Source organism: Oncorhynchus tshawytscha, linkage group LG03 (assembly GCF_018296145.1).
Source record: "Oncorhynchus tshawytscha isolate Ot180627B linkage group LG03, Otsh_v2.0, whole genome shotgun sequence".
NCBI classification, from domain to species: Eukaryota; Metazoa; Chordata; class Actinopteri; order Salmoniformes; family Salmonidae; genus Oncorhynchus; species Oncorhynchus tshawytscha.
The window spans coordinates 61,569,350-61,707,273 of record NC_056431.1 but is presented as its reverse complement, the minus strand read 5'-3'; the positions used below and the strand labels follow the sequence as shown (position 1 = coordinate 61,707,273).

Sequence of the window (137,924 nt, the reverse complement as noted above, 5' to 3'; positions counted from 1 at the left end):
TGAATTGCATAATTCTTTAGTCTTTTGTGCGCAAATATTCACGCTCATACGGTAACCAAAGGAATGTGTCACACGAATGTAGAGCAGTAACGATGTCAACCTGTTATTTACTTTCCAAATCTGAATGACTGAGCAATGCCAAAGGAGAATTAATCAACCACTATGTGACCCTACAGGCGAAAAATACAGATCGGTGGGGGAGGGGATTCAACTCAAAGGCCAGATACAATGTAGGGTTGCATCATGTGAAGATTACTACCGTAGCCCTTTTACCAGATCCAACCAACCCAAGGTCTTTGGCCTTTGTGCATTAGAAACATTAGTCATTTTCTAACAAAGCTAAGATTATAATGATTGCAATTCTTCAAACTTGGAATTCCGATTCACTTCAAATATATATTTTGGGATTACTGTGTAGTTTATTCTTGATTGATGTAGATGTTTAATCAAACAATAATATTTTACCATATAAAGTAATACATAGGCCTACTTTAAAATAATATCACACAATATGTTTTGTAGGGGTTGCAATTACATTAATCAATAATCATTGTTATCATCACTCAATGTATATTTGTCTTTTAAAATGGCAAAATGCAATGTAAAAATTACAAGTAGGCTACCAAAGACAATACATGACTATAGCTACAATGCTCTTTGGTTGAAGTTTGCAGTGGCCATGTTCTGAGACCACATGTAGCCTACATGTACATGCAATTATGTACAAGAAATTAACTTGAGGCAATAACAGCTAATAACCATAATTTTTAAATGGCACAATAGAGGAAATCATTAAAGAGAGGTCAAACAATGCCATTCACGTGCATTAGAATTGACTATAAATTCTCTTCTTTTTTTATCTATAAAGAACATGGCATGTAGGCAAAATAACATCATGGTATTTCGTTACCATTTAGGCTACTGGAAGGATTTTTATGTTTTGAATAAGCAGGATCAAGGTCAGGTGCTGATTTTTTCATTGTAGGTCACGACAGTCTCTATCTCTCTCTCTCAGCCCTCTTTCTCTATGCCGATGAGCGCTTGCTGCCGTCTCTTGACGTTCTATTTTCAGAAACGCTGAAAACTCAATTGCATATATCCCCAGCTTTAGACCTCGCGCTTCTTTAAACTTTACATGCCACACAATCATTTGCCAGGAATATATATTTTAGACCATCTCTGTTACCTTCGGAACGCAGTTAGAGATAGCAGCGGTGGACAGAACTTGAAGTGTGATAAGCAAAATGGGAGGAAAGTCGTCCCTTGCTTATTGAGTTGCAGGCTCTCCTTGTGGAAGTGGAAGAGGTGGCGGCAACACCACGAGCTCACTCTCTGAGAAAGGCAAGTTAGAACTTTTGTTCAAGTTTCATTAATAGTAACATTGTATTTCCATGAATTATACATTGTTGCATGTTAATACTTGCTGAACTGAGTAACACTGTTTATTATGACACGTTTACTGTATCACACTACATGGGTAGAAATGTCTTCCAAATGAACATTTAGATGTTTTTATTGTTAGTAGTCTAATATAGACGTTGCTTTTTATTTTAACATAGTACTTTAATTATTGTATATTTTGACATAAATGAAACATTTTGTTGAGCTGCAATACATCAAATGTAGTAACTTCTGGTTGCAGTTATTGTGTTTCCCTGCTGAGTTATAATCCTGATTTTTAGATTAAAGAGTAAATGAAAAAGAAAACGTGTGATGCAATTTAACATACTCAAACGTAATAATAAAATGTAATATTGGCCACATTTAAAAGGTATTGCTCATGCTGATAGTTCGGAAGCGCATGAGTGGGGGAGGGGAAGTAGAGTCAACTGCACCACCAGTCAGACAGACATTGGCTTCATAGTAGCTTAAACTGCTGCCAGGGTTACTTCTTTTTACTGTATAAGTCAAAATGGTGACATTTAGCCCACGTCTAAAAGCAACACTCACCCTCCAGCCCATCCAATACATTAGTTCAAATGCTAATTGGGCATTAGATTTTAGAGTTTGTGTATGTCCTTATATTTACACATGAAATTAGAGGAGTCTTTTGAGAATGGATACTGAATGGTATTGGCGAAGCTTGTGGATAGGTCACTGGGAGGCTTGAGGTTTGGAAGAGGCATCATCACATGGAATGTAGCCTAGGCCTATCCCACTGGGCAAAAACTGGTTGACTCAATGTCATTTCCACACCATAAATGTTTTTTAATAATTCCACGTTTAATCAGCTTGGAATTGTTAAAAATGTTCCTTTATTTCACAAGGCAAGTCAGTTAAGAACAAATTCTTATTTACAATGACGGCCTACCGGGGTACAGTGGGTTAACTGCCTTGTTCAGAGGCAGAACGACAGATTTTTTACCTTGTAAGTTCAGGATTTGATCCAGCAAACGTTCAGTTACTGGCCCAATGCTTTAACCACTAGGCTACCACCTGCTGCTCTCTGACACTGATTGGATTCGCAAAAAGTACTTTTTTTCACCCAACTTTTAACCTAAATCCAATATCATGGTTGAATTCACGTTAGTTGACAACTCAACCAAATGTAAATACAAAATAGACATTTAACTGATGTTTGTGCCCAGTGGGATGGCACCACCTCGATCACCTGTTGATCTGATGGTATCTAGGTCCTTACGTTAGACACAGAACACAGCGCTGTAAAGACTATTTAGGCTCTATGTTAACATAAAGTCATTTCCATCCTCCCACTTACATTTTATGGGATAATGTGCAGTCATATAAAACTTGACAACAAAAAACAACATTCTTCAATGTATGGCAAGAGTTTATCAGTACAGTGAAACTGGAATTATTGTATTCTAACTCCTATGATGATCCTCCATTACCAAGGAATCTGAACTAATGAAGGCCTAGAATACCAAAAAAAAATGGAGCTTGTCTTGCCTGTGTCCACTGGTTTGGTTGTAGAGTGAAACCAAATGACTCATAAGAACAACTGGTTTAGTGCCATCTATTAAAAGAACAATGGGGGTTTATTATAACTTAATTGCTGCTCCTGGATGACAAGGCTTTTCCATTTGTGGAAATCTACAAGCTATTAGAGAGTGGTAATGTAGAAAGTCATTAGTAAGCTATGACTGTGAACCTTGACCCCATTTTGGAGATGGAGCAGTATCGATGGTTAATAGCAATGCAAAGCCTTAATGCAGCATTTCCCGAGCTCCGTCCTCGGGACGCTAAGGGGTGCACGTTTAGTCAACGCTTAATGATTAGTTGATTATTTGAGTCAGCTGTTTAGTGCCAGGGCAAAAACCCAAACATGTATCCCTCAGTGTCCCAAGGACCGAGTTTGGGAAAACCTGCAATGATATTGTCAAGATTTTGAATTGGTTTATGTCTCAGTGAACATTATGTTCTGGGAGATTATATAGTTGTTTTTCTCCCGATGAGCAGTGTTTCAGAAGACCCAGATTTTTTACACTTGAATGTCTCAGCTTTCTAGGGGGCCTAGATGAATAATATTGTTGGCCATGGTATGTCTATTGAAGGTTCAGTGATCTGATTTGACCTTTGGCTTTAGTGGTGAGTGGTGACGTTGTGTGTTCAGGTTGGAAATGCCTGGATGGTTGTTGCTAAAGTTACTAGAATGATGTATACAACAGCCAACTTAAAATAATTTGGTCATATACACTGGATATCTGTACTGAAATGTGTTGTTTTACAGCAGGCAACCCTGGACATGGAGTGCCGCAGGCACTTTATGTTTTTGATTTAACTGACCTGGAAGACCAGGTGTGTTGAATTTAGACAATCACTGAACTGATCAATTAGCTCAGTTGGTCACGGCTGCTTTCAGTACATTAAAACGTAATTGAATGGAAGTGGTACTGTACTAAAGGACCAGTTGGAAAATGGGGAAGGACTGGGTTGTGGGTTCAGAATGCATCGCTGCCCTTTCATTGCGTCAAGCCACACACTGGCACGCCCAATGAATGGCGTAAACATAGCTCAACGTTTTGGGAAAACGTGTAATTCAGTAAAAAACGTTCAGCAATGTAGCAAACGTTCAAGCGAACTGAATTCACCCCTTGTTTACGGCCAGCCTAGATGGAATTTAACTTCATCCTGCAGTACCTTAGGCACTCCAGGAACAGGGTTGCTTACCCATAGCCATAGTAGTACGGCACCGCTGGAGCAAATTAGGGTTAAGGGCACATCGGCCAATTTTTATTATTATTTTCTTTTTTTTTACCTTGTCCACTGGTTTGGTTGTAGGACCAATGCTCTAACTGCTAGACTATCTACCGCTCTTTCAGATGGACTCTTTGCCCTCAGTTGTAGTTTTAAAAAATATTCGTTTTCATTTTTCAAATAGACATGTTTTACATACAACAAAAACATTAATTGCCTGAAAAAATAAAGCAGCGTAAAACAGAAAAGGTAACATATTTCCTTCCATGAACCAATAACACAACCCTACCATTCTCCAATGTTCCACTGTAGGCTAATGGCCATTTAGACGTTCTCCTTCAGTCAGTAGTTTGTTGTTTCCTTTGGTTATACATTTAGTTATTTAGATACATTTGTGAAAGTTACCCCTTTGTGCAAGAGATGAGATCTTTCAAATAGAGGGCATTTTGTGTGGAACTCCCATTTGTTCACAGCAGTGCTTCAATTCCCATTCACCAGCAGTACCTGAAGTTAGCCCCAGATACAGAAAACCCATGTGACAACCACTCTCAAACTCTGCATATTTATGCAGCAATATTTATTTATAATAGAACATGGGAGGAGGCATGGCAGGCAAGAGGGGCTTACGGTTCACATGGGCCACCAGCCAGTTGGCATGCCAATATTTTACTCAGAAATAACACCCATTGATGGCATTACAGCCTTGTTCAAGACTACATCCATTTATTTGGGATCTGGGATGGTTGTGTTTGTTGTTGTGTCTGGCTCTACCCTCATGACTTTGTTTGTGTGTATGCCATACATGTAAAGACAAGTTGCAGGCCTGTCGAGGGTGTACCGGAGGCCACAACATAAACCTCAATGTACATGTTGTTACGGCAACTGCTCGCTGCAGCTGCGAAGCAATCTCTATTCTCAGACCTAAACTGTAATGATTGCTAGTGCCCTTGTTTGAATGTTATAGATTCCAGACAGACTCCATTCTGCTCCTGGTAAAGCAAAAAAGTAATTGAGACATATCCAATAAGCTATCCTATGAATTGTGTAACCCAGGAGATAGCGGTGTCATATATGTGTCAGGTTTGTGACGTGTCATAAAAAGGATAGCGAGAGATTTGAGGGAAGTACAGGGGAATACACATTAAGCTTTAAACCCATAGGCCTACTGTTTATTGAAAGTTGTAAAAAAAAAAATAGTATTTGTAAAAAATAATGTAGATTTATCTGATAACCTGCCAATTTTTTCCATGTATGATTTCACAATATCACAGTGTATTTGGGGAGCATTTACTGTGAACCCATGATACAACATCAGAAAGGAATTTGTGTGACATTGTATTGTCCCCAATGAGTTGTGAGGTTTTTTCTAGTGTGACAAAGAAAACCTGCGTCCCTTCTCTGGAGTTCTGTTGCTGTATTTTTTCCTTGAGAATAATTAGTTTGTTGTGAATACTTACCATTAAATCATTAGCCTACTGTAAGTCAGCTGTTCGGCATGGTTACCACTAGTGGGGAAAACAATCGATACAGTTGCATATCGCAATGTTATTTTTGGACAATATTCATTTGACTCCAATTATCAATTTGGTAAAAGAATATATATATATATATATATATATATTAGAGGTCGACCGATTAATCGGAATGGCCGATTAATTAGGGCCGATTTCAAGTTTTAATAACAATCGGAAATCAGTATTTTTGGGCGCCGATTTCCGATTATTTATTTATTTTAATTTTTGTATATATTTTTTTATACCTTTTATTTAACTAGGTAAGTCAGTTAAGAACACATTCTTATTTTCAATGACTGTCTAGGAACTGTGGGTTAACTGCCTTGTTCAGGGGCAGAACGACAGATTTTCACCTTGTCAAGCTCAGGGGTTTCAATCTTGCAACTGCACAGTTAACTAGTCCAACGCTCTAACCATTGCACTCCACGAGTAATCTGCCTGTTACGCGAATGCAGTAGCAGCCAAGGTAAATTGCTAGCTAGCATTAAACTTATCTTATAAAAAACAATCAATCATAATCACTAGTTATAACTAATCCAGTTTAGCAGGCAATATTAACTAGGTGAAATTGTGTCATTTCTCTTGCGTTCATTGCACGCAGAGTCAGGATATATGCAAGTTTGGGCTGCCTGGCTCATTGCGAACTAATTTGCCAGAATTTTACGTAATTATGACATACATTGAAGGTTGTGCAATGTAACAAGACTATTTAAAGTTAGGGATGCCACCCGTTAGATAAAATACCGAACGGTTCCGTATTTCACTGAAATAATAAATGTTTTGTTTTCGAAATGATAGTTTCCGGATTCGATCATATTAATGACCAAAGGCTCGGATTTCTGTGTGTCATTATGTTATAATTAAGTCTGATTTGATAGAGCAGTATGACTGAGCAGCAGCAGGCCCGTAATCATTCATTCAAACAGCACTTCCGTGCGTTTTGCCAGCAGCTCTTCGCAAGTACAGCGCTGTTTATGACTTCAAGCCTATCAGCCTAATGGCTGGTGTAACCAATGTGAAATGGCTAGCTAGTTAGCTGGGTGTGCGCTAATATTGTTTCAAACGTCACTCGCTTTTAGATTTGGAGTAGTTATTCCCCTTGTGCTGCAAGGGCCGCGGCTTTTGTGGAGCGATGGGTAACAATGCTTCGAGTGTAGCTGTTGTCGATGTGTTCCTGGTTCGAGCCCAGGTAGCGGCGAGGAGGGGGATGGAAGCTATACTGTTACACTGGCAATACTATAGTGCCTATAAGAACATCCAATAGTCAAAGGTATATGAAATACAAATGGTATAGTGAGAAATAGTCCAATAAATACTATATTAACTACAACCTAAAACCTCTTACCTTGGAATATTGAAGTCTCATGTTAAAAGGAACCACCAACTTTCATATGTTCTCATGTTCCGAGTAAGGAACTTAAACGTTAGCTTTTTTACATAGCACATATTTTACATGGCACATATTCTTATATGGCACATATTACTTTCTTCTCCAACACTTTGTTTTTGCATTATTTAAACCAAATTGAACATGTTTCATTATTTATTTGAGGCTAAATTGATTTTATTGATGTTTTATATTAAGTTAAAATAAGTGTTAATTCAGTATTGTTGTAATTGCCATTATCACAAATGAAAAATAGGAAAAAATCAGCCGATTAATCGGTATCGGCTTTTTAGGCCCTCCAATAATCGGCATCGGCGTTGAAAAATCATAATCGGTCGACCTCTAATATATATATATATATATATATATTTGTATTTTTTGCTAGCGCTAGTCAGCTTTACCTGTGCCAAAACGCCTGTATTTTTCATCTTATAGCTTGGCCTCAATATTATTTTTTAATAGTGAACCAACGTGTTTTCAGCACTTTTATTTCCATGACTGACTCATTTTCTCATGCACAGGTTAGATGGACATTCCTGAAACATTTAGTTGAAGATGTATTTTCTCAGAGAAATTATGCTAATTGGTTTCACCCAAATTGGCCATGTAAATATAAAGGATTCAGATAATATCCAATACATATAGTACCCAACATCTGATTTAGACCAAACCTTTTCCTACCAATGAGTAAGACATGAGGAATCCCCCACTTCCCCAAGACAATCGCACCCCAACAACTAGTATACAGTATCAGTTCTCTAAGTTTGACAAGTGGTATGAAGCCTTGGCTTCTAGTATTGTTTTTCCATGTTATGTAATGTATTCCGGGTGAATCTGGTGATTCGTTTTTTTTGCCACTGTTTTGAGAAATTAGTAATTGAAGTCACTTGCATTATTTACCATAAAGTAGTGTGAAAGTACCAGGTTTTGATATGGGATGTGGCGGTGCTGTGGGTGGCTTTTGACCTTTTGGGGGGGATTCCTCATCTTGCTCATTGGAATGAAGAAGTTTGGTTCAAATCGGAAGTTGGGTACTATATTTATTGAAACGATTTCAGAACAACCTGAGATTAGAGGTCGACCAATTATGATTTTTCAACGCCGATACTGATTATTTGGAGGAACAAAAAAGCCGTTACCGATTAATCGGACAATTTAAAAATATATATATTTGTAATAATGAGAATTATAACAATACTGAATTTTTTTACGGTTTTCTTCAGGTGAAAGAGAGTCGGACCAAAATGCAGCGTGGTTAATTCGATACATCTTTAATAAAGATGAAACACGAACAATACCAAAACAATAAACATAACGTGAAAACCGAAACAGCCTAAACTGGTGCAAACTAACACAGAGACAGGAACAATCACCCACGAAACACTCAAAGAATGTGGCTGCCTAAATATGGTTCCCAATCAGAGACAACGAGAATCACCTGCCTCTGATTGAGAACCGCCTCAGGCAACCATAGACTATGCTAGAAAACCCCACTAAGCCACAATCCCAAAACCTACGAAAAAAAAACCATACATAAACACAACACAAAATAAACCCATGTCACACCCTGGCCTGACCAAATAAATAAAGAAAACACAAACTACTAAGACCAGGGCGTGACAGAACCCCCCCAGGTGTGGACTCCCGGCCGCACACCTAAACCCATAGGGGAGGGTCCGTGTGGGCGTCTGTCCACGGTGGCGGCTCGGGACGTGGACCCCACTCCAACCAAGTCTTAGTCCCCTTGTAACGCGTCCTTAAATTAGCGACCCTCGCCGCCGACCTAGGCCTAATAACCCTCACCAAGGACCCCACTGGACTGAGGGGCAGCTCGGGACTGAGGCAGCTCGGGACTGAGGGGAAGGAAGCTCGGGACTGAGGGGAAGGAAGCTCGGGACTGAGGGGAAGCTCAGCCCTGAGGGGAAGCTCAGCCCTGAGGGGAAGCTCAGTACTGAGAGGAAGCTCAGGCAGGTAGTTGGCTCTGGAAGATCCTGGCTAGCTGGTGGTTCTGGCAGATCCTGGCTGACTGGCGGTTCTGGAAGATCATGGCTGACTGGCGGTTCTGGAAGATCCTGGCTGACTGGCGGTTCTGGAAGATCCTGGCTGACTGGCTGGAAGATCCTGGCTGACTGGCGGTTCTGGAAGATCCTGGCTGACTGGCGGATCTGGAAGATCCTGGCGGATCTGGAAGATCCTGGCTGACTGGCGGATCTGGAAGATCCTGGCTGACTGGCGGATCTGGAAGATCCTGGCTGACTGGCGGATCTGGAAGATCATGGCTGACTGGCGGATCTGGAAGATCATGGCTGACTGGCGGATCCTGGCTGACTGGCGGCTCTAGCTGCTCTGGCTGCTCCATGCAGACTGACAGCTCTGGCTGATCCATGCAGACTGGCAGCTCCATGCAGACTGGCAGCTCTGGCTGATCCATGAAGCTCTGGCAGCTCCATGCAGACTGGCAGCTCTGGCTGCTCCATGCAGACTGGCAGCCGTGGCTGCTCCATGCAGACTGGCATCTCCGGCTGCTTCATGCAGACTGGCAGCTCCGGCTGCTCCATGCAGACTGGCAGCTCTGGCTGCTCCATGCAGACTGGCAGCTCCATGCAGACTGGCAGCTCTGGCTGCTCCATGCAGACTGGCAGCTCTGGCTGCTCCATGCAGACTGGCATCTCTGGCTGCTCCATGCAGACTGGCAGCTCTGGCTGCTCCATGCAGGCTGGCAGCTCTGGCTGCGCTGAACAGGCAGGAGACTCCAGCAGCGCTGTAGAGGAGGAAGGCTCTGGCTGCGCTGAACAGGCGGGAGGTTCCGGCAGCGCTGTAGAGGAGGAAGGCTCTGGCTGCGCTGAACAGGCGGGAGGCTCCGGCAGCGCTGTAGAGGAGAAAGGCTCTGGCAGCGCTGAACAGACGGGAGACTCCGGCAGCGCAGGAGAGGAGAAAAGCTCTGGCTGCGCTGAACAGGCGGGAGACTCCGGCAGCGCAGGAGAGGAGAGAGGCTCCGGCAGCACTGGAGAGGCGAGGCGCACTGTAGGCCTGATGCGTGGTGCTGGTACTGGTGGTACTGAAACGAGAACACGCACAGGAAGCCTGGTGCGGGGAGCTGCTACCGGAGGGCTGGAGTGTGGAGGTGGCACAGGATGGGCTAGACCGTGAAGGTGTACTGGAGAGCCTGAGAGCAGGGCTGGCACAGGACGTGCAAGGCTAGGTAGGTACACAGGAGGCCTAGTGCGTGAGGCTGGCACACTCTTCACCAGCCGACTAACACGCACCTCAGGACGAGTATGGAGCGCTGACCCAGGTGCCATCAAATCCCCGACTCGCTCCGTCGGACGAATATCGTACCTAAAGCACCAAACTAGCAACTCCCTCATTACTCTCTCCTCCAATTTCCCCATTAACTCCTTCACAGTCTCTGCTTCGCTCACCTCTAACACCGGCTCTGGTTCTGGTCTCCTCCTTGGCTCCTCACTATAAACAGGGAGAGTTGGCTCAGGTCTGACTCCTGACTCTGCCACTCTCTCTCTGAGCCCCCCCAATAAATTTTTGGGGCTGACTCTCTGTCTTCCGTCCGCGCCGCCATGCCTGCTTCGCCAACTCCATTCTCCGATAACCTGCTTCGCACTGCTCCAGCGAATCCCAGGCGGGCTCCGGCACTTTCTCTGGGTCGACAGCCCACCTGTCTATTTCCTCCCAAGTAGTGTAGTCCCGATATTGTTGCTCCTGCTGCCGCTGTTGCTTCTCCTCATACCAGCGCCTCTCAGCTCTCGCCGCCTCCAGTTCTTCTTTGGGGCGGCGATATTCTCCAGGCTGATCCCAGGGTCCTTCTCCGAACAATTCATCCTCCCATGTCCATTCCTCCCTTTGTTGCTTCTGCTGTCGCTGCCTGTCACCACGCTGCTTGGTCCAGTTGCGGTGGGTGATTCTGTAACGGCTTTCTTCTATCTCCTCCTCTGACGAAGAGGTAGAACAAGGATCGGACCAAAATGCAGCGTGATGATGATTCATGATAATTTTAATGAAGGAAAACCTATACATACAGAAACTACAAAACTAACGAAATGAAATAATGAAAACCGAAACAGCCTATCTGGTGAAAAACAAAACACTAAGACAGGAACAATCACCCACAAAATACACAGTAAAACCCAGGCTACCTAAATATGGTTCCCAATCAGAGACAACGAGAATCACCTGACTCTGATTGAGAACCGCCTCAGGCAGCCAAGCCTATGCTAGACACACCCCTAATCAGCCACAATCCCAATGCCTACAAAAAACCCAATATGACAACACAATAAACCCATGTCACACCCTGGCCTGAACAAATAATTAAAGAAAACACAAAATACTAAGACCAAGGCATGACACACGCAAACCACACCGGCTGCGTTGTGTAGACTTACATGTGTTCTGTAATTTCACCCACACAGCTTGCGTGAATAAGCATCTGTGTAGCCAAGTGCTAAAATAGAACATGGTTCTATTTGAAACACTCAACGCGCTGCGCTGCAAGTCCCCTCCGTATTGGAAATCAGGAAGATGCAAACCCACGTGGATGCTTGAAAGACAAACGAGGTGAGATTAATAGCAGATAATTAACTTAAAAACTAACAACGTTTCCCTTTATATCTCTTTATTAATTGTCGGAGTAGAGAAACACACGTTTTGCATGACTCCGGTTTACATTTCTACAAAGAACCAACTTAAAGGAGGACCATATGCATGTCAGATAAAATAACAACCCAAATGTTCATCTCTCAGGACAAGCTAGCTAGATATATGTCCAAGAATGTTTCATGTATGTTTTGACTTGCCCCAAAATTAAAATAAATTGATTCACAGTTAGTTTTGGAATTTTTATCTGTGTGTCATGATCGCATCTGGTGGGGATAGACAAAATCAACATGCGCACACACACAGTCAGCATGTAAGTATTGTGATTTTATCGTATTGTTAACCAAAGTCTAAACAGTATATTGTTTTCTAGAAATGGGACATACGGTCACGGCAGTTAAAGGAAAATAACACTGAAGTTAATCATTAATGGTGGTAGTTGTAAAGAATTCTGCTGCTCTCATTATGTTTGTATGGGCCATCTGCCTAGTCTGGTGTGCAGCCTTGACCATGGCCTCTCGCTGTTCTGGTTTCCAGGATAACCTTGTCCTTGAATATTGGCTCTTAGAACACAGCTCTGGAATGGATACCAAACCAATGTGTAGGAGCCATTGAAAGTTTCATGTTTACCTTGGTTAGCCTTTATCTCTGCCATTTCCTACCGTTTGTAATTTGAAACACTCACCCATACACTCTCATAGTAATACCACGGTCTGGAGGTTCTACGAGGTTGACTAACACTGTGACAAGTAATGCAGACTTTTGCTTGTATTAGGCTTGGTCGGTATATCACACACACACACACACACACACACACACACACACACACACACACACTTGAAATCGGAAGTTTACATACACTTAGGTTGGAGTCATTAAATCTCGTTTTTCAACTACTCCACAAATGTCTTGTTAACAAACTATAGTTTTGGCAAGTCGGTTAGGACATCTACTTTCTACATGACAAAAGTAATTCTTCCAACAACTGTTTACAGACAATTGTTTATTTCACTTATAATTCACTGTGTCACAATTCCAGTGGGTCAGAATTGTACATACACTAAGTTGACTGTGCCTTTAAACACAGAACATTATGTCATGGCTTTTGAAGCTTCTGATAGGCTAATTGACATCATTTGAGTCAATTGGAGGTGTACCTGTGGATGTATTTCAAGGCCTACCTTCAAACTCAGTGCCTCTTTGCTTGACATCATGGGAAAATCAAAAGAAATCAGCCAAGACCTCAGAAAGAAAATTGTAGATCTCCACAAATCTGGTTCATCCTTGGGAGCAATTTCCTGTCAGGAGGAATGGGCCAAGATTCACCCAATTTATTGTGGGAAGCTTGTATAAGGCTACCCAAAACGTTTGACCCAAGTTATTAAACAATTTAACGGCAATGCTACCAAATACTAATTGAGTGTATGTAAACTTCTGACCCCCTTAGGAATGTGATGAAATAAATAAAAGCTGAAATAAATAATATTCTCTATTATTTTTATTAAAATTAAGTGGTGATCCTAAAAAATTTTGTTCGGATTAAATGTCAGGAATTGTGAAACGGATCACTAGAATCATGGAAACATGTACTGTAGAACAATAGGCCCTCACTGGTTCGGTCAGACCGCTCCTTCTCTTTTGAATGTTTGGGGACATGAATCACTGCATGGCTATTTGCTAATTTCTTCTGTTGTCATATCTGCATGCATGGATTTACATGCTATGCAATAGTTGAAGCTTGTGATATACAGTAGCCTGGATGGTATGGTTGGCTGTCATTATATAGCCACGCCATCATACATTGAATCTTTAACTTGAAGGGTCTAAGAAATATTGGGTTCTACTTTGTCTTCAGCAAAAAAAAATGTTTTTTTTTTTACAAAGTCTGAATAAAAGACGCATGGCTTGCTTTGTTCCTTAATATAGTGAATTAACTAACTATATTTTGCTCAAACAGAAGGGGAACTAACAAAGAGTCACTGACCACAACCAAAATGCATTGCGTGCGCGAGTGTTGCAAAATACATTTAGAAATCTATATTATTCAATTATTGCACCCACACTGCTCGCGTGCGCCAATGAGCATCTGCATTGCCACGGGCTAAAACAGAAGTCAGTTCTATTTCTGATGCAGATCGTACTGCAAGTCCTGCCTCTCCCATCTCCTCATTGGTTTATAGAAGCAGGTACCCACGTGCCATCTCCTCATTGGTTATACCCACGTGGGTGACTGAAAAACGAACGAGGTCAGTGGCGGTAATGCACCTAATTTATGAAAGTTGCCAATCGCAATATAAAGTCAAGAGAATAAAACGCCTAGAAGGAGGAGAGATGACTAGAAACGATTCGGTTGACCGTTTTATGTGTGGATTAATTGTTGGAGTAGAGGACCTTGTGCATTTCAGGTAAAATAACAACTCAATGTTTGTATCCCAGGACAAATTAGCTAGCCACAGCAAGCAAGCTAGCTAAATAGGACAAATTAGCTAGCAAGTGCAAGCTAACTAGCTAAATTGCCATAAATGTTTAATGCTTTTTGACCTGTCCCCAAATTAATATAATTGGTTCAGAGTTTGTTTTGATATTTTATCCTGTGTGTGCTGATCGCGTTTGGTGTGGGGGACAAAATACATTTATGCACGATGGCGCAGCCGGTTTGGGTTCCGTGTCATTAGGGTGTCCACTGAATATTGACTAGCAACAACAACTGGGACCTAAAAGGCGCAGACTAAATTGTCCCAAGAAGAGGCAAACAAAAGAAAAACCCTCACCAAACATAGACAGGAAGCAAACCAAAAAGGTGGAGCAAAACGTAATTAGATAAAGGATTTGTTTGTCTAGAAATCAAAAATAGGGAGTGGCAATTAATGGTGTTAACCCTCTGCATCAAGACAACTGGAGCACTGGGCCAGCTACTCTTAAATATCACCTGGGCCAGCACAGGTGAAACACCTTCCCACTAACAAGATGTCAACCAGCACAGGTGTAACACAAACTGTCTAACAAGGTGACACCAACGAGCTATATGTGCTAAACTCCAACCTGAAAACATGGGGCGGCAGCATAGCCTAATGGTTAGAGCGTTGGACTAGCAACTGAAAGGTTGCAAGATCAAATCCCTGAGCTGACAAGGTACAAATCTGTCATCTTGCCCCTGAAAAAGGCAGTTAACCCACTGTTCCTAGGCCATCATTGAAAAAAAAGTGTTCTTAACTGACTTGCCTGATTAAATAAATAAATGGAAAAACCAAACCTGTAACAATCAAATCCAAAACCTTTATTTCCGCCTAACAACCTAGTAATAATTTAGTTCAATTTCTGCCTATGGGTGAGTATCTAGAAGAAAAAGAAACGCACACCTATTAAGGCGAGGTGCTGGCTAGCGGAGTAGAAAACTTGAAAATAAAAGAGAGCCGCACACTCTAGGAGCTCAGATGCAAAAATGTAATTACCAACGTTTCGACAGGCAAGCTGTCTTCATCGGGGTATAATATGGGTGAGTATGAAACATAGCCGTAATGCTGAGCTGGTATTGGCACGTAATACGCTCTTAAACTCTTGATGGTTGCTAGGCAGTACCAGTTAACCATCCTCCTGACAGTTCTAAACTTTGGGAGGCATGTCTCTACCCCCATCTCTTCACATAGCCCATCACTAAGCATGCCCTAGTTTCTTAACCACAACAGGGTGGGTCCATAAAGAATTACTGTGGGAATAAATATCACTGAATGATGAAAATAATGGAGTAAAGTAGGCTAATGCAATTGAAGGCTTGTATCAAATTGTCGCTTACTGAAAGTCCCAAAGTCATCCAATCATCGTAATAAATTTGAAGAAATATCCTACCCACGTGTGGTCAACTAGATAATTTGATTGAGACACTGCCACCGCGCAGCGTTGAGACAAGCATGGGGACTCGTCTTGATAAATCAATTGTCAGATTTTTGTTTTCACTGAATCTCTGTTTGGATATTGGTTAGGCTATTATTAGGCTGGGGAAATGTTAGCTAAGTTGAGGTGAGTGTTGTTCATGATCATCTTGTCGAGTTGGCTCATTTATTACAATATTTTGCCAGCATGTTATGGAGATAAACATGTGGATTATTTTGCTCTTCAGTCGCTTAGTAGCCTAGGCCTACTCCCGATCAATAGCCTGTGACTTTACGGACTTGTTTCACTGAATCGCTGTCTGTAAGCCATTTTATTATATTTTGTTTCTGGCTGGGCAAATAAGTGGAGGTGGTATAACTAATTTGTTTGTATTTTCATCTATCACTGATCAGAGACATTTAGCATGCAATAATGTAGCCTAAATCAAGTGTAGGCCTCTTGTTTTGCTCGATCGTGTATAGGTAACTCCCAAAAGTGAATGAAAGTGAAGGTTGTGAAATACTAACACGAGACATATGCTTTCAAAACAGGATTTCTATTATTTTCTATCTGTGTCATGAAGATACTCTCAATGTAAGACACTACGTCTGCTCCCTAATGAAGTGGAGTGAGGGTAAGAAAGAGATGAAACGCGGATCAAAAAAGCATGGGCTTGGGCTCTGTTTCAAAATATCACCTTTTTTATAGGACAGCTGTTCCACACAAACCTGTGACACAAGTTGGGCTTGTGTCACATTCATTTGGACGTAACATAATTAAACTCAACATATGCCATCGTTTATTAGTCTTATAATGTTTCTTAGTTACCTGCCTAAACAAATTAATAATGGATTTCTTGTAATGGTATATATTCAATTAATTTATTAAAATAGAAGCCCACCCACATCTGCACACCACTACTACCACTCTTCACCAGCATGCACAGGGAATGTATAAAAGGCATATGCAGGCAAGAATGTTTTTTTCTTACAGACAAAATACTGTAAATCCTATGTGAAAGCAGTATCTGTCTCTATTCCATGTATTCTCCAGTGAACCCTAGAATAAAGGTTATAGATGACTCCAGGATATGGCAGTAGATGTGTCCATCCATCTGATTGGCTGGCAACAATGTACATAACACTTGAGACAACTGGCTCCCATGTTATTTGCCATTTTGTCAAGTAATTTTTTAAATTATAAAATGATAGTAAAAATGTAGGCCAAACTCCATGTTTAGCATACATGCTGCATTGATGTCAATGGTCGATATTAGTGATGCACCTATATGCCATTTTTGGCCGATACCGATATCCAATATTTTCCTTTCCAAAAAAACAATATACATTTTTTTTGCGGCCTTTTAAGCATTCTAGTACAGTTAAATAGTTAACACACACCGACGCAGCGGTCTAAGGCACTGCATCTCAGTGCAAGAGGTGTCACTACAGTCCCTGGTTCGAATCCAGGCGGTATCACATCCGGCCGTGATTGGGAGTCCCATAGGGCGGCGCACAATTTTCCCAGCATCGTCCGGGCTGTCATTGTAAATAGTTAGTTAAATAAAGGTTTAATACACACTAACCAAAAAGTTATTTTTGACATTTACGTATGTACCCATTACCAGTAAAACATAATCAAATCCTATTTCTTTCCCTCACTTGCTGTGCTGTTTCATTGTTCATTTGGTCAGTCGTTTCATTCTCAACCAGGATTTCTATGGAACGCCGTTTGGGTCTTTGCGTGTCACAAAAGATACACGCCAAATAACACGACATAATCTATTTCAGTAGCTATAGTTAGCTAGCTAACTATATAGCTAGGTGTCATCTAAAATAACCCTAATTTATAAGACAGTTCTTATCTGATTAATGGTGGTTGGACACATCTATGTGAAGCTAGCCACAATAAGGATTGGGCACAATAGTGGAACTTTTTTTGTACAGCTTTGACAGTGCTACTGTATCTTTTTTGACATGCAAAGACACATACTATGGAACGTTGTTTGGATGTCGTGAAGCTAATAGCATTGACTCTATTGACTGTGTAACTTCGGTAGGGCAACATCTGAAAAATAGCGCAATTGGTAGTGTATCGGTGCCAACATCACCCACGACAAAGAACGGTTGATTGTCAAGGGCAATGAATTCCATTATTTTGGCTGTAATGGATTTCGCCTTTGAGTTGTCCCGCTGAAAATTTCTTACCCTTTCAAATGACTGCTCGACTTGTTGACTGCTCGATCCACACAGCAGACATTGTGTGGGCTAGGTTCGGAATGCTGTGTTGCACGTGCAGCGCAATATTTTACGTGCCGTTATTACGTCATATACTCTACCGTTCAAAAGTTTGGAGTCATTTAGGAATGTCCTTGTTTTTGAAAGAAAAGCAAAAAAAATGTGTACATTAAAATAACATTAAATTGATCAGAAATACAGTGTAGACATTGTTAATGTTGTAAATTACTATTGTAGCTGGAAAGTGAAGTTTTTTTTAAATGGAATATCTACATAGACGTACAGAAGCCCATTATCAGCAACCATCTCTCCTGTGTTCCAATGGCACATTGTGTTAGCTAATCCAGGTTTATCATTTTAAAAGGCTAATTGATCATTAGAAAAAACATTTGCAATTATGTTAGCACAGCTAAAACCTGTTGTTCTGATTACAGAAGCAACAAAACTGGCCTTCTTTAGACTAGTTGAGTATCTTGAGCATCAGCATTTGTGGGTTCGATTACAGACTAAGAATGGCCAGATGCAAAGAACCTTCTTCTGGAACTCGTCAATCTATTCTTGTTCTGAGAAATGAATGCTATTCCATATTCCATATCTCAGATTGGCTAATAAAAAGAAAAGATTAAGATGGGCAAAATAACACAGACACTGGACAGAGGAACTCTGCCTAGAAGGCCAGCATCCCGGAGTCGCCTCTTCACTGTTGACGTTGAGGCTGGTGTTTTGCAGGTACTATTTAATGAAGCTGCCAGTTGAGGACTTCGGAGGTGTTTGTTTCTCAGACTAGACACTCTAATGTACTTGTCCTCTTGCTCAGTTGTGCACTGGGGCCTCCCACTCTTTCTATTCTGGTTAGAACCAGTTTGCACTGTTCTGTGAAGGGAGTAGTACACAGCATTGTACGAGATCTTCAGTTTCTTGGCATGGAATAGCCTTCATTTCTCACAACAAGAATAGACTGACGAGTTTCAGAAGAAAGATCTTTGTTTCTGGCCATTTTGAGCCTGTAATCGAACCTACAAATGCTGATGCTCCAGATACTCAACTAGTCTAAAGAAGGCTAGTTTTATTGCTTCTTTAAGTAGAACCACAATTTTCAGCTGTGCTAACATAATTGCAAAAGGTTTTTCTAATGATCAATTAGCCATTTAAAATGATAAACTTGGATTAGCTAACACAACGTGTCATTGGAACACAGGAGTGATCGTTGCTGATAATGGACCTCTGTACGCCTATGTAGATAATCCATTCAAAATCAGCCGTTTCCAGCTGCAATAGTCATATACAACAGTCATATACCACATTAACAATGTCTACACTCTATTTCTGATCAATTTGATATTTTAATGGACAAAAAATTTGCTTTTCTTTCAAAAACAAGGACCATTTCTAAGTGACCCCAAACTCTTGAACGGTAGTGTAGGTATGCTCGGTAGCTTTGACATCGTTTTTTTAAACATCAGTGTTAAACTAGACATCAGGTCTGATTCCGATATATTCACTGATATATCGTGCATCCCTAATCAATATGCATGAACGTTCAAGTGAGCCGTGTACATGGATTCTATCTGGTCCTGTGTGATGTGTTGTAGGACGGAGAAGAACTGGGGGCAAAGTTAGTCACCGGATCAGTGGCTGAAAAGCTACTAGCTGCAATAATGCTTTGATATTGCTATTCACTGTAGTAGTCAAGAAATGATCCCCTGGTGTAGACCTACTAGATCCTGTTGGATTTGACAACCAATGTAACCCTTCAATATTAAAACTACAGAAACACAGTGTAATCTTCAAACTGTTGTCAGTCAATCACCTCTATCCAGGCAGGCAAGGCAGCCGTGGAAGAAGTGGTTTCCCCTAGATACGGTAGTGCTACCATCCCACAGTTTCCCTCCCACCACACACCACCTGTCGTTTGAGCGAGTCCTTGAGAAAGGCAGACAATAATACACAAATAGTTGTTGTGGCTACCTGATTGTGGCATCATTAGTTATCCTCCCCATTTCCCTCCCTCATTCCCCCTCTCTCTCCCTTCCCTCAATGGTCAGTCTAACCAATGGCAGGTTTTACTCAGAAGAGTAGTTCAAGAGAAAATGGCTGCTGTTTCCAGGTCATATTTGCACATCTGTCAGGAGGTGACTGCACAGGAGAAAATGGGGTCCTCCTCAGCATGTTAGGGTAGAATGTGCCTCCCTGTGTTTTTGTAAAGCTCTTTTTTTGTGTCCTGTTTTTCTACATCAATCCCCTTCAAAACCTATACACATAAATGCCTGGCGGTAGAGTTTCTCTTCGCTTTACTGTCTCATGGTATTTTGATAGCATGTTGTCTTCTTGAAGCCGATGATTTTAAAAATGTTATTTTACGCTTAATTTATCTTCATATTGAATACTATTTGTTGTGGTTGATGATTAGAAACTTATGTATAGAAGAAAATATACATTTGTACTGTAATTTGCTAGGGTTTTGTGCGTTTTCCCTGCAGTGTCTGGACATAGTTGTTTTTTCTTTCCTCTCTATATCCAATAAGTAGATGTTAATAGACTTCTCTAGTCTGGGAGAGTACACTGTTTTGTCCTTGATTTCCAAACACAAACCATCCACATCTATTTTTAGGCCAGATTATCCAGCAAAAATCAGCATTTGCAACTGATTTTTTTCTCTGTAATTACATTCCCCCCGTCGTGACCTTATCCGTGGAGTCCTTATCATGAAGACTTCTGTACTGTCTGTAGATCTAGGAGAATAGTTAAACAGTTTATATTTTTACGGTAAGAATTTACAATAAGCAGCAGCCATTTCTGTTTTGTAGTGCTACAGAGTACTTATGTACCATCAGTTGACCCTTCCCCAAATGTTTAACCTCACAGTTAGAGAGGGGGGAAAAAATCAGACCATAGATCAACGTTTAAAGACAACTTCATCCGAGAGCAACTAATCCATGCCTGCGCTGGAAAGACCGGATGTGTTTTTTGGAAAAATTGTGAATGTAGCAAAAAATGACATTTTAAACAGAACGCTGATGAAATGCCTACATGACAGCAACACTGTTTTGGCTTGAGTCCTGAGATCGTTTTGGTTGAGCCATTTTACCTTCTGCAATAAGTGTTTGTACTTACATGGACATTCAACCTGATGTGGTGCTCTTTCCAATGAATTTCTAATGGCTCAGGCAACTACTATAGTTGTCATTTGGTTCATAACAACTAAAAATTGGACATTCAGTTAAATTGTGTTGTACTTTCACCACAGCCTCAGGCATAACACTCAGTTGAAACCTCAACATCGTAGCCTGGGTGAATGGCTGGAATCAACTTTACTCTGCATTAAACATGCTAATGATTTCCCTAATGAGTCACAGGGCTGACAACTAATGGGAAGCTCATAACTGTCCAGTGTTATTTCCATTTTTCTGCTGCTGCAATCAGTCAACTCCTGGGATATGCTATATGGAGGCTAAATGCAATTGCTTGGGACCGTTGTGAATGCATGCCCCAAACAGGGAAAACAATTTGGAGCAAGACAAATAATGTATTTGAAATGGGTTTGATGAATGGCACTACACTATGATGTAGATTATAATGTGTACCAGAAGATTACATTAGGCAGATATTTTCTTCCAATGATATCATAACTGATATCCAAATTATGATATTTAACTGATAGCATTTGTGGCATAGAGCAGGGGTTTGTCGGTATCCAGATTTTCATACCGTCATACCTTTTCTGTACCTTAATGGCATATACAGTAATTCCGGAAGTGCACACAAGGGGCGCTATTTAGAAAACAAAAACAATTTAGGCAACAGGGATCTTGATCCAGGAGGGGATTGAATGTCTCTAGTCTTGTAGTATTTAGTTTGAGGATTTTGACATGAGCTAGCAACATTTGATAGACTGGTGCTTCTACACCTGCATTGCTTGCTGTTTGGGGTTTTAGGCTGGGTTTCTGTACAGCACTTTGAGATATCAGCTGATGTATGAAGGGCTATATAAATAAATTTGATTTGATTTGATTTGGTTTCGTCTGGAAAAAAAAAAAGGTTAGCAACCGGATACCAACGTGTTCTGTGCAGAGAAAAAAAGGTCATAGTTCCAGTATTTGGATAATTGTTGTGATTGGAGGATAGTTGTGAGGTTTATCGAAATCAGGATAAACTCCTCTGTTCTCCTCAAGCTCATTAATGATAGAATATTTATATTTGAAGATGTCATAAAGGCCAGTCTCTTCGGCAATGACCAGGTAGGGCAAACAGTTAAATGTTAGCTAAATAGACTGGTACTCAGGCTAGAATCTCTCCGCTGTAAAAATCATACCATCAGTATTTCAAAATACCCCGGTATACACGTTATATCGCCTAGCAAAGACTATGTGTTTGATGTGGAAGCAAATTGTACAGGGCAATTCCACGAGTGATGCAGAGACTAAGATTTTCATTTTAAAATGTAAACAAAAATGAATGATTGTAAAGGTAAACAAACCATAGAACTCTATGCACAAGGACTAATTTTAGCAATTTCCACAGAAAAGTTTACAAAAACACATACCTAATAAAGAAAAGTGCAGATGCAAAATTTGGTAACAGAATGACGGTTTGTGCTGTCATTCTGTCACCAAACTTTGAATCTGCACTGTTTAACTTTGCAATCATTGGTTTTTGTTTGGCATACATTTTAAAGTAGTACATCTGAGTCGAAGCATCACTCTGTTACTGTGGAATTGCTCTACAGACAGTGTCAATATCACCAATGTTCTCAATCCACCAACTCAATTTGTCCTCACTGTACCTATATCACTCAACAGATCACGACGTTAAAGTGCTCTTGCTAGTTGCCACAGCACAAAGCAAATGCCTAGGTTAGCATTTGTGTCAGAAGTGGGAGGAGTGTATCGGCTGTGGTGTTTTGAGAGAAGCCTAGTGCCCAGGAAGCTCTGTAATGGATGATGCTGTCATGTGCCCATCTGATATATGGATTAGTGCCTCCCCCCTGACCCGCTGAGCTTCACCTGGTAATTATGTTTCCAGTTGTTTGTTGTGATGGCAGCAATGGCTCCCTGCTTGCCCTTCCCTTCCAGCCCTGCCAAAGAGAAGTGGTGTGTCCCACCCAGACTGACACAAATGCTTAGCTTGGGAAAATGGGACCTGCTTCCAGCTTTGGTGTTTTTTGTAATTTTTTTAAATGTTTAAATTATTGATCAGATTATTAATTGTTTTTTTGGTTTCATATGATACTGACTCAAGCGATGCCTCTCATTCAATAACGTGGTGGTGTGATTTATGTATTCATGGAACGTTAGTGTGAATCCACACAAGGAGAATGTGTCTCCGCGTGAGATTGATCTTCACACCAGCTCCAAATCATAGCACCATCTCTGATTGTTGGCGGAAAATTCATGTGAACATTCACACTCAGCCAATATCAGGGGATATTTAATTTGAGCGCTGCTGTGCGGTGCAATAAAGCCAGAGAGTCCATGTGAAAGAATATCCCAGTGTAATCGGTGTGAAATGGCTGGCTAGTTAGCGGTGCACGTTAGTAACGTTTCAATCGGTGACGTCACTTGCTCTGAGACCTTGAATAGTTGTTTCCCATGCTCTGCAAGGACCACTGCTTTTGTGGAGCAATAGGTAACGATGTATCGTGGGAGGCAGTTGTTGGGTTCCTGGTTCAAGCCCAGGTTGGCGAGGAGAGGGACGGAAGCAACAATGTTACTCCAATGTGAAGACTTGCATTATTCATGTTGAGTAACATATTCGACACGGCTGGCACAGAGCCCAGTGGTAATTGGGACAACACTATTCTGTGTCTATTTTGCGCCGGTTGTTGCTATGCTACCAAAAATGAACTCTTTAGAGTCAGTTCAGCTCTGTGTGGTGTGGTATGGAGGTTAGAGGCCTGCATTTCTTACTGACTGGCTCTATTCTGATTCTGATCTGGGAAGAAGTTTGTCCCTCTTGTCCAGTTCTACACCTCAGACTAGGCTGAATGCAGAAAAAGTAACAATGGCCATGATCCAGCTTCCTAAAGGTCAGTTTTAGGATCAAGTTCAAATGTATTGTTAATCTGAGGAATTCTTAACCTCTTGTGGGGGACCACAAGGTTCTTTATGATGGATAACTGGCTGTTTTTGGAGAGTTAAATGATTTGAGCTGCCAACATGAAGAGGAAGCATTTTACGATGTATTGTTGTCTACGTGGTCTTGAATACAGAATGTGATATACCACATACAATGAGCTCCAGAAGTATTGCGACATTGACACATTTTTGTTGTTGTTTCTGTACTCCATCACTTTGGACTGTCAGCTTTAATTTGAGGGTATTTTAATCCATATCGGGGAACGGTTTAGAAATTAGAGCACTTTCTGTACATAGTCCCCCTCCCCCCCCATTTTAGGGGACCAAAAGTATTGTGACAAATTCACTTATATGCATTGAAGTAGTCAAAAGTTTAGTATTTGGTCCCATATTCCTAGCATGCAATGATTACATCAAGCTTGTGACTCTACAACTTGTTGGATGCATTTGCTGTTTGTTTTGGTTGTGATTCAGATTATTTCGTGCCAAATAGAAATGAATGGTTAATAATGTATTCTATCATTTTGGAGTCACTTTTATTTTAAATAAAAATATAATATTTTTCTAAACAGTTGTATATTATTGTAGATGCTACCATAATTACAGATAGTCTTGAATGAAATATGCAAACCTCCCCTGTTATTGTAATGGTGAGAGGTTAACATGTCTTGGGGGTATTTTTTATTTTATCTTTGTTTAACTAAGCAAGTCAGTTAAGAACAAACTCTTATTTACAATGACGGCCTTGGAACAGTGGGTTAACTTCCTTGTTCAGGGACAGAACAACAGATGTTTACCTTGTCAGCTCGGGGATTCGATCTAGCAACCTTTCGGTTGTTGGTCCAAGACTAACCACTAGGCTACCTGTCACCTGATATACACTCATTATTATTATTATTATTATTATTATTATTCACGATTCACGTAAGTTAATTTGTCCCAATAATTTTGGTCCCCTAAAATGGGGGGGGACTATGTACAGAAAGTGATGTAATTTCTATACAGTTCACCCAATATGGATGAAAATACCCTCAAATCAAATCAAATCAAATTTTATTTGTCACATACACATGGTTAGCAGATGTTAATGCGAGTGTAGCGAAATGCTTGTGCTTCTAGTTCCGACAATGCAGTAATAACGAACAAGTAATCTAACTAACAATTCCAAAAAAAAACTACTGTCTTATACACAGTGTAAGGGGATAAAGAATATGTACATAAGGATATATGAATGAGTGATGGTACAGAGCAGCATAGGCAAGATACAGTAGATGATATCGAGTACAGTATATACATATGAGATGAGTATGTAAACCAAGTGGCATAGTTAAAGTGGCTAGTGATACATGTATTACATAAGGATGCAGTCGATGATATAGAGTACAGTATCTATGTATGCATATGAGATGAATAATGTAGGGTAAGTAACATTATATAAGGTAGCATTGTTTAAAGTGGCTAGTGATATATTTACATCATTTCCCATCAATTCCCATGATTAAAGTGGCTGGAGTAGAGTCAGTGTCATTGACAGTGTGTTGGCAGTAGCCACTCAATGTTAGTGGTGGCTGTTTAACAGTCTGATGGCCTTGAGATAGAAGCTGTTTTTCAGTCTCTCGGTCCCAGCTTTGATGCACCTGTACTGACCTCGCCTTCTGGATGACAGCGGGGCGAACAGGCAGTGGCTCGGGTGGTTGATGTCCTTGATGATCTTTATGGCCTTCCTGTAGCATCGGGTGGTGTAGGTGTCCTGGAGGGCAGGTAGTTTGCCCCGGTGATGCGTTGTGCAGACCTCACTACCCTCTGGAGAGCCTTATGGTTGAGGGCGGTGCAGTTGCCATACCAGGCGGTGATACAGCCCGCCAGGATGCTCTCGATTGTGCATCTGTAGAAGTTTGTGAGTGCTTTTGGTGACAAGCCGAATTTCTTCAGCCTCCTGAGGCTGAAGAGGCGCTGCTGCGCCTTCCTCACGATGCTGTCTGTGTGAGTGGACCAATTCAGTTTGTCTGTGATGTGTATGCCGAGGAACTTAAGACTTGCTACCCTCTCCACTACTGTTCCATCGATGTGGATAGGGGGGTGTTCCCTCTGCTGTTTCCTGAAGTCCACAATCATCTCCTTAGTTTTGTTGTGTGAGGTTATTTTCCTGACACCACACTCCGAGGGCCCTCACCTCCTCCCTGTAGGCCGTCTCGTCGTTGTTGGTAATCAAGCCTACCACTGTTGTGTCGTCCGCAAACTTGATGATTGAGTTGGAGGCGTGCGTGGCCACGCAGTCGTGGGTGAACAGGGAGTACAGGAGAGGGCTCAGAACGCACCCTTGTGGGGCCCCAGTGTTGAGGATCAGCGGGGAGGAGATGTTGTTGCCTACCCTCACCACCTGGGGGCGGCCCGTCAGGAAGTCCAGAACCCAGTTGCACAGGGCGGGGTCGAGACCCAGGGTCTCGAGCTTGATGACGAGCTTGGAGGGTACTATGGTGTTGAATGCCGAGCTGTAGTCGATGAACAGCATTCTCACATAGGTATTCCTCTTGTCCAGATGGGTTAGGGCAGTGTGCAGTGTGGTTGAGATTGCATCGTCTGTGGACCTATTTGGGCGGTAAGCAAATTGGAGTGGGTCTAGGGTGTCAGGTAGGGTGGAGGTGATATGGTCCTTGACTAGTCTCTCAAAGCACTTCATGATGACGGATGTGAGTGCTACGGGGCGGTAGTCGTTTAGCTCAGTTACCTTAGCTTTCTTGGGAACAGGAACAATGGTGGCCCTCTTGAAGCATGTGGGAACAGCAGACTGGTATAGGGATTGATTGAATATGTCCGTAAACACACCGGCCAGCTGGTCTGCGCATGCTCTGAGGGTGCGGCTGGGGATGCCGTCTGGGCCTGAAGCCTTGCGAGGGTTAACACGTTTAAATGTCTTACTCACTTCGGCTGCAGTGAAGGAGAGACCGCATGTTTTCGTTGCAGGCCAGTGGCACTGTATTGTCAGTGGCACTGTATTGTCCTCAAAGCGGGCAAAAAGTTATTTAGTCTGCCTGGGAGCAAGACATCCTGGTCCATGACTGGGCTGGGTTTCTTCCTGTAGTCCGTGATTGACTGTAGACCCTGCCACATGCCTCTTGTGTCTGAGCCGTTGAATTGAGATTCTACTTTGTCTCTGTACTGGCGCTTAGCTTGTTTGATAGCCTTGCGGAGGGAATAGCTGCACTGTTTGTATTCAGCCATGTTACCAGACACCTTGCCCTGATTAAAAGCAGTGGTTCGTGCCTTCAGTTTCACACGAATGCTGCCATCAATCCAAGGTTTCTGGTTAGGGAATGTTTTAATCGTTGCTATGGGAACGACATCTTCAACGCACGTTCTAATGAACTCGCACACCGAATCAGCGTATTCGTCAATGTTGTCGTCTGACGCAATACGAAACATCTCCCAGTCCACGTGATGGAAGCAGTCTTGGAGTGTGGAGTCAGCTTGGTCAGACCAGCGTTGGACAGACCTCAGCGTGGGAGCTTCTTGTTTTAGTTTCTGTCTGTAGGCAGGGATCAACAAAATGGAGTCGTGGTCAGCTTTTCCGAAAGGGGGCGGGGCAGGGCCTTATATGCGTCGCGGAAGTTAGAGTAACAATGATCCAGGGTCTTTCCACCCCTGGTTGCGCAATCGATATGCTGATAAAATTTAGGGAGTCTTGTTTTCAGATTAGCCTTGTTAAAATCCCCAGCTACAATGAATGCAGCCTCCGGATAAATCGTTTCCAGTTTGCAGAGAGTTAAATAAAGTTCGTTCAGAGCCATCGATGTGTCTGCTTGGGGGGATATATACGGCTGTGATTATAATCGAAGAGAATTCTCTTGGTAGATAATGCGGTCTACATTTGATTGTGAGGAATTCTAAATCAGGTGAACAGAAGGATTTGAGTTCCTGTATGTTTCTGTCATCACACCATGTCACGTTAGTCATAAGGCATACGCCCCCGCCCCTCTTCTTACCAGAAAGATGTTTGTTTCTGTCCGCGCGATGCATGGAGAAACCCGCTGGCTGCACCGCTTCGGATAGCGTCTCTCCAGTTAGCCATGTTTCCGTGAAGCAGAGAACGTTGCAGTCTCTGATGTCCCTCTGGAATGCTACCCTTGCTCGGATTTCATCAACCTTGTTGTCAAGAGACTGGACATTGGCGAGAAGAATGCTAGGGAGTGGTGCACGATGTGCCCGTCTCCGGAGTCTGACCAGAAGACCGCTTCGTTTCCCTCTTTTTCTGAGTCGTTTTTCGGGTCGCTGCATGTAATCCACTCCGTTACACTGGTTGTAAGGCAGAACACAGGATCCGCATCGCGAAAAACATATTCTTGGTCGTACTGATGGTGAGTTGACGCTGATCTTATATTCAGTAGTTCTTCTCGGCTGTATGTAATGAAACCTAAGATGACCTGGGGTACTAGTGTAAGAAATAACACGTAAAAAAAACAAAAAACTGCATAGTTTCCTAGGAACGCGAAGCGAGGCGGCCATCTCTGTCGGCGCCGGAAGTACTTGAAGCTGACAGTCTGCACATTAACCTTATATGCATTGTATAATTTCAAATCTAAAGTGCTGGAGTACAGAGCCAAAACAACAACAAATGAGTCACTGTCCCAATACTTTGGTAGCTCACTCTATTTGTCTGCTTTGCTTTCAGTTTGAAGGCAAAGTTCGCAACTTCAGTTCACTTTACTCGTCAACAGATACATTGGGCTTTGATACAAAAGAATTGATTAATAGTTGATTATTGCAGTGCTTAAGGGCATTTCACACAAACTGGTTGCACCTACAGTTTCAGGATTTTGAGGATTGTTTTCTCTGAATTCTAAAAGTATTGTTCCATTCTCACCTTCATATTTCATACCCTGTTATGCATAATATACTGTGTACAGACAGACAATGGATTGATATATTGTTGGAAAATGATTCATCTTTTTATTTTTTTGATCAAATATCCGAAACATACAATATACTTGCAGTGAAGCCGCTCAACGACGACATCATACCAGTTGCATGAGAGTGTGTGTGTGTGTATTTGCATGTGTACAAACACCTGCACAGCATCAGCATCAGGCAAACCGGCATTAGTTGTAAAAACACTGCCCCTCAGTGTTATTCAAATGTACTTTTTGATATGTTGTATTTTTACTTTAAAAATAAACTTGTATCTTTGACCATCATTCTATCTCCCGTACAGCAACTCCACTCCCACAGCTTCCCTCAGCCCATCCCAGCTATCTCTGCTGGCCACCCACTTCGGGTTTCTACGCAACACATATCTTTCAAATATGCTGTGATGTTTAACTTACAATTTCAATTATCTAATCGAATAGAATCCACAGATTGCGAGTTGAAGATAAATACTTTTAGGCTACCTGAGGGCAATACCAAAATAAATGGTCTATTTATTCTGTATCCTCACAACAAATCTGCAGAGCTTCGATGATTTTATGCCCCAAATATTCAACTTTTTGTTGGTGGCAAGAATTCTACGTAATACTTTTAACCGAAAAGCACAAAGTCTTGAATCTTGCGTTGTTTTATATATCAACTCATACACCCTGTACCATGGAATCAGTACATCAAACATCTCTTCACAACTATTTTGCAATCTGTATGGCACCGCTGTCAACACCCTGGTCCTCAAATGAAACTAGTATACTTTCCTATTTATGCTATTTTTATTCCTCCACCAGTTTTGATCTTTTATATTGGGCAGACAGACCAGTTCCCTACCTCCTCCCGCTGCCACCCACCTCCTCCATTTTTGAGGCAATGCTGTAATCAATTGGTTGTACTCTTTGATTGAGCAGACCTTCCTGTACAATACTGATAACTCCATGAAGGACATAACTCTCCCATTCCAATTTACAATATAATTTAACAAGAAAAAAATACCCGTTTGAAAGATCTTTCCCATAAATACAGGTATTTTATCAACCAGCACATTTGAGATCAGCCATAATATTTGTTCTATCTTTTCAGGGGGGTGACATTTAAATTGTAGCCAGCTCTGCAATGCTTGTTTTGAAAAAGGTATCATTTTCAATTAATCGAAAAGGAGACATGGCAATCTGCACAAAGGCAAAAGGCCATTTTTAAACAATGGATGAGTTTTTCTTAGTAATCTTCTTGAGAACCTTTTAGGGTTCAAATAAAACTGTTGAATGAGTGAAGCTTTTAGAGAGAGGTTTAGTGCTTTTATATTTAATAATCTCAACCCACCCAATTAATATTCATTATATAGATAGTCACGTTTTACTTTGTCTGGTTTTGCATCCCAGATAAAGCTAAATATTTTTTGCTCACATGATTTGAAAAACGAATCATCAGGAGTAGGCAGCGCCATAAGTAAGTGAGTAAACTGAGATATGACTAAGGAGTTAATCAGGGCAATTTTTCCATAAATAGACAGGTATTTACCTCTCAATGGTTGCAGGATCTTGTCTATTTTTACAAATGTTCTATTTAAATTCAGTGTGGAGAGCTTATTTATATCTTTTGTGATATGAATACTAAGTATGTCTACTTCACCATCAGCCCATTTTATAGGTAAATTGCAGGGTTTATAGCTCAACTGTAAAAGTCTTATATTTTAAAGATCCAATACGTAATAATGTACAATCGTGGCCAAAAGCTGTGACAATGACACAAATATTAATTTTCACGAAGTCTGCTGCCTTAGTTTGTATGATGGCAATTTGTATATACTCCAGAATGTTATGAAGAGTGATCAGATGAATTGCAAAGTCCCTCTTTGCCATGCAAATGAACTGAATCCCAAGAAACATTTCCACTGCATTTCAGCCCTGCCACAAAAGGACCAGCTGACATCATGTCAGTGATTCTCTCGTTAACACAGGTGTGAGTGTTGACGAGGACAAGGCTGGAGATCACTCTGTCATGCTGATTGAGTTTGAATAACAGACTGCAAGCTTCAAAAGGAGGGTGGTGCTTGGAATCATTGTTCTTCCTCTATCAAACATGGTTACCTGCAAGGAAACACGTGTCGTCATCATTGCTTTACTCAAAAAGGGCTTCACAGGAAAGGATATTGCTGAAGTAAGATTGCACCTAAATCAACCATTTATCAGATCATCAAGAACTTCAAGGAGAGCGGTTCAATTGTTGTGAAGAAGGCTTCAGGGCGCCCAAGAAAGTCCAGCAAGCGCCAGGATCGTCTCCTAAAGTTGATTCAGCTGCGGGATCAGGGCACCACCAGTATAGAGCTTTCTCAGGAATGGCAGCAGGCAGGTGTGAGTGCATCTGCACGCACAGTGAGGCGAAGACTTTTGGAGGATGGTCTGGTGTCAAGAAAGGCAGCAAAGAAGCCACTTCTCTCCAGGAAAACCATCAGGGACAGACTGATATTCTGCAAAAGATACAGGGATTGGACTGCTGAGGACTGGGGTAAAGTGATTTTTTTCTGATTGTTTGGGGCATCCGGGAAAAAGCTTGTCCGGAGAAGACAAGGTGAACGCTACCATCAGTCCTGTGTCATGCCAACAGTAAAGCATCCTGAGACCATTCATGTGTGGGGTTGCTTATCAGCCAAGGGAGTGGGCTCACTCACAATTTTGCCTAAGAACACAGCTATGAATAAAGAATGGTACCAACACATCCTCCGAGAGCAACTTCTCCCAACCATCCAGGAACAGTTTGGTGATGAACAATGCCTTTTCCAGCACGATGGAGCACCTTGCGATAAGGCAATAGTGATAACTAAGTGGCTCAGGGAACAAAACATCAATATTTTGGGTCCATGGCTAGGAAACTCCCCAGACCTGATCTCATTGAGAATTTGTGGTCAATCCTCAAGAGGCAGGTGGACAAACAAAAACCCACAAATTCTGACAAACTCCAAGCATTGATTATGCAAGAATGGGCTGCCATCAGTCAGGATGTGGCCCAGAAGTTAAAAAGAGAACATCTGCCTAACATCTGCCTAAGCGTTCCTATATATGAGATTCAGGAAGACTTATGTGCATTTTTCTCCATATTCCATCCAGTTCGCTTTATTTTTGTAGTAGATTACATTAGATCGTTCTTGAATTAAGTTCCTCATGTTCTTTTTGTTTTTCCTCTAACTTCTTCTCTATCTCTGTAGTATCGTTTTTATTGCTCTCTACCTGTACTGTTAGTTCATGGATTCTCCTTGTTAGTCTTGTCTCCTTAGCCAGAAACTGCTTTTTTAGTATTGATGAATATTGATTTGAATGACCTTTTGAAGGTACATTTAAAGGTATCCCAAACAATAAGGGGATTTGCTGAACCTATATTATACTGGAAAAATTCAGTTATAAATGATTTTGTGTTAGTTAAAAATAAGTTGTCCTCCAGTAAACTTTGATTAAATTCCCAATGTCCACGTGGAAAATCTATAAGAGTTATGTGAAGGCCAATTAGATGATGATCCGATCGCATTCTGTCTCCTATTAAAACGTTTTAACCTTTGATAAAAGAGACAAGAAAGTTGTCAACCACATTCCTTTTTCCACACAACTTCAGGATGTAGAGTGAGTTTCCTGTAAACAGTATATGTTATATTGCTTTTCTTTTAGCCATGTAAAGACTGATCTTCTTTTTTATATCTGCTAAACTGCTACAATTATAACTGGCTATACTTATTTCTCCCCACACCATAACTACAGTTCCTTGCGAAAGTATTCGGCCCCCTTGAACTTTGCGACCTTTTGCCACATTTCAGGCTTCAAACATAAAGATATAAAACTGTATTTTTTTGTGAAGAATCAACAACAAGTGGGACACAATCATGAAGTGGAACGACATTTATTGGATATTTCAAACTTTTGTAACAAATCAAAAACTGAAAAATTGGGCGTGCAAAATTATACAGCCCCCTTAATAAGTTAATACTTTGTAGCGTCACCTTTTGCTGCGATTACAGCTGTAAGTCGCTTGGGGTATGTCTCTATCAGTTTTGCACATCGAGAGACTGAAATTTTTTCCCATTCCTCCTTGCAAAACAGCTCGAGCTCAGTGAGGTTGGATGGAGAGCATTTGTGAACAGTAGTTTTCAGTTCATTCCACAGCTTCTCGATTGGATTCAGGTCTGGACTTTGACTTGGCCATTCTAACACCTGGATATGTTTATTTTTGAACCATTCCATTGTAGATTTTGCTTTATGTTTTGGATCATTGTCTTGTTGGAAGACAAATCTTCATCCCAGTCTCAGGTCTTTTGCAGACTCCATCAGGTTTTCTTCCAGAATGGTCCTGTATTTGGCTCCATCCATCTTCCCATCAATTTTAACCATCTTCCCTGTCCCTGATGAAGAAAAGCAGGCCCAAACCATGATGCTGCCACCACCATGTTTGACAGTGGGGATGGTGTGTTCAGGGTGATGAGCTGTGTTGCTTTTACGCCAAACTTAACGTTTTGCATTGTTGCCAAAATTTCAATTTTGGTTTCATCTGACCAGAGCACCTTCATCCACATGTTTGGTGTGTCTCCCAGGTGGCTTGTGGCAAACTTTAAACAACACTTTTTATGGATATCTTTAAGAAATGGCTTTCTTCTTGCCACTCTTCCATAAAGGCCAGATTTGTGCAATATACGACTGATTGTTGTCCTATGGACAGAGTCTCCCACCTCAGCTGTAGATCTCTGCAGTTCATCCAGAGTGATCATGGGCCTCTTGGCTGCATCTCTGATCAGTCTTCTCCTTGTATGAGCTGAAAGTTTAGAGGGACGGCCAGGTCTTGGTAGATTTGCAGTGGTCTGATACTCCTTCCATTTCAATATTATCGCTTGCACAGTGCTCCTTGGGATGTTTAAAGCTTGGGAAATCTTTTTGTATCCAAATCCGGCTTTAAACTTCTTCACAACAGTATCTCGGACCTGCCTGGTGTGTTCTTGTTCTTCATGATGCTCTCTGCGCTTTTAACGGACCTCTGAGACTATCACAGTGCAGGTGCATTTATACAGAGACTTGATTACACCCAGGTGGATTGTATTTATCATCATTAGTCATTTAGGTCAACATTGGATCATTCAGAGATCCTCACTGAACTTCTGGAGAGAGTTTGCTGCACTGAAAGTAAAGGGGCTCAATAATTTTGCACGCCCAATTTTTCAGTTTTTGATTTGTTAATTTTTTTTGAAATATCCAATAAATGTCGTTCCACTTCATGATTGTGTCCCACTTGTTGTTGATTCTTCACAAAAAAATACAGTTTTATATCTTTATGTTTGAAGCCTGAAATATGGCAAAAGGTCGCAAAGTTCAAGGGGGCCGAATACTTTCGCAAGGCACTGTAGATACTATTCTCAGTCAAATTGACGATAATTTAGTGCTGCCATCAGAGGTATTAGAGCTTTCAAACGTCTGATATTTAGAATTCAAGAATTAGGTTCTAGCAATATTTGTTTTATTCCCTTGCCTGTTTGCCTGTGAGCCAATGCCACAGATGTTAGAAAATTGAGACAAGACATTATGTGTATAGTAAATCTGAGTAGTTTGATGTGTATGATGTTGGATGTGATATAGTGAGAGTGTGTATGATGTCTGTATAAGAGTAAGACTATAATGTGTGGTCCAAATAAATAATAACTCCGCCAATTTTAATGGTTGAGTGTCTATGTATGTAACATGTAGTGGGTATAGCCTTAATATTCATGATGATAATTGTAATCCAGATCGTATCACCATCATAGTTGCATCATAATTACCTTTACCATAATTGAAAAACATAACCAAGCATTTCCATAGCAATTGACGTTTCACATGATCATGAAAGAGACCTTGCATTACTCTAGAGACGGCTTCACTACAGTACAAATGTATTCTGTACAATGTTTTTATTCCCCAATGCCCCTATTCTAATATCTTCCCCTTGCTTGTTGTAAACATATATAAGCGTGTAGACAATTACATAAAAAATATAGACAAACAATAAACACATTCAATTATAAAAGTTGAGAGAAGTGAGAGAAGAGAGCGAGATCAGGTGTGTGTGTGTGTGTGTGTGTGTGTGTTTGTGTGTGTGTGTGTGTGTGTATAAATCCGTATGTGTAAGTGAGCATGTAATTGAGTACGTGTGTGTTCATATCCACTTCATAGTGTTCAGATATTTTTACAGTTCCCATACTTTCTTTTTTTCGTAACCTGAAGTCCCTGTAGAATTTAGTACAGCCATGAATCATTCTTTGTAGCAAAGCACTCCCTAGCCTGAAGGTCCTTATCAGTGGGAACAATAAATCAATTGCTGTGATTCTAAAGGGCTCTGTTTTTATGTTTTTCTTCAGATCCCTGTAGTTTTGAAAGAATACCAAATTGAAATGTTGACGCAGTCACCAGTAAATTATGTTTTCTGTGAAAGCGATAATGATGTGAATGTTGCCCAACTTTACCAGTAATTAGCCCTAGCCGGTGTGTTGAGTTCTCCTCTGCAGTTTACTAGATAGCGACAGTAGGCCTTTAATGCCATGTCCTGCTTTATTAGGCTTCTTTACCCATCTAGTTCAGTGACCAGGTCAATAATGGTAGACTGTTGCCACTTTCCCCTGCAAGCTAAATGGAAATGGACGCCTCTGTCGGGTCACAGTAGAGAGATGGGGGGGGAATACTTAGCCTGTGAAGTAGAGATGGATTCACTAGCTTAGTGATCCGGTCATTGACATTCTCTGTGTGTGTGTGTGTGTGTGTGTGTGTGTGTGTGTGTGTGTGTGTGTGTGTGTGTGTGTGTGTGTGTGTGTGTGTGTGGAAGTACATGCCTGAACTATGGTCTTGCTTTATCTTTGTATGTGAGGACATGGTAGCTGTCAAGTCATTTGATAATAATGACTGGGGACCTACCTAGATATAACCTACATTTTCCCACTCATTGGTAATCTTGTCATCTTGTGAAACGATGTAGCGAGCTGTGTAATGAATCTAAAACTCATTGTCTTCCTCTCTTTCTTTCTTAGAGTGGGCCAATCTTTACTAGATACAGTACCTCCTCCATCGAGGTGGGCTAAGATACAGTACCTCCTCCATCGAGGTGGGCTAAGATACAGTACCTCCTCCATCGAGGTGGGCTAAGATACAGTACCTCCTCCATCGAGGTGGGCTAAGATACAGTACCTCCTCCATCGAGGTGGGCTAAGATGAGTATAACCAGTGATGAAGTGAACTTCTTGGTCTACAGATATCTTCAGGAGTCAGGTATGTATGACTGCCAACCTCCCTGTAACACACTTGTCCTGTCTCGCTCTGTCTCTTGTCTGTCTGCTGAAATTATTATTATACTTCTGCTTTACATATTTCTTCTGTATTTGTTTCTGTGGTAATGTAGGAATTGAGAATGGCTTTGTAGTTGACCTTGTTGATTATGTTGTCATGGATTAGACTGCATTGACTCTTTGTAAACCACATGTGTCAAACTCATTCCACTGGCTGAGTGTCTGCGGGTTTCTACTCCTCCATTGTACTTGATTGAGGAGTTAAGGTCACTGATTTGTAAGGAACCCCCCTCACCTGGTTGTCTAGGTCTTAATTGAATGGAAAAACCAAGACACTAGGCCCTCCATGGAATGAGTTTGACACCCCTGATCTAAACGGTCTCTAAAGGTTTGGGAATTTTGGCACACATTTGACCAATGGCTACTTCAATAAATTCACCAAAAACATGATGAAAAGCTTGAGAGAGTGCAAGAATAGGAAAGTAGAGGTGTCAGTAACTCCAGAAACTACTGTTAGTGGAAACCAAGCCTATTCTACCTGTCTGTTGGCTGTTCAGAATATCGCTTTCCCTTCATATGTACCTGTGTCAACATGCCATTCACGCTACCCTATTTTTCACAGGGTGAATGAATTATTGAGATCCTAGCCGCTGTATTTGATTACTGTTGGGGCTTTCTTTGAAGCCAGTCATTGGATAAATGCTTGATAGCTCTGGCATTTTAACATTTCTTTCCCTGAAAAAGTCTACTTGGAATGAATGATTGACTCGCTGTCTACGCTCCCTTTTATTTTTTGGTTTATATAACATTGATATAAAAAGTTAGAAATAACACCTCAGACATTGCAGATGTCTGTAGATATGTCTGTGTAGGAGTGAGACGTTTGTGTTGCAAGGTCTCTGGTGTTCTCGTTGTACTGACTGTGTTCTCTGTGTGTCCCTTTCCAGGTTTCTCCCACTCAGCGTTCACCTTTGGCATTGAGAGCCACATCAGCCAGTCCAACATCAATGGAACACTAGTGCCCCCTGCTGCCCTCATCTCCATCCTGCAGAAAGGCCTCCAGTATGTGGAGGCAGAGATCAGCATCAACGAGGTGAGCCTAGGGGCTCCAGTCCAGGCTGCCTTCTGGTAGTGCCTCGGGTCGCATTCATTAGTGCATACCGTAGCAAAACATTTAGCAAAAGAACACAAAAACTATATAATATGGTACTAGTCAAACATTTGGACACACCTACTCATTCCATATTTTAATTTGTTTAACACTTTTTTGGGCATTATTACATGATTCCACGTGTTATTTCATAGATTTGATGTCTTCACTATTATTCTACAATGTAGAAAATAGTAAAAATAAAGAAAAACCCCTGAATGAGTAGTTGTGTCCAAACTTTTGACTGAGTGTGTATGTGTGTGTATATATATATATATATATTTTATTCATTAAGGTTCTTTTTCAATCTGTTTTCTTCCTTCTGGTGCCTGGAGAATACAACCCTGGCCTGGACTACCACACCCAGAACAAACACCAAACACTCTCCATGTAAATCAATGGGGTTATTCATATAAGACTGCCCTCACTAATACAGTGCCTAAGATCAATACTTAGCTCAGCAGTCATTTGTATGCAAAATAAGTTTATCGAAGTCATGAATCTCAAACAATACCAAAATCAATACACTATTGTACTTGGCAAATTAAAAATGTAAATCCTACAGTTCAAATTTATTGTCCATAAGTGCACTCTTACATCCAACGGGGTAACCATGGCATATTTGGTGTTGTGTTGGCAGGATGGCACGGTGTTTGATGGGCGGCCCATTGAGTCTCTGTCACTCATCGACGCGGTGATGCCAGATGTGGTGCAGACGCGGCAGCAGGCCTTCCGCGACAAGCTAGCCCAGCAACAGGCGGCCTGCGCCATGGCAATCACCGCCACAAGTAACCAACCCAACGCACCAAAGAACGGAGAGGCAATCGTAAACGGAGAGGAGAACGGCACACACACCATGTGTAAGAACAGCCTCCTGTCTAACAGGGCCATTTAGCTATCACTAGCTAGCGTTGTCGTGCCATAACTTAACAAATGACAGCTAAACATTTTCCCACATTATCTTGATACTTACTATGTGAGACTTACTACATCAAGCAGTGTGTGTGTGTGATACTCTAGAACCATGTGATTTTCACTGAATGTGAGATAATTAGTGACATGGCATTGAGTGTTGGTGAATTTGACCCTGCATGCATTCACCTTCATTGTGCCTCCCTAACAGATGCTTCTAGAATTTAGCCAGTGAAACCAGAGAGGTATGGATCGGGTGAAGCATTAGATTAGGGAGAAACTGATAGAGGATGTTGTGGATGTTTGTGTCAGCTGATCCCACTGGAGTTAGTCTGTCTGTGTGGGTGGGTGGCAGAACACCAGCAACGACTATGTTAGTTTAAGTAATGGTTGTCTGAACAGACAGGGATGCTGCAGCTCCGTAGGATTGCTCTTCAGCAAAAACAAGTCTGGAAGAAAAACACATTTTATCAATACTGCAGGCAGGATGTGAAGATGATTACTGGATTAGCTCTTAGCTCATCTCCCAGAATGGTTGAGCTTTGATCCTCTACAGATTGCTCCTTCCGCTTCAATTGGGTCAACAAGTACGTTTGATGCGGTAGTTGCAAATCTTAGATAACACTGTTATTTAAGACTTAGTAACTGTCTCGGGCTCTCGGCTATTTGCCGTTAATGTTTTGGAACTAGCCTCATTTAAATTCTCTGATCTTAAATGGTTATGATTTGAAAGGGGAGAGGTTAAACACCTCTAATTTTTGTCAGAAACCAACTTAAGAAGGAAACAGTCCAGATAGTTAGTTTTTGCAACTGAATATGGCTATGGATGAGAAGGAAATTGAACTATATTTTCAATATATGTGATCTCCTGTATAGTAGGTATTGGGAGTCATGTATGTGTCTGTTTTTATTTCCTTATTTTATTTAACCTTTATTTAACTAGGCAAGTCAGTTAAGAACAACTTCTTATTTACAATGATGGCCTACCCCGGCCAAACCCTAACCCGGACGAGGCTGGGCCATTTGTGCGCGCCCTATGGGACTCCCAATCACGGCCGGTTGTGATACAGCCTGGAATCAAACCATGATATGTAGTGATGCCTCTAGCATTGCTTTTTGTTGTTGTTGTTTTTGTTTATCTGTCGGCCCCAGCCTCGAACTCAGGCCCTGTGTGTAGTTAACCGACCCTCTCTGCCCATTCATCACCATTTTACCTGTTGTTGTTGTCTCAGCTGATTAGCTGTTGTTGTCTTAGCTAGCTCTCCCAATCAACACCTGTGATTGCTTTGTTTCTCTCAAATGTCAATATGTCTTGTATACTGTTGTTGGTTAGAGCGTTGGACTAGTAACTGAAAGGTTGCAAGATCAAATCCCTGAGCTGACAAGGTAAAAATCTGTCTTTCTGCCCCTGAACAAGGCAGTTAACCCACTGTTCCTAGGCCGTCATTGAAAATAAGAATTTGTTCTTAACTGACTTGCCTAGTTAAATAAAGGTGAGATATAAACAAAAAAAGTTTTAGTTTACTGCGGAGCCCATAGTCCCACTCAACATGCCTCAGATATCTCCTTTGTCCGACCTCCCACACATGCGGTGACCTCACCCAGCATAACTAGCCCATCCAGAGATGCAACCTCTCTTATCATCACTCGGTGCCTGGCTTTATCTCCACTGTACCCACACCCCACCATACCCCTGTCTGTACACTATGCCATGAATCTATTCTACCACGCCCAGAAATCTGCTCCTTTTATTCTCTGTCCCCAACGCACTAGATGGCCAGTTTTCATAGCCTTTAGCCGTACGCTCATCCTACACCTCCTCTGTTCCTCGGGTGATGTGGAGGTTAACCCAGGCCCCGCGTGTCCCCCGGCACTCTCATTTGTTGACTTTTGTAACCCGAAAAAGCCTTGGTTTCATGCATGTTAACATCAGAAGCCTCCTCCCTTAGTTTGTTTTACTCACTGCTTTAGCACACTCCGCCAACCCTGATGTCCTTCCCGTGTCTGAATCCTGGCTGAGGAAGGCCACTAACAATTCTGAGATTTCCATCCTCAACTACAACATTTTCAGACAAGATAGAACGACCAAAGGGGGAGGAGATGCAATCTACTGCAGAGATAGACTGCAAAGTTCTGTCATACTTTCCAGGTCTATGCCCAAACAGTTCGAGCTTCTAATTTTAAAAATTAATCTCTCCAGAAAAAAGTCTCTCACTGTTGCCGCCTGTTATAGACCCCCCTCAGCTCCCAACTGTGCCCTGGACACCATATGTGAATTGATTGCTCCCCATCTATCTTCAGAATCCATTCTGTTAGGTGACCTAAACTGGGATATGCTTAACACCCCGGCAGTCCAACAATCTAAGGTAGATGCCCTCAATCTCACACAAATTATCAACGAACTCACCAGGTACAACCCTAAATCCTTAAACATGGGCACTTTCATAGAAATTATCCTGACCAACTTGCCCTCCTAATACACCTCTGCTGTTTTCAATCCGGATCTCAGCGATCACTGCCTCATTGCCTGCATCCACTCTGGTTCTGCGGTCGAACGACCACACCTCATCACTGTCAAACGCTCCCTAAAACACTTCTGCAAGCAGGTCTTTCTAATCGACCTGGCCTGGGTATCGTGGAAGGATATTGACCTCATCACGTCAGTCGAGGATGCCTGGTAGTTCTTTAAAAGTAAATTCCTCACCATCTTAAATAAGCATGCCCCTTTAAAAAAAATAGAACTAAGAACAGATATAGCCCTTGGTTCACTCCAGACCTGACGGCCCTTGACCAGCACAAAAAGATTCTGTGGCGTACTGCACTAGCAACAAATAGTCTGCGCGATATGAAACTTGTCATGGAAGTCAGGAATCAATACACGCAGTCAGTCAGGAAAGCAAATGCTAGCTTTTTCAAACAGAAATTTGCATCCTGTAGCTCTAACTCCAAAAGGTTTTGGGACACTGTAAGGTCCATGGAGAATAAGAGCACCTCCTCCTAGCTGCCCACTGCACTAGGAGGATAGGTAACACTGTCGGTCCAGGTAAAACCGATAAAACCACGATAATCAAGAATTTCAATAAGCATTTCTCTACGGCTGGCCATGCTTTACTCCTGGCTACCCCAACCGTGGCCAACAGCTCCGCACCCCCGCAGCTACTTGCCCAAGCCTCCGCAGCTTCTCGTTCACCCAAATCCAGATAGCAGATGTTCTGAAAGAGCTGCAAAACCTGGACCGTACAAATCAGGCTGGGCTAGACAACCTGGACCCTCTCTTTCCAAAGTTATCCACTGCTATTGTTGCAATCCCTATTACCAGTCTGTTCAACCTCTCTTTCGTATCGTCTGAGATCCCTAAAGATTGGAAAGCTGCCGTGGTCATCCCCCTCTTCAAAAGGGGAGACACTCTAGACCCAAACTGTTATAGACTTATATCCATCCTGCCCTGCCTTTCTAAAGTCTTCGAAAGCCAAGTTAATAAACAGATCATTGACCATTTCGAATCCCACCGCACCTTTTCCGCTGTGCAATCTGGTTTCCGAGCTGTTCATGGGTGCACCTCAGTCACGCTCAAGGTACGAAATGATATCATAACCGCCATCGATAAAAGACAATACTGTGCAGCAGTCTTCATCGACCTGGCCAAGGCTTTCGACTCTGTCAATCATGGTATTTTTATTGGCAGATTCAACAGCCTTGGTTTCTCAAATGACTGCCTCGCCTGGTTCACCAACTACTTCTCAGACAGAGTTCAGTGTGTCAAATTGGAGGGCATGTTGTCCGGACCTCTGGCAGTCTCTATGGGGGTACCACAGGGTTTAATTCTCGGGCCAACTCTTTGTATATATCAACGATGTCGCTCTTGCTGCGGGTGATTCCCTGACACCTCTACACAGACGGCACCATTCTGTATACAACTGGCCCGGCCCTTCTTTGGACAATGTGTTAACAAACCTCCAAATGAGCTTCAATGCCATGCAACACTCCTTCGGTGGACTCCAACTGCTCTTAAACGCTAGTAAAACTAAAGGCATGCTTTTCAACCGTTTTCTGCCCGCCTGCGCCAGCCCGACTAGCATCACTACTCTGGACGGTTCTGACTTAGAATATGTGGACAACTACAAATACCTAGGTGTCTGGCTAGACTGTAAACTCTCCTCCCAGACTCATATTAAACATCTCAAATCTAGAATCGGCTTCCTATTTCGCAACAAAGCCTCCTTTACTCACGCCGCCAAACATACCCACGTAAAACGGACTATCCTACCAATCCTCGACTTTGGCGATGTCATTTACAAAATAGCCTCCAACACTCTACTCAGCAAACTGGATGCAGTCTATCACAGTGCCATCCGTTTTGTCCCCAAAGCCCCATATACCACCCACCACTGCGACCTGTATGCTCTCTTTGGCTGGCCCTCACTACCTATTCGTCGCCAGACCCACTGGCTCCAGGACATCTATACATCTATGCTAGGTTAAGCTCCGCCTTATCTCAGCTCACTGGTCACGATAACAACACCTACCCGTAGCACGCGCTCCAGCAGGTATATCTCACTGGTCATCCCCAAAGCCAAAACCTCCTTTGGCCGCCTTTCCTTACAGTTCTCTGCTGCCAATGACTGGAACGAATTGCAAAAATCGCTGAAGCTGGAGACTTGTATTTCGCTCACTAACTTTAAACATCAGCTATCTGAGCAGCTAACTGATTGCTGCAGCTGTACATAGCCCATCTGTAAATAGCACATCCAATCTACCTACCTCATCCCCATATTGTTTTTATTTACTTTTCTGCTCTTTTGCACAACAGTATTTCTATTTGCACATCATCATCTGCACATCTATCACTCCAGTGTTAATATGCTAAATTGTAATTACCTCACTACCTCCTCACGCCATTTGCACACACTGTATTTAGACTTTATTTTTTCTAAGGTGTTATTGACTGTACGCGTGTTTATTCCATATGTATCTCTGTGTTGTTGTTTGTGTCGCACTGCTTTGCTTTATCTTGGCCAGGTTGCAGTTGTAAATGAGAACTTGTTCTCAACCTGCCTACCTAGTTAAATAAAGGTGAAAAATATATATATAAAAAAATGCCATGCCTTAGACCGCTGCGCCACTCGAGAGCCCCAGTCTGTAACAGAGTGTGGATGTGATCTGATTACAGATAACCACAGTGAGCCCATGGAGATGGATGTGGACGTGGAGATCCCAGCCAGCAAGGCCACAGTCCTCCGAGGCCACGAGTCAGAGGTGTTCATCTGTGCCTGGAACCCTGTCAGCGACCTGCTGGCCTCAGGGTGAGTCTCATTGGTGAGGGGGAAGTGTGGGGGGCACAGGGATGGGTCAGTTCTGGGTTCAGCTTTCCTGGGACTTGTGAGGCTAGAGCAGCTCACTCACACACGCACACACGCACGCACACACACACACACACACACACACACACACACACACACACACACACACACACACACACACACACACTCTGTCTGTCTGTATTGACTTTCTCTTCTGTATTCTGCCTGTGTGTGTGTGTGTGTCTAGGTCGGGAGACTCGACAGCCCGGATCTGGAACCTGAACAGTAGTTCCACCCAGCTGGTGCTCAAACACTGCATCAGGGAGGGAGGCCAGGACGTCCCCAGCAACAAAGATGTCACCTCACTAGACTGGAATGTGAGTTCTCAATTGTCCATTCCATCCATCTACTGTGTCAATTCTCACTTGACTGAAATGGTCTGGAACGGAACATTAGAAGTTCTCTATACTGAGTAGAGTTAACTAACTGCTCTATTTGACCCCATAGAGCGACGGGACACTCTTAGCAACAGGATCTTATGATGGATTTGCAAGGATATGGACAAAAGATGGTTTGTTGAGTTTTGTTGCATTTTAGTTAATTTATATTACAGTTCCCAATGCCCAATCTGAATCATATTGTCATCTGTGCAGATACATTAAACTCTTGTCTTTCACAGGTAATCTGGCTAGCACCTTGGGGCAACATAAAGGTCCCATATTTGCACTGAAGTGGAACAAGAAAGGAAACTCTATCCTCAGTGCTGGTGTAGATAAGGTATTTAAAAAATATATATATATTATTTAATCTAATTAATCAAGTAACTCCAGTAGCAATCAACTATCCCTGCAGTATTTGCTATGTATCTGTTGTCATTTTCCAGACAACAATCATTTGGGACGCACACACAGGAGAGGCCAAGCAGCAGTTCCCCTTCCACTCAGGTAAGCCCCCTGTGTCTCGAACAGAAAGATGTAGGACTTCAGCTGCTTGGGTGATGTGAGTTAACCCTTTGAATACTGTCCTTGTCCTTTTGTGTCGCCTCCTACCTGCAGCTCCAGCCCTGGACGTGGACTGGCAGAACAACACAACGTTTGCCTCCTGCAGCACAGACATGTGCATCCACGTGTGTCGAATGGGCAGCGACCGGCCGCTCAAAACCTTCCAAGGCCACACGGTAAACAAACTACATCTCTGTTCTACCCTCTACAACTCACACCCCTGAGGACCAAGTCACACGTAGGATTTCTCTACATCCTGTATTTTCCCAAACCTCTGAAGGTCTTTAAACAGGATAATGTGTAACTATTAAACGGATAGGCATGATGTCTTATTAGTCCTCTACAAGTCTATATGTCTGTCTTCCCATGTGTGTTTCAGAATGAAGTCAATGCTATCAAGTGGGACCCGTCAGGGATGTTACTAGCCTCCTGCTCTGATGACATGACTTTAAAGGTAAGGCCAGCACTTCTACTTCAGCCAAGATTTTGGACAAATGACCATGATCTCCATATGTCAATATAATAATGTAATGATTACACAGTGCTGTTCTCTTTCCCAGATCTGGAGTATGAAGCAGGACTCGTGGGTCCATGACCTCCATATGTCAATAAATAATGTAATGATTACACAGTGCTGTTCTCTTTCCCAGATCTGGAGTATGAAGCAGGACTCGTGGGTCCATGACCTCCATATGTCAATATAATAATGTAATGATTACACAGTGCTGTGCTCTTCCCCAGATCTGGAGTATGAAGCAGGACTCGTGGGTCCATGACCTCCAGGCCCACAGTAAAGAGATCTACACTATCAAGTGGAGCCCTACCGGCCCCGGCACTAGCAACCCCAACTTCAACATCATGCTGGCTAGGTGGGACACACTCACAGCACCTAGACTTGTTCTGGGACAGCGTTGTGATGAGTTGAGAATGGACAGTGTGTGTGCCAGTGAAGGGGTCTCTTGTCAAGACGTGTCCCAGACATTCTCTCAGGGCTAGTAACTGTCAGTGGATCAGGGACATAAAGCCTATGCTTCCATATGTAAATGTTACAGTTCAAATTCCACAGGCATTTACAACCTCTTCTGAAATCCCCTGGGATGGGCGTATATTTCACTCTGGAGGTAAAACTGCCATTACTGCTATGACTTGTTAGGAACTTGATAGTAATCTGAGGTAAATGCGGTATTGTACACCAAGATACAGCTCATGTCTGATCATGTGATTTAATTGGTTCTTTCCCAACTTCTGTTTATTAATTTAGTTTTAGTCTCACAATATTTTCCTGTGTCCTTGTAAAGTGAGATTTGCAATCTAGCCAGGGGCAGCCCCAGAAGACTTGGCTTACACTACCTAATAATACCATTTAGATGAGAACGTGTTAATGAACGTCATTCACACATGCTCTCAACCGCGTCTCTCCTTTTGTGGTGACAGATGTTCTCACCGATTCTACAACATCACACATCTCGTTTTGGCTTTGTGGATCAGCATTTTGAATTAGAGTTTGCATCGAGCACCAAAGCCAACTTATTGACATATTTCTTACATTTCATATCCTTCTTTCTATGTAGTGTTGTTGACAACCTGAAGCTGGAAAAACGACTTGGTTGCTACTTTGTTATAAAGGTGTTAACTCTCCTGTCAAACCCTGTAAATTACCATTAGTACTGAAAGATCAGTAATGACTTGTTGGTATGACCAAAGTTTGAGTTTTCATGTATTTCAGTTACAGTACCTATTTTCATTTAGCAGATAGATGTAGATGGAGAACTGACCATGTGCTCTGTCCTACCCCTCAGTGCCTCGTTTGACTCGACGGTGCGTCTGTGGGACGTGGAGCGAGGTGTGTGTATCCACACCCTCACCAAACACCAGGAGCCTGTTTACAGTGTGGCCTTCAGCCCCGACGGGAAGCACCTGGCCAGCGGCTCCTTCGACAAGTGTGTCCACATCTGGAACACCATGGTGAGTCACCCTGGAGGTTATAACTCTATGTAACAGCAGTTTATAACAGATTGTAACAGTTTATAATGGATTGTAACAGTTTATAACAGGTTATTATAGATTATAACAGGTTATAGCATCTTATAACAGTTAGTTAGTAGGTCCTATGGTCAGATAAAACACCTGGCCCTATGTTTAATACAGGCTGTGACATTGTTGTTAGGTCAAGCAGGCAACTATGGTCCTCAAGCAGTCCTCACCAGAGTTGGTGGTAATGTGGTTGTGTTGTGGTTGCAGTCTGGAGCCTTGGTGCATAGCTACAGGGGGACTGGAGGGATTTTTGAGGTGTGCTGGAACAGCACAGGAGACAAAGTTGGTGCTAGCGCTTCAGATGGATCGGTATGTTTGATACGATTATGATTTGTGTTTTAAAATGTATATCATTTGTATTGATGTGTTTTTATTTTTTCATTTATGCATGTACTACTACCACTCATTTTTGTACGGTAAACCAAAGTGATAAAAATAAAAGACCTTAATGCTTTAGTCTCAGGACCAATGCTTTCAGAAGTGCATGGGGAGAAACCAAAATATTCTGAAGCATAATGTATTATTAATCATGCTATCTTTGCCCTCCAGGTATGTGTTCTCGAGCTCCGAAAATAGCATCCTGGCAGTGATTTTGAAGATGGACCCTGGAATGTGCAGAAAAAATGCCTTCTGCCATCAGCAAACACACTCTAATGGTTCAGAGCAGGCCTGGCAACGTGGAGGACAACCTCAGAGTGGACACAGGAGACCAACAAAATACTTGTTCTAACTATTACAACCTACTCAATGGATTTGTGTATCTTGTTTGAGACCACAAAGGAAATCTGCTGGGTTAATTCATCCACAGGACTGGACTAAATCTATTAATAGTTGTTCAGCCATGCTTTAGAAGGTGCCTAAAGAGGAAATGAAATGACCACGTACCCCTGCTGTTATTTGGCTAGGGCCTGAATCATGAGGAAGGTTTGCTGAGGTTTGGGGTCATATTGTGAGAGAAAGGTTGTGTTTTAGAACGTATCTAAGCACATGTTAACCCTATGGTGTCCTGAGTTGAGAAACAATGTGGGAGACATGAGGAGAGTGACATTGTTAGTGCTGCACTGGCCTCCTCAAATGTGATGTTTAAGTTGTCCTGAGTGGGAAATGGTTTCTGTTTCAAGAGCTCTTGCAAATTTTTCTGAAATGGACTTTTGAAAGTCAGAGTAACACAAGGCGTTGCTATGAGGTAGTTCTGTTCTCACATTTAATAACACCATTTCAATGAAGAAAAAACACACTTTTAATGATGTTTTAATTCACACGAGGAAGAAAACAAATATTTTTGTGGACATCTTTACAAGATGCAGAAAGTGGTTTATAAGTATTCTCCCTTCTGGATGTACATTTTATGAATGTACAGATATGTGAATTAGATGAATACACAGACTTATATACTGCGTATATATGTTTATTTACATTACACTTTGGCGTCATCCTCTAGACGCTCAATACTGGCTAGAGATATTGCCCCTTTTCTTTGCTGATACTCATTTACAAGACCCGGATTAAATTGAATGCATGTCAGAATTATTTTTCCACCATGTATGTTCTTTTATTCTACCAGTTATGTGTGCATCAGGTTGGTTTGTCAAGTCAGGTGGCGCTGAGGTGGACTGTAGTCATTTCACAAGACGTGTCAGTGAATTTAGTCTGTATTCAGTCCTAATGACAACCAATGAAATGGAGATCAGAACAGACAGAACATGATGACTGACCAGGAGAGACCAGGAGAAGGAGAGGAGGCTGTGAATGTTTTAATTGTGTTGTCTCAATGTTGCTTTAGTAGCAAACTCATCACTAGTCATCTATTGATATTTTCTAACAGTACTCCTCTGTTTGGCACCGCAAGCTATCTGACGTAAACCCAGGTTACACTGACCGATCAATCTGATTGGTCAAGCGAAAGTCCTGCTGTAGCTTCTAAGCTGTGATTGGTTGAATTCAGTGGAGGTCCTGATGTCTCCACTGCCTGATCTAATAGGTCAGATTTTACTTCTGATTTGAGATACCTGTATAATGGATTTAGCTTTAAATGGGGAAGTTTGTTTTTCATGGCCCGTTGAACATTTTAGACCTCTTCACTGGTACTGAAGAGAAATCACCCAGGGCACCGGGCCATGCCAAACGAACCGTTGTGTGCTGTATGTATACTTGTACTTACCATGGTCTAACGTGATATCTGTCTCTTCAAACTAACAAACTGACAATGCCTGTTTACTGCTCCCTTTTCTCTCTTTCAGTGAAGATCATTTTAAGAGCAATGTGTGAAGTGCACTTTTTCAGAAGGTAGGATCAGCTTTTGTTTGGATTTGTGATGAAAGGGGAAGGCCAGCATTTTTATTTCTTGTTTTTTTTTACGGCATAATCGGGCGTTGATTGATGGATGGTTCATTGTCTGACTTATTTTTTGTTGCTGCTGAGAGCCATTATTGTCTGTGTCAGACTGAGAATCGGACTGTGGTTGGTGGCCATCTTGGCATGCTGAGAAGCCCAGTGTGGAATAATATGCTGTCACTCTCCCCCACCCAGTCTAGGGTATGGTCATCTGTTTCCAAGACTAAACAATGAAATCACATTATGTCTCAAATAAAGCACTCTATTTTGATATTAGAAATGCCTTTCCTTGTGTTGTTGGGTTCTTGTCGTTTCCCTTTAAATGTGGCTTACGCTGCAGAATGCATAGCATTAATATGATAATGTGTATATGGAGAGGTAGATATTTAGTGTCAGTGTAGCACTTTATCAGATACTTCATGTGATCATTTATCTCATGACACATCAAACTTGAAAGAAATTACAATTACTCTCCTTCAACTTGGGTTAAAGATAACACTATCACAAAACTTCGTTGCGCAATGTTTAATACTGTATAAAATAGAACCAAAGTACAAGGTCAACAATGTAATGTTCAAAACCCTATCTACAAATCATTTACCTATAAACAACATCTCAGGTAGAGATATATTCCCATTCGTTTATGCTTTAGGGGGCTTCTTATGTGCACAAGTCATACATGCATACATACAGTACACTGGGTCTGCTGATGTGCTGAATTGAATACATGCTTCTGGAGTAATTAAGGCACATTTTTAAAAGGCAGCCTCTAGGTTCACCAATAGTCAATAGTACAAACCTGACATTTCTTATCTGAATTGAAAATGAGACACCATGAGGTAGCCTTGAGGACTATTCCATTACTGTACAGTTGATGGTTCAGTAACGTAACGCCAATGGTGATTAGGAGGGCTGTGTGTTCCGTGCTGAGGCAAATTAACTGTCAAACCCTTTGGGGCCTGTCATATATGGACACCAGAGATATGAGAAGCAGACGGACGGCCAAGTGTGTCATGTTGTTCTGTGATAACAAACCTTTAACTATGCTACAGTAGCAATGAAATGGCAATCCTAAAGAGAAAAATAACTTAAATGGTACAGGTAGACAGACCATTTTTAACACTCCTGGTTTATCTAAAGGGGTGTCTATGGGTTCATGGTTTTCCAACAGAGATCAGGGACAAGGTCTAACATTGCGTCCCAAATGGCACCCTATTACCTATATAGTGCACTACTTTTGACTAGAACCCTATGGCCCATGGTCAAATTACTGCACTAAATAGGGAATAGGGTGCCATTTGGGATGCGAACTAAACCATGGGGGGGGGGGGTGCAGAGAGTGAAGGCTGGCAGCAGGTTTTGCAGGTGGCTCCAGCTAGTGCCTTGCAGAGCTCCCCAACGATTCTCCATCTGCGTCTATCTCCTCATAGTCTCGGTGCTCAGTGGAAATGTGGATTTCAATTGTACTAGACTCTGAACCTAGCAAGACAAAATAGGGGATAGGGGAGATGACTGAGTTAAGGCGGGTATATATATATCCCTTCTCTTACACTTCAAATCAAAACTCCCAAGAGTCTACAATTAACAAGTCCTCTGCTGCAGCTCTCTTCATTCAAGGCATGCACAACACCTTCATACAAGTAGCATATCTCTTACCATTGTGATTTTTATTAACAGTTTAGACAAGACTGTATTTACATGTGTTATGGGTTCAAATATATGTTTGGATCCTCTTGTTAAACCTCCCCCACCAAAAAAAACAAGCCAAACAAATTTCCAACACAACTCTATATCGAAACTTAAATATAAGATCCTTGAGAGTCATAATACAGAGCCAAATTCATAAACAAGAAACACTAAAGCCTTGAAAGTTGTTCTTTATTTCACGAGGAGTTTTCATTAAAAAGTCAGGTTCACTGTCTCAGATCCTGAACAATCAAAAACATTAAATATCTGTGTACATTATCTTGAAATTGTGCACCGAAACATCTCACTAAGGGCTAGATTCTGTCTGATCCGAACTTGCTGACACCCGCATAGCGGTTGTTTTGGCTGTGTCGGCGGAGGAACTGTGTTAGTTGTCAAATCCAAAAGTGTATCCTTGCGTTAGATTAACCAGATTACTTTATAATCTAACAAATTCCACGCTACAAGTTCAAACACTCAAATGCGTGATTTTCTATTGTCTACACCTCGATTAGTCTGATAGGCTATAAATGAACATGAAACCATGTATTTGCCGACACTTCCTATCAACATTTTGAACTTCTAACGCGGTAGGGATAATAAGGAAGAGAGTGGTTTGTGACACACTGGGCAGCCGCTGAAATGTGTCTGCTCATACCACAGTTACACCTCTAACATCGCCAAAACATTGCTATGCGGATGTCTGCCAATGCGGGTTAACACTAAATCTGACTGAATCATGGCCTAAGTCTGCTTAAATAGTAGAACATAAAAATAAACAAAAACATACATTTCTCCCAAAATACATGATATATTTTTGTCCTCACTTAATTGTAATATAACCATGTGAGAGCAGAAATATTGACATTATGGAGTTAAAAGATGCAGCAGCACATCGCAGGTAAATACACATTCTACTACTACAGAAACAGTTCATGTCATTTCATGATGAGAACCAAAGCCTTTCTGTCTCTGGTCATTTCTCCTGGCTCAGACCATCATCCTCTATAATACGTCATCTAAGCTGGTCCTGGGGGACAATCTCTGACAGTAATATATTTTTCAAAACTGGATTTATTAAGGAAAACTTTGCCTGGTGAGTGAGGACATTCCCTATGAGATCTGAAGTCATCTATAACTTTATAATCTAAAACCAAATCCATACTTGCTGGTATGATATGAAGCAAACTGAGTGCGGCTTTATTGGCAGCACCATGCACAGCAGAATGTAAGGATGATGCCCAGCGTGTGTACAACAGGTTTCACCAGCCTTGATACACTGGGGAGTTACCATTGCCATTCTCCCCGCTCTGCAGCCACACATGCCCTTTACCTTCTGATAGGACGCTGATGGCGTCGGAGGCCGGCTGCCCGTTGCCTGTCATGTTCTTGCCTGTCATGTTCTTGGCCTCCTGGACATGGCTCTGGTAGAGCAGGGTGGAGCCCACGATGGGGTTGTAGCCCCCCACGTTAGCCGCCGAGGTGGAGGCTGAGTCCCAGGCCAGCTCCCTCCTCCTCTGCAGGCTGCAGTCCACTTTGAAGCCCGTCCAGCCATGGAAGGCCAACGTGTTGAGGAAGCCTGACATGGGGTTCAAGATCCCCTGGAAACAGTAGAACATAAAACAGAGACCTTCAGATATGAACAAACCTGAGCCTTCAAAATAACACAATAACATTGGTGCTGGACTGGTTTGCTGTACAAATGAAAACTTCTGGCCAAGATCGTTTACTATAAAGTAAATGCATTGACAGTGAACCCACCATGATAAACCATGTGATGAGGGCTGCGTTTCGTATATTCTTCAAGTCACCAGCTTTTATATCTGTCTGCATCTCCAGGTAAAACAGCAGGCTTTCATTGATGATGTTGGGAAGCCAGCTGAAAAGTGGGAATCATGATAAAGGTATCGTACATTAATGTCAGGAAAGCATACTGAATGTCAATACTTTTTTATAATGAATCTTATTTTTCATTGTGAAAATTAGTTAAGTTCCTTTACTGACTAGACAGATTCACCAAGGGCTAGCTACAATATGCCAAATTAGGTCTCTGGCTGCAGTTACACAGGTAGACTGATTCTGATATTTTTTCCACTAAATTGGTCTTTTGACCAATCACATCAGATCTTTTCACATCAGATCTCTCTCAGAGCTGATTGGTCAAAAGACCAATTAGTGAGAAAAAAATATCAGAATTGGGCTGCTTGTGTAAACACAGCCTTAAAGTAATTGATAAAAAGTGTAGTAAAAAAAAGTGCCAGTTCTTCAATTTTGAAACTTGGATCTTAGAATTCAAGGGCCTCTGCAGCTCTCCATAATGTTCAGAAAACGCTTTGTAGAAATACATGGATTTACACTACAGCATTATAAGTATGGCCTCTTTGAGGAAGGTCATGGACTTTATGAAGAAAAAGGTCACACATAAGCCATTCTCCAGCATTGCCAGGAAACACAGTTGCCTTAACTTAATCAAATGTATGTTTACTTTATTGCCAGGACCTGTAATATAGGTTCCTCCATAACCCATTTACTTGCCGCCAAGTTTTGTATGCTGTTTGGCTAACACAATACAATAGAATACAGGAGAAATGTTATAGACTACATACTATGTATCCCACAATGACATGCAATATTCTGGTCTTTCTCTTAGATAAAGACAAGTTTCTTGCCAAATAAAGAAGACCAGCATGATTTTGAAGAAGCGTATTTTTATCTCTGTTCCCAGGCGTCTCTCGTTTTCTGTGTAGATCCCTTGTCGTCCCTTCAATAATGATGTCACTGAATGGAGAAAAAAACTAAGGTTCACATTCTTTCTTTCTGCTTTTACAATAATCGCAGAATGTTTCTTCTGAAAAAGAATAGCTATAAAAGATTGAACCCATTTAAACACATCTCTGTAGGACTCTACATTTAGATACAATAGAGCTGTTAGTATTTACAGTTGAATTCGGAATTTTACATAGACCTTAGCCAAATACATTTAAACTCAGTTTTTCACAATTTCTGACATTTAATCTTAGTAAAAATTCCATGCCTTTGGTCAGTTAGGATCACCACTTTATTTTAAGAATGTGAAATGTCAGAATAATAATAGCGAGAATGATTTATTTCAGCTTTTATTTCTTTCATCACATTCCCAGTGGGTCAGAAGTTTACATACACTCAATTAGTATTTGGTAGCATTGCCTTTAAATTGTTTAACTTGGGTCAAACTTTTCTGGTAGCCTTCCACAAGCTTCCCACAATAAGTTTGGTGAATTTTGGCCCATTCCTCCTGACAGAGCAGGTGTAACTGAGCCAGGTTTGTAGGCCTCCTTGCTCACAAACGATTTTTCAGTTCTGCCCACAAATGTTCTACGGGATTGAGGTCAGGGCTTTGTGATGGCCACTCCAATACCTTGACTTTGTTGTCATTTTGCCACAACTTTGGAAGTATGCTTGGGGTCATTGTCCATTTGGAAGACCCATTTGCGACCAAGCTTTAACTTCCTGATAGATGTCTTGAGATGTTGCTTCAATATATCAACATGATTTTCCTACCTCATGATGCCATCTATTTTGTGAAGTGCACCAGTCCCTCCTGCAGCAGAGCACCCCCACAACATGATGCTGCCACCCCCGTGCTTCCCGGTTGGGATGGTGTTCTTCGGCTTGCAAGCCTCCCCCCTTTTTCCTCCAAACATAACGATGTTCATTATGGCCAAACAGTTCTATTTTTGTTTCATCAGACCAGAGGACCTTTCTCCAAAAAGTACGATATTTGTCCCCATGTGCAGTTGCAAACCGTAGTCTGGCTTTTTTATGGCAGTTTTGGAGCAGTTGCTTCTTCCTTGCTGAGTGGCCTTTCAGGTAATGTCGATATAGGACTTGTTTTACTGTGGCTATAGATACTTTTGTACCTGTTTCCTCCAGCATCTTCACAAGGTCCTTTGCTGTTGTTCTGGGATTGATTTGCACTTTTAACACCAAAGTACGTTCATCTCTAGGAGACAGAACGCGTCTCCTTCCTGAGTGGTATGACGGCTGCGTGGTCCCATGGTGTTTATACTTGTGTTCTATTGTTTGTACAGATGAACGTGGTACCTTCAGGCATTTGGAAATTGCTCCCAAGGATGAACCAGACTTGTGGAGGTCTACAATTGTTTTTCTGAGGTTTTGGCTGATTTCTTTTGATTTTCCCATGATGTCAAGCAAAGAGGCACTCAGTTTGAAGGTAGGCCTTGAAATACATCCACAGGTACACCTCCAATTGACTCAAACGGTGTCAATTAGCCTATCAGAAGCTTCTAGAGCCATGACATAATTTTGGGGAATTTTCCAAGCAGTTTAAAGGCACAGTCAACTTAGTGTATGTAGAATTCTGACCCACTGGAATTGTGATACAGCGAATTATAAGTGAAATAATCTGTCTGTAAACAATTGTTGGAAAAATTACTTGTGTCATGCACAAAGTAGATGTCCTAGCCGACTTGCCAAACTATAGTTTGTTAACAAGAAATATGTGGAGTGGTTCAAAAACAAGTTTTAATGACTCCAATCTAAGTGTATGTATACTTCCGACTTCAACTGTATCTATGTATGAAATATCTGATATGAGTGTGCCTGTGGATGCGGCCTGTGGGCCCTGGTCAAAAATAGTACACTAAATAGGGAATAGGGTGGCATTTGGGACGCATTTGCCTGTCCAAGGCTCTGAATCATAAAGAGCTAGCCAGTACCAGAGGGGCAGTTTGAACTGACCTGCAGACACAGTCCTGGCGAACAGCGTAGGGTTGACTATAAGCACCAGCAGTAGAGGAGCGTAGGTAGTGATGTAGTGAGGAATGGCATGCTGCAGGCCATTCTCACAGCTGCAACACGAGAAAGGCACTGCACATCACACAACCTTACATGTATCCTCCAGGCATGGGGGAAGGATCACAGGAGGTAGCAGTACAGAGACATGTTGGGTTAGCACACCACAATCCTCAGTCATTTAAAGGTGTAGTTCAGGATTTTGGCAATGAAGCTCTTTGTCTACTTTTCAGAATCAGATGAACTCGTGGATACAATGTTCATGTAATTGCATCTAACTTCCTTCATACTGGACGCAGGTACAGTACATAAAAATCGTAAGTTAATTTGACTCTGGGGAAGTAGATAAAGGGCCTCATTGCCAAAGTCCCGAACTATCCCTTTAACTACAATAGGGCTATTGACTGTCAGTGTACAGCACAAGTCTTGGAATGCACATAAAACTGGTCTAACATCAAGGATCCTGAGACAATGTTCACTCCTTCAAGTATCTTGACAGTCAGCAGTACAGTAAATGTTGTCACAACTTCACAAGCCTACATTTTCAATGTGATTCATGACAACACAAACTTGATGTCACAGACACAGCCAATGGAGAGCTGTTAACATACCTGGAGATGGATGGGTAGTAGAGCATGGCCACACCCTCCACACACAGCAACACGGCCAGACCCCATGTGATCATGTGATACAGGATGATGGTACTGACGGAACAACAAGACATCACGTCATGAGGCCCTGTGTTTTGGTTAATTATGTCACATGGCCTGGATTTTAATCTTTATTTAAAGCTTTTTCATTTCAATTTTTTAAATTTTTTAATGTCAGATGGTCCAGTACCATCCTCAGACAATTGTTTTCATTTTTGTTATAATTCTCATTTCTGGAAAGGCTTAAAATAGAGGTTAAAATCCAGGTCATGTGACATGGTTTACTAAAACACAGGGCCCTAGTCATGATTCATGAGCCAGGCAATGCTTTCAACACATAAACATACACTAAATGTACGAAACATTAAGGACACCGTCCTAATATTGAGTTGCACCCCCAGCTGGCTGGATGTCCTTTGGGTGATGGACCATTTCTTGATACATTCAGGAAACTGTTGAGGGTGAAAAACCCAGCAGCGTTGCAGTTATTGTTTTGTCTTGCCCATTCACCCTCTGAATGGCACACACACACAATCCATGTCTCAGTTATCTTAAGGCTTAAAAATCCTTTAACCTTCTCCCCTTCATCTATACCGATTGAAGTGGATTTAACAAGTGACACCAATAAGGGATTGTACATTTCACCAGGATACACCTGGTTAGTCTATGTCATGAAAAGAGCAGGTGTCCTTTATATTTTTTACACTCTGTGTAGTATATTTCACACAATATCTCATAGAGAAGTGATAGAGAAGTGATATAGCAAAATGTATATCTATATATTGATAGCAGGAGGAGAGTATAGACTACCTGATTCCTGCAGATCTTTTGACCACAAGGAAGACATCCACAGCGTAACAGAAGGTCCACCAGAAGGATGCACTGAAGAACAGCTGGATCCACATCTGGGGAACACAAACCAGACTAAACATCAGAACAACACACTGTATATAAACCTTACTGCAAGGGCCTCCCGGGTGGCGCAGTGGTTAAGGGTGCTGTACTGCAGCGCCAGCTGTGCCACCAGAGACTCTGGGTTCGCGCCCAGGCTCTGTCGTAACCGGCAGTGCGCGCTAACCAAGGTTGCCAGGTGCACGGTGTTTCCTCCGACACATTGGTGCGGGCTGGCTTCCGAGTTGGATGCCTGCTGTGTTAAGAAGGCTTGGTTGGGTTGTGTTTCGGAGGACGCATGACTTTCAGCCTTCGTCTCTCCCGAGCCCATACGGGAGTTGTAGCGATGAGACAAGATAGTAGCTACTAACAATTGGATACCATGAAATTGGGGAGAAAAAGGGGTCAAATTCAACTAAAAAAATAAAAAATAAACCAACAAGCATCATACAGGAGGATATTGTACACAGTGCAGAATCTCTCCTTGATAAGTAAGTGACGTGATAGCTTTCTAATGTAACTAATCTCATATTTGAAATAGGCTTATGTCTGTGTCTCTGCATGTTTAAGAGCACAGGGTGGTCGGTACATCTAGGCATCTCTGCTGTGAGTCAGTGTGTCCAACACCCAAACACTGGATCAACGTTGTTAAATGCTACATGCAGAATAATTGACTTACTCAGGGAATTTAAAATTCTCTAAATAATGGTGATGGTTCAACACTCTTGTTGACTGTGTGCAGTGAGATGTTTTATTTTATGGTTCTTCACAACAATAACTCCTTTAAGCACCATTTTGTCATGCAAGTTTCAAATGTTAAATACAATCTGCTAGCCCATTCCTGTCACTACTGTATATTTGCTGAGCTCCTTTTTGTCTCAGTTTAGTTATTTAGTAGATGCTCTTATCCAGAGCAACTTAAAGGAACAATTAGGGTTAAGTGCCTTTCTCAAGGGCACATTGACTGATTTTTAATCTATTCAGCTCAGGGATTCAAACCAGCAACCTTTCAGTTACTGGCCCAATGCTCTTAACCACTAGGCTACCTGCTATAACTCTTCTTCTGCCAGGTCAGGAGTTTTTCCTGGTCAGATTACATGGTCAGGAAAAAGTCCTAGACGTGGTTATCATACGTACTGCACTGCCGACGCAGAACACCTCTGGCCACACGTCGCTGTTGTTGGCCACATTGATCCCGCTGACAAGGTTGGGCAGGCCCAGCCAGATGGATGACCTCACTATGATACCTGGAGGAGACAAACACAACATCTCAAAACATCTGACCGTCTCATAAAGAACGGTTTAATGAGGCTCCTGACTGTATGGATGTCAAGGAGTCTCCATTGATAACACACTCAGTAGAAAGGTCAAACAAATGCAACAAGGCTCAGATCACAGAAACTAAATAGAAATAGAGGGTCATTTTTAAACATCTGTCCGTTAAACTGTCATCTTTGTGAGGTGGACGGAAATCACCATAGCATCATACACACCTTACAGGGTATTATACTGGAGTTAAATCCTCACTGGCTTTAATTAACACTGGAAACAGATAATGAAGCTGTTGCTTATTTGGCTCGTATTATTACAAACCTTGTTAATGTGATTCTGTCATGGAATCCTTTTTATTGTGGTTACAAGTGTAATGGAAATACTAGAGACCTCAGGTGATGGTTCATAAGGGCCTTAGCACTGCCCTGCTGCACTGTGCTATGAGCCTTGGAAACGTGTGAGTGTACTTCAGGAACTTAACGTGATGTACTTGATGCTCTAGTGTGCTTTGGCTGAAATGTGGCATGTTGAACGTATTCAAGTTGTTTTTATTTGCAGTAGGAAAACCACCCTGCTGGGAGAAACTGGAACCACATACTATTCAGGTTAATTACATTATTCTTTGACACCTTCTGTAGAAGCAAAATAACAAAGAAAGACATACCTTTGTGGGTAGAGAATGTCAAATGTATAATTTCTCACTACCAATTGATGTAACGTGTTGATTCATTGTGTTCTAATGTCATTTTCCCTGTAGACAATGAAATAGGTTTTCATTGCAACAAATATATCAGCATATGCATCAGCATATCAGCAATGAAGAATAGAATTGATCAAACACCCTCAGTTCCATTCTCACAAAAGGACAGCAGTCCTCAGTTCTTCTTCTCCAGTAGTGTCTTAACTCTACTAGACCTTCTAGTAAAGGCCATGACTCAACTTAAAGTGCTTTGATTTAGTATGATATCATTTTGTGTGACAAATGTCAATTTTGTGACTATTTCAGAGGGCTTCGAGGATATAAAATGTCAGCAGTGACAATTCAAGCAATGATGGCTGACTAGACTACACCTCTCACATGAGTCTAATTCTAATCTTACTATATCAAGGAATTATCCAACACATATTCTAGTTTCAAACAGTAGCCTAGGTGATGTTAAGAAACTGAAACTACTATAGTAGCTAGGCCTCATTTAGACACTGCCAGGAGACAAATCAGTCCAATGGTTGGCTTGTGGGACATACTGTATTTTCTTCATTGTGTATAATTGATTACCGTTATGAAAACAAACTGGTAAGAGGCCATTCTTTCACAATGCATAAATGGTTTATAACAACTTGAAAATGTTGGCTCGTGCGTCATCATAATTAGGCTTAGCTACATGACATTTCCACGTGAGACTGTGAGCTATTACAAAATGAGCAAATTGAGCAATATGCCCAATTGCATGTGATATTTGTTATTGTTATTGTGTTACTTTTAATTTGAGCCTACTTGGTAAATATGTTCTTCTTGAACTGCACTGTTGGTTAAGGGCTTGTAAGTAAGCATTTCACGGTAAAGTCTACACTTGTTGCATTCGGCGCATGTGACAAATAAAGTTTGATTTGATACGAACTGGTGTTTCACTAGCAACAATAGTAGATTCCATTGTCATAGGCTATGATGAACAATTAAAAAGTTCAGAGTAAAGTAGGCTGACACAATTCTAAACTTGGTGTACGCCTACAGCTTTGATTAAACTCTCCATCGGATCGGCAGTGACGTGGAAAGTGTTGATGAAAAGTAACGGGACATTTCCTTACCTGTACATCCCAGAATATCACATATGCTGATGATAAACAATATTCTCGACGAAGACGCTGGCTTGGGAAGAGGGTACTGTCCAAGGCGTCTGTAACCCCTACGTTTGGGCAAAAGTTGTAATATAGAAAATACCAAACTTAAACCTGCGCTACCAATGCAAATGGCACTAAAGAAGAGGGGCTGAAAAGTAATGACAAATTCAGTCGATGCGTCTCTGTTTGGGCAGCAGAACGTCTCCAGCCTTGGGGATGCCATCATGGACTAGATGCAGAAAAGCAGGCTACGGTGTCAGGGGAGAAAATAAAGGGAAATTCATTCATTTAGTCGTGGTATGAGCTGCTCCTAGTGAAAATCACGGGTTGAATCATCATGTGCTTCTATTTAATCTTTCCAGTCAGGGTTTAACTGCCCCACATTGGTAAGAGCCTACAAAAGGAATGTTGCTCTGACATTTGGAGTAAAAAGGCTTACTCTTTGTTCAGTTACATTTTTACAACAAGTTGTCCATGCCTCTAAAGTATAAATTGCATTATGAGTGTATGAAAATGTGAAAATAGGAGTGTATCGATGTGTGTTCAGGAAGAGACTGTGACTCACCTTTAATAAATAGCAGAGGCTGTAGTACTGGTGGAAAATATGTAATGCACAGTATGCAAAAATTTTCATTTTCTACAACAATTTACCCAATTATACAAGAACATGTGATCATATGCAGTCATTTAGAGTGGTTTGAATGTAGGTAGGCTACATTTGAAAGTTGAAATACAGTAGCAAAGGCCCTACCCTGTCCAGACAGATAGATTATGAACACCCCACTGCACAGCCACTTGGCTTGATTAGGTAGGGAGCTGCTGCATTCCAACTCTTAAGAACCAGAAAAGCAGGTGTGGAAAGGATTTGTGGAACAAAACAAAGGAGCTATGAAAATGCATTGTTTACAGAGAGGGCATTGAGTGGGTTTATGCAATGATAAACTATTCTAATCCATGCCCTTTCTCTGAGGCACAAAGTAATTTATGTGTTAGGTTGACAGTGGCAGGGATTAAATCAACATCATTTACTCCTGAGGTACTGACCTGTAGCACCCTCTACAACCCTGCTGGTCATCTATGAACAATTGAACATCTTGAAGAACAATTTTGCCTTAATGGCCATGTACTCTTATAATCTCCATCCGGCACAGCCAGAAGAGGACTGGCCACCTCTCAGAGCCTGGTTCCTCTCTAGGTTTCTCCCTATGCCTTTCTAGGGAGTTTTTCCTAGCCATCGTGTTTCTTCATCTGCATTGCTTGCTGTTTGGGGTTTTAGGCTGGGTTTCTGCATAGCACTTTGTGACATCGGCTGATGTAAAAAGGGCTTTATAAATACATTTGATCGATAGATTGATAGTAGGTTATTTGATTTTGCAGCATCCCCTGGAGAGCTCTCTCTCTCTTCTCTGTCTCGTTCTCCCTCTGAACAAACCTCTCTCTGCTACTGTCATCTGATGGTGGATAAAATAACTTTAAAGAATGTTTTCATCTGGACTGTCCTTGGGATAGAGAATCACCTCATTGCATCCATGAAGAGTGCATGTCACAGAATGCGCATAAGGAGTGCCTTGTCATGTTTTCTCACTGTCACGTGTTTGCCTCTCGATAATGTCAATGAGGGGTAGCAAATTTGGGGTATTTAAAAATCAACAAATTTATGTGGATGATTCGTTTATTATTGTGGCGGATCTGCTTTGGGCAGTGTCAGTGTTGATAATGCCAGTGTACCTATCACAGGTGGCTGGTGGCACTTTAATTGGGGAGGACATGATTTCCATGTGTTTGATACCATTACCTTTCCTCCATTTCGGCCATTATTGTGAGCCATCCTCCTGTGGTACTTATGTATAATCTCAGTTGTCCCAGAACTAAAGTCTCACGTAATTGGTGGGTTGCTCGATTTATGTTTACGTGGTCTGTCCACGAAAGATGAACCTATGCCAGACAATGCAGTAAGTAAGTATTTCTGGTGTATTTCCTCTAAGACAACATTGTATCCTCCAAATGGAAAAAGTAGGGAGCATAAAATGGTTTCTAGCAAATGTCTCTCTCTTACAAATCTCTGTGAGCCTTGAATTCCTTCTTGTAAAATGTTGCCATTTAGAAGCCTATCCAGCCAGCTATTTGAACTGAATTTCTTTCCAATAACACACATGTTTTTTGGAAACTTGCAAGTAGGCCTAAATTCAGCATCTACAGCTGATGAATGGCCACTCACGGAAAAGTACTCCTCCATTTAAACCATGGCTTTACAGTTTGTATCCAACTCCTCCTCAGAGGGCAAAGTGTGTGTCACACAGGGTGTTGACACAATAACCCAAACTATGAAAACAAACATATCACTGCAAATGTGATTTCTATGTATCTTTCCAGCCCCAACTCTCTCTTCCTCCCCTTCCCCCTCTCCCCCTCTATATTTCTTCATCAAGCCCCCCTTCCTTCCCTCTTCATCCCCCCCCTCTCCCCTCTCTATATTTCTTCATCAAGCCCCTTCCCCCTCCTTCCCCCCCCTCTCCCCTCTCTATATTTCTTCATCAAGCCCCCTCCTTCCCCCTCTCCCCTCTATATTTCTTCATCAAGCCCCCTCCTTCCCTCTCTCCCCTCTCTATATTTCTTCATCAAGCCCCCTCCTTCCCTCTCTCCCTCCCTCTTATACTGGACCTGTCTTATAAGAGTTGAATGTTCATCTTGTCATTATTGTACTGCCGTATATTATTTATATGGTCTGTCTTTGAGTGGACTGTTTGTGATGACAGTGTCAAGTTACGAACCTGCTCGACAGGCTTCCACTCACTCTCTCTGCCCCACCATTGGATCTTAATAAGCACCATGTGCACTGTAAAAACCAGCCCAGCAGGGCATTCAAACTCACTTCCTGCATCGCAGACTCTGAGTCTGGTGGGAAATGACATCACAGGATCTGAGTTGGGGCCTGATGCCAAAAACACCCCAAAAACAGTTCAGGAACAGACGGGTACAGATACATTTTGACACCAGCAACAGGTGACAGTCCAGTTGCTGATGTTACAAAACCTAGGGTGCAGCCAGACTACTAGACTGCTGTCTGAATTGAGGAACTCTATAGGTAACAATGAGACAGGCCACAGGACACAGCAGTGACAACCAGAGGAAGAATGCAACTCAGGCTGGATCTGTTGTGTTTCTCTCCAACCCTTTGATGAGTGGTGAGTAGTAGTAGACTGCTTGGTGAAATAGACAAAGTATCCACTTGTCTATATCCATGCTTTGGCTAATGAATTTATGCATGTATCTGTGAATGATCCTATGCGTGTTGTTTTTATTTTGTAAGATATTGATTCAGATTGGTCCCCCATTCATGATGCAGCCTACAATGGACGTGTTCTCACACTGAGAAACCTAATAGCTCAGGTAAGGAAGGCACAGCCAGGCCTGTTATAACATGGACTGGCAAGGAGCCAACCGGTATTATGCAAGCTCATGCCTGCAGGCGTCAGTTAAACTGATATTTGTTATTTCTGTTTAGAAAGTAACAGTAGCCTTACCATCATCTGCAGAATGGGACTGTAGATGGAATGTATCACTTAAGCACAGCATTGTACAATGGAGATCTTAGAAATGGGGCACATTTCAAAGCAATTTTAATATGGGAGTGGAATTTCTGAATATGCGTAAAAATGTCTATCTATTGCTGATTGAGGTAATTGCAGAGGGAATAGGATTGGTTTTGATGTTTTATTGTTGTCATGTTTCTTTCTTCGTCACAGAGAACGTGTGTCAACCTGGCCACTCTAGAAAGAGTCTCTCCCCTTCATGGAGCCTGTCTGCAGGGACACACTGCCTGTGCCAAGTTACTGATAGAAAATGGGGCAAATGTGAGTAAGGAATTCCACTCTATCTGCACCATCTCTGGCTGATTTTAAGACTCACACAACACAAGGTTGTATACATGTTTATTGATATGAGTTTGATTGAATTTAATCATACAAGCACCATGCTCTACCAACTGAGCTACAAATGACCACTTTCAATGGATAACAAACAAAGTCCAAGAACATGCAGACCACCCTGAGTATGGGTTAGATTATGAAGATATTAGGCGATTAATCATACACAATCCTTGCCACTTTGACATTATTAGCACAAATCTGTAGACAACAATAGCCCTACTGTTGAATTCAACTGTACGCTGAGTGACAAGTCACATTTCAATAACCTAACTGTTAAATAGTCTACTACATTTTAGTTATAAGAAAGCACTGAGCGAAAATGAAAAACCACTCATGCACTCTCCATGTAGGTGTATACACTACCAATCCTAGACACACTGACACAGTAGTATGCTTACAATGTGACAGACAGTGGAGTGTTAACCTTCTCAGCAGGCTATCACCAGTACTTTTGTTGGTTTTGATAGGATGGGAGAGGGATGCGGCAAGATGTATTGGATGTAAGATAAGAGCTGTTCAGTAGAGCTGATGTGTGCATGTTGTTGTCTGCGGTACCAGGTGAACGTCCCCACGTTGGAGCAGACCACCCCCCTGTCAGAGGCCTGTGCCCGGGGCCACGTGGCCTGTGTGACCCTGCTCCTCCAGCACGGAGCCTCACCCGAAGGATACAGCCTCTCAGCCTCCCCCATCCACCAGGCCGCAGCCAAAGATCAGGGGTCATATTCTGAAGGACAGACTCCTAATAGATAGACAGATCCTCTGTGGTTAGGGTTGCAAAATTCTGGGAACTTTCACTAAATTCCCGGGTTTTCTAGAAATCCTTGTTGGAGGTTACAGATTTCCGGCTTAATCTCTTCTGACTCCGGGAAACCCCCAACCGGGATTTGGGGAAAACCGGGGAATTTATTGAAAGTTCCTAGAATTTTGCAACCCTATCAGTGGTGCGTCAACCAAGGCGGTAGCCACGTGATTAACTGAAGACTGCACTGCAGTTTGTGCCAAAGTAATAAAGGGAAAACCCCGTAGAGATGACAAAATGTTGCCGAAAATAACATAATGAAGGGATCACGATGCATGCTTTTCTTCTCTTAAAGGTTCATATACAGTAGCTATAGCACTTTGACAAAGATGAAAGTCAAAAGGTGTCAGCTTTTATCAAATAAAAAAGAGCACCATTACCTAAGAATGTACTGTTGTTGCAGTAATTTATGGGAGATGCTGTCATCTTTCCTTTTTTGAAATACTTAGGAACAAAAGAGCAATTTGTTAAGCCATGGTCACGTTGATTTAATTTGTTATGTGTAATGAGATGTATCATTCCCTAGATTTAGATACAGTCAGCACTTTTTCAAAGCAGATCGCACGCACTGTTCTTTATTCCTTGAAGATATCTCTGTCCAGGTCACCCAGAATGCATTGAGTCTCAGGTTCATCACGGGGCAGATGTTGATCAACACACTGACCAATCAGGCTCCCCACTCTACACTGCCTGCACCAATCAGCATCTGAGCACTGTGAAGAAATTGCTTCAGCTAGGTATGAAAGTGGATTCTCTTCCATTTATCTAGTCTAGATACTGTAGAATCTGGACTAGACATTGACCAGTGTGCTTCTATCACAAGGTTCTGCTGTATATAATACATTTTACCAAGATAGCCACGGCACATCAAGTACACTACATGACCAATAGTGTCGAACGCCTCATTCCCAAATCATGGGCATTATAATGGCGTTAGTCCCCCCTTTGCTGCTATAATAGCCTCGACTCTTCTGGGAAGGATTTCCACTAGATGTTGGAACATTGCTGTGGGAACTTGCTTCCATTGAGACACAATAGCATTTGTGAGATTGGGCACTGATGTTGAACGATCAGGCCTGACTCGCAGTCGGAATTCCAATTCAACACGAAGGTGTTCGATGGGGTTGAGGTCAGGGTTTTGTGCAGGCCAGTCAAGTTCTTCCACACCGATCTCAACAAATAATTTCTGTATGGACCTCACTTTGTGCGTGGGGGGGCATTATCATGCTGAAACAGAAAAGGGCCTTCCCAAAACTGTTACCACAGTTTGGGAGTTGTGCAAAGCTGTCATCAAGGCAAAGGGTGGCTACTTTGAAGAATCTCAAATATAACATATATTTTCATTTGTTTAACACTTTTTTCCTTACTACATGATTCCATATGTGTTATTTAATAGTTTTGATGTCTTCACTATTATACTACAATGTAGAAAATAGTAAAAATAAAGAAAAACTCTGGAATGAGGGTTGACTAGTACTGTATAGTGTAGATTGAGGCTTATTCACCTAAGGCACTCATATGACATTTACTGTGCATACAAAATCCATACATGTTCCACACAATATCCATAAATATACGCTCTTAGTCAGGTGCTAGTGTGAACAGCAGTAAGGATGGGGACTCTCCTCTGAACACGGCAGCCGGTCTGTCCAACCCTGAGCTGATGTCTGTTCTGCTGGAGCATGGGGCTGACTGCAGCAGCAGAGACACACAGGGCAAACAACCCCCGGACCTGGCCTCTTGCAACAGCCCCGTGGAGAAAATAGTGCTGGGCCACAGAGGAGGTAGCTAGTCCCCCAATGGATCTATCTAATACACAACATTTTTCACGTCCTGACCTTAGAGATCCTTTTTATGTCTCTATTTTGGTTTGGTCAGGGCGTGAGTTGGGGTGGGCATTCTGTGTTTTGTGTTTCTATGATTTTCTATGTTTTCGCCAGGTATGGTTCTCAATGAGGGACAGCTGTCTATCGTTGTCTCTGATTGAAAACCATACTTAGGTACCCTTTTTCCCACCTGTGTTTGTGGGAAGTTGACTTTGTTTAGGGCACATAAAGTTTGAGCTTCACGGTTTGGTTTTGTAGTGTTTATTGTTTTGTTTGGCGTCATTTTGAGTTAATAAAGAAAATGTACGTTGCACCTTGGTCCAGTTCCTTCAACAGTCGTGACAATTTTGGTGTAGATTTGAACTTCTTGTATACTTCAAATTAAACCCGTCATACATATGTTTGAGTTTAGTTTGAGTTTATTTTATTTTTACAGGGACAGTGCACATTAATCAACGTTTAAGTAAAAGTGCCGGTTTTAACCAGCCAGCTAATTTTCAACCGCAGTCCCTGGGCAGGTTATTAAGAACAATTACAATATAGACAATCATTGAGCAGTGAGCACACGCAGAGCAACATAGGACAAGAAAGACATAGCATACAGACAGAGCAACATAGGACAAGCAAGACGTAGCATACAGACAGAGCAACATAGGACAAGAAAGACATAGCATACAGACAGAGCAACATAGGACAAAAAGCAGCAAGACAAAATTCATAAAAGCAACAGTGTTTCCACACCTCACAAGCTACAGACAACAGACAACATGGAAAGCGGCAATACACAGCTAGGGATTATGTTCACAAATCTGACTGACCTTTAGCCATGTCTTCATGCATTTTGTGAAAGTGTGATATGTGGTGCAGTTATGTGTGTCTGATGGCAGTGTATTCCAGACATGGGAAGCTCTCACAGAGAAAGCAGATTTACTAAAGGTGCTTTTCCTTAAGGGAACTATACAGTCACCTCTCATGGCAGACCTTGTGGATCTGCTGCCATATGTTTGGGTTTTCTGTTTAACAAAAATACTGAGTGGAGGGGAGCCAGGCCATTTAGGATCTTGAATACAAGACATGCGTCGGTGTATTGCACAAGATTTTCCCAACTCAGGAACTCATGCTTTCTGAGAATGTAACAGTGATGATGGTATTGGGCTTCCTATCAAGCACTTTGAGAGCCTGTTTGTACAGACTGAATAGGTTTTAATGTTGTACAGCAAGCTTGGGCCCAACTAGTCAAGCAGTATGTTAAGTGGGGGAGTATCATAGATTTGAAGTACAGTTTTGCTTCCTCTGTAGTCAAACAATTTAGTATAAATTGGAAATTAGCTAGGTTGAATTTGGTTATTTGAATGACCTTTTTCACATTCTTTTTAAAAGAGAGGTTGGAATCAAGTATGATGCCAAGGTTGTAATGGATCTCATCCTCCTCTTCTGAGGAGGAGTAGCGAGAAGGATCGGAGGACCAATGCGCAGCGTGGTAAGTGTCCATAATGTTTAATCAAACACAACAGAACACTTGGAACAAAACAATAAATGTGAATAAACCGTCCCGTGTGGTAACACACACTGACACGGAAGACAAACACCCACAACTCAAAAGTGAAACCAGGCTACCTAAGTATGATTCTCAATCAGGGACAACGATTGACAGCTGCCTCGGATTGAGAACCATACTAGGCCGAACACAGAAATCCCAAATTATAGAAAAACGAACATAGACAACCCACCCAACTCACGCCCTGACCACACTAAAACAAAGACATAACAAAGGAACTATGGTCAGAACGTGACAACGGTACTTAAAATAAGATACCACCTGAAGCTTCTCCCCTGACACATAGACATCTGGCTCAGTAGCATCTGTTGCCCTCTTTGTGAAAAACATGCAAACAGTTTTTTTCACATTGAGATGCAAACACGAGTCACTGAGCCACTTTGTAACCTGGACCATTACAGTAGTGAGTTCATGTGCAGCTTGTTGTTTGCTCTTTGCATGCACATATATCACTGTATCATCTGCATACATTTGAACTTCAGACCCAGTACAGACAGAAGGCATATCATTAATGTACAGGCTGAACAGGAGGGGCCCCAGTATTGACCCTTGGGGCACGCCCACATCATAGCAAAGAGTGGGCGACAGCTCATTGCTCACTCTGACACTGACTTCTGCCTTCAAGGTATGATTTCATCCATCGCAAGGCATCGGGGGAAAAGTTGAACTTGGACAATTTTGTGATGAGAATCTCATGGTTAACAGTATCAAAAGCCTTCCTTAGGTCCAGAAACACAGCCCCAACAACGCCCCCTTTGTCCATCTTGGACTTCACATTTTCCAGAAGAAAGCAGTTGGCCATTTCTGTGGATTGTTTCGATCTGAAGCCAAACTGCATGGACTGTAATGTGAAGGGGCTGTTGTTGAGGTGGGCAATCAGTTGTTCTGCTACACACTTTTCAACAACCTTTGACACCACAGGTAGTATACTAATGGGCTTGTAGTTACTCACGTCAGCAGGGTCGCCCGATTTAAAGATGGCCTTTATTACCCTTGAAACACCCCAGACCAATAGATGTGTTGGTGACCTTAGTAATGGGTCCAATGAGTGACTCTGTAGTTTTTAAGAAAGGTAGAGTCCAGCCCAAACACATCTTTGGCTTTAGAGTTCTTTAGTAAGCTAATCACATTGTTCACCTTTGACTCAGAAACCTCCCTTATGATGAAGACAGGTTGAGCATCATTCACTAGCACTGAGCCCAAGAAACCAGTGGAGGGGTTCTGTGTCAGCACCCTGACAGAGTCAATAAAGTAGGAATTGAAGGGTATTGCTATTTCGACTGCATCCTGTGTTAGATTGTTATTCACCATGATTTCTAGTCTTTTTGCAGTGTTACTACGGTCTTTCCCTGTTAACTTTTTTAGATTCTCCCAAATCAATTTAGAATTTCCCTTTGCTTCACCAATTATGTTAATAAAAAAGTTTGCCTTGGCCTGTCTGATTTCTTTCATCACCTTATTTCTCAACATGGTAAACCTACGTCTGACATGCTGCAATTTGGATCTTAGGGCTATTTTTAGAGCATAACGTTCTTTCATCAATTTCCAGATTTCTCCATTTAGCCAAGGAAGAGTGCTCTTTTGGCCAGGCTTGGATTTGATTTTCTTGAGGAAACCATTTATTGTAGTCTGGATTGTGGATAGAAAAACTTGACTATCAGCTTCCACGTCCGTATAGGACAAGAGATCATTCCAGTTAATTCCCTTAATTGCATTTTCAAAATAGTTTAATTCACTCTTAGGTATTCTTAGTTGATCCGGCTTTCTAACAGTAGAGAGGTTAAACCTGCTCTTAGACAGCTTTCTGGCTATAAGTGTCAGATTATGATCAGATAGCCCAGTAACCATATTGAATGATTTAGTTACTCTCTCTGGTTTATTACTGAACACCAAATCAATCTGTGTTTTAGAGCAACAAGTCACCCTGTTTGGCCCTTTACCTAGCTGTGTAAGGTCAAAGGTATTAGTGATCTGTTTGAGGGTTTTCCTACAAGACTTGTCTTCATAATTCATATTAAAATCTCCCATTAAGATGATCTCTTTCCCAAAATCACATTCCCTAAGCATGTTATTAAACTGATCAAAAAACACACTTTTGGTGGAAGGTGTCCTATACATTCCAATAAGGGTAAAAGACATTTGGGGAGACAGTATAACGTTCAGGCCAATACATTCTAGTTCATTATCACGTGACCACTCAATTTGTTAACATCGGATATGTTCTTTAATGTAAATCATCACACCCCCTCCTCTTCCTTCAATCCTGTCTCTCCTGAAGACATTGTAGCCAGGCACATGGGTCCCGGATGACTCGAGAGTGATTGACACATTGAAAAAGGTTACATTTTCTGTGTTTTCTGACGGCTGGGTTTAGGCCGTTTTGATTAGGGGCAGTTTGGTAGTGCAATTAACAATCCCTCCCGCCTGCACTGGATGCGGGGAACTAGAAGCAGTCAGGGATCGCATATAGTGACTTGGGTATGTTTGAAAAGTCCAAATCTATCCTGGAGCCGGGTGAGTCGAGAGAAACCATGGGACCATAGCACTCACCCACTTCCACAGCAGCAACGATCAGTGGGCGAGGCCATCCACTGCTTTCCACTCCGGTGCGTATCGCTGGCTCAGTGATGTTCGGCCCAGGATTGAGTTGCACATCCCTGGAGAGCAGGAGGGTAGTGAACAGGTAGTTTAACAGTTTCCGATAAATGTTGGACTTGTGTTTGTTACGCCTTAGCGGTTCAGTGGAATAGGGAGCGAGGTAGGATTGGCCATTATTCAGAACATTATGGTATGCTGTGTACTGTCCACTCCGGTGGAACGGTGAACCAATGTGTTTGGTGTTGGTATTCTCCGGCAGTAGGTTTATTGTGTCATCCCAGCAAGGACGCACTGAGATCATCAGTAGAGCAGCTACATAACTGACAATCATGAGAAAGTACTGGAGATAAAACACATAATTGCTCTTTAACTCTTTGCATGAGTTACTTAGCTGGGGTCGGCGTACACCTGATGTTTTAGATAAAATAACAGCATTCGTATGAGAAGCGGCACGTGCCGCACCACCCTGTCTTCCGTCCGCCATTATTTAAACCATAGGCACACAGCGATCAGCTGTAAATTTGCACACACACAACAAACACAAACACTTGTTGGTGTTTGTGAAATGGTTATTGGTTCTTGCATTGTGATACCATGATATAGTAATAGATTTTGGTACTATTTACATTGTTCTTGTGTCATTTACAACATCTAACCCTGAAAACGTCTTCTAAATGATATCCGTTTCTTCATGGATGCCTGGCCACGAGTGTCTGATGCAGCTGTGCCGACTGTCCATTAGGAAGATTTTTGGGAAAGGCCAGACTTAGTTCAATCCATGGTCTTCAGATCCTCACAGAACTGAAACAATACCAGCTGTACCAACCAATCAGATCTTTTGGGTACATCCATAAAATGAAAAAAAAGTTATGTCTCAATGCATTTCTACTTTCGGTCCATAGGTGGCACCCTAACACAAGCATCTTTGGACAGAGGACAAACACTCAAATGTGAACGTTGATTGATGGGATTGTTTGTGCCATATCTTGAAAAATGAAAGATGCGAGAAAGAAGAGAGAACTTGAGATTTTATGCATTAATTTGTACATAAATAAATGAATATGTCTACTGTCACTTGAAGAAAGAACAGGAACTGTGGACACATGGACTTTGTTATGTAAAAAGGAGATCAGGGTCCATTGTATATCTACATTTAAATGAAGTGGTGTGAATATATCTCAGCATTTTATGTAAAAAAGGAGAGCAGGGTTCATTGTCTATCTAGATATCGATGAAGTGGTGTGACTATATCTCAGCAAGAGTTAGTTTTACCAAATGAATGCCAAATTAACAGAATTATTTTAGTTCAAACAATATTCATGGATATTGTAACATGCCTCGAATGTCAATATGCATCCATGATACGTACATCCATTTATGTGTTCATCTCTCCATACAATTATGTAAATATATGTTAATACATAGGTACACACACTATGTAGTTCTGTCCTTGTGATGTACTTGTTTAGTATTATGTATTATAAACTGGGTGATTCGAGCACTGAATGATTGGCTGACATCCGTGGTATATAAGGTCTGTATCTAGGCACTTCGCATTGCATCGTGCATGGAACAGCCCTTAGCCATGGTATACTGGCCAAATACCACACCCCTTATTGCTCAATTATGTTGTGTTTTATGTTTTGTTTCGACCCCAGGAATAGTAGCTGCTGCTTTAGCACTAGATAATGGGGATCCTAATCAAATATTTAATAGACACACACACAGCACAGTACCATACTCAGAAACAATAAAGGATTTTCTCCTGAATAAACATGTTATAACACGATTACACTCTGGCTATTCCATTCTCCCTCAAATCAGCGTTCAATCAAGCCTTTGGGAGATGCCGTCCCAGGGCCTTGCCATGAATCAAGATAGTCAAGGAAAACTAAAGCCAATCGCTGGGAGAGAAATGGATGCTTGGAGACACAGAAGTGTGGGTCTTTGAGAGGTTATACACTTAGCCAGACTACAATATTGATTGCCTTCTCTCTCGCTTTTGTGTGGTCCACTGTATTCCTCATAATAACCCAAGAGAGAACAGTGAGGAGATGTTGAAACAAAAGGTAAAGGTGGATCAATCTCTGATACCTAATCTTTTATTTTAGAATGGGGAAAGTTGACTAGAATCCCAGACTCACACCGCCTAGTATTATGGTTTCTGAGAGTACAGATCACCTTTCCATTACCTCTCTGAAAAGTTATAATTTACAATACAGTAGGGTTATCATCCTTCTTTTATTTCATAACCAATCTGTTAAGGGAGAAAACTTTGCTTTGGTTAGTTATACTTTATTGTCCTCAGAGAGGAACATTACTTTCTATAATAATGGATAATATGGTGACCACATTCATTCCAAATACTGCTTATGAACGACTGACTATAAAATAAGCCTCAGAGAAGGTGCCATTCATATTGTGCCTATGGCTCTCCATGTCTATAACTAACCCCCTTACAGGGATCACAGTCACCTGACCTCACTGTATCTATAAACTACCATCAGAGGCCTGCCACACCACAGGGGGAATCAGAGCAGGTACTGGTTTTAGGATCTAGGTTCTAGGGCAGAGGGAGAGCAGTCAAGGAGGATGTATGTTGAGAGAGGAGGCAGAGAATGACTCTTGATGCCCACTTGTCATCCACCTGCCACGGGATGGCGCAGGAGGGGATAGCTGCAGTTTTACAGGCTCCTAAACAACTGTGTTATTTTCCCCCGCATTGTTTGTAACTCATTTTGTACATAATGTTGCTGCTACGGTCTCGGTTGAACAAAAAGAGCTTCTGGACATAAGAACAGCAATTACTCTCCTCGAAATGGACAAAGATTTTTCTTTAAACAGTCCGACACAAACGATATACTGCTTTGCCGAGACAATGCCCAAATGTCATCAGAGTGAAGAAAAAACTGAGGAAAAGGGGAGGAGGACGGGGTGCCTTGTAAAAATTTGCAGACGAGTAGGTAAACTACCACTGCCCTCCGTATTATTGGCCAACGTGCAATCATTGGGAAACAAACTGGACGATCTAACTTACCATCCTGAGACAAGGCCAAGTATAGCCCACAAAGATCTCTGCCACGGCACAACCCAAGGGGGGCGCCAACCCAGACAGGAAGATCACATCAGTGACTCAACCCACTCAAGTGACGCACCCTTCCTAGGAACGGCATGGAAGAGCACCAGTAAGCCATTGACTCAGCCCCTGTAATAGGGTTAGAGGCAGAGAATCCCAGTGGAGAGAGGGGAACCAGCCAGTCAGAGACAGCAAGGGTGGTTCGTTGCTCCAGTGCCTTTCCGTTCACCTTCACACTCCTGGGCCAGACTACACTCAATCATAGGACCTACTGAAGACATGAGTCTTCAATAAAGACTTAACGGTTGAGACCGAGTCTGTGTCTCTCACATGGGTAGGCAGACCATTCCATAAAAATGGAGCTCTATAGGAGAAAGCCCTGCCTCCAGCTGTTTGCTTAGAAATTCTAGGGACAATTTGGAGGCCTGCGTCTTGTGACCGTAGCGTACGTGTAGGTATGTATGGCAGGACCAAATCAGAAAGATAGGTAGGAGCAAGCCCATGTAATGCTTTGTAAGTTAGCAGTAAAACCTTGAAATCAGCCCTTGCCTTAACAGGAAGCCAGTGTAGGGAGGCTAGCACTTGAGTTATATGATCAAATGTTTTGGTTCTAGTCAAGATTCTAGCAGCCGTATTCAGCACTAACTGAAGTTTATTTAGTGCTTATCCCAGTAGTGTTAAGTTCTGACCTTAGTTATTTTGTTATGTCTTTGTTTTAGTATGGTCAGGGCATGAGTTGGGTGGGTAGTCTGTTCGTTTTTCTATGTTGTGGTTTTGTGTTTGGCCTGGTATGGTTCTCAATCAGAGGCAGGTGTCGTTCGTTGTCTCTGATTGAAAATCATCCTTAGGTAGCCTTTTCTCACCTGCACTAGGTCCAAACAAAGTCAAAAATGTTATATTACAGTTCGTAGAAACATGTCAAACGATGCACAATGGGGCAAAAAAGTATTTAGTCAGTTCTCCCACTTAAAAAGATGAGAGAGGCCTGTAATTTTCATCATAGGTACACTTCAACTATGACAGAAAAAAAATCCAGAAAATCACATTGTACGATTTTTAATGAATTTCTATGAAAATTATGGTGGAAAATAAGTATTTGGTCACCTATAAAAACGCTAGATTTATGGCTCTCACAGACCTGTAACTTCTTCTTTAAGAGGCTCCCCTGCCCTCCACTCGTTACCTGTATTAATGGCACCTGTTTGAACTTGTTATCAGTATAAAAGACACCTGTCCACAACCTCAAACAGTCACACTCCAAACTCCACTATGGCCAAGACCAAAGAGCTGTCAAAGGACACCAGAAACAAAATTGTAGACCTGCACCAGTCTGGGAAGACAGAATCTGCAATAGGTAAGCAGCTTGGTTTGATGAAATCAATTGTGGGAGCAATTATTAGGAAATGGAAGACATACAAGACCACTGATAATCTCCCTTGATCTGGGGCTCCACGCAAGATCTCACCCCGTGGGGTCAAAATGATCACAAGAACGGTGAGCAAAAATCCCAGAACAACACGGGGGGACCTAGAGAATGACCTGCAGAGAGCTGGGACCAAAGTAACAAAGCCTACCATCAGTAACACACTACGCTGCCAGGGACTCAAATCCTGCAGTGCCAGACGTGTCCCCCTGCTTAAGCCAGTACATGTCCAGGCCCGTCTGAAGTTTGCTAGAGAGCATTTGGATGATCCAGAAGAAGATTGTGAGAATGTCATATGGTCAGATGAAACCAAAATATAATTTTTGGGTAAAAACTCAACTCGTTGTGTTTGGAGGTCAAAGAATGCTGAGTTGCATCCAAAGAACACCATACCTACTGTGAAGCATGGGGTGGAAACATCATGCTTTGGGGCTGTTTTTCTGCAAAGGGACCAGGATGACTGATCCATGTAAAGGAAAGAATGAATGGGGCCATGTATCATGAGATTTTGAGTGAAAACCTCCTTCCATCAGGAAGGGCATTGAAGATGAAACGTGGCTGGGTCTTTCAACATGACAATGATCCCAAACACACCGCCCGGGCAACGAAGGAGTGGCTTCGTAAGAAGCATTTCAAGGTCCTGGAATGGCCTAGCCAGTCTCCAGATCTCAACCCCATAGAAAATCTTTGGAGGGAGTTGAAAGTCCGTGTTGCCCAGCAACAGCCCCAAAACATCACTGCTCTAGAGGAGATCTGCATGGAGGAATGGGCCAAAATACCAGCAACAGTGTGTGGAAACCTTGTGAAGACTTACAGAAAACGTTTGACCTCAATACGGGGGCCCTTCAGGGGTGCGTGCTTAGTCCCCACCTGTACTCGCTGTTCAAGCACGACTGCGTTGCCAAGTACGACTCCAACACCATCAATAAGTTTGCTGACGACAGGCCTGGTCACCGACAACAATGAGACAGCCTATAGGGAGGTCAGACACCTGGCAGTTTGGTGCCAGGACAATAACCTGTCCCTCAACGTAAGCAAGACAAAGGTGCTGATTGTGAACTACAGCAAAAGGAGGGCTGAACATGCTACCAATCACATCGATGGGGCTGTAGTGGAGCAGGTCAAGAGTTTCAAGTTCATTGGTGTCCACATCACCAACAAACTATCATGGTCCAAACACACCAAGACAGTTGTGAAGAGGGCATGACAACACATTTTCTCTCTCAGAAGACTGAAAGGATTTGGCATGGGTCCCCACATCCTCAAAAAGTTCTACAGCTGCACCATCGAGAGCATTGTGACCGGTTGCATCACCACCTGGTATGGCAACTACTCGGAATCTGACAGAAAGGTGCTACAGAGGGTAGTGTGTATGGCCGAGTACATCACTGGTGCCAAGCTTCCTGACATCCAGGACATGTATACTAGGCGTAGCCAGAGGAAGGCCCAAAAATTGTTAAAGACTCCAGTCACCCAAGTCATAGACAGTTCTCTCTGATACCAGAGCGCCAAGTCAAGGACCAAAAGGCTCCTTAACAGATTCTACCCCAAAGCCATCAGACTGCTGAACAATTAATCAATGCTGCTACTCACTGTTTATTATCTATGCATAGTCACTTTACAAATGACCTGAACCCCAGCACATTGACTTGGTACCAGTACCCCCTGTATATAGCCATGTTATTGTTGTCATTTTCTTGTGTTACTTTTTAATGTAATTACATTTTTGTTACTTTAGTTTATTTAGTAAATATTTTATTGACTCCATTTCTTGAACTGCTTTGTTGGCTAAGGGCTTGCAAGTAAGCATTTCACGGTAAGGTCTAAACCGTTTCTATTCGGCAATTGTGACAAATAAAATTTGATTTGAATGACCTACAGTAGATCCAGTATGTGGAAATAACTACAGTATGTGGCTTTCATTGAGTGGCTGGGGAAGGGAAACCCCCCTCTTGATGTACAGGACTATATGTGCTGTAGGTCTGAATATAGTATAGTGGAAATTACAAGATTATGTTATAATACTTTTATTGCATCAAATGGTTGTTTTATGCAACAGAATAGAGGATTCTTATAACTCTCTATTGTGTCTGTGTGAACTGAAAGTGGGCCTCTGAGAGATAACACTGACAGGAGATTTATGATGTCTTTTGGGGATTCCGCATTCCAGAAAGTAATTCCACAAATTAACAAGGCACATCTGCATTCCAGGTGACTACCTCATGAAGCTGGTTGAGAGAAGATCAAGAATGTGCAAAGCTGTCATCAAGGCAAAGGGTGGCTACTTTGAATCATCTCAAATATAACATATATATGTGTTATTTCATAGTTTATGTTTTCACTATTAGTCTACAATGTAGAATATAGGAAAAATAAAGAAAAGCCCTGGAATGATTAGGTAAGTCCAAACTTTTGACTGATACTGTATATGGGGCGGCAGGGTAGCCTAGTGGTTAGAGCGTTGGACTAGTAACCGGAAGGTTGCAAGTTCAAACCCCTGAGCTGACAAGGTACAAATCAGTTAACCCACTGTTCCTAGGCTGTCATTGAAAATAAGAATTTGTTCTTAACTGACTTGCCTAGTTAAATAAAGGTAAAAAAATATAATTTTTTTTAACAAATATTTTTGAATTATAAGAAAGGAAGACATTCCTCAAACACTGTTGTTTTATGTGTTTGTGTTCGAGTGTGTGTGTATTATGGAGTTTCACAAGGAGGCAAGAGCAGCAAGGGAGAACCTTGCCTGCCCCATCAGCTGATTGTACCAGTACAAATAATGGCGGATAAATGGGGCAGGGACATTCTGGAACAGGTACAGGTACCGCTTTGGCACAAAATAGCAGATTTACCCTTTTTTATTTAACTAGACAAGTCAGTTAAGAACAAATTCTTATTTACAATGACGGTCTACCAAAATGCAAAAGGGCTCCTGCGGGGACGGGGGCAGGGAATAAAATAAAAAATAAATCAAATATAAATATAGGACAAAACACACATCACGAAAAGAGAGACAACACATGACAACACAGCATGGTAGCAACACAACATAACAACAACATGGTAGCAACAAAACATGGTACAAACATTACTGGGCACAGACAACAGCACAAAGGGCAATACATCACACAAAGCAGCCACAACTGTCAGTAAAAGTGTCCATGATTGAGTCTTTGAATGAAGAGATTGAGATAAAACTGTCCAGTTTGAGTGTTTTTTGCAGTTCGTTCCAGTCACTAGCTACAGCGAACTGAAAACTAGCTGCAGCGACCCAGGGGTGTGTGCGCTTTGGGGACCTTTAACATAATGTGACTGGCAGATTGGGTGTTGTATGTGGAGGATTGAGGGCTGCAGTAGATATCTCAGAGGGGGGAGTGAGGCCTAAGAGGGTTTTATAAAATAAGCATCAACCAGTGGGTCTTGCGATGGGTTTACAGAGATGACCAGTTCACAGAGGAGTATAGAGTGCAGTGATGTGTCCTACAAGGAGCATTGGTGGCAAATCTGATGACCGAATGGTAAAGAACATTTAGCCGCTCGAAAGCACCCTTACCTGCTGATCTATAAAAGATGTATCCGTAATCTAGCATGGGTAGGATGGTCATCTTAATCAGGATTAGTTTGGCAGCTGGGGTGAAAGAGGAGCGATTATGATAGAGGAAACCAAGTTTAGATTTAACTTTAGCCTGCAGCTTTGATATGTGCTGAGAGAAGGACAGTGTACTGTTCAGCCATACTCCCAAGTACTTTTATGAGGTGACTAACTCAAGCTCCAAACCTTCAGAGGTAGTAATCACACCTGTGGGGAGATGGGCATTATTTTTACCAAACCAACATTACCTTTGATTTGGAGGTGTTCGGAATAAGTTTAAGGGTAGAGAAAGCTTGTTGGACACTAAAAAAGCTTTGTTGTAGAGCATTTAACACAAAATCCGGGGAGGGTCCAGCTGAGTATAAGCCTGTATTCATACAAATGGATGAGAGAGCTTCCTACTGCCTGAGCTATGTTGTTGTCACTCCTTTGGTGACAGGCAGTGGCTAAGACAGCAGATTTTCTTACTTTATACACTGCACTCTTGGAGAGAGGTTGTTAGCAAACCAAGCCAAAGACCCTTCAGAGACACCAATACTCCTTAGCCGGCCCACAAGAATAGGTTGCAGTGCCACATCCATAACCTGAGCGGAAACCAGATTGCATCGCCGAGAGAACACTATAGACATCAAGAAAGCCAGTCAGTTGATTATTGACAAGTTTTTCCAACACTTGATAAACAGGGCAAAATAGATACAGGACTATAACAGTTAGGATCAGCTTAATCTCCCCCTTTAAATAAAGGACAAGCCGTGGCTCCCTTCCAAGCAATGGGGCACCTCCCCAGAAAGGAGAGACAGGTTAAAACGTTCGGAGATAGGCTTGGCGATGATAGGGGCAGCAACCTTAAAGAAGAAAGGGTCTAAACCATCGGAGCCAGATGTTTTTGGGGTCAAGTTTAAGGAGCTCCTTTAGCAAATCTGACTCAGTAACTGCCTGCAGTATGAAACTTTGTAGCGGGGCAGGGGAGAAAGAGGGAGAAGTATCGGGGATAGTCGCATTAGAAGGGGTGGGAGATATGGAAATGTGGGACGGGCAAGGAGGCATGGCTGAGTCAAATAGGAATCCTGACTTAACGAAGTGGTGATTAAAGAGCTCAGCCATGTGCTTCTTGTCAGTAACAACCACATCATCAACATTAAGGGACATGGGCAGCTGTGAGGAGGAAGGTTAATTCTCCAGGTCTTTAACTGTTTTCCGGAACTTTTTACAGGATGTTTCTGATCTGCAATCAGGTGCAGGGCCTGGAGAGGTGAGACAGTGGAAGAAGAAGTGTTCCTTTTGGCACATTGAGTGAAGTTTTATTAGTAGAATTTATAAAGAACTTTAGAGAAGTTTGAGGGAACCAAGAAAGGCAAGAAAAGTTAAATAGATTGGGGTTAGTTTAGAAAGTGGGAGAGGGAAGCCGAAAGACAGTCAGACAGGAAAGTTAAAAGAATAAAGGTGAAAGAAAGTAAGAAGAAGAGACAGAGGAAGATAAGAAAATAAGGAAAAACAGGGATGATGATAATGACTTTCCACCCCCCTAGTATACCCCTGTATCCACTGCACCAGCACCAGCTCTGGTTGTCCGACAGCAACTTGCTCAGCTGTCTCCCCCACCGCAGCTCTACCAGCAGACCATTCGGAGGTGGCCCATGAGCAGTGGAAATCCATTCTGTCCACTGCCCACATTGAGTCCTGTCTCTGGTGTTGGTGGACTCTGGGAACGTAGTCCACCATAGACCTCGACCCCTACCACGCAGCTAAATCCCTCACCCCCAACAGTCACGACCAGAACAGGAAAAAAAGGGGACCCAAACACAACCTTTCTCCAGGCACCTCTGGTAACGTTCCATAATCCACAACCACAACCTGCGGAGGGTGAAAAGGGCCATGATGATGTTACCCGCTTGTCGACATCCAGAAGACTTAGAGACAGGACGAAATGGACATTGCTAAAGAACTTCCTTTTGCCAACTGTTACAATTTATGCTGATAGCAGATACGCGTTTGGGGCGGTACACAATTTTGGAACATTGTGGCAGCATCGTGGGTTCCTTACTTCATCTGGTAAGACAATTTCACATTCTAAACTGATTGTGAATCTGGTGGAAGCCATTCTCTGGCCTACATCCATTTCTTTCTGCAAGTGTTAAGTTCACACTAACTCATATGACCCGGTCTCTAAAAGGAATGCTATGGCTGATATGGCTGCAAAAGCAGCTGCCATGTCGATTGTGTCCCCAACTCTCCAAATGGTTTCACTTCCTGTTTCTGCTGCAAATATGTTTTCATTACAGGACGTTTCTGATCTGCAATCAGGTGCAGGGCCTGGGGAGGTGAGACAGTGGAGGAAGAAGTGTTCCTTTGACACACAGAGGAACCTCTGGCTGGGGCCAAATGGCCTTCCCATTTTACCCAGATATTGCTTCCCCCAAGTTGGCACATGGCCAAGACCATGTGTCAAAGGGGGGAGTTGTAGAAATTGGACATGATTTTTGGTTTGCTCCTGGATTTTCTGTTTTTGCGGAGCAATTTTGTGCGAAGTGTTTGATTTATGACTAACAATGCAGGCAGATGCATTACGATGCCTATGTCAGCCCACCCAAGGCCTGAAGGACCTTTTGAGCACATAATGGACTTCATTGAGCTTACTCCATGCCAGGGGTATAAGTACTGCATGGTTGTGGTTGATGCCTTCTCCAGATGTGTAGAAGCATTTCCTTGTAAGCATGCCACATCTATGGCTGTAGCAAAGAACCTACGAAGGGAAATCATCCCTAGGTGGGGTCTGCCGTCCAAATGAACGTCAGACAATGGCTCTCATTTTGTAAATAATGTTATTCAGAACATCTCTGAAAGTTTGCAGATTGACCTGCGAACACACTGTAGCTATTATCCATCCAGTAGTGGACTCCTAGAGAGAGAAAAATGAAAATTAAATTGACTCAACTGATGGCTGAGACCAGATTGCCATAGGTAACAGTAATGCCTCTGATGTACATGCGTGGACACGCGCATCGTACCACTGGTTTAGCATCTCATGAAATATTCACAGGAAAACCCAGGAGAATGCTTAACACTCCATTCCTGAAGAACAGGTTGACATTGATGGGTTGCGAGGATCAAATGTTAAGTTACTGTGCTGCACTTAACAATGATGTAAAGTATTTTTCCCAGGTTTTCGGCTTTACCTGAATCAAAGGGAGGACCACTCCACAAACCTTAACCAGGTGATTGGGTGGTCATCAAGGACATCTGCAGAAGGACTTGGCACCAACAGAGCTGGACTGGTCCATTCCAGGTGCTCCTGATGACTCAAACCCCAGTGAAAGTTGCAGAGAGGTCTACGTGGGTTCATGCCAGCCACTGCAGGAAGGTGCCCCACAAACCAGACGAGGATGTACCAGCTGATGTCCCGTCATAGGCAACGCTATATGACATGGGAGAACCAGGACCGGTCACTACGCATCATGGTGGTTGATTTTGTGTCTTCTCATTGCAGCTGTCGTATGGGCCCTGGGAGGAGATGAACAGCCCAGAGCAAGAAGTGGCCACAATGCAACTGAAGTATACAACACCATCATAGTCCCACGGCGGGACTGAAATAACAGCCGCTCTAACTTGAGCCAACGGCAGGCTCAAGACGGGAGTCCAGCAAACAATAGCCGCCCCGATACCAGAAGAAGCAGGAGGTCAATGCATCCACTTGACGAGCATCCCAGCCGGAATCACGAGGGAAACACTTGGTCACTGCTTAATCATACAGTAAAACCTGAACTGATGGTAGAAAACACCTCATGCTATGTTTGTAGTATTTTTCCACACTCAAGAGATCTCACCATTCTTACAGTATTCAGTAGAGGCCAGCATTAACGACACTTTGTGCACTGGAAGTGCTCTTATCAAATGAAACTTCATGGGGTAAACCTTCAAAGGCTAAAACTTTGAGGGGAAAATGCATTAATGGTGATTTGTCAGCAACCTGAACCTATTCTAATCCAATCCCAGCCAAATACATTTAAACTCAGTTTTTCACAATTCCTGACATTTAATCCCTGTTTTAGGTCAGTTAGAATAACCACTTTATTTTAAGAATGTGAAATGTCAGAATAATAGTAGAGAGAATGATTTCATCACATTCACAGTGGGTCAGAAGTTTACATACACTCAAATAGTATTTGGTAGCATTGCCTTTAACTTCTTGGTTATAGGGGGCGCTCTTTTAATTTATGGATAAAAAAACGTTCCCGTTTTAAACAAGATATTTTGTCACGAAAAGATGCTCAACTATGCATATAATTGACAGCTTTGGAAAGGAAACACTCTGACGTTTCCAAAACTGCAAAGATATTATCTGTGAGTGCCACAGAACTGATGCTACAGGCGAAACCAAGATAAAATTTCAAACAGGAAATGGCCTACACTTTCTGCCGTTTTCCCAAGGTGTCTGCAGCATTGTGACGTATTTGTAGGCATATCATTGGAAGATTGGCCATAAGAGACTACATTTACCAGGTGTCCGCCCGGTGTCCTTTGTCGAAATTGGTGCATAATCTTCAGCTGCAAGCATTCTTCCATTGGATTCAGAGGAGAGAGCAGACTTCCACGAACGATATATCATCGAAGAGATATGTGAAAAACACCTTGAGGATTGATTCTAAACAACATTTGCCATGTTTCAGTCGATATTATGGAGTTAATTTGGAAAAAAGTTTGGCGTTTTGATGACTGAATTTTCTTTTTTTTTGGGTAGCCAAACGTGATGAACAAAACGGAGCGATTTCTCATACACAAAGAATCTTTTTGGAAAAACTGAACATTTGCTATCTAACTGAGAGTCTCCTCATTGAAAACATCCAAAGTTCTTCAAAGGTAAATGATTTTATTTGAATGCTTTTCTTGTTTTTGTGAAAATGTTGCCCGCTGAATGCTACGCTAAATGAAAAGCATATTTAGAAAATCTGAGATGACACTGTTAACAAAAAGGTTAAGCATGATGGCTAGCATATTTATTTAATTTCAATTGCGATTTTCATGAATAGTTAACGTTGCGTTATGCTAATGAGCTTGAGGCTGTATTCACGATCCCGGATCCGGGATGGCTAGAATCAAGAGGTTAAATTGTTTAACTTGGATCAAACGTTTTGGGTAGCCTTTCACAAGCTTCCAACAATAAGCTGGGTGAATTTTGGCCCATTCCTCCTGACAGAGCTGGAGTAACTGAGTCAGGTTTGTTGGCCTCCTTACTCGCACACGCTTTTTCAGTTCTGCCCACACATTTTCTATAGCATTGATGTCACAGGGCTTTGTGATGGCCACTCCTATACTTTGACTTTGTTGTCCTGAAGCCATTTTGCCACAACTTTGGAAGTATGCTTGGGGTCATTGTCCATTTGGAAGACTCATTTGCGACCAAGCTTTAACTTCCTGACTGATGTCTTGAAATGTTGCTTCAATATATCCACATAATTTTCCCTCCTCATGATGCCATCTATTTTGTGAAGTGCACCTGTCCCTCCTGCAGCAAAGCACCCCTACCGAATGATGCTGCCATCCCCATGCTTCTCGGTTGGGATTGTGTTCTATGCCTGCAAGCCTTCCCCTTTTTCCTCCAAATATAACATCATTATAGCCAAGCAATTATATTTTTGTTTCATTAGACCAGAGGACATTTCACCAAAAAGTATGATCTTTGTCCCCATGTGCAGTTGCAAACAGTAGTCTGGCTTTTTTATGGCGGTTTTGGAGCATTGGCTTCCTCCTTGCTGAGTGGCCTTTCAGGTTATGTCGATATAGGACTTGTTTCACTGTGGATATAGATACGTTGGTACCCGTTTCCTCCGGCATCTTCACAAGGTCCTTCGCTGTTGTTCTGGGATTGATTTGCACTTTTCACACCAAAGTACGTTCATCTCTAGGAGACAGAACGCGTCTCCATCCTGAGCGGTATGACGGCTGCGTGGTCCCATGGTGTTTATACTTGTGTACTATTGTTTGTACAGATGAGCGTGGTACCTTCAGGCATTTGGAAATTGCTCCCAAGGATGAACCAGACTTGTGGAGGTCAACAATTTATTTTCTGAGGTCTTGGCTGATTTCTTTTGATTTTTCCATGATGTCAAGCAAAGAGGCACTGAGTTTGAAGGTAGGCCTTGAAATACATACACAGGTACCTCCAAATGACTCAAATGATGTCAATTAGCCTAACAGGAAGCTTCTAAAGCCAAGACATTCTTTTCTAAAATTTTACAAGCTGTTTAAAGGCACAGTCCACTTAGTGTATGTAAACTTCTGACCCACTGGAATTGTGATACAGTGAATTATAAGTGAAATAATCTGTCTGTAAACAATTGTTGAAAAATTACTTGTGTCATGCACAAAGTTGATGTCCTAACCGACTTGTCAAAACTATAGTTTGTTAACAAGAAATTTGTGGAGTGGTTGAAGAACGAGTTTTAATGACTCCAACCTAAGTGTATGTGTATGTAGGTGCGACAGAAGCCTGTGAGACATCCCGTGAGTTTACAATCAGCAGGAAGTCAGCTGTGTGGAACCTTGCAGAAATGAGCACATTATAGTGTGAACTGTGACACAACAAAGTTATAAAGTTGAGCCCTCGTTTTATCAACCTTAGGCTACCTTAATCTGCACAAACAAACAAATCGCCTTTTACACTATGTTCTGCCCCTGTTTCCACACATCTGCTAAACTGCCACGTAGACAAAAGAGGTTGTACTTTGTCTATAAAAGAAGAGACGCGACTATGTTAAGCTTTCAACTCTGTACCATTCATTCTTTGTAATGGTTGTTTGCTTCATTTTTGCAAATCTTATAATAAAGTTGTTGTTAGAGGAATCTACAGTCTCTCTCTTCCTATAGAATTGCTACCACATCACGTTCTCTGTAGCTGATGTATGACCTTTAAACAGGTAAACGTTCAGACGGATTACCAGGATATGTGCTCAGTGCATGCGCTGACCAACAGGCAAGTGTCTTCACTGATATTTTCAACCCGTCTCTGACCGAGTCCGTAATACCAACATGTTTCAAGCAGATCACCATAGTCCCTGTGCTCAAGAACGCCATGGCAACCTGCCTAAATGACTACCGACCCATAGCACTCACTGTCTGTAGCCATGAAGTGCTTTGAAAGGCTGGTCATGGTTCATACAGTATCAACACCATTATCCCAGAAACCCTAGACCCATTTCAATTTGCATAACACCCCAACAGATCCACAGATAATGCAATCTCTATTGCACTCCACACTGCCCTTTTCCTGGACAAAAGGAACTCCTATGTAAAAATGATATTAATTGACTACAGCTCAGCGTTTAACACAATAGTGCCTTCAAAGCTCATCACTAAGCTAAGGACCCTGGGACTAAACACCTCCCTCTGTAACTGGATCCTGGACTTCGTGACGGGCCGCCCCCAGGTTGGGTAGGTAACAACACATCTACCACGCTGATCTTCAACACAGGGGCCCCTCAGGGGTGCATGCTCAGTCCCCTCCTGTACTCCCTGTTCACTCATGACTGCATGGCCAGGCACGACTCCAACACCATCATTAGGTTTGTTGACGATTCAACAGTGGTAGGCCTGATCACCGACAACGTTGAGACAGCCTATAGGTAGGAGGTCAGAGACCTGGCCGTGTGGTGCCAGGATAACAACATCTCCCTCAACATGATCAAGACAAAGGCGATCATTGTGGACTACAGGAAAATGAGGGCCGAGCATGCCCACATTCTCATTGGCGGGGCTGCAGTGGAGCAGGTTGAGAGCTTCAAGTTCCTTGGTGTCCACATCACCAACAAACTATCATGGTCCAAATTCAGCAAGGCAGTTGTGACGAGGGCACGACAACACCTTTTCCCTCTCAGAAGAGCTGCACCATTGAGAGCATCCTGACTGGTTGCATAACTGCCTGGTATGGCAACTGCTCGGCCTGTGACCGCAAGGCACTACAGAGTGTAGTGCGTACGGCCCAGTACATCACTGGGGCCAAGCTTTCTGCCATCCAGGACCTCTATACCAGGCGGTGTCAGAGGATGCAAATAGTGTGCAAAGCTGTCATCAAGGCAAAGGGTGGCTACTTTGAAAATCTAAAATATATATTGATGTTTAACACTTTTTTGGTTGCTACATGATTCTATATGTGTTATTTCATAGTGTTGATGTCTTCACTATTATTCTATAATGCAGAAAATAGTAAAAATAAAGAAAAACCCTTAAATGAGTAGCTGTGTCCAAACTTTTTGACTGGTACTGTACTTGAAAATAGATGGAAACACCTGACAATTGTTGTCTAGCAATGATCAACAACCAATTTAACAGATCTTGAAGAATTTTGAAAAGAATAATGGACAAATGTTTCACAATCCACGTATGGAAAGCTCTTAGAGACTTAAGAGACCCAGAAAGACTCATAGCTGTAATTGCTGCCAAAGGTGCATTTACAAAATATTGACTCAGGGATGTGAATACTTACAGTTGAAGTCAGAAGTTTACATACTCTGATTCAGAGAGGTTGGGTTAAATGCGGAAGACACATTTCAGTTGAATACATTCAGTTGGACAACTGACTAGGTATCCATTTCCATTTCCGCATTTTGAATTCAGGCTGTAAAAACAAAATGTGTAATAAGTCAAGGGGTATGAATACTTTCGGAAAGCACTGTGCATGTACATATTTGCTCAATTACCTTGACAAACCTGTACCCCCACACATTGACTTGGTATCGGTACCCACTTGGCATTCTGGCTCCCGAGTGGCGCAGGGGTGTAAAGGCACTGCATCTCAGTGCTAGAGGCGTCACTACAGACCCTGGTTAGATTCCAGGCTGTATCACAACCGGTCGTGAGTCCCATAAGGTGGCGCACAATTGACCTAGCGTCGTCCGGGTTAGGGTTTGGCCAGGGTAGGCCGTCATTGTAAATAAGAATTTGATCTTAACTGACTTGCCTAGTTGAATAAAGGTACAAAAAAAGTTAAATAATATAGCCTCGTTTTATTTTCTTGTAACTTTTTTTTTACACAAATGTATTTAGTAAATATTTACTTAACTCTTTTTTTTCTTAAAACTGCATTGTTGGTGAAGGGGTTGTAAGTAAGCATTTCACGGTAAGGTCTACTACACCTGTTGTATTCAGCGCATGTGACAAATAAAATTGGATTTGATTTGAGTTCAATGACAGATCAAACATATAACCACCAGACAGCACATCGTTTTGAGGGGACAAAAGGCAAATCAGACACCAACAGCAGAACAAACTAGCCTTGGTGTAAGTCAGTGTGTTATTATAAGTGGTGCATTGGCTCTGTGGTTGATTGCTCTGCACTGGATCTTGTTATAGATACCCAGCCTTCCCACTGAGCCCCGTGAGTGAGTTCTGCCATCTCCTCATCCTCAACAGTAATTGCTTGGTATTTTTAGGTTGCCAGCATAGGGTAATTAAAACAAATAGAGGGAGATAGCACAGACAGAGATCTCCCTGGGCTCTCCAGGGGTAAGTGGGGAGAGGTCATGCACGCTGCTGTTTTCAATTAGGCACCACTGCACCGATGAGGCTTTAATTGAAGGGGGGCTGCTTCATGAACACAGTGAGACTGTTAATGTAAAATAAGGGTTAAGAGACAAAAGAGGTTTCAGGCCTGCTTCAGGAGTGAAATGGTTATCTACTGTATCAGGATAGAGCTGTGCTCATGTTGGTGGTGCCTTGTTCATGCCAGCACACACTGCCTTTCAAAGATTTGGTATAACTCTACATGACACCCTCATAATATTCTACCATTGCACTGTACACATTAAGAAACAACCCTATTTTTATAAGCCATTTTCAGATACAATCCATTAATACAACAGTCATGTTCAACAAAAGGAAAATGCTATTTGTTTAAACAAACAAAAATCTATTTGTTAAAGTTTATTCTTAAACATGATATGTTCATATATTTCAAATGAAATGTACATTAGGATCAGAAAAATTAACAACTAAATCTTCTACGTCATGTTACATATTGACATAAATAGACCTCTTATACAATACCTGCAGAAAGTATTCACACACCTTGACTTTATCCAAATTTTGTATTACAACATTAATAAAAAAAATACATTTCATGAATTTTATCATTGGCCTACACACAATACCCCATTATGACAAAGTGGAATTATGTTTTTACAAATTAATAAAAAATGTAAAGATGAAAAGTCTTGAATCAATAAGTATTCAACCACTTTGTATGGCAAACCTAGCTCCACTCCCACTCCCCAGGTGCTCTCATTTGTTGACTTCTGTAACTGTAAAAGCCTTTGTTTCATGCATGTTAACATTAGAAGCCTCCTCCCTAAGTTTGTTTTACTCACTGCTTTAGCACACTCTGCCAACCCGGATGTCTTAGCCGTGTCTGAATCCTGGCTTAGGAAAACCACCAAAAACCTTGAAATCTCCATCGCTAACTATAACATTTTCCACCAAGATAGATCTGCTAAAGGGGGCGGTGTTGCAATCTACTGCAATGATAGCCTGCAGAGTTCTGTATTACTATCCAAGTCTGTACCCAAACAATTAGAGCTTCTACTTCTAAAAATTCACCTTTCCAGAAACAAGTCTCTCACTGTTGCCGCTTGCTATAGACCTCCTTCTTACAATCCAAGCTTGATGCCCTCAATCTCACACAAATGATCAATGAACCTACCAGTTACAACTCTAAATCTGTAAACACGGGCACCCTCATAGATGTCATCCTCACTAGCTCGCCCTCCAAATAAACCTCTGCTCTTTTCAATCAAGATCTCAGCGATCACTGCCTCATTGCCTACATCCGTAATGGGTCTGCAACCAAACGACCACCCCTCATCATTGTCAAACGCTCCCTAAAACACTTCAGCGAGCAGGCCTTTCTAATTGACCTGGCCGGGGTATCCTGGAATGACATTGACCTCATCCCGTCAGTAGATGATGCCTGGCTATTCTTTAAAAGTGCCTTCCTCACCATCTTAAATAAGCATGCCCCATTCAAAAAATGTAGAACTAGGAATATATATAGTCCTTGGTTCACTCCAGACCTGTCTGCCCCTTGACCAGCACAAAAACATCCTGTGGCGTTCTGCATTAGCATCGAATAGCCCCTGTGATATGCAACTTTTCAGGGAAGTTAGGAACAAATATATACAGGCAGTTAGGAAAGCTAAGGCTAGCTTTTTCAAACATAAATTTGCATCCTGTATTACTAACTCAAAAAGGTTCTGGGACACTGTAAAGTCCATGGAGAATAAGAGCACCTCCTCCCAGCTGCCCACTGCTCTGAGGCTAGGAAACACTGTCACCAATGATAAATCCACTATAATCGAGAATTTCAATAAGCATTTCTCTACGGCTGGCCATGCTTTCCACCTGGCTACCCCTACCCCGGTCAACTGCCAGGCACCCTCCACAGCAACCCGCCAAAGCCCCCACCATTTCTCCTTTACCCAAATCCAGATAGCTGATGTTCTGAAAGAGCTGCAAAATCTGGACCCCTACAAATCAGCCAGGCTAGACAATCTTGACCCTCTTTTTCTAAAATTATCTGCAGAAATTGTTGCAACCCCTATTACTAGCCTGTTCAACCTCTCTTTCGTATCGTCTGAGATTCCCAAAGATTGGAAAGCTGCCGCGGTCATCCCCCTCTTCAAAGGGGGTGACACTCTAGACCCAAACTGCTACAGACCTATATCTATCCTACCCTGTCTTTCTAAGGTCTTCGAAATCCAAGTTAACAAACAGATTACCGACCATTTCGAATCCCACCCTACCTTCTCCGCTATGCAATCTGCTTTCAGAGCTGATCATGGGTGCCTCAGTCACGCTCAAGGTCCTAAACGACATCATAACCGCCATCGATAAGAGACATTACTGTGCAGCTGTATTCATTGACCTGGCCAAGGCTTTCGACTCTGTCAATCACCACATTCTTATTGGAATACTCGACAGCCTTGGTTTCTCAAATGATTGCCTCGCCTGGTTTACCAACTACTTCTCTGATAGAGTTCAGTGTGTCAAATCGGAGGGCCTGTTGTCCGGAGCTCTGGCAGTCTCTATGGGGATGCCACAGGGTTCAATCCTCAGGCCGACTCTCTTCTCTGTATACATCAATGATGTTGCTCTTGCTGCTGGTGATTCTCTGGTACACCACTACGCAGATGACACCATTCTGTATACTTCTGGCCCCTCTTTGGACACTGTGTTAACTAACCTCCAGACGAGCTTCAATGCCATACAACTCTCCTTCTGTGGCCTCCAACTGCTCTTAAACGCAGGGAGAACTAAATGCATGCTATTCAACCGATCACTGCCCGCACCTGCTCGCCCGTCCAGCATCACTACTCTGGACGGCTCTGACTTAGAACTACAAATACCTACAAATACCTAGGTTAGACTGTAAACTCCTTCCGGACTCACATTAAGCATCTCCAATCCAAAATTGAATCTAGAATTGGCTTCCTATTTCGCAACAAAGCATCCTTCACTCATGCTGCCAAACATACCCTTGTAAAACTGACCATCCTACCGATCCTTGACTTCGGTGATGTCATCCATAAAATAGCTCCAACACTCTACTAAACAAACTGGATGCAGTCTATCATGGTGCCATCCATTTTGTCACCAAAGCCCCATACACTACCCACCATTGCTACCTGTACGCTCTTGTTGGTTGGCCCTCGCTTCATACTTGTCGCCAGACCCACTGGTTACAGGTTATCTACAAGTCTCTGCTAGGTAAAGCCCCGCCTTATCTCAGCTCACTGGTCACCATAGCAGCACCCACTCGAGGCACGCGCTCCAGCAGGTATATCTCACTGGTCACCCCCAAAGCCAATTCCTCCTTTGGTCGTCTTTCCTTCCAGTTCTCAGCTGCCAATGACTGGAACGAACTGCAAAAATCTCTGAAGCTGGAGACTCATATCTCCCTCACTAGCTTTAAGCACCAGCTGTCAGAGCAGCTCACAGATCACTGCACCTGTACATAGCCAATCTGTAAACAGCCCATCTATCTACCTACCTCATCCCCATACAGAATTTATTTATTTATCTTGCTCCTTTGCACCCCAGTATCTCTACTTGCACATTCATTTTCTGTACATCTACCATTCCAGTGTATAATTGCTATATTGTAATTACTTCACCACCATGGCCTATTTATTGCCGTAACTCCCTTAACTTACCTCATTTGCACTCACTGTATATAGACTTTTTGTTTTCTTTTGTTCTACTGTATTATTGACTATGTTTTCTTCATTCCATGTGTAACTCTGTGTTGTTGTCGAATTGCTATGCTTTATCTTGGCCTGGCCGCAGTTGCAAATGAGAACTTGTTCTCAACTAGCCTACCTGGTTAAATAAAGGTGAAAAACTCTGTGTGCAATAATAGTGTTTAACATTATGTTTGTATGATGACCTCTTCTCTGTACCCCACACATACAAAAAATTGTAAGGTCCATCAGTCGAGCAGTGAATTTCCAACACAGATTCAACCACAAAGACCAAGAAGGTTTACCAATGCCTCGCAAAGAAAGGCACCGGAAACATAAAAAGCAGACATTTTTTAATATCCCTTTGAGCATGGTGTTATTAATTGCACTTTGATACAGGCGTCCTTCTTAACTCAGTTGCCGGAGAGGAAGGAAACCGCTCAGGAATTTCACCATGACGCCAATAGCGACTTTTAAACAGTTACAGAGTTTAATGGCTGTGATAGGATAAAACTGAGGATGGATCAACCATATTGTAGTTACTTCACAATACTAACCTAATTGACAGAGTGAAAAGAAGGAAGCCTGTACAGAATAAAAAATATTCCAAAACATGCATCTTGTTTGCAACAAGGCACTAAAGTTATACTGAAAAGAATGTGGTAAAGCAATTAACTTTTTGTCCTGAATACAAAAGTGTTTGGTTTGGGGCAAATCCAATACAACACATTACTGAGTACCACTCTCTATATTTTCAAGCATAGTGGTGACTGCTTCATGTTACGGGAATGCTTGTAAATCGTTAGGGCCGGGGAGTTTCAGGATAAAAAATAAACGTAATAGAGCTAACCACAGGTAATATCCTAGAAGAAATCTTGGTTCAGTCTGGTTTCCACCAGACACTGGGATATGAATTCACCTTTCAGCAGGAAAATAACCTAAAACACAAGGCCATATCTACACTGGAGTTGCTTACCAAGAAGACAGCGAAGGTTCCTGAGTTGTTCCAGTAATGACTTAAATCTACTTCAAAATGTATGTCAAGAACTGAAAATGGTTGTCTAGCAATGATCAACAACCAAGTTGACATTGCCTCATTTTCAGGATATTTAAAATAATAAATGAGCAAATGTTGCAAAATCCAGGTATGGAAAGCTCGAGACTTACCCAGAAAGACTCACAGCTGTAATAGCTGCCAAAGGTGCATCTAAAAGTATTGACTCAGGGGTGTGAATACTTACGTAAATTATATATTGCTGTATTTAATTTACAATAAATGTGCAAAAAATTCTAAAAACATGTTTTCACTTTGCCATTATGGGCTATTGTGTGTAGATGGGTGAGAATGATGTATGTTTTAATCCATTTTGAATTTAAGATGTAACACAAAAAAATGTGGAATAAGTCAAGGGGTATGAATACTTTCTGAAGGCACTGTATAATTCCATGATCAGTAGTAAAAATACATTATCGATTTCATTTCACAGTGTCGAGACTCTTTAGGTACGGTACCTCTCACAACACCCAGAAAACTATGAGGAATCTCTCTGGGCAACTCCACAAGCTCACTGCTACAGAACAGAGCAGCCCTCCATCTCCATGACGACAGCTCTTGTAGAGAAGAGAGTCTACTCTCTTATTATCACTGAGTCCAACACCAGCCCTCTTCCTGTTGGTTAAGCTTTCAGCTGCTGTAGTCTCTATGTTAGATGGGAGGAGGAGGTAGACCATGTTGTCAGGTCAGGAAGTCCCAGGAAGGTTGTAGAGACACAGGAAGGTGAACATCATGACAACAAGCACCAGACCAATCAGAACCTGCTGGACCCACAGATACTGGTCCAGCTTCTGCTCCAGCCGGGCGTTACACACCATCACACGCATCAGCTGCAGAGGAGAGCATTTGGTAACTTCATCTTACTAATGTATTCACTTTTCAGTTTCCCATATCAATTTGACACCATGAAAATGTATAATGCTTGTAATAGTGTAAAAAGAAAGGGGGGGGGAAAGAATATAAACCAATTAAATCAAAGTTAAAATACAGCAAATACTGTACATTGATTAATATTATATAGGTAAATGTATTCTTGTGGGTGGAGGAGCATCATCCAATAGGAGTGGAGAGCTCACCGTCGTGTGCAGGTCCGGGTGGCCATTGGCTCCTCCTTCAATTGGGCTGTCACTTCCACAGGTCAGGATGGGCTTAGTGCTCTCCAGGATGTGACATCGTAATCTACAGGAAGGACAGGACACAGTCACATCCAATGATGTGTATAAACCCTGGATGACTGACCGTGGGCACTGTATTGAAGCCACCACGCAGCCATCTTGGTACTCCTCCTCAATTATAAAAAAAGATTTTGCATTTATTAAATGTCTACATTAGTTTGACACGTTTATTCTATTACAGACAGCTTCATGGATGTGTCAAACTCATTCCACAGAGGGCCGAGTGTCTAAGTCTTAATTGAACGGAAAAACCCAAAACCAGCAGGCACTCGGCCCTCCGTGAAATGAGTCTGACACCCCTGCCTTAATGCATACTTTTTTATTATATTATGTGAGCTAAACATAAAAATAATATTTAAAAATAATATTTAAAAATGTGCTAATGTTACTGTCCCGACTACAATTTCAGTTTATGTGACATAACAAGCAAGTATAGTGTAGAGAATTACTAGGACAGCTCCAGGACAGCAACACAATTAGACCCAACCAAATCATGGGAAAACTAAAAGATAATTACTTGACACATTGGAATTAATTAACAACAAAAAAACTGACCAAACTAGAATGTTATTTGGCCCAAAACAGAGAGTACACAGTGGCAGAATACCTGCACTTCCTAACCTTATGCCAAATGTATGACCATATTAGAGACACACTTTCCTCAGATTACACAGATCCAAAAATCATTTGAAAACAAACCCAATTTTGAACTCCCATATCTATTGGGTGGAATACGACAGTGTGCCATCGCTGCAGCAAGATTTGTTACCTGTTGCCACAAGGGCACCAGTGAAGAACAAACACCACTCTAAATACCTCCCATATTCATGTTTATTTATTTCCCTTTTCATACTTTAACCATTTGCACATGACATTTGAAATGTCTTTATTCTTTTGGAACTTTTGTGAGTGTAATGTTTACTGTTCATTTTATTGTTTATTTCACTTTTGTTTATTATCTACTTCACTTGCTTTGGCAATGTAAACATATGTTTCCCATGCCCTTACATTGAATCACTGTACCATCTAAACCGCTGTGAAATATCTTTCCAAAGCAAAAAAATATAGTATTTTCAGCTGTTTGATACTGGAAGTAAAATATACAAAAAGGAAACTTAGCGCACATAGAATAGATCTACCACTTCTTAGACTTACTTTCAATGAGAATGACAGATCTATAACAAATATTTCTATGTGAATTTGGTCAGGTCGCCCAAAAGTTACATATTGCAGCTTTTAAATACATGTAATTTTGCCCTTGAAACATTTGAAATACTGTAGAACTCCATTAATTACTATGGAAGAGTGCTCATACTAGGGATTGCCCATATGGTCGACCGCTGGCTTCAAAGCCTCTCAATGGCCAATACGTAGCGTCAGCAATCCAGGGTTTATATACATCATTGGTCACATCAGGGAAGACTGAGGAGAGGGGATAATCAGCCTGCTAGGTCACTGACATACCCCAGCCATGCTGAGGCAATCTGTGCTGTACACTGCAAGACCACGATGGGTTTAGTGAATCAAAGTTATCTTGAGGTCATTATAGATGTTGATGGTGGCATATTAATGACTGCTTGCCCTTTGGCTCAAAATTAATTGTTTTACTCATTTACATACACTCAGTATACCAAACATTAGGAACACCTTCCTAATTTGAGTTGCACCACCCCCTTTTGCCCTCAGAACAGCCTCAATTCGGTGGGGAATGGATTGTACACGTTGACTCCAAAGCATCCCACAGTTGTGCCAACTTGGCTGGATGTCCTTTAGGTGGTGGACAATTCCTGATACAGACGGGAAAAAGTTGAGCTTTAAAACCCCAGCAGTGTTGCAGTATTTGACACAAACCGGTACGCCTGGCACCTACTATCATATCAAAGGAACTTCAAAAATGTTGTCTTGCCCATTCACCCTCTGAATGGCACACGTACACAATCCATGTCTCAATTGTCTCAAGCCTTAAAAATCCTTCTTTAATCTGTCTCCTCCCGTTTGTCTACACTGATTGAAGTGGATTTAACAGGGGACATCAATAAGGGATCATAGCTTTCACCTGGATTCATCTGGTCAGCCTATGTCATGGAAAGAGCAGGTGTTCTTAATGTTTTGTAAACTCAGTGTATATTCCCATCCATGAGGAGGCATTGATAATGATGTACCTGTGCTCCATGATCTTGGTTTTGGGCACGTCCTTCCAGAAGTGAATGAGCTCTGGTGATCCAGCACCAGCGTTCTGCTCCATCTCTGCAGCCATAACTAGGAAGCGGTCCTGCAGAGATGCCTGGTGGCCTGCACAAACACATCCATGAACTCATTGAACTCATGAACTCATTTAACTTTTTTTTTATCTCAGTATATTGTTCAGTTTATGTATCTAGATTCCTACATTTGGATGGGTTCAGCTGTACAAAGTATACAGTTTAAACCCCACTGCTGTCAGAATCCAATAATCAGAAGATAGATCTGAAAGAGCTAACTCTGTCACAGCTGTGAACAGAAAAAGTGAGGGTTCTTATCCACTAAACTCGAACAAATGAACAAGATATAGGCGATAGACGGTGGCTCCCAAAAACTGAATTAAGTTAAACCCAGAGAGAGAAGGAAACCCTCAAACTTTGGAATAATGCCAGAATTTGATTATTCAAACAACCCATATCTAGCACATCAGAAGCCATGACTGACATTTCCATGCTTGAAGGCCTCTGAACGTCTTATCAGCCAAGTCCCTGCATCCCTACTCAATGTTGGTCTCAAGTGATCAAGAGGAAAACATTGACCTTAGGGGTTTCAGCCTTCCACAGAGTACTGAGACTGGCTCAATAAAGTTTATTTACCCGCCGTTAGATTTCTGAAAGGCTCAGCTTAGGGGAAGATAAGAGATTATTATTTTATCACTCTTAAAATATGTATGTCAGGCAAAAGAAAGCTGTACTCTGTCAGCACTTTCCAAAGTTATTAGACTGTACTGGACCTTTTGATTATTCTGAAGTTTCTTCTGGTGCATCTGGAAACATCCGAAGGAAGTAGATAAGAGGAGTGGGTGGGGAGAAAGAGAGAGAGAGAGAGCGAGAGATAAGTGCAGTACTCTACCTCCATGTAAGGACACCACTATATCCACAGAAGCGCCCGAATCACAGCAGCTGTTGCTGGGCTTCACTCTGTACTTCTCAGGTGCTGTGGTTCGTACCTGTGGAAGGAGACACCGTCAAGTCAGCTTGGAGATGGTTTATTTTCACACACATACACACACAGGGGCACACACAAGCACAGAGTGCCACGCTTGCACACACAGCGGCATGCACATACCTTGAAGGCCACTTGATTCTTGGACACATTATCGAGGATGATAAGACACTTCCTGTCTGACTCTTTGGACCCAAAGCTCAGCTCCTCTGCTGGACTGGAAGTAAGAGAGAAAAGACATTACATTTTAGAGGAGAAACAGCACAGGCTGCATGAAGACAAGGCGGCCGGGTACGATTGAATTTGTGACTAACTTAAGAAACTAATGTATTTTTCTTTATGAAGGCATCAGCCACAATGGCTATCTGGTGTTCAAAACAAGCCAATACATCTGTTAGAAGTCTTGCTTTACAGCGTGCTTTGTTGTTCCTCTTCGTGATATCTTAGCTTAATCGATCTGTTTAGCAAAGCTTCGTGAGCTTAGATGTTGCTTCCTGAGAGTGATTGCAGTATGATTACCCAGGGACTTGTAGATTCTGTTAGCTTCCATTGTTACACATTTACTAAACAGCTGCTGGATCACCATCTAGCTCAATATTCTAGCTAACACATGGCAGATTATGTCTATCTTTGCTTGCATGATTTTTTCTGCTTTAAATAAACAAAAAGCCTTGTACACTACATCGATACCATGTGTAATTGCCATTTATCCGACTCAATTGATGTCAATATGTTCTTTATAATATTTTTCAAGGAGGTTCATTCCAGAGAAATAGCCCCCGACTAACTGTATGTTCCCTGGGGCCAAACCCTCAGTCTCTGATGTGCTGTGCTCCTCCTGACCTATATGGAGCTGTCTGTCAGGCCCCTGGGAAGAAGGCAGGCTCAAGCCTAGCAGGCGTAGCTGAACCCATTTATGAGGAAAATGGAGAATTAAACCACATTATTACCCAAGTCTAGGGTGAAAATATCTGTGATCTTGCATCAAAGCTGTGAAATCTGGAGGAGCAGAGGAAAAATCCATGGCCTGAGAAAGTAGCCACGAGGCACTCTAATTCGCTCTCCAACACTCAGCGCACCCCATCCCAGCCCCTAACAGACCACCCCCACCCCCCCCAACTTCCTCACCAGGCTCACGTTTAAGGGATAATTGTGTAAAATGGATAATTCAGCCTCAGTGAACACTTCTCCACACTGTGCTGTGGACTGCTGCTGGCATGCTTCAGTACCTACTGACAACTCAGTGAAATGGCCAACATGCTAAACATTCCTGTGTAGCGTATATAAAAAGTCTAGCTGTACATTCCGTAGGCTACAGAGCTCTAAACAACAGATTGTTTTGTTCTTTGCTCCAGTAAAGCGTTGTGAGGAGTCCAGCGCTCCCCTGAGCCCGGAATGACTCTCTAGACTTCAGGAAACCTTTTGACAAACACATTCTCAAGATCAAAGCATCCCCTCTTCTGCCCTTCCAGCTCTGGTTCTGCCTTCCTCGTGGACTCACTGGAATCAGGGCTAACACAGCTCAGAGACATAATTGCATTTAAGGCTCATATAAATACTTTTATCACTCTAATACGTAGCCCGTAGCTGTGAAAAATCTCACATCAAAGAGTCTGCTCTCCAAAAAACTGAACTGGACGGAAATGACTCAGGAACATAGGAATGATCTAATTTAACATCGGAATACCCATCAATGGAGGCAGCTCTCAAGTACTGTACCTTGATGGATTCTGGGTTCTAACTCCTTAACTTGGGACAGGGTTAATTATCAGGTATCCTATTGAAATATAGAGGGTATACACCAGAAGTTAATGGTTATCTGTAGGAGGAAGGTATATGGTGTGTATGCAATTAAGCTTGGAATGTACTGAGTGTAGGGAAAGCGATCATGTGGCAGCATTGATAAGGGGAAAGAGCCATGGACTAGTGATGAAGGGGGTCGAGATCAGGTCAGGTTACGTTAAGTGAAGAGGAACCGTTCATGCCTGTATCGCTTAGTTTCTTGCTAGCAATAAAAATATACAATGAGAGAAGGAGAAGACTCCACCCAAAGTGGGGTACAAATACCACCACTATTGTAAACATGTTTTTGTCTGTTCAGCTGTTCGATCCTTTGGGAAGAATAAACTTGGTTTAAGCTTTCACAGTGTCCGTTGAGTTCTTACTCTAACAATTAGAACCTAACAGTTGATGTTGTCGGCAGGATTCACCACGATTTATAGTCAAACCAGGGAGTCCAGATCAGTGGAGCAGGAGCTGGCAACAAACAAGGTAGGCACAGTCCCTACACCAGTTTCCACTAATTTTGACGTATTGGGGAGATGAGAATCGTAGGCTGAACAATTATAGAATACAGACTTAGAAAGCCTGAGTTTATTCAGTAGGCCCATTGAGTAACGACCGGTCGTATGGTTGGTTCCTTTAGGGATAGGTCCCGAGTAGAGGTTTTCCTCTGTGAGATCCAGGTAAAAATATGATGTAGGGTAGGTTCCTTTAAGGGTAGGTCCCAAGTGGAGGTTTTCCTCTACGAGATCCAGGCTGATATAAGGTGTAGGATGGGTTCCTTTAAGGATAGGTCCCGAGTGGAGGTTTTCCTCTACGAGATCCACAAGTGACAATACAGTGCAGGGTAGGTTCCGTATAGGATAGGTCCCTAGTGGGGCTATTCACCTGTGAGATCTGTAAGAGTGATGAAAGTCCCAGCTGCAGTGACAGTGAGGAAGTAGAGTATGTGGATAATGATAAGAAGGTTGCAGAAAAATTCTGAAGGTAAGCCACATGCATGGTTAAAAGAAAAGCAATAAGATATTCAAACATTTTTTGAGTTACATGTATTAGCAGTAGCAATAAGGCGAGAGGTTGGTTTATGCCATATGGGGAGGGGGAACCATGACATATTATGTGGAAATAGGAAGACAAGTGTGAATAATTTTGGTAATGTGTGTTATCAACAACAGTAATACATTTGCAGACGCTATAGTATTGGTTCTAATACAAGGTATTAAGTGCCGTGACCAATTAATAAGCACAAATACCATAACCATTCTCCAGGGAAGTGGGTAGCGCTACCTTAGAAAATAGTTCATAGAAGGTGCGTATTGGAGATGGCAGTGTAGAAATCTAAACACCCTGGACACCGTCGGGAGAGGTTTGGGAATAATAACTATTGATATGGCAACAGACAGCCCCGATTCTCTCCTGTAAAGTGGAGCTAGAGGATTTTAATAAAGCTATGGAGGCGCTGAAAGAAGTGCACAAGCATTCTACCAATTTGGCTTGAATATGGGAAAAATTTAGTAAACTGGATCAAATTGGGCAGCACTTCCCTGTTGACGGAAAATTCAAATCCAATAAAGAACTCAGATGCTGTTGTGGTATGGCACAATGACATGAATGAGAAATGGAAAGCTCAATATACACGTTTTTTGATATTGGCGTTTTATCAACAGAAGAGTATAACTGAAAAAATGGAATTAGTAGATGTACTCAGCTACAGAAAGACTGGGTACGGGAGCACATTGATAGAATTTGTACTTCGGCTTTGATGGCAGTTTTGAAACGTGATCAAAATGGCAATTGCGTGGGTAATGGATGAAATAGAGCAGGATGCTTTGAGAGTGGAAAATAACTCTGCCCACTTAACAGTCGTGCGAAGCAGTGGTGGGCCGTCAGGGCCAACAAGGCCTTCTCTGCTGGCCTAAACATCATCAGAATATATATATTTTTAAATATATTTTCCCACAAATATGTATTAAATTATTCCCCAGAATAAGAGTTACACTCTTCATTTCATAGCTTTCCTCTTGGTTGCACTGCTTCCAGCCAGAGGTTGAGATGTGGAGGGCTAGTCTTTATGTTAGATCTTTTATCCAATCATATTCAGCCATCATGTGTTGCCAGGGGTTTAAAATCTGCCCTCAGGCCTTCAGAATCAGTGCGGGCGCTTGTAGCTTAAAGTGAATGAAAATGAAAATTTAGTGTCAACCAATCAGCTTTAGAGTTGGCTATTGTACACCTGCTGGCTGGCTCCAGTGTTACACAGGAGACAGCTAGCAGGCGTAGTGCGTGCACGTCTTTTGATTGGATTACCAATATTGAGAGGCAAGTCCTATGGGCAGGTCTATGCAGAACTAGGAAACTGAATTTGATAAACGAATTAATTCGCATACTACTAAGCTGTTTTTTCAACCCACAATGGCGGAAGGAGGAGAAGATATCGATTTGGTCGAGGATATAATTATAACGCCATTCTCAAGATGAACTTTTCAAGAAAAGTTAGACATTGTAAGGAGAGGTCGCCCGACGCCGACGCTACAAAGCCTGTCACAGTCGGGAAAGGGGTTCGTTCGCCACTTTCAAAGTTCAAACTACGAGCAGTATCAATGGCTCACAGGCTCCGAGAAGCACTGCAAACTACTGCTGGGAATGCCTATTATTTGCAAGTGATCGATTTGGTGTTTGGAGACACACTGGCTTTGCAAACTTGAGTTGTCTAAGCAAGGCAGCAACAAGACACCAAAGTACGGCTGGGCACTTACAAGCAATGGTGCTTTTGAAAACTTTTGGGGAGACCGGAGTGGATCTACAGCTCAACGAACAAGCGCGCAGGGCAACGGAGCTGCAAAATGAAAAGGTGAAGAAAAATAGGGAAATATTGAAAAGACTCATTGATTGTGTCATGTTTTTGGGTAAACAGGAACTGTATTTTTTTTTTTTGGACTTAAAGCTCAAAGTTTGTGCACCAGAAATGGATAGAAGAAGAATATTAATATAACTCTGTTGCACTCGACTATGTTCTTGCCTATTAGTTGAACTGTACTGTATTGTACTGTATTGTACTCTTCCCCTGCAATTCTCTAAATAAAAATGTCAATTTCAAGGTGACGCAACGCCTGGTTATACTGCGTTTCTGTCTAAATGTATAGTGTCTAGAGCCATGGCATCATAATGATGGTAATAAGAGGTGGATTAATTTGGGTGGGACTGTGTAGGACCTCACTGAAGGCCCAGGCCCCAGGCCCACGGCACGCCACTGGTGCGAAGGGTTAATACGGCCACAGGGAAAGTCACTAACTATAGTTTCAATGGCCAAGTTAAGACAAAGAAACGTAGCGTAAAAACATCAAAGCGTAGGGAGACAAAGTCCTGTTTTAGGTGTGGGGCTGTTGGTCATTGGAAAAGGGAGTGTAAAGTAGGAATGGAGCCTGCTGCATTCGGAGGAAATGCTGCCATGCAAGCGTTTGCATCTTTTTCAAAAGAGCAACAACAAATCCTCCTGAAAGTAGCAGGACAGGAAACTTACACATAGTGGTGTATGGCCTCGGTACGATCGATAGTGGCTCATAGAGATTACAGTTTCTATGTGAAGAAAGACGTATGAGGTCACGTTTTACACAACTTTTTAATAGATGCCAGGGATCAAATATCACAGATTCCTTATGATGAGAAATTGGCTAAATTTGCCTCAGGAAAAAGTATTTTGGGTTGAATAATCTAGGCGAAATGCCAGGGGAATGGACGAAATAACAAATAAAAATGATCTGGCCAAAACACTTCTTGCAACTCAGAAAACCTTGGGGGGGGATTTCAGAATGGCCGAAAGGGTGGAAGGGTCATGAGGAATTAGCAAAGGGGTTACCAAACCTAAAATTAACTTTACATTTTTTTAATGAACATGGTGGTGCGGTGGTTATGGAGTATCATGGGGAAAGGGACCAGTGAATCGTTGGACTCAGTGGCGAGATAAAGTTGCCAAGTCTGAAGGTAGTACATGCTAAATAAAGGATGGGGTGGATTAAAACAAACGTTTAATGATTGGAGTAAGGTCAGTGGATTTACCATTATCATCTTTGCTTTATAATTAATACTTTTGGTTTGCTGATTATGATGTAGCATTGTGAATGGTAATAAAATCTACACTTTCTTTTCCAGAAGAGGGGGGGTTTCATTATCTCCCGTTGGAATGTTCCCTGAGACTGTGGTCTTGGAGAGAGCAGTTAGTGATATTCGGCAGTTTAAGTATAAAAGTATCTGGATTAGGCCATAAACTCAGTTCCCAGATAAGTAAGGCCTGTTCATGTGTTTTTGGACCTACGGTTTACCACACACACCAGCACATACACACAACTTACCGGTTATTAATATTTTTATTTTTTTATTTTTTTATTTCACCTTTATTTAACCAGGTAGGCTAGTTGAGAACAAGTTCTCATTTACAACTGCGACCTGGCCAAGATAAAGCATAGCAGTGTGAGCAGACAACACAGAGTTACACATGGAATAAACAATTAACAAGTCAATAACACAGTAGAAAACAAAGGGGGAGTCTATATACAATGTGTGCAAAAGGCATGAGGAGGTAGACGGATAGTTACAATTTTGCAGATATGCGTTAGTGGTATTGATACTGTGGAATACATTTTTTGGGGTCTTTTCAATTTAGTTTTAAATTGGGTATGCAGAAGGATGGAAATGGTTTAAATGTTTTTTAATTGTTTCTGAAGGACAGGGAAAGAAAAGGGAGAGGAAATATTTAATGGTTTCGAATGCCCTAGTTCATGACTTTCTGGTGAGGCCTGATCAATCTCACTAGAATTGATCGAAACAGGTGGGATTTAATTATAAAATTAATGAGGGTGAAGATTGCCAGTCTATAATCAACATCAGGGGAAAGAATGCCAGCCTATAATCAACCTCAGGGTGAAGTATGCCGTTCTATAATGAACCTCAGGGTGAAGAATACCGGTCTATAATCAGCCTCTGGGTGAAGACTGCCGTTCTATAATCAACCTCAGGGTGAAGAATACCGGTCTATAATCAGCCTCAGGGTGAAGACTGCCGGTCTATAATGAACCTCAGGGTGAAGAATACCGGTCTATAATCAGCCTCTGGGTGAAGACTGCCGGTCTATAATGAACCTCAGGGTGAAGAATACCGGTCTATAATCAGCCTCTGGGTGAAGACTGCCGGTCTATAATGAACCTCAGGGTGAAGAATACCGGTCTATAATCAGCCTCAGGGTGAAGACTGCCGGTCTATAATCAACATCAGGGTAAATGGATACATCAGCTTCATCACAAAAGAGTACAATTAGGTAACAGAGTGACCTTGAACTATGTTTTGCACAAAAGTGTCACTTGATCACTACTGCAACATTCATTAAGCCATCCAATTTGAATGATGGGACTACAGGCTGTTCCATGGTTAATATGGGCAGTAAATCATCGGTGTGATCAATTCATTCCATTGATTATTACTGCAAATTAACTACACCAACTGATTTCCACTCAATCACAGACATCCTTTATTTCTGTTTAGATACTACAAGATTAATCGATCCATCCAGATACAAATGTATCGATATCTGGCTCTGGGCTTGAGTGTCAACAATACATTCACTCTAAGCTCTACAACACCTTCAAATCCAACATGTGGACATGGATTGGCTATAGCCTAGTCACTGTGCTACCAGTCGACTATTCTTTAAGCCTCGAGTGCAGCTGAGAGATATGCTGAATTCCAAATCAAACTCTAGTCTCTTCAGAATTCCTAGAAACCCTTGTACATCTGCAACTACTGGATAAATAATACGTTGAAAATTCCACCCAGAAGGCAAGGTGAAAGAACTACACCTATTTGATCCTTTCAGAGATACATGTGTATCTACCAATTAGGGGCTAGGGATTTATTTGATATTCAGGAAGAGATGGCTAAGAGAGGGAGTTCTGAGAAAGTTGGCTTGAATACCTGACGTGTAGCAGAGAGGCCTTGAATGTGGTCAGTGGCTTCCTGGCTCCCTTCGGCCGGCTGTCTCCTTTGTCGTTGTCGTCCAGTTTCAGACTGCTCAGGCTCTCCTCTGAGAAATACACCTGAAACAAGGACAACAGTGGCTTCGTGAGATAATGTTCATCAACACACTGATCAAATGATTCTAAGGTGCTTTGTTTGGAGAGGTGTTCTAAAGATACAAATGATTAACATATCTTTATTAATTTCTAAATAAAACTATTAAACGCCTAACTATAGTCCATTTCAAATGATGGGATGAAACATTTTAAAAATAGGGAGCTTTTGTATGACACTTAATTTCACCATCAATATATCAATCCCCATAACAATCCCTGACCCTTGTTCACAGTACAGTGAGGCAACAGGAACACACTCACATCCTGTGAGAACAGAGAGAACACAAAAGTAAGCTCTTTCACTTCAACTGTAAACTTTCACCCAAATCCAACAGACTCCCTCATACATCCATTTACACAATGTCACAAGACTACAGAACAGCTGATAAATGGTTTGTGCAATGTTAGCAGAAATTTGGGGAAGGACAGATGAAGTTGTGGTGGGACGAGCGTCATTTGGTTTCCATACCATATTGACCAAGGCCAGTCCCACAGCTTGTGTGAGGCAGATGGGAGATGGGGAGTACAGCAGGAGAGGATGTGAGAAGATGGGAGAGCTGATAGAGAGATGACTGGGGTCTGCCTGTGATGCACGTAGAAGCACTAATGAGTCAGATGGAGTGTCTCTTCTGCTGTGATAAGCAACATGCACACACACACACACACCTCCCCCTTCAGCAGGCTGCTGCGACACACACCACACACAGATGACACAATAAAGACATCAAGAGACTTTGAGCTGCTTCTGAAATGTTTATTTTAATTCAGTGTTCAAATCAAGTGCAATACAGTACTGAGTAAGATACGGGGAGAATGGGGATTCATTAGCTGCTGTTGAAAGATACATGACCATAATTGACTTCAATAGACTGCTTGGTTGATTGAATAAATACAAAATACAGCATTTCTATTGATTATATACACTGTATCAAATAACTATGGTACATAAAAGTAAAACTCATAACAAATTTTATTTTTAATTAAACATTAGTAAAACAACACTTTCAGTTTATCATTCTGGTTAGTCAAAACCAGGATCAAAATACTCAGTATTGAGATATTGACAATAATCTTTGGCACTAGAACTACAAACCATGCATGAACTAACATTAATGAAAAGGTCTTAACATGTAATATCAACACACTACAACAGTCCAATCCTACTAGCTAAAATGTGAAAATCACAACAATAACAAATACACAAACTGGAATGAATAAGGCTGATCTAAGCAGGAGATACAATTTAGAAATCCATAGATCCAGAAATGTCTAAGAAATGTAGACCGTATGAAATACTTGTTTTGATAATATGATTTGTAGGCAGCTTCCCCAACAGACCATGGAGTGACAGTCTGATCATCTGGAGAGTATTGACAATAAGGCACAACACAGATTATTTTTAAATAAGTACTCTCTCGTTACACAGAGGCATCGATACACAAAGGAAGTGCTTTCAATTACAGTTATAATATGGCATACGGTAGTTGAATATACATTGTATTACTTCAGTGTCAGTGCAAATGTGCTAACATTGAGTGTGGTAAAAATAAAGGATTTTATGCTGGTGGTAGTAGAATACTCTTCTCTTAGTATTATAAACATTAGTACATTAGTACATCATTACAGTACAGTTGATATTAATACAACAGTAATGATAAAATAAAGTATAATTTTGGGTTAAAAGATCAGTACGATAAGGCATGTTACGTATACACTTGGCACACATGCTTTACTTTCTCTACAAAACATTATTTCCCTAACGTTATATTAAGTTAGGTAAAATACTGAAGTTGGATAAAATCTCACCATGTTATAATGCTGGTCACAGGAACAGGAATCAAGGGGGCAAACATTCCTTCTTATTTTCTGATAGACTATTGTGAGTTATGTATCTCATAGCCTACTTGATTGGCTATGAATCTCTTCAAAATCATGACATTGTGATAAGTGCAACACATTGTGGGGGTCATATTTTAAATGTTTGGTCCAGGTCCATTTTGGATTCAATGAAAGGCTGAACGTGTTCATGATGGTGACTTGATGGCGGGGCTGGTACATGAGTAAAACCCTCAGACTGCCCTTTCAGAATGCAGAACTCTCCAGGAATCAGTGTTGCTGGTGAGGCAGAGATCATACAATGCCTTACCAGAACCAGCCCTTGAGTCAAAACAGAGAGAAAGGAAATTAGCTGATCTGGGAAGCTACTGTATCAACACACTGTTGAGAGGCACAGGTATTCATTCAGTACTGAGACTGGCTTTATGTAGAGATAGGAGCAGCAGAACATGATCATGACAGTGGAATGTGTGCAGACAGACAAGCTGTAAACAATGGGTATCATGATTGGTGTTAGGACCTTAACGGGATACTTCAGAGTCAGATGAACTTGTGGATACCATTTTTATGTCTCTGTGTCCAGTATGAAGGATTTTAGAGGTAGTGTCGTAAGCCAATGCTAACTTGAAAAACTACCTCTAACTTCTTTCATACTGGACACAGAGACATAAAAATGGTATCCACAAGTTCATCTGACTCTGGGGAAGTAGATAAAGGGCCTCATTGTCAAAATCCCGAAGTATGCCTTTAAAGCCAGCAAGCCAAGAGATTAGCCTATAGCCTAGGTAGATCATTAGGGACTGGTTAAATCAGAGGCACCAAAGACTACATTCTGCTCACAGGCAACGATCCCTTTAAGCTGCGGACGCGTAGCTCCCCTCAGACTGCCAAGTAGAATAAATATTCCCCCATGCAGAGAAGCACGAGATTGAACTTCACTCACCTTCCTTGAGTTTTCCCCTTTAGTTAACACTATCTTGTTTCGCTCTACTGTGAGAAACGTGATCGAGTCAATGCAATATTAGCCACTTTCAAATCAATGTAATAAAACAAATGTGCAAAACTATGCAAGACTTAGTATGCAAAATGAAGTGTGAAAGATAATTTCTTGTAGGCAGAAAGCATTGGAGTAGGATTCTATTGCATTGACAGGCATGACTCAGGCCCGTACTCTACACAGACAGGTGTGCCATAACCAATCAGAGCTGCAGTAGGCCTATATGCAAATAGCCATTGCCATATATGGATCTGTGCCATTCACTTTGAACTGGACTGTGTATAGGCTACGGTATGAGCAATCTTGAGTAGATGCATTTTTTTTTTTTTTTAATCAAAGCGAGGCTGTCATTGTAAATAAGAATTTGTTCTTAACTGACTTGCCTCTCTTTTATTTAAATAAAAGAGAGTTGCATGTAGCCACGTGTGCACATTTGTTCATATTCTTAGCTAGTTTTTTTAGCTTTTTTTTGTCTTAAAGGGGCAGTGTTATATTTTGAGACGGTCTTAAGTAACCCACAGGCAGTGCGTAGTATAAATTGTCTGATTCTCTGGAATAATGGTATGGGAATATACAGATATTGTATTTTGTAAAGTGGCTTCTTGCATCAAACAACACATTTTCAGTCACCTCCTTGTCTGAAGGACAAGTGGATAAACGGTTTAATGTCAAGACCTAGATGTTTTTTTCCAAAAGTCTCATTAATGTTGGCCTACATTGAACACCACACATTGGCTGCTACTGTAGGTTGAATGATATAACAGCTAATTCCATGTAAACATTTTATGGGATGCATTTTTCTCCATTGTTTTTTATGGTAGGCCACTGATAGGCCTACAATATGATCAAACAGCCAAAGTAGGCTACTTGACCACTGTCTGAAACTGTAAGCGGGTACAGTCTCAGTGTTCACAGTAATCACGTGCTGGAAGTTGCACAGAATTTTCACAATGTTAAGGTTTTTGTTCAGCAGACCTGAAATTTGCATAGTGCTGAAAAAAAGTTAGAGGGAACATTGCTCACGTGTATTGATGGACCCATTAACATACATTCATCCATTAAATTGCACATAGGTCGAAACACAAAACCACACACAAACTTGATCAGGCTTAGATTCTGGTTTGCCAATTTATCATCATTGACAATGAAGAGGCTTAAAAGGCTCATGTGAGCAGCTTTATGATGTGTAGCTGACAGGGCAACTCTGGAGCGCAAGTTTGTTTGTGTGTGTGTGTGTGTGTGTGTGTGTGTGTGTGTGTGTGTGTGTGTAAACACCCGTGTGTGTGTGTGTACAGAGCCCCCTGAAGCTATGACAGTGGTGCAGGTTACCCAGAAGGCTTAAGGGCGCAGGAGTTTGCTTCGACACAGAGCAGTCACACACACCCCTCCCTCGAGTCTGTCACGGTAGAGACAACACACTCAGCGCTAGCGACACCGACACCCAGCAACACCCAGTGCAGCGACACCGAGGCCACATTAACACAATCACTTCACTACCATCCAGTTCACATTACACTGAATAATATTTATTGAAACAGGTAGGCCTACTCAGGCTAGTCTTCAAATGACAGAAATGTATATATAGGGTGTACCCTACATCCCAGGCTGATATTGATCTATTAGCTACTCACTACAATGTGTTTGTTTTCTGTGTCACAAAGAAGAGGCCAAATATCAACTGTGGATAAATAAATGAAGACCCCTAGCTACAGTAAGAGAAAGACAGAGAGAGATACATAAATTTGTGCTGCATATGCTGACAATGAAGCCCTGACCGTTGCTAGGGTGCAGCAGCCTGACGACAGCAGAGAATGCTAGATGGTGTCTGTGAGGAGGTGTGTTAAAGCCAAGAGCTGCAGGGTCTCTGTGATGGTGCCTGGCTGCACGGGGGCCGTCCGGGCCGGTGAGGCTGCCAACTAACCATCTGAGATCATCACACACACAAATAACAGCCTCTGACAAACCACATCACCCCAACGTCTGTCTCACTCTCATCATCCAGCCTCCAACAAGGTTGAGCCAAAATCATTAGCGACAACACAAAATAAATGAAGTATTCTGGGAAGTGCTTTAAAAACTTCTGTGAGGTTAGGTATGCTGAACGAAGCATGCGGGGGGAAAAGCAGTCTCTAGCACAGCTAGGAAGAGCTTCTGTGACGGCAGTCAGACTTGACACATTCTCAGTAGCCAGAGAAGTGCTCAGGAGATGAGAGGAGCCGTGGGGTGAGTGAGGGAGACTGAAGAAGGGACTGTGATGTGTTATGTGGGTACAGTCAGTGGACAGGAAGGATTAAGCTGCAGCTGGAGACATGGGGAGTCACCTTGACTGAGACAATGAGGAAGAGCGTAACAGCTGCCAAATTAGGACATTACCGCCTCTACAATTCACAGCTCTCTCCATAGAGGAGCCCGATTACATGCTGTAATCTCACACTAAACGTTGAGAAATGAAAGGGTCTGGGAGGAAAACGGCACATCAAAGTGAGGAGGGACTTGACTGAACCTCTAATGTCTTATTTGACTGACAAGTGAGAACGGGGTGTGTTTAATGTTAATTAAGGCTAATGACGAAGAGAAAAGGTCTCTGCTGTTTCGAGAGAGAGCCCAAAGCAGGGTTAAATCGTCAGTAATCAGCACACTGTAGATACTAACTGTATTGACTTTACTGTTAATGAGTAATAGCAGCAGCCATCATCAGTTTTAACAGTAGGCTACATTACAAACATGACAACAGACTCATGTACTACTTCTGAAAATTAAGTGGATAAGTAGTAGGCTATTCAAGGCGGAGTATGAGTTCATATGCAGCCCCAGCGTGAATATTTAATGCGCTTCTATGCGTTACTGTCTTGCTTACTGTACCTACATTCAGAGGGAGGAGTTCGGTAAATAAACAAACAAAACGTTTGTTAAACAAAAGGTTTTGTACCTTTTTGGGCTCGATGGCGACCTCGGAGCTGAAGCTCGACTCTAACTCCTTGCTGTCTGATTCGAAGTCCTTGCTCTCGTTGTCGTCCTCACTGACGATTGGTCCGTTCTCACATACTGGCGTTTGGAAGTCATCGTCAGGAAGGGGAGGATAGCTGTATCTGAAGGGATCCTGGAATGAAGTCAGTGATAGGGTTAATACTATCAGCGCCGAGACCCCAGCAAAAATCAGCTTTTCACTTATCTGCAAGTCCAACCCTTATATTCTGTCTCACAATTAAGTGTTTTACCATTTTCTTTTCAGGAGAACCAGGGCTACAAGTAGAACACAAAACAAGTTGACATAAACAGTTGCATTCATGAACGTCAATTAAATAAATAAGGTCCGCCGAAACAAAAACCTCATAAAAAATTGAATTTATATGAATGCTTTCGGTACAGATATTGTTTCCTCACTGGGAAATGAATATCCAATTCATCAGTGACAACTGTGTGAAGTTGTCACTGACAAATTGGACTCTAAAGATTTAAAAATCCCCTTTCGGGATCCGTCCTTCTCACAAAAACCGCTCTAGCTCAGCCCGTTAATCACACAGCCGTAGGTACCAACCATTAGTCTGCAGAAGAAATAGATGAATCCAACACAATGTTTAAAAGGGGTTAGAAGTCCAAAACGCACCGGTATTAAGTGGGACTCATTGGGTTAAGTCAACAATAAATAAATATAAATATTGACTAATCACAGGTTAGTCACATTTTCTCATGACAAGTGAGGGAAGAAATAGAGGCAAAACCTGTCAAATGTTGACATTTCAAAAGGGAATTTATCAGATGATAGTAAGATGAAAATATATGTAGCCAGGTAGATAGATGGCGTCATTGCCATCTTCAGTGAGTTGAATACTGCGGGTACATACCGTTCCACCCATGTGAGGAGGCAGGTATTCAGGGCCAATAAATGTTTGGATCTCATTTTTAGATGCAAACTTGAGCTTGCTGATGGCTTCTGGACCCAACCATGTCCTCACAATCTTCCATGCAGCTAAAAAATCAAAAACACATGTAAGAACTTGTAATTTGTTGTTTTTGGTTATTATATTGCTAGATATTACTGCACTGTTGGAGGTAGAAACATAAGCATTTCGCTGCACCTGCAAATCTGTGTACGCAATTAATAAACTTTGATTTGAACTACGATGCCCAAACTACGATGATTCCGTTTCTATTGCAAATCGTTTCAATAATTACATGACTCACCATTCAAGATCCATGGCATGTCGACAATGATCATTTTGGCTGAAATGACAAGACCATGACTGAGGGGTGAAGTACACTGAGTGTACAAAACATTAAAAACACCTGCTCTTTCCATGACATAGACTGACCAGGTGAATCCAGGTGAAAGCTATCATCCCATATTGATGTCACTTGTTAAATCCTCTTCAATCAATGTAGATGAAGGGGAGGAGACAGGTTAAAGAAGCACTTTTACACCTTGAGACAATTGAGATATGGATTGTGTATGTGTGCCAACTCGTTTTTACTTCGAATTAGTCCTTTCGGAAGTTTTCCTTGGTAAGCCACTCTGGTGTATGTGTGCCATTCAGAGGGTGAACAAAATATTTAAGTGCCTTTGAACGGGATATTCTGGGTTTCTCCACACTCAACAGTTTCAACAGAGTGTATCAAGAATGGTCCACCACCCAAAGAACATCCAGCAAACTTCACACAACAGTAGGAAGCATTGGAGTCAACATGGGCCAGCATCCCTGTAGAACGCTTTCGACACCTTGTAGAGTCCATGCCCGGACAAAATGAGGCTGTTCTGAGGGCAAAAGGGGAGTTGTTGCAACTCAATATTAGGAAGGTGTTCCCAAAGCTCGGTGTACTAATGTAGCATTGGCCCTAACACAGAATCATATGACGGCATTCCATGAACTTTTGTTTCTTATAATACATTTAATAAAACCCATTTTAAACAGGATGTGGGTCAATAATAGGAACAATTACATATATGTGTCATACAACGTTTATTAATCAACCTGTGAATGAACTCCATATTGTTTCAAATTTGATATACTTACATAGAAACTTTGGATAATACACTTTGAAGCAATTAATTACATACTTCACAAAATCCATGTCCTGAAAAAAATGAAAGAGAGTATAATTAGGACTCAGAAAGTACAGTACTATATACAGCCTCAAAGCAGGCTTTGACTAGCAAAGACGTTTTATGGCCTTTCAATAGGGAACCTGTTTGCTCAGCCTGAGATATTTACTGCCTCAAGCTAGCTGTGCAATGACCCAATTCATAACAATTTAAACTTTGTCACAAAGCTGAACAAAGCTGTAGTCAATACTTTCAAACACCTTCCCTCAACTCAATCATATTAAATATATTTCTGGGAAAAAAGTGTGATACAAAAGTAGTGTGTGTGCAGTGCACACTGCACCCCATGCAACACCACAACTACTTTTACTCTTACTTTGCTCAAATTGGATTATTAACTGTAATCCATTCACAGTATTTGCTGAAACGTTGCACAGTCTGGTTGTTTTCTTTATGATTGCGTAACCTTGATCTTCATAGAAGGTTGAATAAACTTGCTCTACATACAGTATCAAGCCTTGGCTGAGATAACTACAGACAGCTTTGAAACTCAAATGTTTCCTTTTTGTCTGTGCAAAAGTGTTCTCTAAACCAGGGTTTCCCAAACTTGGTCCTGGGGCCCCCTCTGGGTGCACGTTTTGTTTTTTTGCACGAACACTACACAGGTGATTCAAATAACCAACTCATCATCAAGCTTTGATTATTTGAATTTTTGAATCAAAAATAAACATGCTCCGGAGGGCAGGACAGAGTGTTGGAAACCCTGTAAACAACCCAATACTTTCTGTCCTGAGGCCTCAAACAAAGACAGAGGTGGGATTTTATACAATCCCACAAGACCAACAGTATCTAAAACATTTCACAGTCAGTTTAATGGATTACAGCTAACCATGAAATGCCTCCTTCATGAGAATTTACTGAGCAGGGCTCTACGCTGACCTTTTTCACAAGGAGCATGTGTGCACCTAAGTAGAAAAATGCATACGCACACTAGAAATGTAGGAGCACAACGAAAAAAGTATGAGATATTAAAGCTAGAATCCTTAATTTTTCTATGTGCACTGGTTGTCCTAAATTAAAATTCCAGGCCGCACAACATATTTAGGCGCATATTCAAGTATAGTGGTCACACTGTAGACCCCTGCTGAATCAAAGGTACCACACGTTTTCATTACCATAATGGCCATATCATCAAACAACAGAACTATCAATATTCTAGTCAGACCCTTAGGAAGAGGAGCCTATCAGCCTGGCTACATCCTATGCCCTACAGAGACTCATTGCCATACACTAGACCAATGTTTCCCAACTCTGGTCCTTGAGTACCCCAAACAGTAAAGTTAGAGATAACACTAGCCAGGCCTGTTCCAGCCCACACAGTGCCTATTTCAGCAAACTTCATTAAGGTTGCTCCCCAAACTGATCTACTAACACACTAATTTCATATTAGGGTTTCGTGAAGTTATTTATTCTCTCTCTGGTTTGTGTGTATTTAATTAGGGCATTTCTCCAAGAGAGAGTTTGGCCAGTGAAGCGAGCTGGCTGACAGAAAGGAGAGTGCCTGCTGGGAAACTCCGATCGAGACAAAGTCAGTCTATGAATTAGGCAGTCAGTCGACTTGGAATGACCAAACTAATTTAAAGGTCACTTTCAATGTGTTAAACCATTGAAGAGCATCAATCCCTCCAAGTCCCAGGCTCAAACAGTAAGCAAAATTAGAAAGCTCAACAGGACTTCAATGACACTCATAACCACACACAAACAGATGTAGGCTACTTCTTTTTGAAAATGGGGAAAACATTTAATCATGAGGACAGAAATTGATCAATAAAGCCCTCCTTGAATCTATGTAGAGTGGATCAACAGCGACATTGGTATAAATCAGAGCTGTAGCCCTGGTTTGATTCTTCAAACACTATCAAATAGCCTAATGGTTAGAGCATTAGGCCAGTAACTGAAAGGTTGCTGGATCGAATCCCCAAGCTGACAAGGTAAAAATCTGTTGTTCTGCCTCTGAATAAGGCAGTTAACCCCCTTCCCCCCAGTAGGCTGTCATTGTAAATAAGAATTTGTTCTTAACAGACTTGCCTAGCTAAATCAAGGTTAAATAAAAAATAATAAGGGAAGGTGACAAATACAAGAAAAGACTACAATCTTAATCAAAAAGGTAAGTGTTCACTTACGATATTGCTGATCCCTGAATCGGCCATGTCAAACACAACAGTGAGTGGCATCCCTGGCTCTCTCTTAGCATAGCGCTCCAGCCAGAAGGCAACATACTTCTTCTTGTCCATGCTGGTCTTTGCATCCTTGGTATGGAGCTTGACTTTGAACCAGACTGAGAACACAGACAAAAGTATTGCATTCAATAACCTCAACATACAGTACCAGTCAAAAGTTTGGACACACCTACTCATTCAAGTAAAAAAAAAAAAATGTATTTACTATTTTCTACATCAGATGACCTGGCCTTCACAATCACCTGACCTCAGCCCAATTGAGATGGTTTGGGATGAGTTGGACTGAACAGTGAAGGAAAAGCAGCCAACAAGTGCTCAGCATATGTGGGATCTCCTTCAAGACTGTTGGAAAAGCATTCCAAGTGAAGCTGGTTGAGAGAATGCCAAGAGTGTGCAAAGCTGTCCTCAAGGCAATGGGTGCCTACTTTGAAGAAACTTGTAATTTGTTTAACACTTTTTTGGTTCCTACATGATTCCGTATGTGTTATTTCATAGTTGTGATGTCTTCACTATTATTCTACAATGTAGAAAATAGCAAAAAATAAAAAATAAAACCTGGAATGAGTAGGTGTGTCCAAACTTTTGACTGGTACTTTATGTGTTACAAAGCAATAGCTTACAATTTTTGGTAACCTTTTGTAAGGGGTAATAATAGTGTCTGTGAGTAATTATTAGAGAGAAATCAATTATACATATGGTGCAGTATGAGCATCATTAATCAACATACAGAGCTTGTTGCCTTCCTTGTCGTAGCCGTGGAGGAAGACAGCCCCCGTCTCAAACATCCACTTTGGAATGCTGCTCTCAGTGAGGTCTGAAACAAGACAAAACATTATCAGCCAACAATATAAAACGGCAATCAATAAGAATGTTTTATAACAAGAACAATTATTGGCCAAAATAATTATCATAAAAACCAAAGTAATTCCTAACTCCTCGCCACCATACAAGACCGACAAATCTTGTAAAACAAGTGACAATAAGGCATAGTCAATATCAGAAGTTAGGCAATTGGAAGAGATAACGTTTGTAAATCTAATTTCTGCATGACACCGATTTAACAAACTGAATGTTGTCTGGCTAGAAAACCCTGTATTTGTATGAGTAAAATGTAGCAATTTAAAAGTGAAACGTAAGAAAAATAGAGAGGATTGTCTCCATGCGGAACAGATGGAAATATTACCACACAGCACACAATAAGCCTTTATCTGAGAGAAGGTCAAGAATCTATAACACATTGACACACAAAGACAGCTACTGATGAACCATCCCACAGTGTGGTGATACTTATAGGCTCAAATAAAACTGCGCTGTTTAACTTGCCTGTATTTGAATACAGTTAAGATACTAGTTTAGCAGGGAATGAGAATGTGTGCTGTTCCTGTTTTCTACACTCAACCCTAAGCAAGGCCAAAGTCACATGTTGTAGGGTACAAATACAGCCACAGGCTTCTCAGATCGAGATGAATCACTTCAAGAGTGATTAATTGATGACCGACACTTACACCTTCTTCATTCTCTGAAAACAAGTGCACATGCAGTGCAGTTTTACTAGAGGTTAAATATGTGCCCAGACCGCTCACCATTCAAACTATATTCTTTCCTCCACAGGAAACTGTCATCAATCATCTTCAGGGCATCGTCCACAGAGTATAGTCGCCATGTCAGGTATGCCTCCACCAGAGCATCATCCTTTTGTAGCCTGTCCACATCTCTGGAGTCATATTTGTCAGATTCTGTGAGGGAGAACAGTAAAAAACTTAAATCACTTGACATGAAACTGAATTTCTACTCCAACGTCTGACCTACAACCATAACACCTACAGCACCTATGAGATTGTTGCTTATAACCTTTTATGACAAGACCCAACCATAGAGGTGAAGACAGCACTTAGCCTCCTATACTACACAAGGCTGCCTTCAGCTACCTCATTTACTAAAATGCTGACATGTATCTACCAATATAAAGATTGTTTAGGAAACAAGTGTTCTTTGAAAGATGGATTGGTATCTCAACAATGCTTAACAGGGAACTGAAAGGCATACCGACAACGATGAGACAGCCTATAGATGCCAGGACAACAACCTCTCCCTCAACGTGATCTAGACAAAGGAGATGATTGTGGACTACAGGAAAAAGAGGACCGAGCATGCCCCCCTTCTTATCGACGGGGCTGTAGTGGAGCAGGTCGAGAGCTTCAAGTTCCCTGACGTCCACATCACCAACAAACTAACATGGTCCAAGCACACCAAGACAGTCGTGAAGAGGACACGACAAAACCTATTCCTCCTCATGAGACTGAAAAGATTTGGCATGGGTCCTCAGATCCTCAAAATGTTTTACAGCTGCACCATCGAGAGCATCCTGACAGGTTGCATCACTGCCTGGTATGGCAACTGCTCGGCCTCCGACCACAAGGCACTACAGAGGGTAGTGAGTATGGCCCAGTACATCACCGGGACCAAGCTTCCTGCCATTCAGGACCTTTATACCTGGCGGTGTCAGAGGAAGGCCCTAAAAATGGTAAAATACTCCATCCACCCTAGTCATAGACTGTTCTCTCTGCTACCGCACGGCAAGCGATTCCGGAGCACCAAGTTTAGGTACAAGAGGCTCCTAAATAGCTTCTACCCCCAAGCCATAAGACTCCTGAACAGCTAATCAAATGGCTACCCAGACTATTTGCATGCCCCCCCCGGAACACTGCTGCTACTCTATGTTATTAGTGCCCCACATTAACATTGACTCTGTACCTGTACCCCCTGTAAATAGCTCCGCTATTGTTATTTACTGCTGCTCTTTAATTATTTGTTATTCTTATCTCATACCTTTTTTGGGAGGGGGGGTCTACTACACCTGTTGTATTCTGCGCATGTGACAAATAAAATTTGATATTGTATGGCTTTATTAAAGGTCACACCTCAAGTAGGCTACTCAATATAACTGTATTTTCTATTACAAAAAAACGAGTTTAGATCATAATTATGGTGTTAATACAGACATATGTCATGTCACTGCCAGTAGCCAAACTAATAATCATTACTCATCCATTAATTAATGTATCAGAACAATCTGTCAAACAACTAACTGGTAAAGCAGCTGATGATAATGTGTTGCGCTAGCTAAGTAAAATAGCTAGATGGATGGAATGCAATCGAACAGCCCATGATATCTGGCTTTTAGCTAACAGCTAGCTAACTGTTACAGGAGCGAATGTTAATTAGCTAGATTATGGGGGTCTTGTTGTAAAAATACATGTGGTTACCTAACTAACGTTTGTTAGCCTGTTAGCATGAATTTACCTTGTCCTTGGACATACTCATTGTTGAACTTCTGTCTCGTCTCCTCAATCTTCTTCTTAATGTCCTGTTGTACAGAAAGATTAGTTAGCCATGTGTAATGAATGCATTACAAATTGCCTGGCAAAATATACGTATTATTGCAAGAAAAATGAAATGGTAAGCTACCTGCTCTGGTTCAAACTTCCCAACTTCCGCCATGTTCAAGTGACTCTGCTGTTCTGGCTAGAATGGGTACATTGAAGTTGAGGAATAAATCAGTTCTAGCGTATGAAACTGTTGCCCTTGTATTGCCATTTTAGCTCTTGGCTATGTCATCAAAGTGATACCTAAAAAATAAGACATCTCAGGTCCATTCAATCAAATGTAAAGAATATTTAATAGTTTATTTAAATATTTATCAACGTAACCATTGATGACAACAATATGTATTGTACATTTGTCTGTTGCCGGAGACAATACTGGCTAACCCACAATGCAAAGTTTCTTACTTCATTTGCGTTATGTGCTGCCCCGGATACAAGGATGAGCGGCCAATACTGAGCAAAAGTAGTTGCATATCGGATTTAAAGCCTTGTATGATACTTATATTAGCGTATAACCTTTTATAATATCATATTCATAGCTTTATAACAATTTAAACGTTTATGAACCATTTTGGATGTAGCCCATCAAAATCACTCAACGTCTTCCACGCGAGCGACATGAATCGAGCGCACCCAGTTTTCTGGCGAGATGTTTTGACTTTCGTGTAGTGATGTTTGATAGATACGTATTCGAGAAACTGTTGCCCAATAACTCTGATAGATAAGTATTCGGCAAACTATTGCCCATTACCTATGTGTAGGTAAGCATTATCTGTTATAATTTGTATAACTAAATCATGTATGCATGTATGTATTATGTAACGTTAGTTAACGTCAGCAGCTGCGTAGTTCAACCTTGGTTCACGTGCTACTCTATACTAGGAAACTCGGAAATGTTCAACTTGCTAAATGGTTGAACGCGGCACGTGTGTAACTACAGTCGTGGCCAAAAGTTTTGTGAATGACACAAATGTTCATTTTCACAAAGTCTGCTGCCTCAGTTTGTATGATGGCAATTTGCATATACTCCAGAATGTTCTGAAGAGTGATCAGATGAATTGCAAATAATTGCAAAGTTCCTCTTTGCCATGCAAATGAACTGAATCCCCCAAAACATTTCCACTGCATTTCAGCCCTGCCACAAAAGGACCAGCTGACATCATGTCAGTGATTCTCTCGTTAATTAACACAGGTGTGACTGTTGACGAGGACAAGGCTGGAGATCACTCTGTCATGCTGATTGTGTTCGAATAACAGACTGGAAGCTTCAAAAGCAGGGTGATGCTTGGAATCATTGTTCTTCCTCTGTCAATCCTGGTTACCTTTAAGGAAACAGGTGCTGTCATCATTGCTTGGCACAAAAAGGGCTTCACAGGCAAGGATATTGCTGCCAGTAAGAATGCACCTAAATCAACCATTTATCGGATTATCAAGAACTTCAAGGAGAGCGGTTCAATTGTTGTGAAAAAGGCTTCAGGGAGCCCAAGAAAGACCAGCAACCTCCAGGACCGTCTCCTAAATTTGATTCAGCTGCGGGATCGGGGCACCACCCGTACAGAGCTTGCTCTGGAATGGCAGCAGGCAGGTGTGAGTGCATCTGCACGCACAGTGAGGTGAAGACTTTTGGAGGATGGCCTGGTGTCAGGAACGGCAGCAAAGAAGTCACTTCTCTCCAGGAAAAACATCAGGGACAGACTGATATTCTGCAAAAGGTACAGGGATTGGACTGCTGAGGACTGGGGTAAAGTCGTTTTCTCTGATGAATCTTTTTTCCGATTGTTTGCGGCATCCGAAAAAAAAGTCAGGAGAAGACAAGGTGAGCGCTACCATCAGTCCTGTGTCAGGAAAGCATCCTGAAACCATTCATGTGTGGGGTAGCTTCTCACCCAAGGGAGTGGGCTCACTCACAATTTTGCCTAAGAACACAGCCATGAATAAAGAATGGTACCAACACATCCTCTGAGAGCAACTTCTCCCAAACATCCAGGAACAGTTTGGTGACGAACAATGCCTTTTCCAGCATGATGAAGCACCTTGCCATAAGGCAAAAGTGATAACTAAGTGGCTCGGGGAACAAAACATCGATATTTTGGGTCCATGGCCAGGAAACTCCCCAGACCTTAATCCCATTGAGAACTTGTGGTCAATCCTCAAGAGGCGGGTGGACAAACAAAAACCCACAAATTCTGACAAACTCCATGCATTGATTAGGCAAGAATGGGCTGCCATCAGTCAGGATGTGGCCCAGAAGTTAATCGACAGCATGCCAGGGCAGATTGCAGAGGTCTTGAAAAAGAAGGGTCAACACTGCAAATATTGACTCTTTGCATCAACTTCATATAATTGTCAATAAAAGCCTTTGACACTTATGAAATGCTTATAATTATACTTCAATATTCCATAGTAACATCTGACAAAAATATCTAAAGACACTGAAGCAGCAAACTTTGTGAAAATTAATATTTCTGTCATTCTCAAAACTTTTGGCCACGACAGTACAACCTTTAACAAGTCGAACATTTCCCAGTTTCCTTGTTCTGACTATCACTTGAACGTGGCAATAATACCACAATGACAGAAGACTGTCCCAGTCAACACATGAAACTACTTTCCTTCCGTGGTGACATTCTCACATTTCAATACTAACGCTCCATTCCCAGAGATGGCGAAAGTTGAAGAGGATCAGAACTGGCTTTCAGCAGACTGACATTTCAATGGATGGCTGTACTTTCTCAAACGGTAATGGTGGTAATATGGCTGTTATCAACAGAAAGAGTTAATCAGATGTTGATATGGTGGCATGCATCTTTGCCCTACATGTGGGAAACAGTGACTTCACCATGCATTTTACTGATAAGTAGGGGGATGTGTTCAAGTACAGGCTTCTCACTCTGAGCAGGTCAAATAGATAAGAGCCACATATGGAGTTTAAACTACCATACCGGATTAAAGGAAATGTTACTGTCTTGAAGGGCCCTAGTGTAATATGGAGCCATGAAGGTGTTGTCTTTTACATTTCTCTACAAGCAGGTGAAGTTAGACAAATGCCTATCAAGCTCGCTCTGAACTTTATTGGTGAGGATCCCCTCAACAAAAGGAAAATATTCATACTAGATTCCCAAACACTATCCAAAGAATGCCTGAATGATCAATTGGACTTTCCAGGGAGGAGCAAAACCCTGGGGTATTTTGTAGAGGAAGGACAAGTATTTAACGGTGCTCTGATCTTACCTCATGCCTACAGTTCCATCACACCGTGTAGATTTGTGATTTCAGCTGAAGAGGTGAACAGTGTGTCAAAATCAACTGGTGGCAGCGACCAGTAAAAAGCAGTTGCTGTATTTGAAAGGTATGCCAGGTTTCCTTTTGAAGAACCTCATCACATTCAGATGGTCAACACTGGACGGAATGGATGTCTGTTTGCCATCTCTTTCAACCATGTGCAGTCTGTGCAGTATGGAAAGACACTTTTCAGGTATTGGAATGCTATTTTGTGAGATCATCATGCTCATTGCTTACTGTGTAAAACTGTATAATTGTCATGGCCCTGCTCTGTCTCCCTCAGGTAGCATCATGCTGGTTGGGTGTGAGCTCCCTCCGTGAGGATGACGTTGTGAACTGTGGAACAGATCAGATACTGCTGGTCTTTGGAAGCCAGAGCCCTACTGTGGGTCCAGTGGATCAATACCTCATCACAGATCTCTGCGGGACAACCTATTCTGAGAGACGCTGTACTTTTCTGCTCTTCTTTACCAGTCTTATAACACCCTACTTATAACCTAGTTCTGATGTGTGAAGATTGTTGTATGTTTCAGCATGGACATGGGAGCGGTGAAGGACGGACCATATCTGACACAGCTCAAGAGAACTACCTCCTAACTGTCAAAACTCTACAGGACAGACTACAGGTATATTGTTACATTAAAGAGAGCAGCATCAAAGCTGTTATTAGTATTTGGGTACAGTTATTAAACGATTGTAATGTTTGGAGTCTATTGTCCAGATGCAACGATATTCCCGTTTATCCAACATGTTGTTGTTGATACCCCCCCCCCTGATGTGTTCCTATAGAGGGGTCTGACCTTGCTCTGGGTTCTTCAGAGAGATGTAAGGGTAAAAGAGAGGATTCTACACCAGTCAGTCTAAGCCCTTACAGAAGAGGTCTCAGGAAGAGAACACATTCTCACCCAGACAGAGCAGGTGATTGTCAATCGCAGAGTCATGCTTATCTTTCTTACATTATCATGGTCTTTCTTACCATTCAATATATGCCATTTAGATGTACAGTTGAAGACGGAAATTTGCATACACTTAGGTTGGAGTCATTAAAACTCGTTTTTCAACCACTCCACAAATTTCTTGTTAACAAACTATAGCTTTGGCAAGTCGGTTAGGACATCTACTTTGTGCATGACACAAGTAATTTTTCCAACAATTGTTTACAGACAGATTATTTCACTTATAATTCACTGTATCACAATCCCAGTGGGTCAGAAGTTTACATACACTAAGTTGACTGTGCCTTTAAACAGCTTGGAAAAGTCCAGAAAATTATGTCATGATTTTAGAAGCTTCTGATAGGCTAATTGACATCATTTGAGTCAATTGGAGGTGTACCTGTGTACGTATTTCAGGGCCTACCTTCAAACTCAGTGCCTCTTTGCTTGACATCATGGGAAAATCAAAAGAAATCAGCCAAGACCTCAGAAAAAAATTGTAGACCTCCACAAGTCTGGTTCATCCTTGGGAGCAATTTCTAAATGCCTGAAGGTACCACGTTCATCTGTACAAACAATAGTACGCAAATATAAACACCATGGGACCATGCAGCCATCATACCGCTCAGGAAGGAGATGCATTCTGTCTCCTAGAGATGAACGTACTTTGGTGCGAAAAGTGCAAATCAATTCCAGAACAACAGTGAAGGACCTTGTGAAGATGCTGGAGGAAACACGTGCAAAATTATCTATATCCACAGTAAAATTTGTCCTATATCGACATAACCTGAAAGGCCGCTCAGCAAGGAAGTCCACTGCTCTAAGACCGCCATAAAAAAAGTCAGACTATGGTTTGCAACTGCACATGGGGACAAAGATCGTACGTTTTGGAGGAATGTCCTTTGGTCTGATGGAACAAAAAATAGAACTGTTTGGCCATAATGACCATCGTTATGTTTGGAGGAAAAAGGGGGAGGCTTGCAAGCCGAAGAACACCATCCCAACCGGGAAGCACGAGGGGGGGGGGCAGCATCATGTTGTGAGAGTGCTTTGCTGCAGGGGGGACAGGTACACTTCACAAAATAGATGGCATCATGAGGGAGGAAAATTATGTGGATATATTGAAGCAACATCTCAAGACATCAGTCAGGAAGTTAAATCTTGGCTGCAAATGGGTCTTCCAAATGGACAATGACCCCAACCATACTTCCAAAGTTTTGGCAAAATGTCTTAAGGACAACAAAGTCAAGGTATTGGAGTGGCCTCACAAATCCCTGACCTCAATCCCATAGAACATTTGTGGTCAGAACTGAAAAAGCTTGTGTGAGCAAGGAGGCCTACAAACCTGTCTCAGTTACACCAGCTCTGTCAGGAGGAATGGGCCAACATTCACCAAATGTATTGTGGGAAGCTTGTGGAAAGCTACCCAAAACGTTTGACCCAAGTGAAACAATTTAATGGCAATACTACCAAATACTAATTGAGTGTATGTAAACTTCTGACCCACTGGGAATGTGATGAAAGAACTAAAAGCTTAAATAAATCATTCTCTCTACTATTATTCTGACATTTCACATTCTTAAAATGAAGTGGTGATCCTAACTGACCTAAGACAGGGAATTGTTACTAGGATTAAATGTCAGGAATTGTGAAAAACTGAGTTTAAATGTATTTGGCTAAGGTGTATGTATAATTCCGACTTCAACTCTAAGGAACTGTTATCATATTGGTGTTGATGGTAGTGTCTGATCCTCGAACAGGAAGGACTTGTTTCTCTATGGGATGAGGATGACAAGTCAGAGGATGAGGCAACAGATGAGAAGATGCAGGTTATACCTTCAATTAGGGCTATTGCGGTGACCGTATTACCCCCCTTCAAATTCCAGGTGACCGTTTAGTCATGGTAATTAGGCTTTCCAATCTCTGATGCTGCTGCTGGTCATTATTAGCCTACCAAACTTGCTAACTGCCTGGTACTCAACACTCTATTGTCCCTCTAATCACTCTGACATTAATGCAAATGTGGTTGAATATCTAGTCAAACACTTCATGTGCTCATGTTGTGCAACATTTCTATAGGCAATGCATTTGCTTGAGAAAACATGGTGATGGCCTCTACTAGAACGAGGAGGATCCCATCAGCTTTCTATAGACTAAGCCTACTATATTTATTTCTCAACTTTCCTAATATTAATCACATTGTTTATCTTTACAACAGGAGTATAGCCTACTAAAATGAACCACAGGAAAAGCATCCTCCATTCTCTATTTAAGTGCATAGATGACATGTATTTTTTCCCGCTGCCCCTGTTTCGAGACAGGTGCATGATAATGGTCCATTCTAAAGCAAAACCAATTTCACACATATTATTTAGCTTATGTAAAGATTAAATCAAGAATAGTCTGATGGGTGACAATATTAGCCTATCACTTGTGAATTATATATTATCACTTGTGAGTTATTATTTGTTTTTATTTATTTCACCTTAATTTAACCAGGTAGGCTAGTTGAGAACAAATTCTCATTTACAACTGTGACTTGGCCAAGATTAAGCAAAGCTGTGCGACACAAACAACAACACAGAGTTACACATGGAATTAACAAAACATACAGTCAATAACACAATATGGAAAAAAGGATATATACAGTGTGTGCAAATGAGGTAAGATAAGGGAGGTAAGGCAATGAATAGGTCATAGTGGCAAAATAATTACAATTTAGCAATTAAACGCTGGAGTGATAGAGACAGAAGATGAATGTGCAAGTAGAGATACTGGGGTGCAAAGGAGCAAAAATAAATAAATAACACTATGGGGATGAGGTAGTTGGATGGGCTATTTACAGATGGGCTATGTACCAGCAGGAAGAGCAACATCATTGATGTATACAGAGAAGAGAGTTGGCCCGAGAACTGAACACTGTGGCACCCCATAGAGACTGCCAGAGGTCCGGACAACAGGCCCTCCGATTTGACATACTGAACTCTGTCTGAGAAGTAGTCGGTGAACCAGGCGAGGCGGTCATTTGAGAAACCAAGGCTGTTGAGTCTGCCGATATGAATGTGGTGATTGACAGAGTCAAAAGCCTTGGCCAGGTCTATGAATACAGCTGCACAGTATTGTCTCTTATCGATGCAGGTTATGATATCATTTAGGACCTTGAGCATGGCTGAGGTGCACCCATGACCAGCTCTGAAACCAGATTGCATAGCGGAGAAGGTACGGTGGGATTCGAAATGGTCAGTGATCTGTTTGTTAACTTGGCTTCTGAAGACCTTAGAAAGGCAGGGTAGGATAGATATGAGTCTGTAGCAGTTTGGGTCTAGAGTGTCTCCCCCTTTTGAAGAGTAGGATGACCGTGGCAGCTTTCCAGTCTTTGAGGATCTCAGACGATACAAAAGAGAGGTTGAACATGCTAGTAATAGGGGTTGCAACATTTTCGTCTGATCATTTTAGAAAGAGAGGGTCCAGATTGTCTAGTCCTGCTGATTTGTAGGGGTCCAGGTTTTGCAGCTCTTTCAGAACATCAGCAATCTGGATTTGGGTGAAGGAGAAATGGGGGAGGCTTGGGCGAGTTGCTGTTGGGGGTGCAGGGCTGTAGGGGTGGCCAGGTGGAAAGCATGGCCAGCCGTTGAAAAATGCTTATTGAAATTCTCAATTATCGTGGATTTATCGGTGGTGACAGTGTTTCCTAGCCTCAGTGCAGTGGGCAACTGGGAGGAGGTGCTCTTATTCTCCATGGACTTTACAGTGTCCCAGAACTTTTTAGAATTTGTGCTGCAGGCACAATGATGAATGATGCCCAGCATAAGAAACTGCCTTTTTTTTGCGACATTTTCTGATCGTAGTTGCACACCTCATGTAGCCTAGACCATAGGCCTACATGTTTTGGTAAGGTTTGTATCACAACTAAAGTGGCCAAATAACTTGTTAAAATTAAGCACATTATTCCGCTTTACAAGGGTTTTAGAGCCTAACTGGCATACAAAACCTGCTTGTGAGTTTCAAGTTTGGGGAAGATCATTTTCACCATAAAAATGCACCTTTATAATTAAAAGCATTACATGCATAATCGCATTTGCGGTCACTTTTGATAATGGTGTTTTCTTGCTAATGGAACATTCACGCTTATAGCCTACTGCCATGTGCACATTGCTGCGTGAAGAAATAGCCTAATAGTTTATCAACATGTTAAGCTAAACTTTCTGATCTGTTGCGTCATCCACATTGGGTAAAAAAAATTTTTTTGATGCTAGTGTTTGTATTCATTTGGGATCTATTGCACCCCACAAGTGTCCCAGACTTTGTTTGGAATATTTATTTATTGCACAGAATAGATCGACTTTTGTACTATGGGGGATGGTAGATTGACATAGGCTAGTGCTTTTGCTGTTTGTTGGGACTACTCATCTTGTTGGCTGACACAAAATAAATGTGGACAGTTCTTCCAATATCTTCAATATGCACCTCAAAATTGGATAAGGACGCGTGCTGTTGTGTCCCCGAAGTGTCTGTCTTCACTTGTAGCCTTTGAGAAAGACCCTATCACGTGATGGAGAGACATATGAGTGAGAGGCGCTTCGGATTGCGCAGCACTCAGGGAGAAGGGCACAACGCAGCACTCTGGGCCGCAAAAGGCTTGGATTTTTTTAGAGTGCATTACGGCCACAAAGGGAATGCCGCTATGAAATTTGAGGCATTATCAAGTGCTTGTCAAATTGTGAATGAGGCAATTGAAGTGTGTACAGCCTGTGCAAAAAAACTAATTAGAGCTCATGCCTTTCAAGCAACTTTTTTCCCAATCATCTTTAGTCTCATCATTTGTACAATGTACAAAAAATGTACAAAACATATAGCCCAATGTTTGTAGACCAACTAAAGTTACATTAATAACTCTAAATTAAGCAAACAGGAGTACCTATTTCTTTGTTAATAACCGCTCAACACAGAATAGCCGCATGTGCGCACTCCCTCAAATCGTTTGGAGAAAATATTTATATTTTTTTCAGCTTTGTTCAATTGTATTCTTCATACTGTAAAATAATATAAAATAATGCCAAATGCTAAATGTACTAGTGTAGCCCACATTAATTTGGCATAGCCACATCAGACCTAACATAAGGACAACTCAGAGTATGCTATTCTTCTGAAATAGACTGCATTTTCTTTATATCATGCTTCTTTAGAACTGTCTAAAATAAATACTGGATTTATTGTGAAGGTGTAGGCTATATTACGTGTATTTATTAGACTTTTTAAAATGTAGATGTTCCAAAGGTCTGCATCAGTGGCTTGTAGGCTATGCGTGGAAGCCAGGAAATATCTTATTTTCCTCAGTTATGCTTCATTTTTATTTAACCTTTATTTAACAAGGCAAGTCAGTTAAGAACATATTTTTATTTACAATTATTGCCTACAAATAGTGGGTTAACTGCCATACTCAAGGTACAAATCTGTTCCTTTCAGCCTAGGGATTTGATCAGCCAACCTTTTGGTTACTGGCCCAACACTAACCACTAGGCTACCTGCCGCCTCCAGTAGCGAATAGTAGTGAATTGTAACGCTTCAAATCTTCATGATATCTTGTTAATGTTATGGAGCTGAGGGCATGTCAATGGTAATGATAGTGGCAGTGTTAATATAATGATTGTATGTGTTAATGGGGTTCAGTCAACCATGGTTCCTGCCTGGTGATCGCCACTTACCAGCTGTTAGATCCCACAACTGGTGTCTGACCAGATTTCTTTATCTACCAACGAGAGCAGTTCCCCAAACCAAAAGCCAGAAAAAAAAGCCTGAATACTAATCTTCAAAACCACTCACTTAAATCACACCTGAAAGAGAATGTTTCCCCTCCGGACATTTGTCTCAACATCACGACTTTGATCATTGCATTGATGAGGATATATAGCAAACAAACCTAACATCAAACGCTGTTTATCCCTGTGAAGTGCTCTCAAAGCAAGACGTCAATAACATCTCACCTTCCACAGCCTAAAGTGTAGAAGAGCTACTGTTAAGCGCCAGTCTCTCAGGCGATAACTACAGGCTTTCTGAGAAATTACTCCACAGCAGCCACATGCCTGTCTGGTCACCATGGCAACATGCTCTCCAATAGCCCTGGAGCTGTTTCTGTGGAAGCGCAGACCAATCAAGAGTCCAAGTTGCTCCAGTTGTCTGGAGAGCATCATCCTTATGATGGAATTGCTGGTACAGCTCAAGTAGCACATAGGCTCTCCAGGCACTTTGAGACTTCTTTAAATTACTCATATCCCTTATTTTACCAGGTAAGTTGACTGAGAAGACATTCTCATTTACAGAAACAACCTGAAAAATAGTTACAGGGGATGAATGAGACAATTGAAAGCTGGGGATGATTAGGTGGTAATAATGGTATGAGGGCCAGATTGGAAGCTGGTCGATGATTGAGTGGTCATAATGGTATGAGGGCCAGATTGGAAGCTGGGGATGTTTAGGTGGTCATAATAGTATGGGGGCCCGATTGGGAATTTAGCACCCTATGGGATCTCTAGTGACCACACTGTCAGGACACCTGTTTAACATCCTATCCAAAAGACGGCACCCTACACAGGGCATATATACTGGTCCTCCAACACCACTTCCAGCAGCATCTGGTCTCCCGTCTAGGGACTGACCAGGACTAACCTTGCTGAGTTTCAGAGGCAAGCCAGCAGTGGGATGCACGGTGGTATGCTGCTGGCACTCACTAGCTCACTCACTTCATGAATGCTAAATGTAATTGATTCCCTGTGCGGCAACCTACCATGTCCAAGTGATTGTTCCTGACGTGTTATATATTTTTGTTCCAACTTAGCGGAGAGTGTGACTTTATCCATCCTGACAGAGGCAGGCCAGTGCCAGGCGCTTGCGGTCATTCAGACCCACAGCCAAGTGTCCCCCCCCCCCACACACAAAGATCCCATCTCACTGCTCTCACCCAGTGCCTACGGCCAAGATAAGCAGGCGAGATGGTGCCAGTGGAGCCTGTGACACAGACACACACAGACTGGCAGTGACCGCTGTGACTGACCTGACCCCACTGCTGACCTCTGGCAGTGTCAAATGTGCTGTCATGCTCCATTACGTCCACAGACAGGGATCTTCTGGCTCCCCGACCGCCCTATTTGAAGTCGCCCAGTACGAAGATTGTCTCTGCTCCTTGGCGAGGAGGAGGGGGAGACTGAGAAGGAGGGGAGGAAGTGCAGCGGAATGAGAAAGATGGAGCCCCTTGATCCAGGCTCTGCATAGCGACTCAAGAGGTGCAGGGAGGTGTGGCCGTGGGACAGGGAGAGGAGTAGGAGGAGGTTTAGCCCCTGGTGGACGTGGGACGCTATCGCAGGCTGACCCAGACACTGGCCCAGGTACAGTTGGAGGGAGATATAGCCGCCCTCATAGAGTCACAGTCACTCATTCAGCTCTGCACTGCATTGACATGTATAGTAGTTCCTTTTATTTATATGCTTTCATGAGTACCAATGGATTGTACGGTTACGTTCATTTGCTTTCTAATATTCTGTAAGTGCCCATTATTCAATGAAATGTTGAGTTTCAGTCCAGGTGATGTCGCTCTTATCTCATTTTGAACTGAGTGCTACCCAATGCATTGGTAAGGAGAAGTTTCAAACCAGAGATCGATATGGTTCACCGTGTATGCTACTGTAGTTGGTAGGTTTACATATCTGTTACTGTAAACCTGTCTACCAATAGTGTGGGCGAATGCGTGTCTCCTTTGGACAACGTCCTGCTCTTCACACCTCATCTCTGTGTGATCGCTACTCCTCTCTCCCACCCTTCTCCCCTCAGACCGGCAGCCTGTGAAACACTCTTTAATGTGTGCTGCTGTGCATTGCACACTGGGAAAGGCCGGCTTCTTACTCTGTTCTGAAGTGGGAAATGCTGTGTGGGTTCAGAATGAAATGTTAGGAGGTAACTGGATGGCATGAAGGAGGTAACTGGAAGGTCTAAATCTCCTTCCCTGGTTGGTAGCTGGATTTGGCTGCAAAACCTTTTAGTAGCAATTCTGCCCTTCATGGTTCAGTTCTGTTCTCTGTAACATGCTATAAAATAAACCCATCTTGGATGATGTCTTGTGATGACCACATGTAGTACAGTTACTATTGTGTCCTTCCTCCAAGGGAATCAACAGCAGCCCTCTCATGAGTCATCATCCCAAGCTGTTAGATCAGTTATTTCTGACTAAAGGTGTCTGTTATTTACAGAATACTTAAATAAAAACGATTCAGCTTTAAACCTGTTTTCTGAGAATTGTGTCCTATGGTGATACCTGCCATTGCATTTTTCTCCTCTCTCTCATTTTCACAACACTCACACTATTTTACTCTCACCCTGCACTGAGGCACCTGCTCGATTTGTTATGGTATCAGCTGGGGATGGTTTTCTGCCTGGAGCCCTCTTCAAACCTCACTGCCTGGCAGGCTGAGGAGAATGTATAGGGATTTGTTTTGTCATCCCATTATTGCATGCTAACTTTCATTAAGTTTGAGAAGGATGACTGCAGGGCTCCTGCTGCCTTCCATCTGCAGAAGTGCTTCCATCACAATGAAGAATGTGGTTTCTGACAGAGGATGTCATCAGGCACCATTGAAGAAGAGGACCAGACATGAAGCTTGCAGGATTGCATCTTTCTTCTCCAGAGCCAAAATAGTTTATGTAGGTTGTTATTAAGACATGAAGGCAATTGACCAGTCATTCCAGATTTAAATCTGTTGACAAGACAAGGTCATGTACACTGTAGCCTAGTTTCCATCTTGTACAATTTATTGGAATCCTTATGTTACTGTAACATTAATAATTTAATAGTCTATTAAAGGGATTATTCTGTACTTTTGTATACTGTTTAGCCAGTAGTTCTAAAAGTAGTGCTCACAAGCCAAAAGTGGTCCCTGAAATTGTGTAATACATCACGTGGACCACATCATTGCTCTTGCTCTGCTGTGGGTGCATTTTGCTAGCGGTCACTCATATGGCGAGGGGCTGAAGCTCATTGGTTGAACTCAACTTACTAGGGTGCTGCCCCACATGGGGGAACATGTAGGGGAAAATGGCGCAGCACAGCTTCCAAAAACACCTTACATTCAAACTAGGGATTTCACAGCTAATTGAGGCAAGACTGTAATTCTGTCTTAGATTATGCATGTATGAACTACACATTGACACATCCAGCCCAAAGCGGGAAGTAAAATAATACTTATTAGTCATCAAAGTTCCGGAGCATGTCTTTAAGGGACAAACAAGCCCCAGATACTTGATTGACTGTTTCCAAAGGCATCATTGGGGTAATGTTGACACTAACAATGATGAGTAATGTTGGTGGAGAGGAGTGAGTCATTGTTTATGTTGATGCTGAGTGACAGGAGGTCTTCCATGTCAACCTTGATCGCTCTGCCCCTGGTCTGCTTGCTATAGCTACAGTGGCTTGCAAAAGTATTAACCCCCTTGGCATTTTTCCTATTTTGTTGCCTTACATCCTGGAATTAAATTTATTTTTTGGGGGGGTTGTATCATTTGATTTACACAACATGCCTACCACTTTGAAGATGCAAAATATATTTTATTGTGAAACGAACAAGAAATAAGACACAAAAAATTCTGAAAACTTGAGCGTGCATAACTATTCACCCCCCCAAAGTCAATACTTTGTAGAAGCACCTTTTGCAGCAATTACAGTGGCAAGTCTCTTGGGGTATGTCTCTCTAAGCTTGGCACATCTAGCCACTGGGATTTTTTTTAAGGAGCTGGAGCAAAACTGCTCCAGCTCCTTCAAGTTGGATGGGTTCTGCTGGTGTACAGCAACATTTAAGTCTTTCCACATATTCTCAATTAGATTGAGGTCTGGGCTTCGACTAGGCCATCCCAAGACATTTAAATGTTTCCTCTTAACCACTCGAGTGTTGCTTTAGCAGTATGCTGAGGGTCATTGTCCAGCTGGAAGGTGAACCTCCATCCCTGTCTCAAATCTCTGGAAGACAAACATTTTTCCCTCAATAATTTCCCTGTATTTAGCGCCATCATTCCTTCAATTCTGACCAGTTTCTCAGTCCCTGCCGATGAAAAACATTCCCACAGCATGATGCTGCCACCACCATGCTTCACTGTGGGGATGGTTGGGTTTGCGCCAGACATAGCGTTTTCCTTGATGGCGAAAAAGCTAAAATGTTATTCTCCATCTGACCAGTGTACCTTCTTACATATGTTTGGGTAGTCTCCCACATGCCTTTTTTATGAACACCAAACGTGTTTGCTTATTTTTTTCTTTAAGCAATGGCTTTTTCCTGACCACTCTTCCGTAAAGCCCAGCTCTGTGGAGTGTATGGCTTAAAGTGGTCCAATGGACAGATAATCCAATCTCTACTGTGGAACTTTGCAGATCCTTCAGGGTTATCTTTGATCTCTTTGTTGCCTCTCTGATAATGCCCTCCTTGCCTGGTCCGAGAGTTTTGGTGGGCGGCCCTCTCTTGGCAGGTTTGTTGTAGTGCCATATTCTTTCCATTTTTTAATAACGGATTTAATGGTGCTCCGTGGGATGTTCAAAGTTTCTGATATTTTTTTATAACCCAACCCTCATCTGTACTTCTCCACAACTTTTCATGGTGCCGCTCGCTTGGCGGTGCCCCTTGCTTAGTGGCCTTTCATAACAGGTGTATATATACTGAGATAATGTGACACTTCAATAAAGTCCACCTGTGTGCAATCTAACTAATTATGTGACTTCTGAAGGTAATTGGTTGCCCCAGATCTTATTTAGGGGCTTCATAGCAAAGGGGGTGAATAGATATGCACGCACCACTTTTCCGTTTATTTATTTTTTAAACAAGTCATTTTTTAAATTTCACTTCACCAATTTGGACTATTTTGTGTATGTCCATGACATGAAATCCATATAAAAATCTATTTAAATTACAGGTTGTAAAGCAACAAAATAGGAAAAATGCCAAGGGGGATGAATACTTTTGCAAGGGAATGTATTGACTAAGGTCACAGGTTACTCTCACTGCAGGACTATGCAGCGTTTCCCCTATATTGATTTAGCAGCAGTGTCCCACCGCTGCTAAATTGTTGCAACTGCTGCCAAATATATATACAGTTGAAGTCAGAAGTTTACATACACCTTAGCCAAATACATTTCAACTCGGTTTTTCACATTTCCTTTGGGGCGGCAGGGTAGCCTAGTGGTTAGAGTGTTGGACTAGCATGCAAGTTCAAACCCCCGAGCTGACAAGGTACAGTTCTGCCCCTGAACAGGCAGTTAACCCACTGTTCCTAGGCCGTCATTGAAAATAAGAATTTGTTCTTAACTGACTTGCCTGGTAAAATAAAAAGTTATTTTAAGAATGTGAAATGTCAGAATAATTTTAGAGAGAATGATTTATTTCAGATTTGCTTTCTTTCATCACAATCCCAGTGGGTCAGAATTTTACATACAGTACACTCAATTAGTATTTGGTTGCATTGCCTTTACATTGTTTAACTTGGGTCAAACGTTTGGGTAGCCTTCCACAAGCTTCCCACAATAAGTTGGGTGAATTTTGGCCCATTCCTCCTGACAGAGCTGGTGTAACTGAGTCTGGTTTGTAGGCCTCCTTACTCGCACATGCTTTTTCAGTTCTGACCACAAATGTTCTATGGGATTGAGGTCAGGGCTTTGTGATGGCCACTCCAATACCTTGACTTTGTTGTCATTTTGCCACAACTTTGGAAATATGCTTGTGGTCATTGTCCATTTGGAAGAGCCATTTGCGACCATGATTTAACTTCCTGACTGATGTCTTGAGATGTTGCTTCAATTTATCCACGTAATTTTCCTCCCTCGTGAAGCCATCTACTTTGTGAAGTGCACCAGTCCCTCCTGCAGCAAATTACCCCCACAACATGATGCTGCCACCCCATGCTTCACGGTTGGGATGGTGTTCTTTGACTTGCAAGCCTCCCCCTTTTTCCTCCAAACATAACGATAGTCATTATGGCCAAACAGTTATATTTTTGTTTCATCATACCAGAGGACATTTCTCCATGTGTAGTTGCAACCCAAAGTCAGACTTTTTTATGGCGGTTTTGGATCAGTGGCTTCTTCCTTGCTGAGCGACCTTTCAGGTTATGTTGATATAAGACTCGTTTTACTGTGGATATAGATACGTTTGTACCTGTTTCTTCCAGCATCTTCACAAGGTCCTTTGCTGTTGTTCTGGAATTGATTTGCACTTTTGGCACCAAAGTACGTTCATCTCTAGGAGACAGAACGCATCTCCTTCCTGAGCGGTATGACGGCTGTGTGGTCCCATGGTGTTTATACTTGCATACTATTGTTTGTACAGATGAACTTGTTACCTTCAGGCATTTGGAAATTGCTCCCAAGGATGAACCAGACTTGTGGAGGTCTACAATTCTTTTTCTGAGGTCTTGGCTGATTTCTTTTGATTTTCCCATAATGTCAAGCAAAGAGGCACTGAGTTTGAAGGTAGGCCTTGAAATACATCCACAGGTACACGTCCAATTGACTCAAATGATGTAAATTATTCTAACAGGAAGCTTCCAAAGCCATGACATCATTTTCTGGAATTTTCCAAGCTGTTTAAAGGCACAGTCAACTTAGTGTATACTATGACTAGGGTGGCTGGAGTCTTCTGACCCACTGGAATTGTGATACAGTGAATTATAAGTGAAATAGTCTGTCTGTAAACAAATGTTGGAAAAATGACTTGTGTCAGGCACAAATTAGATGTCCTAACCGACTTGCCAAAACTATAGTTTGTTAACAAGAAACTTGTTGAGTGGTTGAAAAACGAGTTTTAATGACTCCAACCTAAGTGTATGTAAACTTCTGACTTCAACTGTATTTTTTGTACATACATTTCTGCCAAGACACGCTTCTAAATGGAGAGTCGTTAGATCAATGTCTGGAAGTTTTGGGGAAAACCTAGCATGTCATTGCGCTAACATTAGTAGCAATGCACTCTATCAAATCAAATCAAATTTTATTAGTCACATGTGCCGAATGCAACCTTACAGTAAAATGCTTACTTACGATCCCCTAACCAACAATGCAGTTTTAAAATATACAGATAAGAATAGGAAATAAAAGTAACATGTAATTAAAGAGTAACAGTAAAATAACAATAGCGAGACTATATACAGGGTGTACCGGTATGTGTGGTGGCACCGGTTAGTTAAGGTAATATGTACATATAGGCAGAGTTATTAAAGTGACTGTGCATAGATGATAACAACAGAGAGTAGCAGCGGTGTAAAAGAGGGGGGGAGGGGCAGTGCAAATAGTCTGGGTAGCCATTTGATTAGGTGTTCATGAGTCTTATGGCTTGGGGCTAGAAGCTGTTTAGAAGCCTCCTAGAACTAGACTTGGCACTCCGGTACCACTTGATGTGCGGTAGCAGAGAGAACATTCTATGACTAGGGTGGCTGGAGTCTTTGACAATTTTATCATACCAGGCAGTGAAGCAACCAGTTAGGATGCTCTCGATGGTGCAGCTGTAGAAACTTTTGAGGATCTGAGGAACCATATCAAATATTTTCTGTCTCATGATGGGGAAAAGGTTTGGTCGTGCCCTCTCCACAACTGTCCTGCTGTGCATGAACCGTGTTATTTTGTTGGTGATGTGGACACGACGGAACTTGAAGCTCTCAACCTTCTCCACTGCAGCCCCGTAGATGAGAATGGGGGTGTGCTCGGTCCTATTTTTCCTGTAGTCCACAATCATCTCCTTTGTCTTGATCACGTTGAGGGAGAGGTTGTTGTCCTGGCACCACATGGTCAGGTCTCTGACCTCCTCCCTATAGGCTGTCCCATCATTGTCAGTGATCAGGCCTATCACTGTTGTGTCATCGTTAAACTTAATTATGGTGTTGGAGTCGTGCCTGGCCATGCAGTCATGAGTGAACAGGGAGTACAGGAGGGGACTGAGCACGCATCCCAGAGGGGCCCCTGTGTTGAGGATCAGCGTGACAGATGTGTTGTTACCTACCCTTACGACCTGAGGGTGGCCCGTCATGAACTCCAGGATCCAGTTGCAGAGGGAAGTGTTTCGTCCCAGGGTCCTTAGCTTATTGATGAGCTTCGAGGGCACTATGGTGTTAAACGCTGAGCTGTAGTCAATGAATAGCATTCTCACATAGGTGTTCTTTTTGTCCAGGTGGGAAAGGGCAGTGTGGAGTGCAGTAGAGATTGCATCATCTGCGGAATTTGTTAGGTTCTAATTCTCAGAGTAAAAAACTCTATGGACACTATGAAAGCTTAACACAAATGTATTCTTCCCAGAGAATCAATAAGGCTGCATTAGACAAAAACATTTTCATACAAGCACTGATATTTAACCGTTCCTCAAGGCTGAGTCTCCTCCTACACATCTGTACAAACATCGTTCTTTACTGCTAGGCAGGAAACTAGTGATACGGGCCATAAACCTTTATTTCTCCCTTAAGGTGACCCGACCTCAACCCCCTCCGTCACTAATCCATGGCTCTCTTCCATTATCAATACCTGCCACATGTAATCGCTTCCCGGCGCTCAACACATTCCAAGCTTAATTGCACACACTATATACCTTCCTACTATAACAATGCACTTCTAGTGTAGACCCTCTAAACCTCAGCACTCCCTCAGTGACATAAATAAGTATATTTCATATTCTCAGAACCCAACAATCTGTTGGGGCGGTATGCAAATTGGAGTGGATCTAGGGTTTCTGGAATAATGGTATGCACGTTACCCTTGCCACTGCAGCTGAAAAAAATCTGAGGGGAAACAATGGCATGTCAGTTAAATGTATGTGAAAATACATAGGCTTATTTAACAAAAAAGAGAAGTAGGCGCAACTCTACCTTGCTTTTCTACATAGAATATTTATTTTGGCTATACCTCGAAAGTAATGTTGACGGAAGTAATGTCTCACCCTGTG

The 137,924-nt window shown here is 41.9% G+C and overlaps 4 protein-coding genes and 1 long non-coding RNA gene across 8 annotated transcripts; 3 read left to right on the top strand and 2 right to left on the bottom strand.

Moving 5' to 3' along the window:
- The first annotated feature begins 22,764 nt into the window (after positions 1–22,764).
- LOC112233795 (F-box-like/WD repeat-containing protein TBL1X) lies at positions 22,765–49,065 on the top strand. Of its 4 annotated transcripts, none has more exons than XM_042319784.1 (15): positions 35,796–35,901; positions 35,966–36,033; positions 36,998–37,143; positions 37,841–38,060; positions 43,283–43,415; positions 43,660–43,789; positions 43,920–43,983; positions 44,092–44,189; positions 44,296–44,356; positions 44,468–44,589; positions 44,793–44,867; positions 45,155–45,282; positions 46,213–46,378; positions 46,655–46,756; positions 46,997–49,065. In XM_042319784.1, exons 2-15 carry the CDS (start codon positions 35,976–35,978, stop codon positions 47,021–47,023), a joined length of 1,530 nt encoding a protein of 509 aa, XP_042175718.1. In that variant the 5' UTR covers positions 35,796–35,901; positions 35,966–35,975; the 3' UTR covers positions 47,024–49,065. The 4 variants fall into 4 exon arrangements, with proteins under 4 accessions (XP_024257435.1, XP_042175718.1, XP_042175717.1 ...); XM_042319783.1 differs by having other exon boundaries at positions 35,796–35,933; XM_042319785.1 differs by having other exon boundaries at positions 35,813–35,869.
- A 1,028-nt stretch (positions 49,066–50,093) lies between these two features.
- LOC112233796 (G-protein coupled receptor 143-like) lies at positions 50,094–60,202 on the bottom strand. Its single transcript, XM_024401668.2, has 9 exons — positions 59,881–60,202; positions 57,940–58,049; positions 56,722–56,816; positions 55,873–55,965; positions 55,208–55,317; positions 53,137–53,245; positions 52,229–52,346; positions 51,801–52,068; positions 50,094–50,260 (listed from the first exon to the last, which is right to left on the bottom strand). Exons 1-9 carry the CDS (start codon positions 60,137–60,139, stop codon positions 50,157–50,159), a joined length of 1,266 nt encoding a protein of 421 aa, XP_024257436.1. The 5' UTR covers positions 60,140–60,202; the 3' UTR covers positions 50,094–50,156.
- Positions 60,203–62,764: 2,562 nt separating this feature from the next.
- LOC112233805 (ankyrin repeat and SOCS box protein 9) lies at positions 62,765–65,759 on the top strand. Its single transcript, XM_024401678.2, has 4 exons — positions 62,765–63,098; positions 63,224–63,303; positions 63,660–63,767; positions 64,401–65,759. Exons 1-4 carry the CDS (start codon positions 63,005–63,007, stop codon positions 64,590–64,592), a joined length of 474 nt encoding a protein of 157 aa, XP_024257446.1. The 5' UTR covers positions 62,765–63,004; the 3' UTR covers positions 64,593–65,759.
- A 26,854-nt stretch (positions 65,760–92,613) lies between these two features.
- On the bottom strand, positions 92,614–119,100 carry LOC112233740 (motile sperm domain-containing protein 2). Its single transcript, XM_024401554.2, has 15 exons — positions 118,839–119,100; positions 118,674–118,737; positions 116,954–117,106; positions 116,098–116,184; positions 115,314–115,468; positions 113,102–113,162; positions 112,275–112,313; positions 111,935–112,059; positions 111,019–111,189; positions 105,099–105,220; positions 97,476–97,569; positions 97,260–97,356; positions 96,329–96,458; positions 94,068–94,170; positions 92,614–93,821 (listed from the first exon to the last, which is right to left on the bottom strand). The coding sequence occupies exons 1-15, from the start codon at positions 118,869–118,871 to the stop codon at positions 93,678–93,680; spliced, it is 1,578 nt and encodes a 525-aa protein (XP_024257322.1). The 5' UTR covers positions 118,872–119,100; the 3' UTR covers positions 92,614–93,677.
- Positions 119,101–121,282: 2,182 nt separating this feature from the next.
- Positions 121,283–122,986, top strand: LOC112233804. Its single transcript, XR_002950799.2, has 3 exons — positions 121,283–122,231; positions 122,322–122,664; positions 122,828–122,986. It is a non-coding gene; the product is annotated as an uncharacterized LOC112233804 (long non-coding RNA).
- The last annotated feature ends 14,938 nt before the right edge of the window (positions 122,987–137,924 follow it).

Bases quoted from the DNA above. Each gene is read 5' to 3' on its own strand.
- LOC112233795 (XM_042319784.1), top strand. From the start codon at position 35,976: ATGAGTATAACCAGTGATGAAGTGAACTTCTTGGTCTACAGATATCTT. The intron at 43,416-43,659 runs GTGAGTCTCATT...GTGTGTGTCTAG, and splicing joins AGCGACCTGCTGGCCTCAGG to GTCGGGAGACTCGACAGCCC. The intron at 44,190-44,295 runs GTATTTAAAAAA...GTCATTTTCCAG, and splicing joins TCAGTGCTGGTGTAGATAAG to ACAACAATCATTTGGGACGC.
- LOC112233796 (XM_024401668.2), bottom strand. From the start codon at position 60,139: ATGATGGCATCCCCAAGGCTGGAGACGTTCTGCTGCCCAAACAGAGAC. The intron at 55,966-56,721 runs GTAGTCTATACT...TTGTTCCGTCAG, and splicing joins AAAAGATCTGCAGGAATCAG to TACCATCATCCTGTATCACA. The intron at 53,246-55,207 runs GTCAGTTCAAAC...TTCTCCATTCAG, and splicing joins CGCCAGGACTGTGTCTGCAG to TGACATCATTATTGAAGGGA.
- LOC112233805 (XM_024401678.2), top strand. From the start codon at position 63,005: ATGAGACAGGCCACAGGACACAGCAGTGACAACCAGAGGAAGAATGCA. The intron at 63,304-63,659 runs GTAAGGAAGGCA...TCTTCGTCACAG, and splicing joins TGAGAAACCTAATAGCTCAG to AGAACGTGTGTCAACCTGGC. The intron at 63,768-64,400 runs GTGAGTAAGGAA...CTGCGGTACCAG, and splicing joins TGATAGAAAATGGGGCAAAT to GTGAACGTCCCCACGTTGGA.
- LOC112233740 (XM_024401554.2), bottom strand. From the start codon at position 118,871: ATGGCGGAAGTTGGGAAGTTTGAACCAGAGCAG. The intron at 117,107-118,673 runs GTAAATTCATGC...TCTCCCTCACAG, and splicing joins TGAGTATGTCCAAGGACAAG to AATCTGACAAATATGACTCC. The intron at 113,163-115,313 runs GTAAGTGAACAC...CATTTTTTTCAG, and splicing joins ATTCAGGGATCAGCAATATC to GACATGGATTTTGTGAAGTA.